General features: G+C 32.6%; 3 protein-coding genes and 2 long non-coding RNA genes across 6 annotated transcripts; 2 read left to right on the plus strand and 3 right to left on the minus strand.

Annotated features, from left to right (window-relative positions):
• The first annotated feature begins 31,386 nt into the window (after window positions 1–31,386).
• LOC143054455 (uncharacterized) lies at window positions 31,387–44,979 on the plus strand. Its single transcript, XM_076227464.1, has 8 exons — window positions 31,387–31,522; window positions 33,151–33,322; window positions 37,876–37,955; window positions 40,461–40,532; window positions 41,231–41,245; window positions 43,147–43,164; window positions 43,566–43,577; window positions 44,638–44,979. The coding sequence occupies exons 1-8, from the start codon at window positions 31,441–31,443 to the stop codon at window positions 44,802–44,804; spliced, it is 618 nt and encodes a 205-aa protein (XP_076083579.1). The 5' UTR covers window positions 31,387–31,440; the 3' UTR covers window positions 44,805–44,979.
• Window positions 44,980–47,115: 2,136 nt separating this feature from the next.
• On the minus strand, window positions 47,116–66,784 carry LOC143055038 (tetratricopeptide repeat protein 38-like). The gene is made up of 14 exons (XM_076228177.1): window positions 66,700–66,784; window positions 64,247–64,324; window positions 61,308–61,389; window positions 60,692–60,863; window positions 59,101–59,274; window positions 57,183–57,258; window positions 56,598–56,717; window positions 54,927–54,986; window positions 54,327–54,369; window positions 53,721–53,798; window positions 53,078–53,243; window positions 52,022–52,178; window positions 50,398–50,471; window positions 47,116–47,412 (listed from the first exon to the last, which is right to left on the minus strand). The coding sequence occupies exons 1-14, from the start codon at window positions 66,733–66,735 to the stop codon at window positions 47,322–47,324; spliced, it is 1,407 nt and encodes a 468-aa protein (XP_076084292.1). The 5' UTR covers window positions 66,736–66,784; the 3' UTR covers window positions 47,116–47,321.
• Window positions 66,785–74,695: 7,911 nt separating this feature from the next.
• On the minus strand, window positions 74,696–78,931 carry LOC143054081 (uncharacterized). Of its 2 annotated transcripts, none has more exons than XM_076226964.1 (4): window positions 78,687–78,931; window positions 78,224–78,351; window positions 75,925–76,085; window positions 74,696–75,320 (listed from the first exon to the last, which is right to left on the minus strand). In XM_076226964.1, exons 1-4 carry the CDS (start codon window positions 78,888–78,890, stop codon window positions 74,788–74,790), a joined length of 1,026 nt encoding a protein of 341 aa, XP_076083079.1. In that variant the 5' UTR covers window positions 78,891–78,931; the 3' UTR covers window positions 74,696–74,787. The 2 variants fall into 2 exon arrangements, with proteins under 2 accessions (XP_076083079.1, XP_076083080.1); XM_076226965.1 differs by having other exon boundaries at window positions 78,798–78,929.
• A 5,211-nt stretch (window positions 78,932–84,142) lies between these two features.
• On the plus strand, window positions 84,143–91,687 carry LOC143055327 (uncharacterized). The gene is made up of 4 exons (XR_012971993.1): window positions 84,143–84,187; window positions 86,453–86,728; window positions 88,083–88,298; window positions 91,433–91,687. It is a non-coding gene; the product is annotated as an uncharacterized LOC143055327 (long non-coding RNA).
• Window positions 91,688–100,428: 8,741 nt separating this feature from the next.
• Window positions 100,429–108,102, minus strand: LOC143054602 (uncharacterized). The gene is made up of 5 exons (XR_012971749.1): window positions 107,840–108,102; window positions 107,414–107,542; window positions 105,246–105,329; window positions 103,494–103,607; window positions 100,429–102,636 (listed from the first exon to the last, which is right to left on the minus strand). It is a non-coding gene; the product is annotated as an uncharacterized LOC143054602 (long non-coding RNA).
• Window positions 108,103–144,179: the final 36,077 nt, after the last annotated feature.

A 144,179-nucleotide genomic window follows, 5' to 3' on the forward strand; every position in this document is an offset into this window, starting at 1 on the left:
AGTTTTTGGTGGGGTTCGTGTTGTTTATTCTATGTTGTGTCATGTGTACTATTGTTTGTCTGTTTGTCTTTTTCATTTTTAGCCATGGTGCGAAATAATTTCAAAATACAAAATATTTTATCATAAGCCCCAACTGGATGAATCTGTATTTAGAAGTTCTATAAAGGCTGTCATTGTCATTCATCGTCCTCGTTATTTTTCTCACACTTTAACCTTTTGCTAGAGAACAACTGAATGAAAATACACCAAACATGGCATGAGTGTTCATTTAGAGGTGCTGACCAAATGTTTTTACTTTGAAACCTTCAATCATCCAAGAAGACCAACAGGGAGAGGGGTCTTACTTTAACATATTAACATAGGATCCTATTGGATATTCATACATCTGTCTTCTTTTAGAGAACCAGTATATGTAATGAAATAAGAAAATGGCATGAATATTCATTAAGAGGTGCTGACCAAGTATTTTTACTTTGAAGCCGTTCAATAATCGTAGATGACCGGGGGAGTGCTTAGTTTAACAAAGGATTATATTGGAAATTCATACATATGTCTTCTTTTAGAGAACAATTGAAATGTTCCTTACGAAGTGCTGACCGAGTGTTGCTACTTTGTTGCCTATTAACCTTGCAAGATGGTCATCAGGATTGTTTTCTTAAATTACGAAGTCAATACTAAATGAAATGAAATCAAACATTGCATGAAAGGTGCTGACCAAGTTTTTATACTTTGAAGCTGGTACACCATCAAGATGAACGATAGGGGGAACTTAGTTTAAAATATGACCCATAAGAAATTCATACAAATGTCTTATTTTGGAAAACAATTGAATGGAATAAAACCAAACATGGTATGATTGTTCCTTATGAGGTGCTGACCGAGTGTTGCTACTTTGTTGCCTATTTACTGTACAAGTTGGTCATCAGGATTTTTTTTTATTAAATTTCGAGGTCAATATTACACCTTAATCATTATTTGGGTATCTGTTATGCTTTTTATCTATTTTTACGTGATTTCCAAAACCAAAGTAGAGTCAGGTAAGCGACATGGGCTCATGAGAGCCACTAGTTTATATTAATCAGAGTATTGGTTTCCCTGATTAAATCACTATAATCTTATACCCTTTAACAATTTTTAATGCTTGCCTTTTGCCAAGACTCCGTGTTGAAAGACGTACTTTGACCTTTACTAATTAACTGTTTATACTTTGTAGCTCGTTACCACATCTTTTATATGTGTCGCTGTGTTGTTTCTATTTGGAATTTTCAAAATAACTGTCGTAGCCATAGAAATTGGGAGAATAGGGTTCCTTTCGCTATTGCTGACAAATGCAAATCTACTTGTTTTTGTCTTAACTCTCACTCGTCCTCTGCACCTGTGATCAAACTCAATTTTGCTTGGGTTATTTTTACATTTTAGTGTTGTGTTTCTGTTGTGTCGTAGCTCTCCTCTTATATTTGATGTGATTCCCTTAGTTTAGGTTGTAACCCGGATTTGTTTTATTTCTCAATCGATTTATACATTTCGAACACCGGTATACTACTGTTGCCTTTATCTATTTTTGAAAATGAGATATGTAACAAAAGAAGGCGCCACTTGTAGGGTTTTATATTCCAGGTCATTTGATACACAGGCCAGATGTTTTGGCATAAACATTAAATTACAATTAAATATTACTATATACATCTTGCGTAAGGCATTAGGGATTACTTGATTATCCTGAAAACATGATAACAGTCTTATAAGATTATTGTACTTTAAATAAAAGTGTTAAAAATAATTAACATTGCATATATAAAAGTTGATGATTCAACCTTAAACCATTCTTTATGACAAACAGCTTAAAATGAAATATTTGTAAACAAAGGTATGTAAAGATAGTTCTTATTCTTATTATTATGTATATAAAAATATGATCAAATTGCAGAAAATTTTATGATATATAAAATACATATATATGTATAGAATTATTATATGATTTTAATTGGGACATTTTCGAAAACGTCTAATCCGTCAACATGATGGGATGCAGTTGTCATTTTCACAAAAAATGTGAAAAATTGTTCTTACGATAGAAAAATTTAGTTGATTTGTTAAAGAATATTATATATTAAAAAACTTAAGATTTTGTTTGAAAAGAGCTACTGATAATTGTGCTTTTTTATATCGCAAATAAGATAAACAAAAAGGGAAAAAAAGGAAAAATTTTGTTTTATACATATGTTCAAATGGTAATCAGATAGTTCAAAATGAGGCTATAATGGTGTTCAACACTCATCAATTAATTGAGAGAAAAAACATCCGGGTAATAAACTAAAACCGAGGGAAAACGCACAAAGTATTCATTCAACGACAGTTATACTATTATCTTACCTCCTATACATTTCTAGGAATATGATTGGTTAAAAGCGTCCTCGTGGAAACCGTGTATATTAGGTTAGTTGGGAGGCGGGGCTTATTTCATACACGGGTAGTAGTATTGTTACGTCCCTTTATATTCCAAATAAGGTAATAAAGAGGCGGGCTTAGTTCATACACGGTTAGTAGTGGTTTCGTCCCTTTCGAAAAACAAAACAGTACTGAGAAAAAATCTTAAAGGTTTCAACAGACGAGGAAAGTGATGATAAAGTGAAATAAATTCATAAAATACATTTAAATCTAAAAAGCTGTCATTGTTGTCATCTGTGTTTGTAGGATCAAAGGAAGTAGTTCTTAATCATGTTAATGCTAACTGTAATGATGACCTGCTCATTTTGTTAGATCACTAGTCTACATTTTACACGTTAAGATAGTCAGTAAGATAACTTCGTTGCATAGTGTGCTAGTGACATAATACGGTATATATATATATATATATAGGGTCAGTAAATTCCAAATGGAATTTACTGACCCATATATTCCGTATTAGGTCACTAGCACATTATGTAACTAATATTATTCATCAACAACTTTTATATTTGACCAGGAAAGTATAACATATGTAACAAGACTGTAGCACGTTAAGAATAGATACAGAACAACTCTAGCTCAAGCAAGTGATAAAAACCAGGTGTACATGTAATGCAATCTATGAAAAAAAATATGATTTAAACAGTGAAACATGTTTGGTCGGTACAAATGTATAAAGTGAATTTTCATTTTCATACCTAATTCTTTGTTTAGTAGTCCCTTTTTTGTTAGTGGATTTTGGTTTGTAACCCGTATTCATTTTCTCTCAATCGAGTTTTGAACTGCACTATACTTCTATAGCCCTTATTTATCACATGTTTTGTATGAGACATTATGTATGTTTAAAAAAAAATCATGTATTTATTTACCTTTTTTAGAATGATGCTAAGTTATTACTTTTTGCAGGCGCCAAAATTTATATTGAAGAATTGAATACATCTTTTTGTAAATTTATTGGTGTGTAAAAGTGGAAGCCAGTAATTATAAAAAGGTTCGCACGGTCAACGCTGTTACAACTATAAAATTACTAAAAGAAGCATTTAAAACTACAGATTTACATTTTTGATATGATCACGAAACCACGATTACTACCAAGCTTGAATTGTATTTACCAGTGTATTTCATTGTGAAAACTTTTGTCATCATAAATGTTACTTTTCATTTTGAAATGAAGTTTAATTTCAGAATGACACGAGATCACTCTTAGCTAATCAAAATAACGTATTATAATGAAACCAACACGGAATGCAGCTATGTTTTTTTTTTCTATTTAAATCTCATTTAAGTCATACATGTATGTACCTTCACATTAGATTGCATTAAATACGCCCAGTAAAAAAAAATTTATTTACATTTTGTTCAGTTTTAAAAAGTAGTAACACAGCGATGTCCCTAGATGTTAATTAGGCATACGCATACTTAAACTGAAATTGTTCAGTAACTGTAATGAATTGTTGTTGCAGTTAGTCAGGGAAATAATAAATGTAGCAAATTTGAAAAGCTAATGTGATATCTGTTATTTTGACTGTTTGTATAATACAAAATACAATTAAATAATATAAACCCAAGACCTCTGTTCGACTGACTATATTGTTCAAGGTTTAATACTGTTTGTCATACCAAAACCCCATATCATACACATGTATTATATAATATACATGTATAAGTAAAGGCAACGGTAGTATACCGGTGTTGAAAAATCATTTATCGAATGAGAGAAAACAAATCCGGGTAACAAACTTAAACAGAGGGAAATACATCAACACAAAAACAGCTATCAGAATAGACATCATGGCCAATTATGTTGGTCATTCAATGCACATGATCACGCTCCTATTATGTTATCTTGGCTAATCAGTAGATCCGTTACATAAGTAGGACATTATTTACTATTTTTGATCAAACATTAACCATTCACAACAACGGTAAAAGGTTATATATGGGATAAAAAGTAAGTTATAGTTTGTGCTTAAAAAGATTACACATATATCATTATATGTATGATAAGCGTTGTTTCTTATTGTTTTAAAACATGCAGTACGTTAAATATTATTTGTAAATACAAATACAAATCTTATATGTTTACAGATATCAGTATGCCGCCAACAGATATATCCGCATGGCAGAAAGATTTCATGCACAGCGTACACGACTTGAATGCTGTCAAATCAATTCAAGAAAACAGTTATTTCTCGCCAAAACAAATATATTCGGTGAACACACAACAATTCTATATATACGTGCAACCAGTTATTATAACTCTGATTATAATCTGGCTAATACTGTCATTAAAACTTCTGTGGATTAAGGATTTCACGAAGAAATATGGCCTTATGACAGCATACACTTGTCTTGATATACTGGCATTTATAATGCAAGACATCTTCTTTATCATCTTTCTTTCAAGCGCAGAAAATTATATCCAGTATGAATGGTGCTACGTTTTTGAGGCTTTTACACAATATGTTCCGGGATGTCTACACATGGTTGCAACGTGGTTAAAATTGGGCCAGTCAATACGCATGTTTCTTATTTTCTATAAGCCATTACACGTCAAAATCATTCTCAGTAATTTCAAGATAATGCTTTTTATATTTGTATCGGTTGTAATTTCATGTGCTATAAGTGTTGGATCTTTCACAACTACCGTCACTTTTGGAAAGGCTTTATTGATGGACAGATCCACAGGAAATATCAAAGAAGTCTGTAGAGATGACAATTTCTTCAAAACAAAGTCAGAAAACAGTTCGCGCTCTAAACAAGCAATTGCTGTACAAATTTTGATTGAGGTTTATAGAGGTTTTTTGCCAAGTTTATGTATGATACTTCTCACTGGAGGTATTTTGTTTTTGCTAAAAAGACAAGAACCCATGCGAACAGATATTAACCGACAGCAAACCAATAGAGAAGAGGCAGATGAAAGGCTGGCACAAGTGACAATTTTAGCTACTGTCATATACACAATAGTAGCCCTTCCATCACTGCTAGTTTATATCCTTTTACAGTTACAGTCAGAGTCCCAGATAATGCATTCCCATTCCATATATGAAGTTCTATCCGTATTACACTCAGCTTTTGTTATATGCAATGTACCGACTACGTTCATTATATATTCTTGGTTATCAAAAGACGTTAGAAATATTTTTTATAATTTGAAGAAACGTATTTTTAAATATCTATAGACTATCATATTTCGTCGTCAAAGTCCCGTCAACGCCACAATGACGAGTTTCAAATGTCACTGTTCTTTTCAGAAGTTAAAATGCATTGACAATCTATTTTGGAATGGTATACAATAACTGATCGTGTCTTCTGTTATAATACATTTTTGACACAAACTATTTCCCTTTGTTAATACATGTACCGGTAAACATTGGCTACTTCCAATGCAAAACATGATTTATTGCAAATGATATTCAGGCGTTTAAACTAATGTCATCTGTTTTTTAGCTTTACAAAACTAACTGTAATTACAGATTTGACAAACTTTTAGTCTTAGCAACATGTTTTGTTTTAATTACTTGATATTGGCGTGAATTAGCTGTCAGTTCTCCCAGATCTGTTCTACGTGTGTTCTTGTTGTAAGAGATGGAGAATGGATAATTATTTCTCTAATTCTTAGCCAAATAATCCTTTTCCTGAACTGTTTGGGTGTTGGTTTTTTTTTTTGGTTCGTTTAATATCAGTTTTTCATTGGTTTAAATTCATTTATGACGTTAAATCTTCTTGCTTTCCTCTGAATTTCATATTGTGAACGTCATGAAAAAAGAACATATTTTTTTGCAGATCTGTACTTAATGTCTTGTTTCCCTTGTTGAAAGAGATGAAGGACAGATTCATACTTCTGAAGTACTTGTAGTGAGATATTTTTTGTAGTCATTTATGCAGTAATGTTTTAGATATATGTTATTCAATGGTAGTTCTCCCTCTGCCACATGTAATGTTTTATACTTTCCGTTCTTCTTATTTTATCATTATCTCAAGTTGTGGCATCATACATGTAAAGTGTGATGATTGATTATATATTTTGTTAACTGTGTTACCTTCTTAACATTAATAAACTTATTCTAAACATATGATTTCATATGTATATAAATACCACTTTAAATAGTATTACTATATTATTGCATTGCTATATAATATTTTCCACGGAAAGTAACCAAAAGTTAGCGTGCAATAAATTCTTAATATTGCACCAATGCAACAAATATTCAAAATTCATGACGTCATCAACGACAAAATCTAAATTTAAACCATTTTTTTCTTTCAAGTATAATATTGCTATACAATAACACGATTATTAAATGAATATTGGGGAATATTGTAGAACATATATTGAACTCGCAAGCTCGTGCAATATAAAATTTTACTTGGGACAATATTCCCTAATATTCATGCAATAACCCTATAATACTGTCATCAATATTACATTGATACACATAACGACAAGTTTTAAATCGTTTCGATGACGGTTGAGGATCATCTTAACAGAGAAAACAAAGTTCGGTTATCTAAACAAATAACACTGAGTGACGAGATAAAAAAGTGGAAGAATGGTATAACATTTAGTTGAACTATTGTTTCACTAGCCTGTCAGTACTGAAGTTGTTTTCCGAGTTTTACTATTGATTGTCTGCTGTTTTCTGCTGGTACTTCGGTTTCCTCAAACATTTAAATCTGAAAACAACAAAACAGCGGAATATTGCTGACGTTGGCATTAAACAATAACCATGATAAGCGTTGTTTCTTATTGTTTTAAAACATACAGTACGTTAAATATTATTTGTAAATACAAATACAAATCTTATATGTTTACAGATATCAGTATGCCGCCAACAGATACATCCGCATGGCTGAAAGATTTCATGCACAGCGTACACGACTTGAATGCTGTCAAATCAATACAAGAAAGCAGTTATTTCTCGCCAAAACAAATATATTCGGTGAACACACAACAATTCTATATATACGTGCAACCAGTTATTATAACTCTTATTATAATCTGGCTAATACTGTCATTAAAACTTCTGTGGATTAAGGATTTCACGAAGAAATATGGCCTTATGACAGCATACACTTGTCTTGATATACTGGCATTTATAATGCAAGACATCTTCTTGATCATCTTTCTTTCAAGCGCAGACAATTATATCCAGTATGAATGGTGCTACGTTTTTGAGGCTTTTACACAATATGTTCCGGGATGTCTACACATGGTTGCAACGTGGTTAAAATTGGGCCAGTCAATACGCATGTTTCTTATTTTCTATAAGCCATTACACGTCAAAATCATTCTCAGTAATTTCAAGATAATGCTTTATATATTTGTATCGGTTGTTATTTCATGTTCTATAAGTGTTGGATCTTTCACAACTACCGTCACTTTTGGAAAGGCTTTCTTGATGGACAGAGCCACAGGAAATATCAAAGAAGTCTGTAGAGATGACAATTTCTTCAAAACAAAGTCAGAAAACAGTTCGCGCTCTAAACAAGCAATTGCTGTACAAATTTTGATTGAGGTTTATAGAGGTTTTTTGCCAAGTTTATGTATGATACTTCTCACTGGAGGTATTTTGTTTTTGCTAAAAAGACAAGAACCCATGCGAACAGATATTAACCGACAGCAAACCAATAGAGAAGAGGCAGATGAAAGGCTGGCACAAGTGACAATTTTAGCTACTGTCATATACACAATAGTAGCCCTTCCATCACTGCTAGTTTATATCCTTTTACAGTTACAGTCAGAGTCCCAGATAATGCATTCCCATTCCATATATGAAGTTCTATCCGTATTACACTCAGCTTTTGTTATATGCAATGTACCGACTACGTTCATTATATATTCTTGGTTATCAAAAGACGTTAGAAATATTTTTTATAATTTGAAGAAACGTATTTTTAAATATCTATAGACTATCATATTTCGTCGTCAAAGTCCCGTCAACGCCACAATGACGAGTTTCAAATGTCACTGTTCTTTTCAGAAGTTAAAATGCATTGACAATCTATTTTGGAATGGTATACAATAACTGATCGTGTCTTCTGTTATAATACATTTTTGACACAAACTATTTCCCTTTGTTAATACATGTACCGGTAAACATTGGCTACTTCCAATGCAAAACATGATTTATTGCAAATGATATTCAGGCGTTTAAACTAATGTCATCTGTTTTTTAGCTTTACAAAACTAACTGTAATTACAGATTTGACAAACTTTTAGTCTTAGCAACATGTTTTGTTTTAATTACTTGATATTGGCGTGAATTAGCTGTCAGTTCTCCCAGATCTGTTCTACGTGTGTTCTTGTTGTAAGAGATGGAGAATGGATAATTATTTCTCTAATTCTTAGCCAAATAATCCTTTTCCTGAACTGTTTGGGTGTTGGTTTTTTTTTTTTGGTTCGTTTAATATCAGTTTTTCATTGGTTTAAATTCATTTATGACGTTAAATCTTCTTGCTTTCCTCTGAATTTCATATTGTGAACGTCATGAAAAAAGAACATATTTTTTTGCAGATCTGTACTTTGTGTCTTCTTGTTTCCCTTGTTGACAGAGATGAAGGACGGATTCATACTTCTGAAGTACTTGTAGTGAGATATTTTTTGTAGGCATTTATGCAGTAATGTTTTAGATATATGTTATTCAATGGTAGTTCTCCCTCTGCCACATGTAATGTTTTATACTTTCCGTTCTTCTTATTTTATCATTATCTCAAGTTGTGACATCATAAATGTAAAGTGTGATGATTGATTATATATTTTGTTAACTGTGTTACCTTCTTAACATTAATAAACTTATTCTAAACATATGATTTCATATGTATATAAATACCACTTTAAATAGTATTACTATATTATTGCATTGCAATATAATATTTTCCACGGAAAGTAACCAAAAGTTAGCGTGCAATAAATTCTTAATATTGCACCAATGCAACAAATATTCAAAATTCATGACGTCATCAACGACAAAATCTAAATTTAAACCATGTTTTTCTTTCAAGTATAATATTGCTATACAATAAAACGATTATTAAATGAATATTCGGGAATATTGTAGAACATATATTGAACTCGCAAGCTCGTGCAATATAAAATTTTACTTGGGACAATATTCCCTAATATTCATGCAATAACCCTATAATACTGTCATCAATATTACATTGATACACATAACGACAAGTTTTAAATCGTTTCGATGACGGTTGAGGATCACCTTAACAGAGAAAGCAAAGTTCGGTTATCTAAACAAATAACACTGAGTGACGAGATAAAAAAAGTGGAAGAATGGTATAACATTTAGTTGAACTATTGTTTCACTAGCCTGTCAGTACTGAAGTTGTTTTCCGAGTTTTACTATTGATTGTCTGCAGTTTTCTGCTGGTACTTCGGTTTCCTCAAACATTTAAATCGGAACACAACAAAACAGCGGAATATTGCTGACGTTGGCATTAAACAATAACCATGATAAGCGTTGTTTCTTATTGTTTTAAAACATACAGTACGTTAAATATTATTTGTAAATACAAATACAAATCTTATATGTTTACAGATATCAGTATGCCGCCAACAGATACATCCGCATGGCTGAAAGATTTCATGCACAGCGTACACGACTTGAATGCTGTCAAATCAACACAAGAAAGCAGTTATTTTTCGCCAAAACAAATATATTCGGTGAACACACAACAATTCTATGTATACGTGCAACCAGTTATTATAACTTTGATTATAATCTGGCTAATACTGTCATTAAAACTTCTGTGGATTAAGGATTTCACGAAGAAATATGGCCTTATGACAGCATACACTTGTCTTGATATACTGGCATTTATAATGCAAGACATCTTCTTGATCATCTTTCTTTCAAGCGCAGACAATTATATCCAGTATGAATGGTGCTACGTTTTTGAGGCCTTTACACAATATGTTCCGGGATGTCTACACATGATTACAACGTGGTTAAAATTGGGCCAGTCAATACGCATGTTTCTTATTTTCTATAAGCCATTACACGTCAAAATCATTCTCAGTAATTTCAAGATAATGCTTTATATATTTGTATCGGTTGTTATTTCATGTTCTATAAGTGTTGGATCTTTCACAACTACCGTCACTTTTGGAAAGGCTATATTGATGGACAGATCCACAGGAAATATCAAAGAAGTCTGTAGAGATGACAATTTCTTCAAAATAAAGTCAGAAAACAGTTCGCGCTCTAAACAAGCAATTGCTGTACAAATTTTGATTGAGGTTTATAAAGGTTTTTTGCCAAGTTTATGTATGATACTTCTCACTGGAGGTATTTTGTTTTTGCTAAAAAGACAAGAACGCATGCGTACAGATATTAACCGACAGCAAACCAATAGAGAAGAGGCAGATGAAAGGCTGGCACAAGTGACAATTTTAGCTACTGTCATATACACAATAGTAGCCCTTCCATCACTGCTAGTTTATATCCTTTTACAGTTAAAGTCAGAGTCCCAGATAATGCATTCCCATTCCATATATGAAGTTCTGTCCGTATTACACTCAACTTTTGTTATATGCAATGTACCAATTACGTTCATTATATATTCTTGGTTATCGAAAGACGTTAGAAATAATTTTTATAATTTGAAGAAACGTATTTGTAGATATCTATAGACTATCATATTTCGTCGTCAAAGTCCCGTCAACGCCACAATGACGAGTTTCAAATGTCACTGTTCTTTTGAGAAGTTAAAATACATTGACAATATATTTTGGAATGGTATAACTGATCGTGTCTTCTGTTATAATACATTTTTGACACAAATTATTTCCCTTAAGTTTGTTAATACATGTACCGGTAAACATTGGCTGTTTTCAATGCAAAACATGATTCATTGCAAATGATATTCAGGCGTTAAAACTAATGTCAATTGTTTTTTAGCTTAACAAAACTAACTGTAATCACAGATTTGACAAACTTTTAGTCTTAGATACATGTTTTGTTTTAATTACTTGATTTTGGCGTGAATTAGCTGTCAGTTCTCCCAGATCTGTTCTTAGTGTGTTCTTGTTGAAAGAGATGGAGAATGAATAATTATTTCTCTAATTCTTAGCCGAATAATCCTTTTCCTGAACTGATTGGGTTTTTATTTTTGTTCGTTTGATCTCAGTTTTTCATTGGTTTAAATTCATTTATGACGTTAAATCTTCTTGCTTTCCTCTGAATTTCATATTGTGACGTCATGAAAAAAAGAACGTTTTTTTGCAGATCTGTACTTTGTGTCTTCTTGTTTCCCTTGTTGACAGAGATGAAGGACGGATTCATACTTCTGAAGTACTTGTAGTGAGATATTTTTTGTAGTCATTTATGCAGTAATGTTTTAGATATATGTTATTCAATGGTAGTTTCTCCCTCTGCTACATGTAATGTTTGATACTTTGCGTTCTTCTTATTTTATCATTATCTCAAGTTGTCTCACCATAAATGTAAAGTGTGATGATTGATTAAATATTTTGTCAACTGTGTTACCTTCTTAACATTAACGAACTCATTCTAAACATATGATTGTTTATGTATATAAATACCACTTTAAATAGTATTACTATATTATTGCATAGCAATATAATATTTCTCAAGAAAAGTGACCAAAAGTTAGCGCGCAATAAATTCTTAATATTGCACCAATGCAATAAATCTTCAAAATTCATGACGTCATCAACGACAAAATCTTAGTTTAAACCAGTTTATTTTTCAAATATTAAATTGCTATACAATAAAATGGTTATTACATGAATATTGGGGAATATTGTCCCTCGTAGAATATATATTGCACTTGCAAGCTCGTACAAGATAAAATTCTACTCTGGACAATATTCCCTAATATTCATGCAATGACCATATAATACTATCGTTAATATTACATTTATACACACTAGGACAAGTTTAAAATCGTTCAGGTGACGGTTGGGAATGACCTTAACAGAGAAAGCAAAGTTCGGTTATCTAAACAAATACCACTGAGTGACGAATTGAAAAATGCCCTTGTTTTGTTTTTGAATTATAATATTTAAAAAAAAAAAATGCGGGAAATTGCATTTGATTTGTCTCAAAGTTATACATATTATAATTTAAATGACGTTGAGGAAAAGTTATCAGCACCTGAAATTAAAACATGCTATTTTTTTCCTAGTTGAGAGGGTTTGTTACTTATATATTAAAATCGTACTCTTTAATTATTGTTCTCCATCTGAAACTCATAGTTTGACAGCCAATTTGTTGGACAACTATAATTAAAATTATACTATACGACATGCAAGTCATTTGTTGATTGTATATATCATGTATTAAAAATCCATTTTCTTCAGTTTATCTCAAATAGTTTTTTTTTTAGCACTAGAAAAACCCGTCCAATCCACTATGTTTTACATCAGGAATATTACAGTTATTACCTATTTGTTTGATGTGTTAAACTTTTGGTTTTGCCATCTGATTAGGAACTTTCTGTTTGAATTTTCATCGGAATTCTATATTTTTGTGGTTTTACTTTATTTTCTATAGCTTTCAAAATATTAGGCAAAACCTAAACAAATTTAAAAACAGAGCAAGTAATCCAAAAGAGAATCGACTTACAATGTTGACTGTGTAACGAATTTCTATATCATGTTCTGCATATAAAGGTTTATCTATTTAAAAGGTGCATATATATCTTATAAAATTTCCAAAATTTATGGCATGCACATTTCAAATTATCAAAAAGTGTCAATAAAAATAACACTCCAGTATAGAGTCGACTGATAATTTTGATTATTATTTTTTATTCTGTAGATCTTTTCTTGCCAATCACTCTTGCTTTTAAAGGTTATTATCATTGAAACATGAATTGTTTCGATCTCGGTCTATTTCTGAAATTAATTCTTATATACTTTTGATTTTTAACCCTGTATGCTAACATTGCCCATGTGAAATTTAAAAGAGTTGTTTGTATAAACATTCAACGATAAAAATATGTGACGTATACATTTTATGACGTCAGACACGCAAGATTGTTTCTTTTAAAATTGTAACACCATATTGACTGCTGTGCCCATATTGTAACTATTTTATTTATTATGTCTGTTTAGTTCACGCATCATTGTAAATATAACGGAATTTGATGAGACTTTCGTACAAAGTTAGAGATTGAGATCTATAAAACCAGGTTTAATCCACCATTTTCTACATTTGAAAATGCCTGTATCAGGTCAGGACTGTGACAGTTGTTGTCTATTCGTTTTTGATGTGTTTTGTCTTTTGATTTTGCCATGTGATAAGGGACTTTCAGATTTGATTTTCCTCTGAGTTCAGTATTTTTGTGATTTTACTTTTTTTGGATATGAAATGTTTTTTACCATTCTTTTGGTAAATTATACTTATCATTTAAAATCAGAATTGAGAACGGGAACGGGGAATACATAAACATATCACTGTCTAAACGTGACATTGAAAAATCGCATCAAAACCTTAATTAGAGAATTAATCTTTCATTTAAAATGTGTGAAATAGGTCATTTAGATGATAAATTGAAAAGAACTTTTCTCTTTTGTTTAAAAATAACGAATGACTAAAACATTTTTTTCTAATTAGTTTCGTAAAATGCATAACTAATATGTTAGTTGTATCAAAAAATTGTGAACGGGTCTTAATTGCAACTAGGTACATTACTCGTTGTAATGTTACACGGCATAGGCATTTAAGCTAGCATCAGTAATGCTATATGTTGTCATAATAGTTACCTTGAGCTATGATATTCTCTACATGGTGATTGGGAGAGTTATTTTATAACATGTGGTCTGACAGCTAGTAGAATAATTTCCACGGCTGCAGTAACAGTCTTTCCCCTGGTTCCAAATAGAACATCCTAGTGTCAGTGTGAAGATTAATGATGTGCATATTACCAGACGTACGATCAAACAAGCCATTTCATACGATGCAACGTACAAGGACAAACGGTATGTAGTGGTGAGTATCGTAGATCTTGTGCGTTTTGAGTGTCAATACACACGGTGTGATTAATTAAGTTAAACGGTACCAATTTACCAGCACAAGCGTCTAGTAAAATATATGTAGTGCAAAACAGATTGATATAAGTCTTCTACATGCGTTGTAACATCAAATTGTAAAAAGCGTTAAACACTGTTGTTGTCTCATTGATGCATACGCTTGTTGTAGCCAACATACAACTCAAAAACGCTTTAAACACTGTTGTAAAATCAACTTATAATCACTGGTTTTGTCTTTTGGCAACAACAGGGATATTAGCAGCAAACCTTTAAACATAAATCTTTCCTTAAACATTAATGCTGTTGCAAAGAAATTCATTGCACCTAACACGACTTATTTCATTTGATCAATGTAAATAAGTGACGTGCTTGCCAATGAGACAAGTCCCTCCTAGAGACAAATTAACATAAAATGTAACAATGGGTCAGCGCACGGTCCCCGACAACGAGCAAAACCCATACCACAGAACCAGCCACATACAGCTTCGAAATGCCGAGTGCCAATCAATTGAAACGAGACAACACTACAAAGGTCTGACCTATATAAAATAGACAAATAAAATGTACGGGCAATAACTGCTGTAGTCTCCTAACGCCTGTTGAGGCCAGCATTAAATAAAATAAACACGTTCATTGACGAATACATCGATAAACATTCAAGCTCTGCTCAAGTCAGATGTATAGATAAAATGGCTACATGTATTGTTTCTATCATTAGATGGAATACAACTTCACTTCTTGTCCATTCGTTTTTGATGCGTTTTGTTATTTGATTTTGCCATGTGATTATGGACTTTCCGAATTGATTTTCCTCTAAGTTCAGTATTTTTGTGATTTTACTTTTCACTATTAGAAGTTGTTTTGTATTATTGACGTATACCGGTGTTGTACGCACACCTTTATCTATTGACATATACCGGTGTTGTACGCACACCTTTATCTATTGACGTATACCGGTGTTGTACGCACACCTTTATCTATTGACGTATACCGGTGTTGTATGCACACCTTTATCTATTGACGTATACCGGTGTTGTACGCACACCTTTATCTATTGACGTACACCGGTGTTGTACGCACACCTTTATCTATTGACGTACACCGGTGTTGTACGCACACCTTTATCTATTGACGTACACCGGTGTTGTACGTACACCTTTATCTATTGACGTATACCGGTGTTATACGCACACCTTTATCTATTGACGTATACCGGTGTTATACGCACACCTTTATCTATTGACGTATACCGGTGTTGTACGCACACCTTTATTGACGTATACCGGTGTTGTACGCACACCTTTATCTATTGACGTATACCGGTGTTGTACGCACACCTTTATCTATTGACGTATACCGGTGTTGTACGCACACCTTTATCTATTGACATATACCGGTGTTGTACGCACACCTTTATCTATTGACTTATACCGGTGTTGTACGCACACCTTTATCTATTGACGTATACCGGTGTTGTACGCACACCTTTATCTATTGACGTATACCGGTGTTGTACGCACACCTTTATCTATTGACTTATACCGGTGTTGTACGCACACCTTTATCTATATAGTAAACTATTGTATATATTACAATTGACGAATCTATCGTTATAAGGTAATAATCTTGTTTATGTCATTTAAGTAGTTTTTTGCTGATTAATGAATTTGGTATTTCATGAATACTGATTACAATTTTGTTTTCATATTTAGTAAATGTACTTTATGTATGATGCATGATTACATCTTCTTGTACTCTTCATGACGATAGTGCATGAAATAATGTACAATTTTGTATTTTCGATGTTTCTAACCCAAATGTGGTAATGTTTTAACTAACTTTTCTCACCTGAACAAATTGTACGTTTGTTATTCAAATTATCAAATTCAAGCTGTGTTATTTTGTTTGTATATAGATATAGGAAGATGCGGTGTGAGTGCTAATGAGACAACTCTCCATCCAAATAGTAATTTTTAAAAGTAAACCATTATAGGTTAATGTACGGCATTCAACACGGAGCCTTGGCTCACACCAAACAAAAAGCTATAAAGGGCCCCAAAATTATTTGTGTAAAACCGTTCAAACGGGAAAACTAACGGTCTAATCTGTATAAAAAACGAGAAACGAGAAACATGTGTAAATTACATAATCAAACGACAACTACTGTACATCAGATTCCTGACTTAGGATAGGTGCAGACATTTGCAGCGGGATTAAACGTTTTAATGTAACCAAAACTTCTCCCTTTTTCTGAAACAATGGCATAACATCACAACATAGAAAACCACACGATAAAATATCAATTTGAAGGCTAAAGTAAATCAAAAAACATAAATTAATATACTATAAACAAATATGAAGATCTATATGATATGTAAACGAGATTTGAAGTGTGAAGACGTACTTTAGGTGGCGGGATAACATTTTGTAGAAACATTGTATTTTATCAGGAACTTTTAAATGCCAGAGCATTCTATGTGACCAATTGACTCTCTTAAAACCATTTATTAACTTTTAGTGTGAAATTTTATGGTTTTAAATTGATTAACTTTGTATCTCTGCCAACAAGCATGGCGTCCGACCAATGAAACAAATGGCCACCATATTTTGTAAAACATTTTGATTGTCTTATGCTGAGTCCCAACCATACCAATTCATCTACGCTTCACTCATATTATCATTCATAGCGTGTGACTGAATAGCAAATAATGACATTTTCTGTCTGCAGTAATAACAACATTGCTTTTTCGCTTCATGCATGTATGGTACACCGCTTCATCCATCCAACACTAGCTGTGCAAGCATAAATATCTGAAATATATATATATATATATATATATATATATATATATATATATATATATATATATATATATATATATATATATATATTTAGTCTTAGTTGCATGGTTTTTTTATTAGTTGTTAATGGCTTTGAACTAGCTGTCAGATAACTACGAGTACTCTCAGATCTGTTCATTGTGTCTTTTGTGTCGGGATGTATAAGTACCGGGCAACGTCCACTTGTATTTTTTTCCATCTGATGAGTTAAGCCATTTTCAACTTATTTTTATAGTTCGTTCTTATGTTGAACTGTTATACCACTGCCAGGTTAGGGGGAGGGTTGGAATCCCGCTAACATGTTTAACCCCGCCACATTATTTATGTATGTGACTGTCCCAAGTCAGGAGCCTGTAATTCAGTGGTTGTCGTTTGTTTATGTGTTACATATTTGTTTTTCGTTCATTTTTTTTACATAAATAAGGCCGTTATTTTTCTTGTTTGAATTGTTTTACATTGTCTTATCGGGGCCTTCTGTAGCTGACTATGCGGTATAGGCTTTGCTCATTGTTGAAGGCCGTACGGTGACCTATAGTTGTTAATGTCTGTGTCATTTTGGTCTTTTGTGGATAGTTGTCTCATTGGCAATCATACCACATCTTCTTTTTCATATATATAAACATTTTAATCCTAACATCTAGTTCTAGTCATTAAATCTCATCGTCATTAGAGAGCTTTAAACTGTTAAATATATATGTCCGAGACAAAATTAGTGAAGTATCTTCAGAGACCTGTTGCACGTCAATTCAAATCACATACCTGTAATATTATCAGATATATATAGCAAAGGATTTTGTTTAAGAAATCAAGTCACAAATCCAGTAGATAGACATATTAAATGGTGATGTAAAAGTGGCTCCAAAGTCCAAGAAAATTACAGCTGTCTCAATAATAACATTCATGGTACAATTAAAAATATTGGAAAAATTCACATCTATATTTGGCTAGGCACCTGCAATTTAACTACTAAATGCAAGAAAAAGATAACACTGAACAGTGAAGGAGATCAAACAGTTGATTACATTGTGCAATACTTTAACAAATTTATTGAACTGTTAAATCAATATCCAAGCTCAAAGTACTCTATTAAAGGATATAATATATCAACAGATATCAACTTAAGCTAGGAATATAAAACCTTAGATAAAGAACTTGAACGCCAAATATTTGTGCTGAATTGACATATTAGACACTTGAACACCTAATCCAATACAAGCTCGCCTATTTCCCTATTCATCTGAAGGTTTCCCCGAAACGTCGTACTCGAACTCGTACGGAAACAGTCCATTACTTTAACTATTCATTATACAGTGACGGAATCCATCCCAAAACAAAACTTGGCATTAGTCTGGCTACGTGAAATATCAGAGAGAATCAAAACTGCGGTCATGAATAGTGGAGTCATAAGGAATAGCAACTGAATAACTGCCCATAGTGTTTCAGTAATGTAAACATTTTCAACTTTGAACTTATTTGGCTTTATAAATATTTTGATATGAGCGTCACTGATGAGTCTTATGTAGACGAAACGCGCGTCTGGCGTACTAAATTATAATCCTGGTACCTTTGATAACTATTTACACCACTGGGTCGATGCCACTGCTGGTGGACGTTTCGTCCCCGAGGGTATCACCAGCCCAGTAGTCAACATTTCGGTGTTGACATGAATATCAATAATGTGGTCATTTTTATAAATTTCCTGTTTACAAAACATTGAATTTTACGAAAAACTAAGGATTTTCTTATGCCAGGCATAGATTACCTTAGCCGTATTTGGCACAACTTTTTGGAATTTTGGATCCTCAATGCTCTTCAACTTTGAACTTATTTGGCTTTATAAATATTTTGATATGAGCGTCACTGATGAGTCTTATGTAGACGAAACGCGCGTCTGGCGTACTAAATTATAATCCTGGTACCTTTGATAACTATTTACACCACTGGGTCGATGCCACTGCTGGTGGACGTTTCGTCCCCGAGGGTATCACCAGCCCAGTAGTCAACATTTCGGTGTTGACATGAATATCAATAATGTGGTCATTTTTATAAATTTCCTGTTTACAAAACATTGAATTTTACGAAAAACTAAGGATTTTCTTATCCCAGGCATAGATTACCTTAGCCGTATTTGGCACAACTTTTTGGAATTTTGGATCCTCAATGCTCTTCAACTTTGAACTTATTTGGCTTTATAAATATTTTGATATGAGCGTCACTGATGAGTCTTATGTAGACGAAACGCGCGTCTGGCGTACTAAATTATAATCCTGGTACCTTTGATAACTATTTACACCACTGGGTCGATGCCACTGCTGGTGGACGTTTCGTCCCCGAGGGTATCACCAGCCCAGTAGTCAACATTTCGGTGTTGACATGAATATCAATAATGTGGTCATTTTTATAAATTTCCTGTTTACAAAACATTGAATTTTACGAAAAACTAAGGATTTTCTTATCCCAGGCATAGATTACCTTAGCCGTATTTGGCACAACTTTTTGGAATTTTGGATCCTCAATGCTCTTCAACTTTGAACTTATTTGGCTTTATAAATATTTTGATATGAGCGTCACTGATGAGTCTTATGTAGACGAAACGCGCGTCTGGCGTACTAAATTATAATCCTGGTACCTTTGATAACTATTTACACCACTGGGTCGATGCCACTGCTGGTGGACGTTTCGTCCCCGAGGGTATCACCAGCCCAGTAGTCAACATTTCGGTGTTGACATGAATATCAATAATGTGGTCATTTTTATAAATTTCCTGTTTACAAAACATTGAATTTTACGAAAAACTAAGGATTTTCTTATCCCAGGCATAGATTACCTTAGCCGTATTTGGCACAACTTTTTGGAATTTTGGATCCTCAATGCTCTTCAACTTTGAACTTATTTGGCTTTATAAATATTTTGATATGAGCGTCACTGATGAGTCTTATGTAGACGAAACGCGCGTCTGGCGTACTAAATTATAATCCTGGTACCTTTGATAACTATTTACACCACTGGGTCGATGCCACTGCTGGTGGACGTTTCGTCCCCGAGGGTATCACCAGCCCAGTAGTCAACATTTCGGTGTTGACATGAATATCAATAATGTGGTCATTTTTATAAATTTCCTGTTTACAAAACATTGAATTTTACGAAAAACTAAGGATTTTCTTATCCCAGGCATAGATTACCTTAGCCGTATTTGGCACAACTTTTTGGAATTTTGGATCCTCAATGCTCTTCAACTTTGAACTTATTTGGCTTTATAAATATTTTGATATGAGCGTCACTGATGAGTCTTATGTAGACGAAACGCGCGTCTGGCGTACTAAATTATAATCCTGGTACCTTTGATAACTATTTACACCACTGGGTCGATGCCACTGCTGGTGGACGTTTCGTCCCCGAGGGTATCACCAGCCCAGTAGTCAACATTTCGGTGTTGACATGAATATCAATAATGTGGTCATTTTTATAAATTTCCTGTTTACAAAACATTGAATTTTACGAAAAACTAAGGATTTTCTTATCCCAGGCATAGATTACCTTAGCCGTATTTGGCACAACTTTTTGGAATTTTGGATCCTCAATGCTCTTCAACTTTGAACTTATTTGGCTTTATAAATATTTTGATATGAGCGTCACTGATGAGTCTTATGTAGACGAAACGCGCGTCTGGCGTACTAAATTATAATCCTGGTACCTTTGATAACTATTTACACCACTGGGTCGATGCCACTGCTGGTGGACGTTTCGTCCCCGAGGGTATCACCAGCCCAGTAGTCAACATTTCGGTGTTGACATGAATATCAATAATGTGGTCATTTTTATAAATTTCCTGTTTACAAAACATTGAATTTTACGAAAAACTAAGGATTTTCTTATCCCAGGCATAGATTACCTTAGCCGTATTTGGCACAACTTTTTGGAATTTTGGATCCTCAATGCTCTTCAACTTTGAACTTATTTGGCTTTATAAATATTTTGATATGAGCGTCACTGATGAGTCTTATGTAGACGAAACGCGCGTCTGGCGTACTAAATTATAATCCTGGTACCTTTGATAACTATCAGTACAGTCTGCATGGGAATTCCAAGCTAGCTGTATTTGAACAAACACAAAATCAGTTAGTATGGCGCTAACTACAAAAACGTCCGATACCAACACTAGTAACAAAGTTATTGATCACATTCATGACTCTGACACCATCACAAAATGATATAGCTTGAATATTGAAAAAGCCTTGAAAACGAATCTTGATGCTACAAAACGCACAGAAATATCTCATGAAATAACGGGTGGTGGTCTGACGGCTGAGCTTGACGCAATTTAATTTAACCTTCTTCTAGTTGCTTGCAAGACACTTTACAATGAAATATCAAATGTTCGCACTAATATAAGTAAAGATAAAGGTGGCAAAATAGTACAATATACATTCATGGTTAAGATGGCAATAATGGAGGCTATACAATCAATCTATATACAACTAGATGATCCATGTTAGTCAATGGCAAAATTATTTATTATGGCAAGCAAAAACAACCTATGCAATGGCATACAACAGACTACAAAGTGAATAACACACCACAAATAATCATATCAGAGAAAGTACAAGAACAACAAAATAAACAAAAGAGAACTAAAGCATCAAGAACTTAAACTGAAAAAACGAGAGGAACAACTACGTTTAAAAGAAGCTGTCGTAAATGATCAATCCAAAGACAAAACAAGACTATACGACATGATATATAAACTTGAAGCAAGAAATGATGAGCTTGAAAAACAGTCAAGTCCCTTTATCACAAGATCAACAATGAAGACAACACAATGAATAGAGCAATTAAACACAGACGAGTGATAGGTCAAGCTCAAATTCAACGAGGAACAACTACGATTGTCTAGCCAATGCTATTAAGGAAAAAGATTCAGGATATATTAAGAAAGGTAGACAAAGAAATAAACAATCTTATTAGACTACAGGAAAATGTAAACAATACTCCTGCTGAAGCATACAACTATGGATATCATGCCTGTCCCTCTATTCCAACTCATAGTCAACAATATATTTACTATAGTAGTCAACAGCAGAATTACCATTACCCCTATTATCAACATCATAACTAGTCATACATCCATCACTACTATCCTGATTGTTATGACTATCAATATAGTAACAATAGTAACCTCATAACAGTGCAATTATAACAAGAAACAGGAAGTATTCATATAGGAAGGAACCATTCACAACAACCGAATGAAAGAATCAACAAGCACAAACTAAAAATAACTCAGAACTTTCCACATGACCATAATATGAAAACAACCCGTCATTCAGAAACTGCACAGTATATCATGTATAGCTTTACAGAATTAAACAAGTGCGATACTCCACTTACCGAAGGACAACCTATTTATTACAGTGATCAAAGCAAAAATCAGAAAACAAATTCAGAATATTTGTTATACCAAAAAAGAGCCGCCATTCTGACAAAAAGTAGCGAAGACGAAAGTACAGTTGTAAATAGTAGACTGTGCCTGAATGTTTTATCTTTTAACTGTAAAATAACTTGTGGACTATTATTTAATGATGTTAATAAAATTGAGGATATATGGCGACGGCAGATATAAGTAAAATTTTTACAGTCATTTTTTTCAAATGTAGCATGTTTTTGTCAATAGTTACTTAGCTGCAAGTTTGTTTTTTTATACCATTACATCATATTTGAATCGTAACGGTGCACTTGAATTGTCTAAGCGCTTTAAGAATTGCCGTTGAAAAATACGGTATGATAATCGTAACTCAGAAAAAAGATTATCGTATTTATGGTATTAAAAAAAAATGAAACATCAATTTGTTATTTTTAATACCTCTATTATAGACCTGTTTGTAAATAAAAAGTGCAATCTTAAATTCTCTTTAAAATGATATAATTTTCATAATTTATGTACTGTTTTGTAGGGGACATTTGTCCACTACAAAATTGCCTTTAAACGCACATATTATTGCATTTTATTGTCTCCTACAGAAATTCCAGTTTGTTTTACTTTATAACTAGAAAGATCTCATTTTTTTCTGAATTTGAGAACAATGTGTTTATCGATAAAGATTAGACAGTACTTCACATATGAACGTACAATTCTTGTTACGTAGTGGACATTTTGATGAGTGTCATAGTGGGCAAAACGGTTTCGTTGTTGCCATCAACCCTATTCTATGTTGTTAAAAAATTAAACTAACCCTTGTTATTTGTTTTGCACGAATATAAATGAAAAAAGACAAAATTTCCAACACTTGTTTCGAAGGTGACCGATTTGTAGAGGACATATTTACATGTTTATCCCCCCCCCCCCACAATCTCTATATTGCAATAGTAACAAGAATGATTCGAATTTATTAAAGCATGTTCTAAATTGTACACTGATATTTTTTTCATAATTTTAAAACCTGATAATGAAGAAGATTTGACCCGTTTTTGTAGAAGACATTAACAAAAATACGGTATCACTCTAGTCCATTTGATGTGCTCTTTTTTGCCAACAATTTAACTGCCGTTATAAAAGCATAACTTCTTTTGTAAGACCCTAATTCAGGAATCAATATATTATTAAAAAATAGTATGTTTCGTTGATTAAAAATGTGAAATCGAATTCCATGAACTGACTGCATTAAAAATCACTTTTAAAAATCAAACACATTTTTTTAAAGCGGCTGAGACAAGAAATCACGGTTTTATTGAAAAACGTCCATAAATCGAGATATATAAGTAAATTTGTCCTAGATGTTAAGCTGTAAGTTTCTTAATTTATTTTTATTTTTCGTTAATGTCACGAAATAAATGGACATTTGCATTTTAACACACAAAATACCATGGAAATGCTGAAAGACACATTTATTATTTTTCAGTTTTTATTATCCGATAATGAAACTATGATTATCAAACAAGAAAAATTCCATAGAGTTACGATTATCATTCCGAATTTTTCAACGGCAATTTTCAAAGCGCTTTTACAATTCCAGTGCACCGTTACGGTTCAAATATGATGTAATGGTATAGAAAAACCTTGTAACTATTACCAAAAACATGCTACATTTGAGAAAAATGACTGTAAAGATTTAACTTGTATCTGCCGTCGCCATATTGGGATAGTCATTATTCCAGTGACGGTGGGTATATATCTCCCAATTGATACGATATTCCCGTGCTTGCATTTCCTATCATGATTTTCTTGATAGAGGGTTGCTGTTCACAAGGAAGCTATTAAACCAAGAGTTCCAAATGGTAAAGTTGAAATCATCCCTTCGTACATTTTACGGACGCCATCACGAGTTGGTTGACCCTTATGGAATAACCGTTTCACAAATGATATCGGATACGTTTCTTACGTCGTAACTACAATCCCCTTCCCTTTCATGAATGTGACCTACCGAATAAGACTATTTACCGGATTTGTTATCACATAAGCAACACGACGGGTGCCACATGTGGAGCAGGATCTGCTTACCCTTCCGGAGCACCTGAGATCACCATAGTTTTTTGGTGGGGTTCGTGTTGTTTATTCTTTAGTATTCTATCTTGTGTGATGTGTGCGGTTTTTTGTTTGTCTTTTTCATTTTTAGATTTATGAGTTTGACTGTCCCTTTGGCATCTTTCATCCCTCTTTTATCACTTTAATACCAGTGATAGATACCAGGAATAAAATATAATATTTACGCCAGACGCGCGTTTCGTCTACAAAACAAAAGACTCATCAGTGACGCTCGAATCAAAAATGTTATAAAAGGCAAAATAAGGTACGAAGTTGAAGAGCATTCAGGAAACCTGTATACACAGCTTCAGAATATTTAATCAAAATTGCAATAATACAACAGTAGATGTATGTCTTCAAACAGTTGTGTTCACATGAAAATGTCTTCAGATTGTTAATATCTAGTGTTGTATGATTTTAGAATTATCTTTTCGTATTCAGACTTCGTAGTAAGAAATGCGGGTACTCTCAGATCTGTACCTAGTATATTTTGGTTTTTGGGATGTACAAGTACCCGGCCACGTCATCTTGTATTTCTATTCATCCGATGAATGAAGCCTTTTTCAACTGAATTTTATATTTCATTCGTTTACTGTACTGTTATACCACTGTCCCAACTTATGGGGAGGGTTGGGATCCATTCTGTATGTATGTGCCTGACTTAAGACAGGAGCCTGTAATTCAGTGGTGGTCGTTTGTTTTTGTATTACATATTTGTTTTTCGTTCATTTTTGTACATACATTAGGTCTTTAGTTTTCTCGTTTTAATTGTTGTACATTGTCATTTCGGGGCCTTTTATAGCTGATAATGCGGTATCGGCTGTGATTATTGTTGAAGGCCGTACGGTGACCTATAGTTGTTAATTTCTGTTTCATTTTGGTCTTTTGTGAGGGTCGTCTTATTGGCAATCATTTTAATCTTTTTATATATATATATTAGAAGTAAGAACTGAGAAAAATAAAACATAATAAATATTGTTTCTTTATCGGATACCAATAATGTTGAAACGTTGTTTTTTTAACCTAGTCTCAAACTCAAATTTCAACATATCTTAAAAGTCAAATACTGATAGTTTTTCTCATGGTGTCCTCTTAATTAAGCAACCAACAATTTGCGTGAGGTCCACATTTGGTCATTTGTCTCTGTACATAATAATTAACATGCTTAACATTGATTGATGTTTTGTTTGTACATGTTGTATAGTTGTAATTAACGCAGTGTTATTTTATTTGTTTTTGCTTTTTATTACGCGCGTGGGTTCACATTTAAAAAAAACTTATACGTTAAGTTATAAAGATGGATATCAAATTAATTTAGACCAATACGATACACTTTCGATATTGTTATAGAAATATGATCCCATAAAATCTACTCACCTTTATCGATCCAAAAACAAAACTGTCACTTCAATTAAATGCACTTAACTTCCTAGCAGTTGGACATGTTTACATGCTGTTGTTTAAGGTAGATTATCATTAGAATTTTTTAATAATTTGCCAAAATGTAGTGTATATCAAGCTTTTTTTTTAAATAAGAAAAAGAATGGGTCACGGGGTTTATTTTCATGCTAAAGGTTTTTCAAAATTGACAAATTTTGTATAGATTATGCATGAAAAACCCAATTGTGTGCCATCAAGCGAAAACTACACCACATAGTTTTGAGATAGAATATGAGAACATAGCTTTGATAAGTTACTTTCAGATATGAAAAAGAAAAAAACAAAAGAAAAAAACAATAGATCACCGGACCCGTTTTCTTGCTACATAATAAAATGAAGAAATTCCTAACACATTATATTGTAAAATTACCTATAACTGAAATATCTGTCCTTACATTTGAGTTGCCTCCCCTTATGTTGCAAAGTTAAAAAAAAATGAATAAAGCGAAAGTTTCTGTTTTCTTTTAGTAAAAACCATAAATATGATAAATCATCTCATTTTCTATATTGAAATGAAAATTCTTACACATGAATTTCCTACTACTCTCAAAATTTGCACATTCTATCAAAGATCTAGATTGATGTTTTCTGGTATTTCAAAATCCAAGATTGAGGAAGACACCCTATCTACATTAATGGCAATTGTATCTACTGTTAGCCGGTATGATACTTAAAATCTGTCTCCTAATACCCATGATAGAATTGCCAGAATCGGTTCTCTAGAGTTCTTAAATAAAATGTAAGAATACTAAAAAAGAACTCCATGGTAATTTAAAAAAGTTCGTTAAATCTGTCAATGACAAAAACAAAACGTAAGACTATATTGAACAAAGGACCGACTTTGATACAACTGTTTTTTAACTTCACTTTGTACACTTGTTTGCGAAGAAAATTCTTGGTTTAGAATATTGTTTAACAACAAACAAAACACAAAAGCTCCCCATTGTATTTCACTTTATAGAAATCTTAGTAGCTCTCTGATAATTTATAACAGTTCGTATACTAGTTTACATTGATAATTGGAATATATTGATTGACTGTTGGTGTTTAAACGTTTTAAAAACAAATATTTTATTTGGTTTTTAATTTATTATTTCCTTAAGTAAATATTTAAACACACATATTTTCATGTTAACGCAATAAATTTTAAGAGGAAAGAAAAACATACTCAGAAATACATTTAAACAGAAACATTTCTCGTTTCTATTCTGATTTTCATTCCTTATATTTAGAAGAAATGAAATAAATACAATAAATAAATAAAATAAATAAAATAAATAAAATAAATAAAATAAAAATTAAATACATAAAAAAAATCATCAATAAATAAGATAGAAAATGAATAAATAAATACATTAAATATTACGTATTTTGGCTTTAATATCGATTCACTTATAGGGTCTTTGCATCGGAACTTAAACACATTTATTTTTTAACAGTTGTTGTGAGGACACGGGTTATTTTCTTCTTCCTATATAGTTTATGATAGTATGATACTAACAATCTAACGGGAGGGCTTGTGCCTGATATTCATATGATGAAGACATAATATTTCAATCAGTTAAATTGAGGTCTGGAGCTGGCATGTAAGTTAACATGGGCATGCTAGTAGCTTGTTGTTATTTATGCATTATTGTCATATTATTTTTTTTTCTTTTATTACATCTTCTCAGATCGGACTCGGACTTCTCTTGAACTGAATTTTAATGTGCGTATTGTTATGCCTTTACTTTTCTACATTGGCTAGTGGTATAGGGGTAGGTTGATATCTCATAATCATGTTTAACCCCGCCGCAATTTTGCGCCTGTCCCAATTCAAGAGCCTCTGGCCTTTGTAAGTCTTGTATGATGTTTAATGTTAGTTTCTTTTGTATAATTCGGAGTTTAATATGACGTCCATTATCACTGTACTAGTATACATTTTTTAAGGGGTCAGCTGAAGGACGTCTCCGGGTGCGGGAATTCTCGCTACATGGAAGACCCATTGGTGGCCTTCGGCTGTTGTCTGCTCTATGGTCGGGTTGTTGTCGCTTTGACAAATACCCCATTTCCTTTCTCAATTATATAACATAAATAGATAAAATAAAATAGAAGAAATGAAATGAAATGAAATGAATGAAATGTAATAAAATAAAATAAAATAAAATAACAACAACAAAATAACAATAAAAATAAAAAATAACAACAACAAAATAAAAAAAACAATAAAAACATGAAATTAAAATAACCAAAAACAAAACCCAAATAAAATAGATAAATAAGATAAATAAAAAGATAGATAAAATATAAGAAATAGATAACACAAATAGGATAAGTTACACACAAAAAAAACAATTAAAACAAACAAAACACAAATTAATCAATAAATTAAATTATTACATTGTTTGCAATGAATTACATTGATTTTCTAGGGAAATAAAAACCGATAATTTTACATGGGAAATAAACGTGGTTATTTCACTCCTCTGGAGTCATACAACAATAGGCGTTGTCAAGACGTCGATAACGTCGGATTAAATCAAATTGTGAATGCGTAGAAAAAGATATAGTTTCTTACATTTTCTACTTTAATTTCATACAAAGCCATTTGCCAAATGAATGTAATAATAGGAATAACTTATCAAAGAATTCAAATATCGAAAAATATTCAACTCGTGACCGAATAACACTGATTATTAACTCATGCGCTGCGCACATTCGTGAATTAATGTGTTGTTCAGTGACTTGTTGAATATTTTTCTCTATTTGAATTCTTCGATTAGTTATTCTATAACTAATACATAACAATAATAATAAAATTAATAAACAAAAATAAATTAAATTAAATGAATAAAATAAATAGAAAATTTAAATGAATAAAATTAATAGAATTAATAAAATTAATAAAATTAATAAAATTAATAAAATTTGTAGTATATCAGTTTAAAACGATTTATACTTTGCAAGTTGAGTTATTAACATACTAGTACATATACAGTAAAATGAATTAACTCGCTGATATTTAGTACTTAAATAATGCATTGTTAGAAATGCAATCAATCTAATTCAGAAGTTTGACCAACAGATTCTTTTAAATGCAATGTTGACACGCCTCGTGTTCTATGGTATTTCTCTTCTGCTAATTTTAAACTTAATGGAATAAATCATTAAATGTTGTTGTTTCGTTCTTGAAATTAAAAAAAAATGTGTCAAAAGAGCGTTCAACGTTGAATTTTTCACCACATCAAAAACAAGGAAGGGTTACTATACTTTTTTGAAACGAAATTGAGCAAAACATTGGATATTTATATCTTTTAAGAAGTGTGCAGAATATTTCCATTATCTACTGGATTCGATTGTATTTACTTCGAATTTCCTCAAACAAATTTATTTGACATTTTTATGTAGAAGCCTGATTGTGTAGTACCCACATTGTTGTCAGTATAGAGGAATTATATGCGACTGTCATAAAAGAGGTTTAACTAGCCATAAAAACGAGGTGTCATCTACCATGTCCTACATAAGTAAATGTCTGTTTTGAGGCAAACTTTTAATTGATGTGTTTCAGCCTTTGATTTTGCCGTTCGATATGGTACATGCCAATTTGAATTTCCATTAGAGTTCGGTATTTTTATTATTTAGCGTTTCACCTATATAAATGCATACGGCAGCTCGTGCAGCTGCAGCTTATTTGGACTACACTGGGGTGGGTATGTATGTTACACAAAAATAGACAGAACAAAAACAAACCAATTAATTCGATACTTAGAAGGCAACTTTCTACAGTTAGATAATAAAATTATATTAACCCATAAAAGGTTTCATCCTCTTCTTTTCTAATAGTTGTCTCGGTGGCCTAGTGGTCAAATAGGTCTAATACTGTAATCACTAGCCAGTCAACACTGAGTTTGTGAGTTCAAACAATACTTCTATTTTATTACAAAACGCTCATCACTCAAAAGCATTATCTTTCCGTTTATAAAATTGAAAAAGGAAATGGGAAATGTGTCAAAGCGACAACAGCCGAGAAACTCCCGCACCCGTAGGCGTCCTTCAGTTGGCCCATTAAAAATATGTATACTAGTACAGTGATACTGAACGTCATACTAAACACCGAGTTATACACAAGAAACTAAAATTAAGAAACATACAAGACTAACAAAGGCCAGAGGATCCTGACTTGGGACAGGCGCAAAATTAAACATGTTTATGAGATCTCAGCTCTCCCCCTATACCTCTAGCCAATGTAGAAAAGTAAACGCATAACAATACTCACATTAAAATTAATTTCAAAAGAAGTCCGAGTCAGTCAAATACTGCTCATAGATCAGTACTACTGATTATTTACTCCTCCTAACTTATAACAGGACAAAAAAAATTGAGGTGTATAAGCCCCCCTTTTTTACCTGGGCCACTTCATGTCAGTTGATGTTGATGATTGATAGAGAAGATTTTATCATCGCGATGATTATTTTGTTTGCTGTTTTACAATTACTTGATTTATTATATGATATTCGATACATCATTTGTGATTTAACATAATTTTTAACAAAGGTATTGTATAGCGTGTTTTAATTAGTCGAACATATATATGGAAATAATTTTTTTCAATATAGACTTTAAAAGTCACATATAATTCAAAATTTTGAAGGTGTGTTTCATAATAATACAAATATCGTTCGTCCCTCTGTTAGATACTGCTGACCGTGGAATAAAACACCAATCAATTCAATAATCAATCAATGTTAAAATGCAAATAGTATTAACATAATCATTTCATGATAGTTCAAACAGCTTTTTCCTGAGTTCGTACAACAATGTAGACACAATGTTCTAATTTCAAACATGTGTTCTTCATCTTTTTAACGCATTTTGAAATAACCACAAACATTAAAAGTTGTGCTTGTTTAAGATAGTGACAAACACCATCTTTAAGATCATACAAAGAAAAAATAAGCGTATCATACATTGACATATTCAGCTATCAATGTCCAAATTGTTTTATGTTATGTAGTGTGGTTTAGTGACCTTCTCATCATTAGACTGAACTTTATTATTTATTTTTGCATAATTTGTCAATGTATTTCGCAGGTAACATCCCATTACGTATGATGTATAATCACATATACGTGACAGTGTTGCATAAGTGATTTAGACATCCCCTATTGTTCTGTGTGTGTTTTTACATTAATTTCAATTCATGTTTGTTAACATGATCATAAAGACGATGAGTCGTTCTTCAATATTTTTTGTGTTGTTATTTCCTTTACTGTTTGTTTTAGGTAAGTGGATTATTTATATTTATATAAAAAAAAACCTATAAAAATAAACATAACAATGTTTGTGTATAAATCAACAAAGTGGACACCAAGAGATAAAAAACTTAAATAATGAATAATTGTTTTGTTGTAGATCACCTATTTACATCTATAAACTAGCATCATTTATATGATATATTTTTGTGTTTAATTTTAAATCTTGCAAACTGATAGTTTGACGGAAAATAGTTGACTTTTACAAAAATTAGAGTATTTGATTTTTCAAAACCTTAACCGATTCATACTTTCCATTAGCAGTTGGTAAATATGTAATCATTTTATTGCTCTTATTTTGGAACAAATAAAAAATGTCGCACAATGAAATGTAATAGTTTCCCCTTCATTTTCAACTGTGAGAAAAAAGTAAAATCACAAAAATTTTAGAGACTGAGGATAAGGCGGTCATGCCAAAAAATATTCGACATTTTGAATTCGACAACGTTTTTATTTTTCTTTTAACAGTTGTAGACAGTAATTTGTTAAATATTCATAACGATTCAGAAGACTCGCGTTTTAAAATTGTCTGAAAGAAGTTTCCTACCGACACTAGTTATGTGATATATAGTTTACCTATGCAATGTCACACAAAACCTTTCAAACCAAATTGCAAACGCATTATATAGTATATGTATTGACCAACTAGGCACCAATTAAAGCAGACAATTTAATACATTTTGATTGAAACAGCAATGCTACATCAATCATAATTTACATTAGAAAAAGCCTGTACAAAGTCAGGAATATGTTAGTTATTGTCCATTCGTTTGATGTGTTTGAGCTATGGATTTCGTCATTTGGTTATGGACTTTCGGTTTTGAATTTTTCTCGGAGTTAAATATTTTTTTGATTTGACTGTTGACGCAGCAAATATAAACAATGAAGTAATATATATAATTATACACCAACACCATATATGTTAAGCCATGCTCTATTGGGGAAGTAACAGCAATTAATTGGTATATCCTTGTTTAAACTTCATGTGGTGAACAAATCTCTACAGTGACGTACATTCTGTAAGTGTTTGGGATTCTTAGTATCATTTTTTATCTTTCTCTATTTAACATAAACTCGTCTAGATATCAGACGTACACTTATGTACACTAGACACGCGTTTCGTGTACAAAAGACTTATATCCAACGCTTAATTCCAAAAGTAAAAAAAAAAATTCAACATTGAGGACCCTTTATTCTAAAATATGTTAGCCAAATACAGTTAAAGAAATGTAATCCTTTGGTAGAAAAGCCTTAGGTTTTTGAAAAATCTGAGTTAAAAAACAGTACATTTACAATTACGTCCTTACGAGTGATAATTTATAAGTATAACTAGTACTACCGATATTTTTTATCGATGTAATTGATGTATAAAAACCGACTTACAAACTTCGCTAACCTGTCGTTCGCACTTTAATAAATTGTACCTGGATCGGACATACCAATATACTCCACATGTTGGTCCGTTTTATTTGGTGCTGACAGGAACATTATCAGGCAGATCAGTGGTTATTACATTACAGAACAAAATGATTTCGTATTAAAAATTGACACGCAATTGATGTAAAATATGTATTCATCTGTTTTCATTTGTTTTTCAGTTGATTCACTTTGCAATTTCCCATGCGCTGTCCGAGAGAAACAGACATTCACAAGTCAATTCGGAACGTTTAAGTTTTGTCGCTATAATTCATCCTATCTGATCAGAAGTCGTGGAAGCAAACAGGAAAGGCAAGAATGTTACATGAGAAGCGGACCATTCACTGTCTTGAGGTATTTATCGATTTTAAAATAATCTCCCTCCAAAAACATCCTTAGTACATAAAGGTGAAATGAAAGAACAGAGAGCAAGCAAACAAATTGGTGAGCTATGGTAAATCGAAAACGTGATAATGTGTGACTGATACAAAGATATACGAAAACAGTGATCTAAACAAGTAAACATCATTTTAAAATTATAACATTTAAAATATGGACGCGAGTAACGTCGAATTTATTTGATATAACCCATGTAACCAGTAAGGAGCTTAGTAAGGTTCCTCGTAGATAAATAGTAAGGCTAATCATCCCTCATAATAAATAGTTATGGTTGTTTATCATTCTTTACTCTTAAACGAAAATTACCTTAATTATTTCACATCACGTAATTATGCAGAATAATCCAACACCTTTTTACAGGTGGTTTTCATTAATTGAAACAAATAGCTTAATTAGCGACCTTACAGCACTATACAATACATAAGCCTGTTTAATCTTTAATTGGAAAACTTATAACACGTAATTTCTTTTTTGCATGGTCGACATTAATCAGTGCGGCGTAATTACTGTTAAATAAAGTCAAGGATGAATATTTTTTGATATAACGTGAATCACACAATTACTGTTGATGTTCATGCAGATTTGTCTTCTCTATAAAAAACATACACTGTAAATACGAAAAAATGTTATACATGTTATTTATGTATTATTGTCATTTGGTTTATTTTCTTTGATTACATCTTCTGATATCAGACTCGGACTTCTGTTGAACTGAATTTGAATGTCCGCATTGTTATGCGTTTACTTTTCTACATTGGCTAGAGGCATAGAGGGGTTTAGACCTTATAAACATGTTTAACCCCGCCGCATTTATTTGTGCATGTCCCAAGTGAGGAGCCTCTGGCTTTTGTTTTTCTTGTATTGTATTATTTTTAATTTTAGTGTCTTGTATACAATTTTGAGTTAAGTATGGCGTTCATTATAACTGAACTAGTATATATATTTGTTAAGGGGCCAGCTGAAGGACACCTCTGGGTGTGGGAATTTCTCGCTGCATTGCAGACCTGTAGGTGACCCTCTGCTGCTGTCTGTTCTGTGCTCGCATTGTTGTCTCTTTGACACACTCCCCATTTCCATTCTCAATTTTATACAATGATTTCAAATCGATTGCAACTTAAAAAGTCAATTGCACAATAAGTCCGGACATTGTAATTTGAAACCAAATCCTCCAAAATGGAAAAAAAATGTTAATGATTCACTTCCGGCATTCAGTTTTTCTAATGTCAAATAGTCACAAATACATCATAAAAAGACACCAATTGAACATTATTCTTTGTTGGTACTCATTTAGTAGGGTTTTTGGTATGAATAATTAGATATTATCTCCTGCAAACATTTACTATTACATAACATTATGCTAACTGAGTGATATCAACCCACCATTTTTTTCTTAAAAAATGTCCTGTACTAAGTCAGGGAAATGGCCATTGTTATATCATAGTTCGTTTCTGTGCGTGTAACATTTTTACGTTGTGTTTCCTGTGTGTCGTTTGTTTTCTCCAATATTTGGGTGTGAATTCACATTACTATAAGACGTGTCACGGTACTTTTCTATCCCAAATTCATGTATTTGGTTTTGATGTTATATTGTTTATTCTCATCGGATTTTATCTAATGCTAAGTCCGTTGCTGTGTGTGTTACATTTTAATGTTGTGTCGTTGTTCTCCTCTAATATTTAATAAGTTTCCCTCAGTTTTAGTTTGTTACTCCGATTTTGTTTTTTGTCCATAGATTTATGAGTTTTGAACAGCGGTATACTACTGTTGCCTTTATTTATATGTGACTATTGGTAACTATATTTCATCTCCTTGGACGATAAGATATAACAATAACTATCATATGTTTCGTCATCTTTGCAGTTTAATTGACTTTCAAATGAATAAGTATGGCAAATCAAATATTGTTAACTTAATGGTTGTTCTGGATTGATATTTTTAAACTTATACATGGTAAAGTTGTGCTACCGTCTCCAGTGCTTTTACAAAATAATGGTTGTTTGAAATCGTTACATCCTGTTCTTGATCATTCGGTGGTGTGCGTGTCTTTTGTGACTGGCACGAGTAAAGATATATACTGAATTTGCATTTCAGTTTTGAATTGCCATCTGGTATGAAATATGACTAAGACTTGGGTGTGGATGCTTGACATTTTTTTAATTAACGTTCACACAATATGCATTCAAAATTAATAAATCGTAAATTATGATCTACTTTTGATTATTTAATGTGCAATTATTTTGCATACAATGTGAATGATGTCTTTTTAATATTCGCAGATAAACAACAACATAAATGTGTGCATATTAGTATGAAAAAGTAGACCAACAATGAGCATCACATAATTTGATATTGCTATTTATGATTTCAACACACATGTAAATAAAATCTATTATTTTTTTATTTTTTTTTTTAATCTGATCGACCGTTAAATGTCTTTATAATTCGATATTCGGTCCATGCTACGGCTCATCTCTTGATATGGTTTATTAAAATAAATACTATATTATAAAAGTTTAAATAAACCTTCTGAGTGGTGTTCGGAAATGCGTTTTACTGTTATTCTATAACACAGGCTGTTTCTTGTTTGCTTGTTTTATATTTTTGTCATAAAGTCATATGTCTTTCTGTGTCATATGGATTGAGATTGTCCAATTGGTAATTTTTTTTTATCTTTTAATAGAAAAAATGAAAACATAGATCGTCACGACAAGTGTACACGAAGAATGTATCACACTACAAATATGCTTGTGCAACCTGCAAAACAATGTGTGTAGCGATATACGCATGATTTATTACGTACAACTTTAACATTAATTTGAAACATTTGAAAACTATTATATTATAAAAAAGAAAAAAATGCTTCAAAACAAGTTCTTCAATCAACATTCATGTCCTTAAGTTTGTCCTTTTCTTATTATTTATTACCGTTATAATCATTATATACATTTTTTAGATGATTATTATTCTATCTAGAATAATTAGTGTATAAATATAAAACCAAATAAGATGTATGGTTTAATCAAGCAGAAGAAATAACACAACTTACAAGTAAGGTTTAACAGTCACACGGTGTTACGCTCCTTACTCGATTTACGACGTTTGAAGTACAGAAAGCTACTAAGGTTTTGATTACTTTAGGGTTTGAAATTATCTCAAGTGAAATGTATGTGGTGCATACGAAGAATTTATTACGCTGCAAATACGCTTGTTCGAAAAGAAAATTGTTGTGATATACGCCTGATTTATAACATACAACTTTAACATTAAATTCAAAACATATGATTACTATTATATTATAAAATAAATGTTGCTACAAAACAAGTCCTGCAATCAACATTCATGTTTTAACATGTTTAAAGTTTTTCAATTTTTTTATTATTATTTATTACTGTTATAAGCGTTATATATATATATATAGCTACTTATTATTCTATCTATAATAATTACAGTATAAATATCAAACCAAATAAGATGTATGATTTTAATCAAAAAGAAGAAAACACCTTAACAATAACTTTTGACAGTGAATGTTCGTTCTTTATTCGATTTACGACTTCGAATCAACGGTAAACTACTAGTGGCGTGGTTTAATGATTTTTAGGTTAATTTAAGAAAAAAATCCTTGGTTAAACGTTTACTCTATCAAACGCAATCGTGCAACGAACTCGAACGCGGTATATTAATACATCATATCGTGTATTGTACAGACTTTTTATTATTTGCAAGAATTGTGTAAATTTCGATGTAATAATTTACAGATGTGTTCTATTTTAAGCATTCTAATAATAAAACTATAATACTTATAATGAAAATGATTTATCTAATGATAGTGAAGGTAATAACATGTAACGTATAGTGACAATGAATAAATAACAGTCGTTTGTCATTCATTTTATTTAAACTTATTTTATCTTAGTTTGACCAAATTTTTGTCGACGGGCAAACTATAGTCGGATGATATACTCTTCAATGATTATGTTAGATATACGTTTGAACAATGAAATCATTATTAATATGTGTACACTTTTTTCAAAGTGTAATTTTAACACATTGTTTTGTCTTAATATAAGCTGGCCTTCGATGCGAGTCAAAACAACTAAAGCTAGTCCTCCTAAAAAAAAGTAACATACAAAAAATCAAAATGACAGCAATTATTTAAATAAGCACTGTTTGAAGAAATATTCAATTAATACATTGCATTTAATTAATACAATAGAATTAATACAAATAATAGAATTAATACAAATAATGGAATTAATACAAATAATGGAATTAGTACAAATAATAGAATTTATACAAATAATAGAATTAATAAAAATAATAGAATTAATATTAGTTGGATACAAGTTCATTTATATATAGAGAAATATAAACCAAAGAATCGTTGTGTTTACCGTATATAACTAAGTATATTTTAAAACGGATTGTCTTCAAATTTCTACTAATTTCTTCAGCCACAAGTAAAATATGTACTAGTCACATCATATATGTACAGTATTTTCTTTTAGTCGAAATGGCAACCAATATCAATGTGTGAAGGAAGTAGAACTCTCAGGAAAGATCACGTGGGTGTACGAGAGCAAATTTAGTATGTATTGATTTTTTTCTGTCTACATTCACATCTTTATTTTGACGCATGTTTGAGATACTTATTACATATGCTATTGTTGGATGTATTTTGTCTGGATAGAAGCTATACTACAATGTTAATGTCATTCTGGAGTAACTGATATGTATTGTATATCATCATTAACGTAGATTACAGGTTAACAAATTGTCACAATGAAGACGAATAAATTTAAACGGAATTTAATAACAGTTCGATAAATCAAGTCAGTTTGCTTTAATTTGAACCGGTCAAATATAAAAAAGAAGAGTGGTATGATTGCCAATGAAACAACTGTCCACAAGAGACTAAAATGCCACAGACATTAACAACAAGCCCATACCTCATAGTCAGCTGTAAAAGGCCCCGATAAGACAATGTAAAACAATTTTGGAAACTCCCAATAATCGTGTAAAAACGTATTTCGCAAAGGAATTGTGTACATTTAACTGCTTATTATGTTAAACATGTTTAATTGTTTCGTTTATAGATTTTTATTATTCTTACATTTTAATCAACATAATTAGCATTTATTTTTGTGAAATTGATTGTTAAAAAATATTTTTTTGATATTAAAAAAAGTAAAAAAAGAAAAGATAGATCATTCTCAATCATATTGATCCTACTTTTTTTCAACTTTACGCTTTTATGTGTAATCTAACTAAATATTGCTTAGGTGGTCATCTATACTATTAAACGAGAAGACCTAATTTTGGGTGTCGCTTCTCTTCTTTCCACAATAAATTAATCAACACGCCTCTGTGTCCTATAGGTACAGTGCATAGTCGCATTTGTCATCCATTCATTTGATTATTCAGATTGAGTTATTTTGGGAGAAAAACGAGAAAAAGGGCATCCGGATATTGTCCCGTCATTGGACCAAATTTTAAGTCAGATTATACTTCCGGTTTGCGTTTTTCTGTATACTTTGAACATACGAATAAAGTGTATTTTCAGAATTCTATCTGCTATCATTTTCAAGTTTACTATCCATGGTGGTCACAGAGTTTATTAAATAGAGAGGGTCTGTATACTATATCAATGACCACCATGGATCGATTAGAAACTTAGAATTGAAAGTAAATACACTTTATGTATATAGTGAATGTTCATAATATACAGATAAGCGCTAAAATTATTCATGTGCACTTTTGATACCTTTTCTGAAATTCTCCAGTCATTAAATCTTTTACAAAATTTATTGATTACAAAACAAAGAAGATGTGGTATGATTGCCATGTTGACAACTCTCCACAAGAGACCAAAATATCACAGAAATTAACAACTATAGGTCATCGTACGGCCTTCAACAACGAGCAAAGACCATACCGCATACTCAGCTTTAAATGGCACCGAAATGACAATGTAAAACAATTCAAACGAGAAAACTAGCGGCCTTAAATATGTACAAAACATGAACGAAAAACAAATATGTAACACATAAACAAACAGCAACCACTGAAGTACAGGCTCCTTACTTAAATGTTCATAACATACTAAATGTATATTCATATTGAAATTGATAGAAAACCACAAATTGGGAATTTTGGAAATAAAGGAGGAGGGATTAAAAAAAATATTTTCCTGTCCCCAATAACCTATGATTTATGATACTTTTGCTGAAATTCTCCAGTCATTCAATATTTCACAAAATTCTCCCAACAACACTTTACATACTTTAAACTACGCTCTGAATGCCCGCGATTTCGCGGGTGTGTTCTAGTACTTTTTAAAACTGTATTGTTTTAAATGACGTCTAAACTATGATTACTCTTGTCAATTTGTGATTTAAGTCTATTTTTCAAGTTAGGAAAGTTTATACGGATTTAAATAAGTATTTTTCTTATTGTGTGCTGTTACACCAGTGTTGTAGGTTATGGTTTAGTGCTGACAACATTTAATGCTTTTACTTTGTAGGACTGTTCAAAATGTGGAGTGTTGTAGGTCGTGTTTGTTTTTCGTTTACTATTTTTTGTAAACTAGACTATTCTCATTTCAATTGAATTCCATTCATCAGGTTGACATTTTTATAGCTGTTATTCCTTTTCTCCATTGTTGAGGGCCGCACAGAATGGGAGTAACCTTTAATTGAATTTATGTTGTTCAGCTGGACTTTAGTAGATAGTTGTCTCATTAGAACATGTAGAAGTGATACCACATCTTCGTAAGGTTATTTCTAACGATGTTTTAATTGGAAAATCGATCTGCTTCGCCCTCAATTGTTAGTATTGCACCCTTTTCCTGGTCGTTTAATCACATTTTAAGCATGTATTTTTTTTGAGAGAAAAACATATTCTATGATTAGACATAAACATACAACTGACCAAATAGAACAATAAGACACCTTTAACTTTCAATTCATTTATATGTTTTATAATTTATATAACATTGTTAATTGTCATTCTAATTTCATTAAAAGATAACCATACTTACAGAATGAGATGGATAATATGTATATATATATTTAATTATATATTTGTTTGATAGAAACATACAAGTATCCTCCAACTATCTGCGCCATTTGTTCGCCAAAGTATATGAGACCAATAGTTTATGTAGGTTAGTATCTATATAATCTTCTTGTTCTGAATTAAAATACTGTGGATTCATTATTATTCGTTGGATACCAATTTTTGTGGATTTCGTGGGCACAGTCAAACCACGAAATTAAATATTCAACGAATGATATTTTTTCTATAGGTTTGTATTCAGACTTCAGCAAAACCACGAAATTAAATATCCATGAATATACAAGCTTCTCTTAATCCACGAAAATTGGTACCCACGAAAATAAATGAATCCACAGTATTCCTAAATTAATGTCAGGACATTAAGAGTCATGATGAAATCTACGGCAACATATACCGGTAGATAATTATAAGATATTTCTGTATATTTATATTAGAACGTGGATATAGAACAAATAACATGAGCTGATCAGACAATGCTAACAACACAAAAAAAACAGGCAAATACAAACTGAGTATGATATTTAATAGATTCCTAATTATGTTGATAAGGCATATACAAAGGACATAGAACATTTAAATAGATTGATGGTTAATTGATTTTTATTATCCAGAGACACGACAAATGTTATTCAGGACGAGACAATATCATTTTGATAGACATTTGAACTTTTTTTTACTTTATTTTGAATATGAAATATGCAAAAGATTCAGCGATTCAATTGGTTTCTTTTGACTTTTTTTGTTTTGTTTGTTCATCCTCATAATTGTTTTTTACTTTTTCTTCAGCCAAAGGAGTATCACGTAAGTACTGGTTGTGTAATATGAAGTCTTTTTTATGTATAATAACAATTTTTCCTATGATATATTTGCATGCCGATTAATAACAGTGTATTTATGATGGCTATTCGATATATTTGTAGATTTTATTCACAAGGTTATGACAAGTCACTGACCAACAGTGTTCTCATACGGATCATTCTAAATGAAATTATATCAATGATTTACATTTAAAAGCAAAATAGCAAAAATATCAAACTCTGAGGAAAATTTAAAACGAAAAGTCCCTGATCAAATGGCAATATTAAAAACTGAAACACATCAAACCAATGAAGAACAATGAAGATGGGACGAAAGATACCAAAGGAACAGTCAAACTCATTAATCGAAAACAATCTGATAACGCCATTGCTAAAAATGAAAAAGACAAACAGACAAACAGACAAACAATAGTACACATGACACAACTGTCATATTCCTGACTTTATACAGGAATTTTGTTCTATAGAAAATGGTGGATTAAACTTGGTTACAGACATAATAGGTATAAATGTCAAAAATAGGGATACAACAGTGAACATTGGCACCTTTCTGTGTTTGCCAATTCGTAACAAAAAGCGTTTTCAATCGGCAGTTTTTAGTAACTCGGTCTTTGAATGATTTGATTTAAACTTTAAGTTTAAAATTACAACCGGGATAAACGGAAACATATAAAGAACAAATAAGACATGTTAGATAAATGTTTTCCGTTGACAATTCGCCGTTTCAGAATCTAATGCATCCTGGGTAATATTTTCAAAAGTGTACACCACAACGTCCTGATTGGTTAAAAATGTCATAAAAAATGGAAATTTAACCAATGACGTGGCGTTATTTTCATTTTGGGGTACGAACAATGAAATTACCCATGATTCTTTAGATTCTGAAACGGCGAATTGATAAACGAGAGTCGAAACTTGAGACATTTGAATACAGCATCATCTGAAAACTATGCATGAAATTTCAATTACATCGGTGAACTTAATGCTTATCTAACACTGCTACAAATACATACAAAACAGTCGGTAACTAATGTTTCTCAAAATTGTTAAGGTTGGGTTTTTTTTTTTTTTGTTGTTGTTAATTGGTTGGTTTCATGTTTTATTAAATCTCATAACGTGCCAAACTCGTCATTTCATTTGTTTTAATTAGGTTGAAAGTTAAAATTAAGCTTCTAATCTAGTCAAGTTTGACGTATTGCACACTTATTAACAGATTAAATCGTTGATTTGATTGGTTTGGTTGGCCTAGTTATTTCATTGATCGTTTGCATCGTACATAGACGTATATTTCATATTGGTTAAATTATTGCCTAATTTGTCATGTTATACCTAGTGGCAAATATTTAATGAACATATTGTTTTCTAAGATCCAGTTAATACCAACATCCTTCAGAAATGAGCCATCGGGTTTCAAGTTCTACGATTCAATACAATGAGTTGGGTATATAGGAACAAGATTAAAAAATGGATTTACAAAACAATACTATGTTAAAAAGTAGAACATATATAAATATGTGGACGTTAAGAAACTGGTCCGATCTGTCTTTAAATGCAAACGTAAAAGTCAATAAAATACAAAGTTGAACAAGATATTTGCATATCATCGTAGACGTACTGAGATTTCAGAGTATTTTAATATTTTGACTTCCACCAACCTCCTTGATGGGTATTTACGATAGATGGAATTTCACATAGAATGTTAGAGCTAGTTATTGGAATTGAATATCGATACGCGTTTACAAATATGTAGGAAGGTTTTATTAGCTGGTAATGTGTTCCTCCTCGTTCTTTTATACTTATAACGTTCAACTTGTATATTAACAGATTACTTTATCAATCAAACTTTATCATCATAATTCAGTCAATGCATATTTTGTTTTTCAGTGAAATTTGCGAAATGTTGTAAGTATTTTTCGATAGTTCTACTAATTATTCATGTTATATGTGTATACAGTGCGCACAGCTGCTTTCTATTTCGAACTATCTATTAACTTTCATATCTCAAAGACTAGGTTTCATACGTTCAGGATCATAGCATATCGATATACTTATTTTGCGTGCAATATTTGGCCTAATGAAAGTTGTTTTCTTGTAATAATTTTAAGAAACTATAATAACTCTATGTATACATTATAGATTTAATAGATTAAAGCAAACACATGTTTTACAAATTTTTCAAGTAAATGATAATTTTTTAAATATGTGTTGCACAAAATATTGTTTTCAAAATCAAGCTGTTTTACATCGACTTTAATACGTTTATTGTATTGTGTATTTAATTGTTGTTTCTTTTCAATTTGTAGTAAAGCCGCCACGTAAGTACCACAATTGAACACATTAGTTTAATATTGAAGAGATGGTCGACGGATACCAGAGGGACATTTATATATCGAAACAAAACTGACAACGCCATAGCTAAAAAATAAAAAAACAATCAAAAGTACACAAAACACATCATAAAAACTAAAGACTAAATGTATCCTTTAATATTTGTTCAAAACAGAGATATCAATTATATTTCTCGCATTCAACTTGACAAGTTTTTTTTTTCAAAACTAAAGCAAGATCAATCAATTTGATCGGTTCTGAGTTCTCCTGATCATGATCGCCATATATAAAGCTGTTAGACTTAGCTTGGATTTAAGTTTTTACTTTAATCAAACTAAGGTAGTTCTGCAAACTGACGTTAACATAATTTTTTTCTTCCTTCAATTGGAGTCGAACTCTTTCTTCTGTGACATCATGACAAGACCACCTGCATTTTATCTAGTGCCACCTAGGCTATATGAAATACAGTTTTCGTTAGTCGAGGAATGCCTTTTCTTATCGGCTTTATACTGGGCTACAACACAGTACATATGATAGTGACATGTAGGGAGGATAAACCTTTCTGATCAGTTATGTTCTGTTTGTCGTAAAGAAAGATAATATTTCTTACCAGTCGTAATATAAATTCTTTATTTTTTACTAGTATATACATCTAGACTTGTGACATCTTTTTTGACAAACATTCTCCATTTCTAATATATATATATATATATATATATTCATAAGCAACAGGTTGAATTCAACCAATGAATTTTCTTGTTACTAATGTTATATCAGTTTCCTTAATACTTCAATAGTAATGGTTTTATTTTTGATTAATACATTGTCTTTTGCAATTTGTTCAGGATTTACGTCCTCAATGCTATTCAACTTCGTTCTGTATTTGGCCTTCAACCTTTATTTATTCGAGCCTCACTGATTAGTATTTTTGTAAACGAATTACGCAACTGGCACAAGTATAAAAATCGAAATCCTGGAATCTATGATGAGTTTATTTAATCTAGCTTGTTACTGATGTGTTTATTTCTTTACTTTTCTTAACATTAGCAATGGGTTGTAATCGACCAATGAATTGCCCCATTACTGACCGCAGAGATGTTCCATGTCAAGGTTGCGAGAAGTATGACGATGGTCAGTGCTGTGGAGTACCACTACCACCACCACCACCAGTCCAAGCATGGGCTTACGCACACGCCGGTGCTGGATTCAAATAAGACGTAGAGCTCGTAATGTTTGAACAGGTTGAAGAATGGAAGAAATATATCACACAATATATATCACCAATATAGTTCCTTTAAGTGAGATGTGTTACACTGATGGCTTATAATTGTTTCGGTTAGAATTTTAAAATATAATCTTTTAATAAAAATGGTGTCAGAGTAGAAGAAATTCATGTAGTTTTTTTTAATCTTTTAAATATCAAAGATAATGAATGACCTATTATTACTGGTTGGTAAGGAAGGGGGATCAACAACCTGATTTTGAGTACTTAAACGAAACAAGGGTTTAACATTTTTGTTGTTTAACAGAAACAAACCAATGAGGGAAGATAAAGAGTATAAGTTAATTAGAAAGCAACTTAATGTCAGTAATAACACAAAACAATTTAAAAACTAGATGTGTCAAAGAGACACGAATGGCCCCGTCTCATAAGATGACAAATCTGCAATTTCAATAACACATGTGTAACACATAGCGAAGCAGAACGAAACTTAAACTTGATCTGTAACTCATCATGGTTAACTCACATACCAAAATCAGCACAATATCTGAAGGCGTTTAGAAAAAAACTCGGTATAATGGTCTGTTGCGGAATGACGGAATTACGAACAAGGGTAAAACTATATGGCACCGACAACTTCGTTGCAGGGCCATCAAAACAGAAAACCTCTTTTCAACAGTACTGGTTTGCTGCGGTTCTCAGAGTAAGCAGGTCCTACTCTATGCGTGAATCACATCTATAGTTAGTACGTAACATTTAGATATCGATATTGATTGATTGTTGATTGCTTCAATACAGTGGAAAATATCTCATGCATAATAAATACGATAGATATTATAGTGCCTAACAAGATTTTGTGAGGTAGACGAAATTGACTTTAAAACGATCGTATTGACTTTTGATGTCCAAAAATAGGCAGACCGGACATATTTTGACTTCATATACCTACTACTTAAGTTTGGGAGTTATTGTAATTAACATATTCCAATGAGACTGAACAATGCTTTTTTTTTGTTATGATAAATAATAACTTTACCTGCCGTAGCTGTGTGTAAAATGTATTTCGGCATTTCTCTTAAGAAAATGACTTGTTTAATGGAACAAAACGTCTTATTTGTAAACTTTCTCTTTTATCTCCACAATAGGCTTTTAAAAAATAATATATCAACTGTGTAGTCGGAAAATTTTGTGAAAATAGAAGAAGTGGCAATTCTTACCTTTCATACCTTAACTTTCATTGATAAAACATAATATTGACTCGTCCAGTGTCCAATTTGAAGGTCATTTTATAGTTACCGTACACATGCATGCACGTTCTTATTATCAATAGTCATGTATGAAAAGCATAAACAAGTTTGAAGGTAAACTAATTACAAGTTAATCCAATCAAATTGCGTACGAATTAATAACAATGACCAGTCCACATCATAAAAAATAATAGGGGTAGACTGGGTAGGGAGAAAATGTCAGATATTTTAAGTTCATTATTTTGCAATAACGAATAAAAATTTGTAAACCAAAAGATTTGCTATAATTCCATAAACATGTCGTTCTGTGTTGGTATAGTTTTTGGATCTTTTATTTGCGTATTTAAGGCTGTAGAAAGTTTGGGCTTCAAAAGTCAACATAATTATTGACTTTATACAGAAAATTCGCCTTTTTAAAACATTGAATGTTTCAAAAATAATACGCGACAACAAAGTAAAATCATTTTTTAAAACACTGCAAAAATAATCATACAGATTGATGCAGTGGTATTGTCATAAATTGCGTTGGAGTGAACAGTGGTACAGCAAACGTCGAATTCCCTCACACAATGTTATCACACACTATAGACCATTGTTTGTTAGTAGGATACTATGCATTGCTCGATATGTATTCATTTTCTAACTTGGACGAATGCGCTGGAAATATAGAACACATAATGCGGTAGGAAAACAAAACCAAAACATGTAAATGATGTAAAATATCAAATTTAAATAAATGTAGCATGTGAAGGGTCGATACATATGTAAAATACCACATACCGGCAATTACGTCACTTTTGATAAAAAAAAATATGTTGTTAATTTACAAATTGTATGCCACTCCTAAATCATAAACCTGTAACATTGTCCTGGAATGAACAGGTACAGTGAATTATACATGTCATACTGATTAAGATATTGAACTTCACAGATAAACAAGAAATGGTATTTTCTATACAGACTTGTTTCGCTTCTAACACACATTCATTGATCTGTTTCACTGATAAACTGTTTAACGCACTATCTTTTATGTTTTGAATGAAAGTCAACACACAATTTTGACAACAATTCTTTTTCTTGTAAATTATCATTATATTGTGAAAAATGGTACATATATATAATATATAATAAACAAATGCCATGACAAAAATATATGGATAAAAAAACATTACTGAAATACTTGTCTAAATGTGTATTTTCATTGGTGGGTAGATGTTTGAAGCATCCGTTACTACTGCAATCCACAATTCTACAGAAGCCTGTTAACCTGTATGCTGTACCATGGCTTTTGCCATTAATCTATCCGTCAAGGGCGAATTCTCCTTTAAACATTTTCTTTCTACTAATAATTGTCTGAAAATAATCATAACGTTGAAGTAAACACTAAACAGATACAAGAATAAAATCTGAACTTTAAAAGTAAAAAGAGACATATAATAATACCGTTATACCACTGTCCCAGGTTAGGGGGAGGGTTGGGATCCCCGAACATGTTTAACCCCGCCACATTATTTATGTATGTGCCTGTCCCAAGTCAGGAGCCTGTAATTCAGTGGTCGTCGTTTGTTTATGTGTTACATATTTGTTTTTCGTTTATTTTTTTACATAAATAAGGCCGTTAGTTTTCTTGTTTGAATTGTTTTATATTGTCTTATCGGGGCCTTTTATAGCTCACTATGCGGTATGAGCTTTCCTCATTGTTGAAGTCGTACGTTGACCTATAGTTGTTAATGTCTGTGTTATTTTGGTCTTTTGTGGATAGTTGTCTCATTGGCAATCATACCACATCTTCTTTTTTATATTTAATCTTAAGCAAACGTGGCATATAGTTAAAACACATTTGAACTGCTTATTAAAATTGAATAACACATTATATATGCATAAGGAAGACATCTTGTTTTTTAGTGTACAGCACATCTAAATTATATAAACATACATAAAAATGAAGATGTGGTATGATTGCCAATGAGACATCTCTCCACAAAAGACCAAAATGACGCAGTAATTAACAACTATAGTTCACCGTACGGCCTTCAACAATGAGCAAAGCCCATACCGCATAGTCAGCTATACAAGGCTCCGATAAAACAATGTAAAGTAATTCAAACGAGAACTAACGGCCATACTTATATAAAACAAAATGAAAGAACAACAAATGCATGCGTTATTGTAAGTGTATGTCACACTCATTATTCACACTTCCAACGCCTGCTTTCTTAAAGGTCTTTAACCATCCGTATATACATAAGAATGGACTATTGAATGCAAGACTACCTTGGTGGACACCATACTAATCACGGGTTCTGGAGATGACTGAATCAATTCATGGCTGTGTCAACCAAAGACTTGGCCGTTGGTATTTTATTCTTCATTATCACGTGGTATTAAGGTTTAAAAACGAACAAAAACTTACTAGTTCGAAGTCCAAGTAATGCGTCAGTGTAGGGTGACATTCCTCCATGTAAACTATTACCATACTGGCCTTTGTTAGATTGTATGTTTTTTTAATATTTTAGTTAGTTTATATGTTTTGCAGTTTAGTTTGACGTTCATATTTACAAAGCTAGTACACATTTTTTAAGGGGCAAGCTCCAACCTACGGGTGCGGAATTTTCTCGTTGCATTGAAGACCGATTGGTAGACTTCTTCTGTTATCTGCTCTTTGTCCGGTTGTTGTCTTTTTAGCATTGTCTCAATGTCTATTCTCAATTTTGTCTGCGTTACTAGCAGTATTTGAGACCGATGTTATCAGTCAAGTACGACACACGGCTCATATTTATCATGTTCATATAGCTTTTATATGTTTCAACTTGTTATGCATGTAATAATTCAACTTTGTACTTGTTTGGCTTTATAAATATTTTGAAATGATGCGTCTTATGTAGACGAAACGCGTGTCCGGCGTACTAAATTATAATCCTGGTACCTTTGATAACTATTTGTGATACCAGATGCTTAACACCAATTCCTACAAATTTGTGATGGTACATTTATCACATACATGGCGTATCCACAACTTTCAATTGTAGAGCTTTATCGTTACCGATGAAGATTAATCCATAATCATACACACCATATTTATAAAGATCTACCTTCACTAATCCGAATAGAACTTAGACCACTTCGAATCTTCTATTGACTGTTGTGTGGCTGTCTGACTTTTTAGATTCATTTCTTAGCTGTTCATTTATGACCTTAAGCGTTTGAACAAAGATTTTTTTATGAAAGTTGTGTCGAGTGTATTAAATTTGGTTTAGATATTTAGATATATATTTGTAATTTGTAATACCCTGTGACTCAAAACAACCTGATAATGAATATCATAACCACAGAGGAATTTCTGGTTAAAACATACACATATAGTTAAAAGAAACAAATCATTTGTCCCATATAAAAATAAGAGGATGTGATATGATTGGCGTGTTACAACTCTGAAACAGAGACCAAAGCATCAGGAATTAGGTGGCTGATACGATCATCGATGTGTCTGTATTTTAAATTACGGATGAATTGGTCAAGAGTTTTAAGACCCTTAATCACAACAATAAAATTATAACACTTGCGTGCTATAGGTTTCACTAGATTAGAAAAATTTTCGACTGTTTTTTGTTGATACTATATTTGAAGGTATGTAATTGGTTTTAATATACGTAAACTTCTGAAGGCAGCCTTTGTCTATTCAGTCCCTTCAGTGAGACTAAATCACGGCCAAATGTCTGAAATGATTCGTGAATCAGTTGTGATGAACAGAAATTGAGATCTATTAGTGAAGCATCTGTAGTGTAAACAGTTCTTGTTTATTCGTTTTGATGTGTTTTGTCATTTGATTTTGCCATGTTATTATGGACTTTCCGATTGGTTTCTCCTCTGAGTTCAGTATTTTTGTGATTTTACTTTTTAAAAATTACCAAGTAAAAAGACATCAGATGCATATGTTGTTGGTATATAACTAAAGAAATAAATTTCTTGGGCGTCAGGCTAAATTTTATAAATGTCAACAGAACGTTTTCAAAAACACATAAGTCAAAAATAAGCCGACAAGACAAGGTTTTCGGGGAAAATGATTCAAAGATATACAACGGTACAAAATCTACAACAGCGAAAAATGAAACATGAACCCAAACAACAACCTGCTCCTGTAGGGACAGTAAATCCTGTAACCCATTTGGCAACTGTCGGGTTGCTCCTGTAAGTATAAATCCAGTGATAAGTCTTAATTCAGTGGGTCCCATTCAGGTTAATGATAACTTTATTGTGACTACTACAATTAGAACATAGCCGTTGTTATTTGTGAAACAGATATTGTATAAAGGTCGACAAACTATAAGTGACATTTACCTTGCAAGTTTCTTGTGCTCCTCTGTGTCAGATTTCATTGCACAATGAACTAAAAACTGATTAAATATATCTCTCTGAAAACAAACAGAACAAACACCTTCGTGAAGTTCAAGTACTGATAAGAATATTCAAAATAGATGGATTCAACTTAATTGATACCTTTAATTACATCATAATAGTAATCTCTTTGTTTACTTTCTTAATAATTAAAATCATGCACGGAATTTAAGTAGCAAATAGATAATAAAAATCATTGCTGTAGGGTATTAATTAAGTTTATGCAAATAAAGTTCATTCATTTCGTTATTCACAAACAAAAAAGAAACAAATAGATGTGTCGTTTGTTTCACAATTGTAATTACACTTTAAAGTTCACGACAAATGGGTCGATTTTTCGTTCCAATTTATCATTATTTCACCAACAATGTTCTATTGACATTACATTGTAAGTATGATGTTCCTATATCCAAAAGTGGTCGCCTTGTGCATATCTGTAGTGACTTCTTCAGTTTTAAAACACGTAAAATATGTTAGACTTGTACAAATTATGAAAAATTGTACTTTAAATTTATGCTCAATGCTCTTCAACTTCGTACTTTATTTCGCCTTTTTAACTATTTTGGATTCGAGCGTAACTGATGAGTCTTTTGTAGACGAAACGCGCGTCTGGTGTATATACAAAATTTAGTCCTGGTATCAATGATGAGTTTATTTATAGATAAAGATTTGGTAATGAAGTTTTGTGATCGGGAGTCCTCAATTCCATTTAATGTTGTACTCGTTTAACTTTATAACTATTTTGATGTGAGCGTCACTGAGGAGTCTAATGAAACCTGTGTCTGACGTATTTAATTGTAATCCTGATACTTTTGACTATTAACTGTATCTGTATAAATTGCATATGTTTCATCTGCAGAAAGTCAAATTCTTAACACTATGTCAAACAAGTCAATTTTATTAACTACTAGAAATTGAAAGAATCAGTCTGACAAAACAACAAATACAAACATAAAGATAACCTAAAACTGCAACTTGATAGATTTTCGCATATTTGGTTTTAATTTAATCTCAAATTGTATAAGAAGGATGTCGTTTATCTTAACAAAATTTCTTTTAGAAGTAATATTGTTAAGAGTAATGCATTGTCATTTCGATTCCCTTATACGCTCTTCGGTTTAAAATTTCAAAAGAAAACATATTCTTCAAAGTATTTTAAAATTCAATTCAATTTTTAAAACCGTTTGAAAAAAAATATTCCACATATAAATATTACCCAACTACAAGTCTTCTATCACAACTGAAGCATGCCATGTAGAAATGTTTATATGAAGGAATTAAGTCAGTATATCAACCATATAGTTATACACACGGGATATAGTTTACAAACTCATAAGCAAATCGTTATTCAGAAAAAAAAACAAGAAAAACGTGGACACAAGTTTTCATCTACCATGTCTAACCAGAAAAGCTACAATAATTATCAAAGGTACCAGGATTATAATTTAGTACGCCAGACACGCGTTTCGTCTACATAAGACTCATCAGTGACGCTCATATCAAAATATTTATAAAGCCAAACAAGTACAAAGTTGAAGAGCATTGAGGGTCCGAATACAAAACACACCTGAGCATGACTCCCGCCAATCTTTATAACTTGGTATCTGACAGGGCTGACAAGGTCTACTGCTTTAGCATAGTCACCATTATCATAGGCTACTAACGATTCACAGAGAGCAAGTCCAACTTCTGTTGTTACGTCACAATTATAACCCTTTCCATTTCTGTAAAATGCAATATCCTTGTTTTTACTTCATGGTTCATTTTTCTCCTTATATGTCAATTTAATTTCTTTCTCTTTTAACAACCAATGGAAATCATATTTATAGATATTGAGTTTTTCTGGATCTGGTTTTATATTAGACGTTACCTTAAGTTTTAACATGGTCATTTTATAATAATATGTTGCTCTTCTTTAACTTTATATTTGAAGTCGTGTTCTAAGTCCAATGAAATACTGTGTAAGTCAATATGACGTTACACTTTTTAAACCAGCAATGTCAGTTATGTTTCCATTATTGTGATATAGAAAAGATTTGAAATTTCCGAAAATGATGCCCGCAATATCGGATAAGTCAATCCGATTCCATATTTTGAAGAACAACGACTAGAACCAACGATTATAAACATTGATGTGACCTTTACTTTTCCTTTCATGAACTTTTCACTTGACGTACAAGTCCTAATATTTGTTTTGATACTATTTAAGGAAGTACAGCGCCCAATAGAGGATATTTGTCTAATTTGCAACCAAACCTCAACTCCTTATTCGTATATACTTTTAATTTTAAAAAAAGTCATGATAAGGTTATTTAATCAAGTATCAAGCACATGAAGTTGCATTTTTGCGAATGTCCCAAGTCATGAGCCTCTTGCCTTTGTTGGTCTTGTATGATTGTTTTTTTTTTAAATTTTAGTTCATGTATATGCTTTGTAGTTGAGGTGACGTCCATGTTCACTTATTTTTTATTAGTTCTTATTTTTCAGGGCCAGCTCAAGTCCGTCTCAAAGTGTAGGATTTTCTAGCTGTGTTGAAGACCCATTGGTGGTCATTGATCGGGTTGTTGTGTCTTTGACACATTCCTCATTTCCGTTTTCAACAACTTTTTTAGCAAATATTTACTTGACAAAATTTCTCATTGATTCCAGCAATTTTTCTGTAGAAACTTTATCGCCAGCTCCTATGCAGGACATCATAAAATGAGCATCGTTAAATGCCAGCACGTGATCATCTAGATGTTGTCTACATACGTCCTGGATGTCTTTATATCTATCTCCAACATTTACACCTTAATAAAATTATAAAATAATAATCGTTATGACTTGTACGATATATCTTTAGTTCATTTATATGTTTTCGGAGTTCAGTGCATTTGTGTTTAGGGGCCAGGTGAAGCCCGGCTCCGGATGCGAGGTTTTCTCGCTAAGATGAAGACCCATTGATGGCCTTTTTCTGTTTTCTCATCTTTGTTCGGATTGTTGTCTCCTTGGCACATTTCCTATTTCCATTCTCAATTTTATAACAGAAGACGACTATATCCCTGTCGACACACCCGCACTTTTTGGGAGATTATCTCAGGTTGTCTTCTTAGTCAATTGGTAAAATGTGTATGCGGTACCTTACTGTTGCCTTTATAGTTCAAGATGTAGAATATTGACTGTTGGGTTTGAGTGGTTTTATAATCTGTATATTTATGGTAAAACTGTCTTCTGATTTGTATCCAAAATCAATTAACCTGTGTTTATTCGTCTATGTTTGTTCTCACCTTCTAGCTGTAATCTGTACAACAATGAACATGCGTCAACCATATCTAACATTGCCCCAGATTTTGCCGCTAGAGGTCCTACCTTAATAAATAAGAAAATGATTATGTACCTTTCACAAAACGGGTGCAGTGCATGTTTTTTTTGTATATTTTGTATTATATGTTGACGTGCAATAACATTAAAATTTAAGATAAATAAATATATAGAAAATTTTTCTACAAACCAAAGTGCTGACTATTTGAAAAAGTGCTTTGCCGCATCTTTTCTGAAAAATGTCCCATTGGTTATCATACCACATCTCTTTACTTTTTTTAGTTAATTTCATGTGCATTCTGTGGCTGTGGTCCTCTGTGAAAAGTATAGACTGGTGCAAAGACAATATATAGTAATATTGGTTTTTCCGTCAACATAGCTTGACTGCAAAAAAAAAATAACAAATTATTTATTTATTAACTTTCCAATCTTGTCACGAGCAGGATTGTCTCTTTATCATTCTTAGTATTTTCACCCTTTTCGATCAATAAAATGATCATCCCACCACAACCTAAATCAGCATACATGTTTACCCAATCCCCAACCCAACCCTGTATTTATAAACGAATGACCTACCTGAGTATCATACAATCCTACTGCATCAGAGTAGTTCCCCTGAAAAGTTACAATGTTTTTACAATACTAGTAAAACATGTATCACAGAGTTTGTTGATAATTTCAGCTTTTTATTACAAGTTATGTATTGTATACATATTGAAAACAATATTGTAAATAATTAAGGACGCTGACGGGACATTTGGAATGTTCTATGATTTAACTTTGTGTTTTAAATTCATCTGTAAGTACATGCATGTGAAATATTAATATTCAAAATGTATAAATTGCTTGTTCGGTGTCAATACACACACTGGTCTGATACATTCTGATTATGTAAACAAAGAAAGACAACAACGAGTCATATAAGAAGAAGAAAACAGAGACAAAATTGTCACAAATATTACTTAATGTAACAAATCGTGTACAATTCACCAGTATCAAACTGAATGCACCAGATGGACATTTCAAGCATTAAAGAATTGTGTCTTTAATGATGATGATCTGGGCCAAACTATTGGACATTTGTTTTTGTAATCTAGTACAATTTAGCACAAATTTCTTTATCAATATCTTTATCAATAGACATATACATATACATTTTCTAGTATATCTACCTTTTCCAAGTTATAAAGAGCGTAATGCCAGTAGTCATGACATGCTATCATTCCACAAACCTGAAACAAAATACATATGATGATATATCAAAGAATGTATATAAGACAACTTGCTCAAAAGTTACATAACAAAAAATCGGGCTCCTATGAAATCAAAAACGGAAAGTCCGTAATCAAATGGCAAATTCAAAAGCTCAAACACAGCAAACGAATTGATAACAACTGTTATAATCCTGACTTGCTACTATTAATTACATAGTGTGTTAGTGATCTAATATGATATATACGGGATCAGTAAATTCCATATCGGGTTCGGGCGAAACCCTATATAGAATTTACTGACCCCGTATATATCATATTAGGTCACTAGCACACTATGTAACCGAATTTATCTTACCGACTGTCTTTATTTGTTGAATTTAGACTAGAATTGTCTCATTTGCTATCATAACACATCTTTTCTAACCGTGTATTGAATTAAGCCCCGCCTCCCTACTAACCTAATATTGAATATACACGGTCTTCACGCGGACGCTTTCAACCAATCATATTTCTAGAAATGTATAGGAGGTAAGATAAATACATTTCCATGAATTAAGGGCCTTTGTATATTTGTTTGTCTAAACTACACTCAGATTTATCGTTGTGCGTCATTATTTACATTCCATTGCGATAATGTAACAACCCACACATCTTATAACATAAGTTACCCACAATATATTACGATAAATGTAACAGTAACCCACACACGTATCTTAGAGCCGGTATTCTTTACATTATAATAATATAGAAACATACAAGTCACTCTCTCACGCATCTTGGTGCAGATATAGTTAAGTCGGCCTCATATCTTGACTTACAACTAGAAATTGACAATGAGGGTCGGTTGAAAACAAAACTTTACGACAAAAGAGATGATTTCAGCTTTCCAATTGAGAACTTTCCATTTTTAACTAGCAACATTCCAGCAGCACCTGCATACGGGGTATATATCTCCCAATTGATACGATATTCCCGTGCTTGCATTTCCTATCATGATTTTCTTTATAGAGGGTATCTGCCTTCAATCCATTTCTGAGAGCCGACAAACCTGGGGAACGAATTCTTGCTGAAAAATATAATTTTGTCATCTTTGACTTGGACAAGACGATTTTTCAACTTTGTAAGGTAACTAACAGTCCAGCTGATGACAGTACAAAGTTTAGGGATGACTTAGATAAACTAAAACTGTAGGCCTGAAATTATTTCTGTAGAGAAATGACAGTGTGCAAACATTCGAATCTTATTTTGATTTAATTTGATTAATATTTAATTTTCCGGCAGATGCTCTCAATAAATAAATAAAATTGAGAATGGAAATGGGGAATGTGCCAAAGAGACAACAACCCGACCATAGAGCAGACAACTGCAGAAGGTCACCAACAGGTCTTCAATGCAACGAGAAATTCTCGCCCGGAGGCGTGCTTCAGCTTGACCCTAAACAAATATATACTGGTTCAGTGATAATAAACACCATACTAAACTCCAATGTTTTGTTTAAACTTAAGAAAGAAACAACATTCTAACAGGAAACCGATAAGTCGAGTACCATTTTGGTAATCGATACTCGGTTCTACCGAGCGATACTTCAGTACCCGAGTACTCGTTGACATCCCTATATTATTTACTTACATTCCAATCATTCTCTGTCGCTGACATGAATTGCAGTCCTTCATCTTGGCGCCCTCCCATCTCAAATACATGTGCCATAGCATGGGTAGCCCAGGCATCGTGTCTGTTTATATCAAGGCTCTATACACAGAGAAAATAAATGAAATGTTTGCATTGCTTTTTAATTTGGTGTTGGAATTTATCTTGTTTTCATTTGATAATAAGAATTGAATTATCTTTCTGTAATCTTATTGTGGCGTAAAAGCGTTTTTTTAAAGCATTTTGTGTATAACATGTATAAAGCGTTTAAGCAATCCGTACTCAAAACAAACTCATAATCAAAGCATTAAACACCATTTAAAATTTTTCAAAAAGAAGCGAAGAAAAGTTGAAGAAAGTTTTAGCCAAAAGTCCTACGGACGGTTACAACACCTGATTTCACCGTTGTCAACGCAGATGATAAGTAAGTGAGTATTATTTGTCACTAAGATAGAACAACTTCAGTGTCCATAGACAAAGATTTAAAGGTGTATCTACACAATAACTTATCTCTTCATTTTGACTATTTATCATAACCATATACATTTACATATCTAAATTTAGTACCATTCTTGCTGTTTTTTCTGCACGATCATATAAGTTTGTTTCTTCTAACCCAAAAGCATACATCCCATATAGATACCTACAAAGAAATAGTATAATTAGTCTCTCTATCGACAGTAGATACATCAAATGTTCAGACTAGTTATAAATCATAACAAACCGACAAAAAAATGCAAAAAATATGTAAATCTTCAATTAATAAAAGATACATGCACTGACATGCACTCTAATCAGTCATGTGTAATTAAATTTGTAAATACAGAAGATTCAACATATATTTTTGTGTAATGTCATTACTATGTCGCAATACATCAATCATTTAAAGATAAAACTTGGTAAGATTTTTATAAGTTAATTTAATAAATGACTGATCATATATATGTTTCTGTTTCTGAAGATTAACATAATAATAAAATGTGCGCACTGAATAACCCGAGTAGCTAATCAGGGGACGTGTTACACCCAAAATTAAATCATTCTAGGAAAACTACCATTTAAAGATAAAACTTTGTAGGTTTTTTTCTTAAGTTGTTGTATGTTTAAGGAATGCATATAATATGTTTTCTGTCTATGAAGAAATAACATACACATTGTGGTGTGTAGCGGATTATTTTATTGTGTCAGCCAATTAGAGGACGAGTAATTATATCTAAAAATATTTTTCTGTCAAATATACAGCCTCGGTCACACCTTACCGGATAGCTCGAACGGACGTCTAACGGATATTTTTCTTCAATCCGTTCATGTCCGTAATACGTCCGTTCTTATCCGTTAGACGTCCGTCCATATCCGTTGCATGTCTGTTAAGCGGACGTTTTATCCGTCGACGTCCGTTCTGTCCGGTGGAAAATTTTGAGCATGTTCAAAACTTTGAACGTACGCCCAACGGATAAAATGTCCGTTTGAACGTCCGTTAGGCGTCCGCTTTGTACGGTACTCGTCCGTTTCGTTTCCGTTTTACATCCGTTGGAGGTCTAGAAGATAAATTCACCAACGGACTTCTACCGGACGTTTAACGGATAAAACGGATGTTGAACGGATGAGAAACAGACTTCTACCGGACGTAAAACGGATGTTGAACGGATGAGAAACGGACTTCTACCGGACGTAAAACGGATGTTGAACGGATGAGAAACGGACTTCTACCGGACGTATAATAGATAAAACGCATGATGAACAGATCTGAAACAGATAAAAGCCAATCGAAAATTTCGCGACAGAAATGACAATTATTGGTATGTCAGATTTCTTAAGGTTCATGAATTCTTATTATTCATAATAGATCTTAGAGTATAGGCACGTCTTCACAATCAAGCAGTTCTTATTCAGGCCAGACACTGCCCTTTGGTAGAATTTTGAAGAACAAACCAAAACCAGTTACACAGAAACATTTTGAATATTTATGCGATTTACATGTATCATTATTGTCGCCTTTGGTTTTTCCGTATATCTTGTTCATCCGTTTTATCCGGTACGCTTCCGTTAAGTGTCCGTTTTATGCGGTACTCGTCCGTTAGATGTACGTTCGACATCCGTTCTGTCCGGTACGTGTCCGTTTCTCGTACGTTGCATATCCGGTGTGTGTCCGTTATGCAACCGTTACACGTCCGTTTTATTCGGTCAGTACTTCAACGGACTTTCAACGGATAACAATTTTGTCAACGGACAACTTTTATTTTAATCCGTTAGGCATCCTTTCGTGCTATCCGGTAAGGTGTGACCGAGGCTTAATAGGCACAGGCATGACTTTTCAAATGAAACGAATTGTATGTTTACCACTTTGTAAAATTGTATTATATAGGCTTTTGTCCACAAAAAATTAGAAAAATACATATAAGTATATGAGATGTGGTGTGATTGCCAATGATACAACTATTCAGAAGAGACCAAAAATATTCCAATCCTTTAATTCGGTGCATACCCGTATAACGGCATTGACTTTTTCCAGTATGGTATAACTCTAGCTATTCCATCTCTCATCTGTGGATGATACGCTAGATAGAAATACGAGTCATGGGCAAACTTTAGAGCAAGCATATCTAGTGGATTGTCAACCAAGATGTCCTCCCAAACATCACAAGCTTTTGACGTCTCCCTGGAATATATTAACATAAAACAAGATGTCGTAACAAGCATTGCAAGCTTTTGACGTCTCCCTTAAATATATTAACATAAAACAAGATGTCGTAACAAGCAATGCAAGCTTTTGACGTCTCCCTTATTAAAGGATGTACTTAGGTGAGGTTTTGGAATTTGTGTCAAATGTTCGGACTCCTTGGTGTTTTCCCATACGATACAATGTAAAATATTTTGCCCCATAACACCCATTTATTTTTTCATGTAAGATTTAATAGCTCATGAAAGGTCATTTAACAAAATTTTAAAAGATTCTTGATTTTCTTTCTTTTGTTTTGAGACCCTTATAATACCCAATGCAAATATAAGGTAAAAGTCCGGGTCAGTCTTTTCCCGCCATATTTAAAATCTCAAATATCTCGAAAAGGAGGTCCATGACCTATCAATATTTTTAGCTTATCTTTATCCTTAATTGATGCTCTACCAGTTAATATTATCAATTTTAATTTCTTAATTTCATAATTTTTACCTAACCTCACCTAAGTACATCCTTAAATATATTAACATAAAACAAGATGTCGTAACAAGCATTGCAAGCTTTTGACGTCTCCCTGGAATACATTAACATAAAACAAGATGTCGTAACAAGCATTGCAAGCTTTTGACGTCTCCCTGGAATACATTAACATAAAACAAGATGTCGTAACAAGCATTGCAAGCTATTGACGTCTCCCTGGAATACATTAACATAAAACAAGATGTCGTAACAAGCATTGCAAGCTATTGACGTCTCCCTGGAATACATTAACATAAAACAAGATGTCGTAACAAGCATTGCAAGCTTTTGACGTCTCCCTGAAATACATTAACATAAAACAAGATGTCGTAACAAGCATTGCAAGCTTTTGACGTCTCCCTTAAATACTTAAACATAAAACAAGATGTCCGCCGAAACCTATAAAAATAATACATCATTACTATGTTAAGCTTTTGTAGCTGTTACTGTCATTTGCCTGAACTTATAATAATCCGATTGTTGCGCAATAGACTTTTTATGAGAACTGTCTTTACGATACACCTTATATCGCTATTTGTCCGCCATTGCTGGATATCACGCAGGTTCCCGTAAAATGATGACGTCATAAAACAAAACATCTGACGCCACAATCGAAAAGTGATTGTTGTATGCGTCAAAAGTTCAAGCGGTCGGGTCAGCCAGGATTAGCGATAAGATGTATTGAAATAATGCTGCATACAAATTCAAACGAGAGTTTGTATAACTGAACGAGAGTTTGTATAACTGAAAAGCACATCTGGTTACACATAAACAAAAGATTCCTAAAGATTTATGAATTATTGAGATATGTACTTGTGTATGATTTAATTATAACATTTGTTAAACATGTTAAATATGTTCATTGAATATTTATACAAACCCTTCAGCCCATAACTTCACAGCTGATACATGTTTTCTTTCTCTCGGAGAAACTTTCTGTTGTTCAGCTATTTTTTCCAAACTGTATATTTCATTTTTGAATTCCGGGTCTAAATCGATTGTCCGACCAGTTCCGAGTAAATCTAATCCGTTCTTTATCACATGACCCATAACTGAAAAAGCAGTCTTCATCAAACATTCAGAAATATAGCACTAGCGATGGTCAAAACAACTTAATCGATAGTATCTCTATATCATGTACTATAAAACTTTCATTATTTTAAATTATGTTTATTGGATGTTCTCAGTTCTTCCTTGCTTAAGTATAATTACCATACATTATAGCTTGCTATTCGGTGTGAGCCAAGGCTCCGTGTTGAAGGCCGTACCTTGACCTATAATGGTTTACTGTTATAAATTATGACTTGGATGAAGAGTTGTCTCATTGGCACTCATACTATATCTTACTATATTTCTTATGTTTGTGTACAAGTTTATGTATAGGCCTATATGTATGTCACTTATTTATTTCATTGTTACATTTAAATTAATACAAATATCATTATTAGTCAATGTGTGATAACTTAAAAAAGAAAAATTAAAAAATTAAAAATTACCAAAATTAGAATCAGCTGCCATCATCTTATCTAAACTGGCCTCAATACCACCCACAGAACTCTCGTCGTACCAGCCCACATACTGAAACATAACATAATAAAATCTTATCTAAACTGGCCTCAATACCACCCACAGAACTCTCGTCGTACCACCCTACATACTGAAACATAATAAAATAACATCGTATCTAAACTGGCCTCAATGCGGCCTACAGAACTCTTGTCGTACATTGTACAAGCCCACATACTGAAACATAATATAAGAAAATCTTATCTAAACTGGCCTCAATACCACCCACAGAACTCTCGTCGTACCACCCCACATACTGAAATATAATATAATAAAATCTTATCTAAACCTCAATGCCGCCAACAGAGCTCTCGTCGTACTAGCCCACATACTGTAATAAAATCTGATTTAAACTGGCCTTAATACGGCCCACAGAACTCTCGTCGTACCAGCCCACATACTGAAACATAAAATAGAAATTATGAAAGGACAAAAGGCTCATACATGGATTAAATATAGGGACTTGAGTATTTTGTTCTGATCCCAACCTTTGGATTGTCAAACGATTTACTGCAAAGGTTTGGATCAAAATAAAGTACTGATGTCGCCCTCTATATACACTATAAACAACTTGGTTGTGTATAAAGTATGTGTGATATGTAACAGCAACAGCTGGCGTTAACATAATTTACTAAAACAACATCGTTCTTATGTTGTACTGTTATACCACTGTCCCAGGTTAGGGGGAGGGTTGGGATCCCGCTAACATGTTTAACCCCGCCACATTATTTATGTATGTGCCTGTCCTAAGTCAGGAGCCTGTAATTCAGTGGTTTATGTGTAACAAGTCATTTTTATAAATTTCCTGTTTACAAAACCATGAATTTATTGAAAAACTAAGGATCTCTTATCCCAGGAATAGATTACCTTAGCCGTATTTGGCACAACTTTTTGGAATTTTGGACCCTCAATGCTCTTCAACTTCGTACTTATTTGGCTATATAAATATTTTGATATGAGCGTCACTGATGAGTCTTATGTAGACGAAACGCGCGTCTTGCGTACTAAATTATAATCCTGGTACCTTTGATAACTATTTACACCACTGGGTCGATGCCACTTCTGGTGGATGTTTCGTCCCCGAGGGTATCACCATCCCAGTAGTAATCACTTCGGTGTTAACATGAATATCAATTATGTGGACATTTTTTTTATAAATTTCCTGTTTACAAAACCATGAATTTATTGAAAAACTAAGGATGTTCTTATCCCAGGAATAGATTACCTTAGCCGTATTTGGCACAACTTTTTGGAATTATGGACCCTCAATGCTCTTCAACTTCGTACTTATTTGGCTTCATAAATATTTTGATATGAGCGTCACTAACGAAACGCACGTCTGGCGTACTAAATTATAATCCTGGTACCTTTGATAACTATTTACCGGATTTGTTATCACATAAGCAACACGACGGGTGCCACATGTGAAGCAGGATCTGCTTATCCTTCCGGAGCACCTGAGATCACCCGTAGTATTTTGGTGGGGTTCGTGTTGTTTATTCTTTAGTTTTCTATGTTGTGTCGTGTGTGCTGTTGTTTGTTTGTCTTTTTCATTTTTAGCCATGGCATTGTCAGTTTGTTTTAGATTTATGAGTTTGACTGTCCCTTTGGTATCTTTCGTCCCTCTTTGATTTTTTTTTTTACATAAATAAGGCCGTTAGTTTTCTCGTTTGAATTGTTTTACATTGTCTTATCGGGGTCTTTTATAGCTGACTATGCGGTATGGGCTTTGCTCATTGTTGAAGGCCGTGCGGTGACCTATAGTTGTTAATGTCTGTGTCATTTTTGGTCTTTTTTTTTAACTAATTTACACTTTTCACTCTTTCAATATGTGAACATATTGAGGCGCCTTGGGAGCAAAAACACATATGCTAATGCACATAACTTGTTTGACTCTCCCTTTTTGAGTAGGTTGTAGTATTTATGAATCAAACTATTGATTAACTTAAAGTAAATTGAACTAGATTAATATAAAAATATATAAACTGTTAGATCAGAGGATCGTGATAAAGGGCAGGAAATTTCAAACATCTAGCACAGTCAAAGCACATTAGCAAGATTTACTGCATGGTTATATATTCCATTCAATCCTGTTGATTTAAATCTATTTATAGATTATCGTTGGTTATCACAACGAGATTGATTTTCTCGCCTGAACCGGAGCGTCAAAAGTGAGAAAAGCAATCGAGTTGAGGTGACCAATGATACGCTATCTTACCTATGACGACGCTGCTAATTTCATTGACAACCAGCACGTGCGCCCTCAGTTTTTAGCAATAGTTTTGCATATAACTCGACTCCACTGAGAAAGGAAATTATCGCTATTTTGTGCATTTTTCCTGTGATTTTTTTTTTGTGATCATTTTTCATATCATGCTACTTGCTTGAGATGGAAAATTATCGTTAGAAATTATGGAGGCACGTGGCGTTGCTAATGAAATTGACATAAAATTGACAACGTCGTCATTGGTAAAATAGCGATAAACAGATTATTATTGGTCATCTCAACTCGATTGCTTTTCTCACGTTCGCCGTCTCGGATCAATCCGAATCCTGAACATTAAGAAAGGTCTTGGAAATCTTGCAAATAAAAAGGAACAATATCAGTGCTTACTTTGAACGTAGGAAATCTTGTACATACATGTATGATGAGTTTTCGAACGAGATATAACATGGATCTTCAATACTGTTGACATTTTGTTTTATACAAAGTTCTGTAGAACTTTTTGTTCCATTGTCACATGTTAAATTAAATTCCGATCGCTCCGTTGGCCAACGATGGATTATTTCAAATCATTAAGATTGGACTTTTTTTATTAAGTTGTTACTGTATTCCGTTTATCAATGTATCACTAAAATTAATACCAACCTGTGTTAATACAGCGTCGTATAACTTACAGGCTTCATCACTCGTCGTAGTCAGAGGTGTTCCGAAGTCAATCCAGCCCTTAAAATAAAGGAATGTTGAAATCATTTACAGTTATTGTTGAGTGACATTAGCACATATGTCCTACTCGGAGTTACACTGGAAAAGGCATTTGAATTTATTGTCCGTGTTGTAAAAGTATTCGACTCTCTCCATAACGAAGAGTCTTTTTGTAACTTTGTATTTTCTTAGTCAAGTTCAGAATGGTCATTCAGTGAAAAAAGCGGGGTCACTTCAAATATCTAAAGTAGTCAGTAAGAGCCATATTAGACCAGTAATTTCTACTTCTCTTCACCTTTACTCTATTTTTTTTCAAGTTACACTTTGTAGAAAACTTCTTATTGATTCGCTGTATAAAATGTTTTCAGACATACAATGTACATACATGGTTGTGTGATGAGAACAAGAAGACAACTACCTTTAGCTAGAACAAAAATAGCATTTTCCATGATTATTCAAATGCAGTACTTAATGATCATACATAAGGGTCTAAATAGGGATTCTTCATACTTGTATCTCCTTTTACTTTTTGCCATTTGTACAAATGTATATCATTTAAACAAGCAGTGACAGTTATGTAAAACCGCATCCAGACCCTCATAAATGTACAGATTATTCAACATTTGAAAACAATTTTATTTAAAAGGGGAATTATTGGTTATTGGTTTAATGGATAAACTTTTCGAAGTACTGGTACGGTACATTCCACCCCCGTGGTCATGTGATAAGAGTTTTCATGTCGAGTATTTACTTACAGATTTATTTACAGACCTCAAACCTCCCCATAGTGGTTGATATTTATGTAGCTTGCAAACAATGACGATAGAAGTTTAACTAACTTGACTGGCGTAACAGCCCTTGCACGGTCAGCTTATTTATAACAATGACGAACGTGGCTAAGTATTTATTCATCCCGCAGTATCAAACAAACGATCTATTTAGCAAGGTTTTTACAGTCATATTGGCAAGTCCAGGGATGGCCATATTTCTATACCTAAGTCTATCTTAGGGATGTCGGTCAGGCTAATGTGTCAGAGATATATTACAAGTCTGTCTGTCTGTCGGTCTCTAGTACCTCCCACCGAACGAAAAACGGCAATCTATCCATTCAACATCTTGTTTTGTCATTAAAGAATAAGATTACTTTAGGAGGACAATGGACAATCTATAATTTTACGTTATATCGATTCGATTCATTGATCAAAATGTACACTCTCTCCAGCTGCAAATAGCAAACACAGGGAATGTTCAACACCCCCCTAGTCCCTCAACCCAATTGGACCGATTATTCCGAGAGGGGGGGGGGGGGGTTATAGAAAACACATAAATCTGACCCTGTATACCTCTACTTGTAATTATTAGTTATTAGCGTCTCTACGTATTTCGCTAATTCAAATGTATTTTTTTTTTTTTGGTAGAATTTAAATATAGGCAATATTTAACATGCATAAAATCTGTACAGTTTTATATCACTTTACTATTTATTAGTTATACAGGTTTAATATGTTTCTGAACGCTTAGTCAACAGAGCGGAATATTTCTGCATACAAATGACTATTTAAAGTACCCTGTGTATTTATATATGGGGTCAAAAAAATATATGCGACAACGTTCGAAGTTATCAAGGTAACAGGGTATTTCAAGGTTAGATTAGCTCAATGTGCATATAATGAAAAATAAAAATATTAAATAGATTTCTTGTGACAGAAGTCGTTAAGCAATTGTAAAAGAATCAAAAAAGCACATACAATCGGAGAAACACGTTCTTTCATTTATCGTCCGACAATCATCATATATACCTACAATTACTATTTATTTCTTTTTTAATAACTAGTCATGCTAGTTCTGCGTGACACTGTTCCAAAATTGTATGCAATATTTCACTAAAGTCTATGAAATAACCAAATGCCATCAGTTACCTTTAAATAGCCCTAAAGGACACAATTGCATACATAAATATGTATATAATTAAGACAGTTTTCTTCTAGCCTGGTTTTACGCAATTCATCACTCAAATCTAGTATATATATATATATATATATATATATATATCCTATATAATTGGAATACATTATATTATATATACAAGAAAGTCGCGTATTTGTACGACATGCAATTGAATGTTTATAAAAATGTAGTGGTATAGTAAATAATCGTAAGCATTCAGAGATGATTCAAATCAAATTAAACAAATTTTACACCTGTCAAAGTCCAATTGTTAACATAACCGGTCTATTTTCTCGTATTTTTAACATGATCCAATGTTCCGTAAAAAAACTATTCACATGCTTGGTTTTTGAAAAATTTAACTAACTTCGTTTGTACATATGCATTGATATGACTGTGTACGATAACATGAAATCAAGTAGTTTGGTTTTAAACAAACTATATATTACCTTACAACCTCGCCAATTAGATCGTTGATTTTTCATTGCTTGTCTTTTGTCCTATATAATATTGAGGTGTGTACATGTATAAATAAGTAGCTATCTATAAATAGAGCTACATGTGTATACTCAACAGCCAAAGAAACAGTCAATATAAAATTTATAAGATCGTGTGATTGTCGAAGTTAAAATTGGACCATACTCTTAGGCACAACGTATTTTTGTGGTTTATGAGATTGCCTAATGATTGATGAATCATATCCTACAAGGGACTACAAGAACATGACCAAAAATATCGACTTATAAATCATTTAAGGGAAATAATAAAATATGTTAGTATATCGTAGACACTTAAATTAAAATCCTTCAATTCCACTGATATTCTTTACATTTTTTATGGTGATTTTCATTAAATGTTTTTAACATTAATATCGCCCAATATTCTCTAAACTTTATATTTTCGCGCATCTTTAATAGATAATCTTTACTTTATTTAGTTATCAGTGAAGTAAACCGTATCTAAACTCTCTTATTTATATGAACAAATGAAAGGTCATGGCAGATCATACAAGTTGTTAAGGCCAATGAAAAATGAAAACATAAATATAAATGAATATTTCCATAGCAGTAAGAATAATAAACATGACCATGCGTATACAGGCTTATCATGCGATTTTCAAAAGGAAGATAAAGGGGAGGGGATTAAAAACATATGTTCCCATTTAAAAGCATTGATCGGAAAAAAAGGAAAGTTTAAAACCGAGAATCCCAGATTTGTTTTCCCGCAATGCTTTAAAACTTTGACTTGAGATCAAATATGTCGTTTTTTGTTGTCACAAATTGAGAATGGAAATGGGTAATGTGTCAAAGAGACAACAACCGACCAAAGAGCAGCTGACAATAGCCGAAGTCCACCAATTGGTCTTGAATACAGTGAGAAAATCCTTCACCCGGAAGTTCAGAAGGCCCCTAAACAAAACTGTATACTAGTTCAGTGATAATTGACCTCATACTAAACTCCAAAATATACACAAGAAACTAAAATTAAAAAAAAAAAATCATACAAAACTAACAAAGCACAATTTAGCTCTTGACTTGGTACAAGCGCAAAAATACGGCGAGGATAAACATGTGTTTTTTTATCTCAACCATCCCCCTATACCTCTAGTCAATGTAGAAAAACAAACACACAACAATACGAACAGTAAAACTCAGTTCAAAAGAAGTCAGAGTCTGATGTCAGAATAGGTAACAAAAGAAACTAAACAAAATGACAATGCTACATAAATTACAATAGGACTTTTAGCAGTTGCTGACATGCCTGCTCCAGACCTCAATTAAACTGATTGAAAGATTATGTTTTCATCATATGAATTCAAACATTTGTTCACTTGCATTTCAAAACCTCGTCTGTGGTGAATGCAGTGTTTATCACATGTACTATGGCCATGGAGCCCTTTTCTTTCCTTTTTTCTTATGACGGTAGATTACAGTACCTGTGTGTGGTGCCTACCCATAGCGTGTAAGGATAAAAGTCAGAATAAAAAAAATGAAGGATAGAAATTTAACATATCTAAAACAACTGAATAAAGACTCTTAAACACACAGGCCAAGACAAAAAGATAGGTCCATGTTCACATCATCGAATTATAACCCTTGGCTCGCAAAAAATACGTCGAATGGTGTATATATAACTCCTCTGCACCAGGCACAAGGATGATATACCAGTTAAGTGCAACTTCTTACAATATCTTACCATATCATTAGTTTCCCGATACACATTTTAATATGCACCCACCATGCCATATAGCACCGTCCCTTGGTGCCTCCTGCAGTTCAGCTAGATATATTCAGCCTACTCACAGTATTCTTTTTTGTTACTTTCTAGAGGTGTGCCTGAGACGAAGGTTTTATGTATACTCCTATATATATATAATAATAATAATACATGAAGACTTTGTAACTATGTATACTGTATTGTGTATTATATTTGTAAAATAATAATATAATGATATTATGTTATGCTCCTTGTGAGCCTATTTTAATGGAAATAAATCTTCTTCTTCTTCTTCTTCGTATAGGGATCCCATATTTCGGAACTTATATTTTTTAAGCTGTTTTTTTTTTCAATTCTTATGACCCTGCCGTAGCGGAGGGGCATTACGTTTTAGCATCGTCCGTCTGTATGTGTGTACGTCCAATGTATGTCCCAAAGTTGATTTCCGTTCTCTGGACTAACCTTAGTTTGCTTTAACCAAATGGTATGAAACCAATACAATGTTTATTACCACAAAACACAGATCAAGTTTGAATTTTTGTGGCGTCACTTTAATCGTTTTAGAGTTGTGCTAATTTAAAAATGGAAACACGGCTGAATTTTTCATATCCGTACTTTATGAATTAAGTCGCCGTCCTTGTCATCTTTTTGTTCAACGAGTATTGAGAAAAAAAAAAGGTATGAAAAACTTTACTTTGTCTCAAACATTTGTTGGGGTTCCTGTTACGCATACTCCCGTGTAATGTGTTATGGGAAATTGCTTTCATCGTTTCTCTTTCGATCATATAAAGGGCTGCTTGTTTTTATTCGGCTTTTTTGTGTTTTTTTTTCTTCCTTGGTCACAAAACATCTGTCATACATCTGACAGTTTATTGTGGCTTTTGTTGAAAAAAATATCTAAAAAAAAAAAATAGCCAATATAAGTTCATCTAAAGCCAACTTTGCCTGAGGGAGTTGTAACCTTAGTTTCTTAATAATTTCAAAATTTATAAACTGACAATTTTAGTAAAGTTTGTTAAATCATGTCGGTACGAAAGTACTGACTATTGAAATTATACCTGCAACATGTACATTGATTCAGTGTGCTAACATTTTATTAAATTTACAACGAGAGCAGGAAAAATACGACAATACTGATGTTTTAACAACGTTCGTATTTGATACTTACAAAAAATATTTATTTTCGTTCCAAAATTGCGAGTCTCTGGCGACTTAAATGGGTTTTTGTATATATATAGACGGAAAACGTGTCATATCAGTTAATATTTAGTCTTTCAACTTGACCTATACTTTGAGGTTACTGTATATGTATTTCTTATTTCCTTTAACAGTTAATGTTTATGATGCATTGTAAATTGGAAAGATTATATAATATACTGACTGTTTTAATTTGATATTTTGTTATTGTGTTGTTAGCAAGGATCCAAACTATTCTGATGATGACACTGTGGAATCGTTTAGGGAAGAATTCATTAGAATGAAAGGAGAGGCCTTCCAGGTTGTTAACACAGAAAGGGAAAGCATACAGACAGACGCCAAATACCAAGCCCTACTGGAAACAATACTTTCGATCGAAAAGCAACTTCAGACCTGTCAACATAATAACGCCGCCATGGAAGAAAGGATTCGTAAAATAGAGGACAATACATTCGGTAGATATTTAGTTTCTTTAAACATAGGTCAAAAATGTTAAAAAAAGTGGAATTGTTAAAATACCTAAACCGATAAGAAAACATAGAGAGAGAAAAACAGCAGATACACAAACACAAAATATGTTGGTTGCATGCACCCACTTTGTTAAAGTCTTTAATTGCAAGGTTTCTCAATGCAAATCGTGAATTATCGCGTGAGTGTTGAAAGTTCTTATTTTATTTAAGAGATAATTTATGACGGGTGCCACATGTGGAGCAGGATCTGCTAACCCTTCCGGAGCACCTGACATCACCCCAAGTTTTAAGTGGGGTTCGTGTTGCTTTTTTTTGTTTTCTGCGTTGTGTCATGTGTATACTATTGTTTGTCTGTTTGTCTTTTTCATTTATAGCCATGGCGTTGTCAGATTGTTTTCGATTTATGAGTTTGACTGTCCCTTTGGTATCTTTCGTCCCTCTTTTATGGAAGCCATAGATTTGTTTTAAATTTACAGATGGTCTGGGCGTGATATTATAATTTTCTCCCGAGCGTTAGCGTTATTCTGTGTATCTCTGAGTCTACGCTAAGCATAGATATATCGATAATTCTATCACAGTGTTGTTTACATTTGCGAAAGAGGCACGTCATATTAGAATAAGTTTTATATTTTCTTTCATTAGCCAAAATTAGTTGAATTCACAATCGGTTACTTGAGTACCACAAACACGTCCATACCAATGCGATAACTGGCGTACATCAATTTTGTAAAACAAAACATATAAACAAAATACCGTATTATAAGTCGGTGCGCGTTCCCTTGCAAATTCTTCGTTTTGCATTGTAAATTCATTGCACATATATATATACATTTTTGTATATAGTCAAACTACTTATTATAGTATCGCTGAATCATATTCAAAAGCAAAAAAAGAGATGCAAAATATACATGTAAGCAATTTGCCACAGTAGACCAAAATTTAGATTTAAAAACGTTCAACACTCGTATTTTCTTCTTGTAAATTTCTTTTCATTTCCACCTGACATGTCCTATTCAACACATATACTGCATGACTTACTTACATATACATATTGAAAGATTCTGAGAGAGGTCTCTATTATCCTGGACCCGGCGCCATAAAACTTTTCTTGTAGTATCTTTTAAAATTTGGTAAGATTAATATGGTACAACCAACTAACAAAGATGGGGTTATCAACTTACATTTTTAATTTTCATATACTTTTACAGAATTATGAGACATATTTCAGTCGTTTCACCTTACTCTTATTTTGTATGTAAAAAATGCACATTTAAGCACCTCATTAATCAGCTTTTTTAGACAACATTGATTTTGAGTATTCATCCTAAAAAATGTATGAAAAAAAATATGTTAAGGAATAAAGATGTGTATGTTTCTTTGGATTGAATTTGATTTGAGGTGATAAGTGAAGTTCTTCGTTGCAAATTTGAACAAAAACACTATCAACAAATGTAATTCTATATCAAATTACCTTAAAAAAAAACATTTAAGATTTTTTAATATACTTAAGTATGGTTTTGGCTATACTCAAATATTTAAGAATATTCTTAACTTTGAGTAAGAAAATATCTGAGAATTTTTTATGGCGGTGCATTTTACTGAGAATAAAAAAATTGAGAAAATTCTCAGGCTGAGTAAAAAAACTTTACTCAAATAGTTTTATGGCGCCGGGGCCTGTTCGTGCAACAACAACTCAAGTAGCTTTCGATGCCAGACTAAAGAACGACCTAACCTCCATTGGTACGAACCAACCAATCGTCTTTGATGACGTCACACTAAACAATGGAAACGCCTATAATTCAGGAGATGGAATTTTCATAACTCCGGTAGCTGGATTTTATGTTTTTTGCATTGAGACGGCGTGATTGGTAGCATATACATGTACGTAGATGATGGACAATTTACCTTCAACTCGGCGTCAAATGTCTTCCTTGCCAGGTTAAATAAAGGTGTCCATGGACAAAAAAAAAGGCACAAACAGACACTTTCTTCAGAGGCTATTCGACAATTTCAGGATTTTTGTTGTATGAAAAAATCGTGTTTTGTGGTTTTTTTTTTATAAAACTGAACAGAATTAAATATGCTGATGATCTACAGCCATTTTTTGTTGTTGTAAATACAAAAAAAAAAAAAAAAAAAAAAAAAAAAAACAGAACATAAATCGAAACGAAACACAACATTACACAACACACAACATAGAAAACCGACAACAGACTGAGCAACAAGAAGGATTCAAACAAATATATTAGTATACAGATAGGGATATGTAGTTTGATTGCAAATGACACACATATCGCCGGGGACCAGAACTCTATATACATTAGAGGCTTTAAAGAGCCTGTGTCGCTCACCTTGGTTTATGTGCAAATTAAACAAAGGACACAGATAGATTCATGACATAATAATGTTTTGGAGATGGTGATGTGTATGTAGATCTTTCTTTACTGAAGTCTTGCTGCCTACAATTTTTTTTTTTTTTTTTTCCATCTTTAATGAACTTGGCCAAGTAGTTACAGAGAAAAATATTTTGTAAATATTTACAAAAATTTCACAAAATTTATGAAAATTGTTAAAAATTGACTATTAAGGGCTATACATGTAACTACTCAAGGGGTCAATTGACCATTTTGATCATTTTGACTTATATGTAGGTCTTACTTTGCTGAACATTACTGCTGTTCACAGTTTATCTTTATCTATAATAATATTCAAGATAATAACCAAAAGCTGCAAAAATTTCTTAAAATTACCAATTCAGGGGCAGCAACCAATTAACAGGTTGCTTGATTGGTCTGAAAATTTTCAGGGCAAATAGATTTTGAACTAAGGCACAATTTTATCCTGTCAGATTTGCTCTAAATGCTTAATTTCAGAGATATGAGTCAAAAACGGTATTTTAACCTATGTTCTATTTTGAGCCATGTCGGCCATTTTGGTTCACGGACAGGGTCATCGGACACATTTTTTTAAACTAGATACCCTTATGATGATTATGGACAAGTTTGGTTAAATTTGTCGTAGTAGTTTTAGAGGAGAAGATTTTTGTAAAAGATTACAAAAATTTTAAGACAAATTGTTAAAAATTGATTATTAAGGGCAATTATTCCTTAATGGGTCAACAGATAATTTTGTTAATTGTACAGTTTATCTGTATCTATAATTATATTCAAGATAATAACAAAAAAAAAACCCGGCAAAATCTCCTTTTAATTTCCAATTCAGGGGCAGCAACCTAAAAACAGGTTGTCAGACTCATCTGAGAATTTCAGGGCGGATAGATCTTAACCTGATGGTCCGAGACCACACTTGTCGTCCCTTGATTTTCGTTGTTCGTTGTTCCTTGATTTACGTTGTTCACGAATATAGTCCCTAGTGTTGAGAGTGGGTTACTTGCCAATATTTTCATACCCCTTCCAAATTTATTTCTCCATGTTTTATGCCTCAAATTGGAAGTAGGGGGTGAAATTACACTGTAAAAAAATTTGGGTCCAGAATTTTAAAGGAAAGTAGTGATTTGGTCCGGCTGAAAATGGTTAAAAATTAGCACTTTGGAAGCTGTCAAAAGATTTCAAGACACCCTCAACAGAAAATTGACCATATTTTGAGTTAGAGCCGATGAAGTTTTATATAATTTTGATATAATTTGTCCCAAAAGTAGTACAACACACTGTAAAAATTTCATTGAGAAAGTGCAGTCGGGATTTTTTTAATTTTCATTTAATATGTTCTAAAAGACATGCACTACGAATTAATTGAGGTCTCGGACCTGATAACTAATTGTACCTCGTGTTAGATTTGCTCTAAATGCTTTGGTTTCAGAGATATAAGCCAAAACCTACAGTTTACCCCTATGTTCTATTTCAAGCCATGGCAGTCATCTTGGTAAGTTGGCTGGGTCATCAAACACATGTTTAAACTAGGCATCCCAATGATGATTGTGACCAAGTTTGGTTAAATTTGGACAAGTAGTTTTAGAAGAGAAGATTTTACGGACGACAGACGACGGATGCCAAGTGATGAGAAAAGCTCACTTGGCCCTACGGGACTTTGTGAGCTAAAAAAATAATGAAGTTGAATCATAATATCTTAAATATGACACAGACATCTTAAAATAATTTAATACGTCGAGAGACCCAAATCACCAAACAGACTGCTGTGGTCACTTTAGTGAACTAGTTTTTGTCCTCTTTGTTTTGGTCCTGCATAAATGTTTTTTTTTTACTGCACGGTATGTTGTTTTACAATCGAAAGAGCTAAGATAGGCTTTTTGTAAGGAAAATGAGAAGAAGTTAGTGATGTTTAACGTTTAACGTTAACACTAAATCCACAGCCTGTAAATCTCATATAGATTCCATAAAGTGGTGGTCAACATGGAGACTTAACTTTGAATAAATAAACCTATGTTTATTTAGTTTTGTGTAGGCCTTGTTTTGATCTGAACAGTTAAGCCCTTTCCAACTGACCACAACATCAAACTGAAAGTCCCTCAACTTGAACCTGTCCAATTAAATTACTAGTACCAGAGCCAACAAAACTTGGCATGTACAAATACACAAATACATTGTACAATAAGAATGACATTTCTTTTTAATATAATTAAAAGTTCATACTTGTAAAGAAAAGACTTCTGCAAACCAAAAAAGTCAAAATAAATTAGTTTATTTTACTCAGTTCACTAGCAGTTTCCCGTAACCATATAGCTATTTCAGCAGATTGGTCGTATTTGTCAACTGGTTCAAAATCTTTATCAAACAGCCCATTGTCTGTTTGTATTGACAGTAAAAATTCACAAATTCTGATAGCCATTTGTTTATATTTGTCGTCTTTTGTTTCGGTTGCAACCAGTGCTGCAGCATATGCTACTTTATGACTGAAACTAAAAGAGAAGATGCTTTCGTGACAAGTCAAAGCAAAGTCTAAGATTTGAACAGCACTGGCAAGAAATCGTGTATCCTGTGTTGCTTGGTACAACTTGGTCATAAAAATACTATGGTAACCAAGAAAGAAATACAGTTGATTGGGACTATCCTTTTTGATCTTATAAAAAGGCTCCATGTTGTCAGGATTAGCTGTGAGCAAGGAACCAGTTTTGGCAGACATGCGTAGCAATAATTCTTTTTCGATGTTAGGCTGTGCTTTAATAAAATAAAGTAATGTTTCTCCGCACTCTTTGGCTGTATTTATATCTGAAATATAAATTTTAAGTTAGTTAATTGATTCAGAAAGATATGTTACTGTGATGTAAAAACATTAGGAATTATGACATAGGAAATGTATGGATTTGATATTTGAACTTTAACAAGTATCTGTAGTGGGTGACATGAACACATGTTTTCATCACCAGTTTTCTGAAGCTTGGTTTGAAATCCGGGCTTATCTTCAAACTTTCCTTTGTAGGTATGTGGGTGGCTGTTGTTGGTATTTGTATTAATCAAAGGTGTTTGCCCATCTTTCTTAATCTTTTAGATTTAAATCTCTGTCTCTTTTCATTTTGTTTTATTTCTAACCAAGAGGTGGAATCTAAATTTTCAATTAGTAGCTCCTCCTGTATCTTTGGTAGCCTAATGCTATATATGATCAAGCGGATATGTTTGGGAAAAAAATAAGTAGCCAAGCTCAGATTTAAGATGTCACATGTTATCATGATTACTGGATCCCTGCATGGTCTTATCCTGTTAACTATAACTCACAGTGATTAAATACAATACTTGTATTAACTTTTAAAAGATGAATATAGATAAAGGTTTAAACTGAGTCTTAGAATTATTATTATTTATAACCTGATCTTACCTCCCATATAAAGTGAAAGTAGACCAAAATGTGATGTAGACAGACAGTCCATAGTAGATTCCTCTGTAATCTCTGTAAACTTTTCTGTGACACAGACTGCTTTCAATTCTGTGTTATAGAAAGACTTGGAAAAATTGTATGCAGGTACTGAAATGTCAAATCTGAAAGGAGAAAAAAAAGCAGTTCATTGTATTATACAATTTGATTTAATAGTGCCAGCAAAAAATACTTAAGGTATTGGTGCTTTAGCTACATGTAAGTTCAATCTTTATCATGTCGAAGACGAATTATTTTTCAGGTTTTTTTTAATGGTACATACAATGTATGTAGGAGGGGGTAAGCCAGTATTATGTTGAAGAAGACTAATGGGGCGACCATTTGATATTCTGGGGGGGGGGGGAGGAGGATTTGTTTTTGATCGGTTATTTATTTTTGTAAACTAAGAGGACAGATTATTCATGTTCTGCACTATTGAAGCAAGATTTTTCATTTTCATTAAACCAAGGGACTGATTATTCATTTTCACAACTATATTTATGATAATTGAAAAACATACAATTTTTAAATGATTTGTGTATTATAAATAATACATGTATAGTCAAGTCATTATGTACCATTTAACATGTTTAATTAGAATTAATCATCATCCTGGGCAGAAATGAATCTTTTATATTCCCAACTGCATATCTAAATGTACACATGTATTGCATACATTCATAGTATTAAAGTTTGGTTGTACATGTAGCTAGACTGTTTTAAAAGTATCGGCAAACATATATCGCCGAGCTGAACGAGGCAAATTTTTTTAAAGGGTTTTTGAGCCACTAAAGGCCCAAGAAGCTATAGAGCAAATGATGCAAAATCATGCTTTCTGCGTGTTCCGAAGACACTTTCTTAATCTGAAAATGCAAGTTTTGTTTTAATAATTTTTTGACAATATTTTGGTCTCAAAGCAAAATGTATAAATTCAAGTTTCTAGGGACAACACCAAAAGACCAATGTGCATGATAAAACAAAAATGGAATTCACATAGTGTGGTTGTTAAACTCATGATCAAATTCATAACAAAATTACTCGATTACAAAATGAATGCAACACTCACAGAATACAGAATGGGAATCAATAAACAAAAGACGCATAAATAAGAAACATTGATCCCAAAAATTCAGGGCTACGTCTGAGGGAAAACAGAACTTGCTTCTTAAAGGCACTCGCCGTGAACACAATTTGATATGGAGATAAGTGTTTGGTTTTGAAATTTCCTACATGAGGCATTTTGCCTCAATGTAGTTACGGCCCTGTTAAAATAAAAGTGAGGTAAGGTTTCCTGAAACAATATACCTCAAGTTAAATGAAACCAATTTTCAGACATTTCATGTATATCTAAATAATATTTATACTTTTATTATTAAAAAAATTGGGAAGTGTTTCCCGATTTTTTGGGGAAAAAGATGAATTTATGAAGAATCTGGTGCCATCTCATACTTTCGATTATACCTGCTGAGTTATTTATTTTCAATACATTGCAAGTCATGTAATTTATTTTCAAACTACTACAGAACAAACCATTTATTTTTGTGATTATCAAGGCTGAGTTATTTATTTTCAAAATCCTCCTGTCCCCCCCCCCCCCCCCGCCAGAATATCAAATGGTCGTCCCCTAATAAGCTCCACTAAAACAGATACAAAGAAACGATTGCAAGAAATTCAGCAAATCAATTATTTTGTTCAGTTATGATGTGACTTTGACCTTTGACCAAGTAATCATAAATTTACTTCTTTACATAAAATACGTTGTCATGCATCAAAGCAGTGGACAGATCTGAGTTTTAATACCAAGTTGTAAAATCTGAACAGAACAAAAACCTGAAACCCAAACCTTACAAAATTGAAAATTGCTGATGTGACCTTTAACTAAGACTAAGTGACATTAAATTTAATAGCACTTCCTCACTCCTATAGTGCTTTAATCAATGAGGCTTGGTACAGATAATTTTAAATCTGAAGTGTGGATTCTTGAAATGTTGATGAACATGATGATTTCCTGATGTCAGGACAGACGCACATCACTTATTATATGTATATGTCCATAAATATAAAACCAAATTCAATACGGTGACCTATAGTTGTTAATTTCTGTGTCATTTTGTCTCTTGTGGAGAATTGTCTCATTGGCAATCATACCACATCTTCGAATTCTTTGTTATATCAACCCAAGCGTAAGGTTTAAAGTAAGTTGGTTGCTGAAAAACAATTTATTGGCATATTGTCTGATAGACACCTATGCATCAATGCTTACCTGCCAGATCTATGTGCTCCCATTGCTATCCAGTTATTCATGTAAATCCAGAAGTGTGACATTGGAAACGATGAACTCTTTCTTTCTCTCCCCGACTTTTCAGGAAATGATACAAAATCACCATCTGTCTGTGAACAAAAATATCAATGTCATAGATTAGGTCATGACTTTTATTATATAGATATAGAAACATTTCAAAACAATGTTTTTGGGCATTGTAGACAGTCAACAGGTATTTTACTTCTGTATTACATTGCATATCACTACAAAATGACTGTTTATTTTCATTGGTTTTCAATATATTTTGATATGTATGAAATATAATTTAAATGCAATTCCTTGCTGAAATGAGTTGGTCCTTAATATATATAGTTCATTGTCTCCTGATTGTTTCCTGGGTTTCATCATTCAGAATCTCACACTGTTCCAGGAGGTAATCATTGGCCATTTGTATCATAAGTACCTGAAGAAAATCTCTCTTTATCCTCTCCATTAACCTTTGACCTTCTACGCTATGTCCACTGATGAGCAAAAGTGTGACAAGTTTGTATTGAGAACACAGGTCACCACTTACATTTTGGTCCAATAAAACACCATCTGGACCAACCTGGCTGGCAAGATAGCTGGCGGCTTGGTCACTGGCGTGCAGAAACTTTTCCGAACTCATGATCAATTTTCTTTTTTTATCTATATAAAATATCTACATATCAATCTTAGGTGTGTACAGAATCAGTTAACTCCAGTGACAAGATGCTTTGCTATAAATTCCCTATTTTATTTGTCATTTGACAATAGACCACTTTCGAGTTCATCCGTCACCGAAAAAAAAACTCGTCAATTAGGCGCGCTTTTGTGACGTCATTTACCAGATAGAAGGGGTCGCCTGTATCCCTGCACTATCAACGTTCATTAAACGTCTAAGTGATCGTCATTGTGCAGGATAAACTAGAAATAATTTTTGTTTCGTAGGTACTTAAGCCCAATTCCCTAATCACAGCAGTGCTGATTGTCAATTATGAGAATTTAGTTTTCAGAATAAATCGTGCAATATAGTATTATAATTTTCCAACCACTCGCTCAACATTGGAATGGAAGTGGCGATGCCCCTAAACGGACGAATGTTCACAAAAACCAGAGTTTTTGACGGAAATGCATCGAACTCGAAAGTTGTCTATTGTGTTACAAACATGTCTTTATTTAGACCTAATTCCAAACTAAGCATGAAGGATGATTCTAAAACATAAATTTAACTTATAAAATTCCCTTTAGATTAATGAGGTTAAAATTATTACTGGTGTACATATGCAGCTCAAGATATATATCTTTTATCATTGCATTGTAGCAGCAATATATGCTCTCAGTGTTTGCTGACATACTATACATTGTTGGCTGCTCTTATGTCGGGTTGTTGTCTCTTTGACCTATTCCCCATTTTCATTCTCAAGTTTATGTATAAAAACTGGGAGCAGTATATCTAACGTTACTATACTTTCCTGACAAAACTGGAAAAGACTAACTTGATAACCTCTGTAATGTGTGAATATGTTTGAAACGTTATATACCTTTGTAAATTTCTTAAAAGAAACCAGTAATTGTTGTAGGATGTTAAAAACTGTCTACTGACTAGGTATAAAAAAAAAAAAAAAAAAATTAACTGCAAATTTAAAAAAAAATAGTGCTTCATATATATGTTTTGGTATTTTGCAAGATACATGGATATGTTATTCTCTTAGAGTTAATTTTTGGTGCTGCTTTTTATAATTTATTTTGCATGCTGCATGCCTTGTTTTATTTGTTATTGCATATGTTTATATATTAGGTGAAAAGCTCATCAGAGCTTATGTTTGTATTGTTTGTCAATATGCCCGCAGCCGAATCCAAATAAAGTTTTACTTACTTACTTACTGCACTTTAGAAGAAGTTCTGTTTTCTTTACGTTGTTCAGTATATTTCCATGCTCCATTTCACATGTTTCAGGTGTATTTAATATATTGCATGCATGTTATTATTGTGTATCTGTAAATTGTATGCATACTTATACCTTGAATATCGATGAAAAGTTCGATTGATCTAATAATATGACATTGTTTTATAAACCATGCCTACTCAAATATAACTGTTATATAAATTTATTTACTTACTTTGTCTCAGTTAGACGAATCCGTGTATACAATAAAAATCAACACCGGTGAAATGGACAATCTCGGAATTACCTTATTTAAAATCTAAACTGATATTTCTTTGTATAAATCTGATATTTAGTTGAAATCTCATATTTTATATTCATGTACCCCACTTATGAAAATTTCTGGATCCGCCACTGAGAAAGGTTTACAGAGGCTGATTTAGGAGGGGAGCAGGGGTTGATTAGTATAGGGAATCACTGAAACATGGCTGAATTAAGAGCGCCCCTCTCATGAATATTTCTGGATTCGCCACTGAGTTTTATAGGTTATAAATTGATATGTATACCCAAACTGGTTTCTGTACTGACTGACCTAAGAGGGGTCCACTCCAGTCACGCATCAGTGATTTCCTATATAGGCAACCAATTTTTTTCCCAAAAAGGGGGGCCCGGGTCCCCTGGGCCCCCCTCTAAATCCGCCTCTGTTTCTATATATTGAATTAATTGATGGTTGAACAGCTTTGAATCCTATCCATTATCATTTATGAAAAGTAGTTCCGCAATTAACCCACCTTATGTAGGGATAAGTATATTCAATTATTTTTTTGTTGCTGAAATATGAAATGAAACTGAGTTTTTAAGTGATTTTGATTTAAACAATAATGTTCGACACTTATCAAAATTAATAGCTGTCATTGAAAAAATGAAGTGTTCTTGAAAAAAAAAACCAAGGATGTCCGTATTTCAATGGAACAATTAAATAAGTATATGATAATGAACTTGAAAGGTCGATAAAGTTTTTGATGAATAAAACTTTCATCACTTATATCAACGATGTGTACCACGTACGTATTCTAAAGGATGAACTTACATGTAGGTCAAGTTTTATTAATTTTTATCAGATGTTCGGACTCATTGTTTTTTTCATACAATTAAAGGTAACGTATTTTGCCCCATAACATCCATTCTTTTTTTTCATATAAGACTCCAATAGCTCATAAAAGGTCATTCACAAAAAAAAAAAAAAAAAAAAAAAAAAAAAAAAAAAAAAAAAAATGAGCAGATTCTAGATTTCTTTTCTGTTGATATGAAACATAAATAATACGAAATGCAAATATAAGGTACAAGTCTGAGTCAGACTTTTCCCGGCATTTTTTAAAAATGTTACATATCTTGAAAAGGAGCTTCATTGCATGTCTTTTATCTTATTTTGCTGCTCTAATAACTTATGCTCCTGGGACTTAAAGTATCAGTTTTAAATTCTAGATTTTGAAAAAAATTTCACCTATTAAGTACATCTATCTTTGACTTCCAATATAGAAGGGACCAACACGATCTAAACAAATCAAACATAATATGAAGCAATCTGCCTGCAGCTTACCTTTTTTTTTCATCAAAAAGGCAAACGTCAATTTAATCATCTCACGTGCTGTAGAAGCGTAGGCTATTTCTGCTCTTTTAGGGTGACTTGTCGTGTAAACGTTGCACAGGCAACAAAAAATAGAGTGATAAGTCGTATTCGACGAAAATTGAACACAGTGTGTCTTTCTATGTTGTGATGTTACACTATTGTTTAGATAAGGGTGAAGGTTGATACTGTACCTATTAAAACGTTTAAAACGGCTGCATTTGTCCTAAGTCAGAAATATGATGTTCAGTAGTTTTGATTCGTTGGTGAGGTTCATAAGTGTGTCTTGTTTCTCGTTTTCTATATAGCTTAGAACGTCGGTGTTCCCGTCTGAATGGTTTCCCACTAGTCATTTTAGGGGGCCTTTTTGGCTTGCTGTTCGGTGTGATGTGCTCCGTGTTGAAGACCGTGCTTTGACCTATAATGGATTTACTTTTACAAATTGTGACTTGGATGGAGAGTTGTCTCATTGACACTCATAAAACATCTTCTGTTTTCTATTCACTAGGAGAAAAGGACAGGATTGGGTGTAAACGGAGAAACATATTATGTCTCTGTTGTCAAAATAAGTGAAGAACACCAAATATCATATTTTATTTCCGTATTGAATACAACAGCTTTGTTAGCACGCGTTATACTTGATAAATTGAACAGCAATTTAATTAACCAATGAAATCATGTCAGTATCAAGAGCTTCATGATATTAAACGTTTTGATAATTCCTTTATTGTAAAATATAATGAAACAATAATTCTACGGTGATGTGTACAGGAGTTCTCGTACAGGTTCCATAAATGGACAGACGCATGCAGTGAATGGATACACACAAGGTACATATAGGTAAGTTTTGTTAGCAATGCGACATAAAAGGTCAAAGCTGATGATATCACAATTAAAGATTTAAAATGGTGATATATGAATTTAACAAATATTGTATGCGGGGTTGTAATACCTAACAACTATCAACTAACTATAAAACATAAAATCGTAAACTTGCAGAAGAACAATAAAACTGTTTTATGTCAGTTGTTAAGAATTGAATGCTTCTTTTTGTAAATTTGTTTTGAGTGTCAAAGTGTTGACCGAAGTACATTGTTTATAAAGCGTTGGAACGCCTCATTCTAAAAAATTGGCGCACGATCAAACGATGTTACAACCCTTATGCTATATAGTGTCTATTTTTTTTAATAGGCTTCTTCATTTCTCCATTCTTTGTATTTATTGTGAACTTGTTCTCGTCCTGAATATGCATGAAAAATTTACCACTGGACGTTAAGCAACCAACAATCAATCAATTCTCCATTCTTTGATTTATTTGTCCATTTTTCTCTAATCGTCATAAATTTCGCTACAAAGTTTATTCCGCTTTATTCCTAAGAGGAGCTTCATGTTAGCTACTCGTTATTCTCTTTTCTGTTTTAATTGTTGCCCATTTTCACATTTCTGTAAACTCCAGCCACAAAATTGAAAAATGATTGCAAATGAATTAACTTTCAACCTAAGTTCAGATCAAGTGGATGTAAGCAATTATAGGTAACCGTACGGCCTTCAACAATGAGAAAAATCTGAATCGTATAGTCGGTTATACAAAGTCTATCTTCTTACATCATCTGAGTGGGTCAGATTGTATAATATATGGCTTTAACTATACCCTTTGGATAGTGCTCCACAATTAATGGAGGAATATACAAGAAACTGAACTGAACTGGCTTGCATTGTTATTCACACCTTTATATAACACTTTTCTTTAAAATGAATATTTAATTTGTTTTTGATAATTACTATTTTCAGCACAAAATGAAAGCCGAAAATGAAAAAAACTTTATTTCTTATTGATTTCTGAATGAAAATGGTGAGTTTTGACTTTATTATTATGATCCGTCTATTATTCTATATTATTTTATTTTATTTTATTCTATTTCATGTAATTTCATGTTGTTGAACAACTTGCTTATTAGTTTTTAAATAAGAAGAATGTAATCCCAAATATTCAATTTCTTTCTTACATTTTCAAACAAACCCTATGTATGATCTTCCACTTATTTAAATATCCAAACTCCGTAGTTGTTTTTTCTGGATACTTTACTTACAAAAATAAGTCGAAAAAACTTATTTTGAAATCGGTTTCACGCATATACATGTATATTAGTACGGCCATAATTATATGTTTTGTTATTTCTTTAATTTATATCTGATTAATTCTAAAATGCATCAAACACTTATGTTATAATTAAAAAAACAGACAATAATGAGGGTCAATAATGAGGGTCAATAATGAGTAACCAAAGCAACCAATATTTATCTAAGACACGTTTTAAAAATAATGATTTATGTTTCTGTAGAATTGATTATCGTTACAATTCTTCGTTAAACTTTGTTTTTTTTCAGGGTACACAAGAGATATTTCTTATTTTATTCATATTTTTGAATGGTAAGTTAAAATTGAATTACAATATCATATTATGAGCACTGACTGTGTTCCATAATTCTTTTGATTTCTCCTAAAGTGTGAACCTACTAAATCCATTCAATATATTATAAAAGTCAAAATATGTGGTATGATTGCGAAAGAGACAATTTGTCACAGAAATTCACAACTAAAGGTCATCGTATGTCTTTCACTAATAAGTTTAACACATTTCAGGTAAAAAAAGGCCCCGAAATAACAAATGTAAGTCAAGCAACCGGATTTATGTACAACATGATGCACGATTTTTTTTTATAATATATATACAATGTAGCAACAGACGACAACAACTAAAATACATATTCCTGATACACTCAGAATGTGGTGGGATTAAACTAGTTTGAAGGTGTCAACCCTCACAAACCTAGGACCGTGGTGTTATTTTACAACATTACAAATACAAGCAGTTGAAAAAGGCTTTACTCATTCAAATGATACAAAACAGAAATACATCAAACACATACATACATGTATACAGAGTGGACGTGACAGAGAACTTATGTATCCCCACGACAAACAGACGTACTTATGTCAACTAATTCAAAGCCAACAACAACTAAGAGTTTCATGCATCCAAGACTTAAATAACAATCAGGAATCGTTTTGATAATTAAGTATGACATGCCTGCAGTTGTACTAAAATGATAAAAAGATAAGAAAAGTGCACGTATCAGAACAGCCACACATGTATAAACGAATTGGTTACTACGTTAGTAAAAGAACAATTATAAAGAAGTTTATGAATCAAATCGTCAAAAACATCTGTATTAAAACTCTGTACCTCAGACGAGAGTTTTGTTAAAAAAGAGTCACCAATGACGCTCAAATAAAAGTTAAAAGTAAAAAAACAAAGACAATGTCCAAACATGATTTTAATTCCAACAAATCGAGTTCTGCCGTACTGACCACCAGGTTTGTGTTTCGATGACAACAAATCGAGTTCTGCCGTACTGACCACCAGGTTTGTGTTTCGATGACAACCAATCGAGTTCTGCCGTACTGACTACCAGGTTTGTGTTTCGATGACAACAAATCGAGTTCTGCCGTACTGACTACCAGGTTTGTGTTTCGATGACAACCAATCGAGTTCTGCCGTACTGACCACCAGGTTTGTGTTTCGATGACAACAAATCGAGTTCTGCCGTACTGACTACCAGGTTTGTGTTTCGATGACAACAAATCGAGTTCTGCCGTACTGACCACCAGGTTTGTGTTTCGATGACAACAAATCGAGTTCTGCCGTACTGACTACCAGGTTTGTGTTTCGATGACAACAAATCGAGTTCTGCCGTACTGACAACCAGGTTTGTGTTTCGATGACAACAAATCGAGTTCTGCCGTACTGACCACCAGGTTTGTGTTTCGATGACAACCAATCGAGTTCTGCCGTACTGACCGCCAGGTTTGTGTTTCGATGACAACAAATCGAGTTCTGCCGTACTGACCACCAGGTTTGTGTTTCGATGAGGGATGGACAATTGTCAACAGCAGTGATGATTATAATACTATTTTGTTTGCCTATTCATATTTAAGATTTATTTGATGCTCTACTCTGTTTTTATGCCACACCTACGATAGTGTTTTCTGCTCTGAGCGTCTGTTCGTTCGTTCGATCGTTTGTTAGTTCGTTCGTTCGTCCGTCCATTTGTCTGTCCTGCTTCGGGCTTAAGCTTTTGGTGAAGGTAGTTTTTGATGAAATTGAAGTCCAAACAACTTGAAACTTAGTACACATATAAAAAAGAAGATGTGGTATGATTGCCAATGAGACAACTATCCGCAAAAGACTAAAATGACACAGACATTAACAACTATAGCTCACCGTACGGCATTCAAAAATGAGCAAAGCCCATACCACATAGTGAGCTATAAAAGGCCCCGATAAGACAATGTAAAACGATTCAAACGAGAAAACTAACGGCCTTATTTATGTAAAAAATGAACGAAAAACAAATATGTCATAAGTTCCCTATGATATGATCTTTCTAATGTTAATGCCAAATTAGAGTTTTTACCAAATTTAACGGTCCACAGAACATAGAAAATGATAGTGCGAATGGGGAATCCGTGTACAGGGACACATTCGTGTTCAAAAGTTCATTTACATACAAGTCGGTTAATCAGCTGTTACATGTAATAAGCATAGTAATTGGAAAATAAATAATCCAGAAGTAGCATGCCAGGTTTATCTTGTGTATGAAATGTAATTAGTTATTTCTGCAATTATTACAGGTGGACTGTGCCTTCCAGGAAGAAAAGGTTGGAGAAGACTAGTGTATACCACACCAGGATCATACTTCCAAATTAATATCAGTGACTCAAAGCAATCTATCGAATGTAAATTCAATGCCTCAGATACAAATGCAGAAAGTGAAGTAGTAGATACACTTGGGAAATATCAATTCATTACAAGTGATATAACAACAATGACTATTCAGGCACCACATCAACTAGGAAGTTTTTACCTAACGTTAACAGATTATCAAACGAGAAAACTTATTCACAATGGTAAGACGCCGTTATAGTTGAAAAGGTATTATGGTAAACATATAAAAAAATACTTTGACCTATAATGGTTTACTTTTATAAATTGTGACTGTGATTGAGAATTGTCTCATTGGCACTCATACCACATCACCACATCTTTTGATATCTATTGATAAAAAGTATTGCTTCTTACTATACCAAAAACAAAATTAACCGTAAAAAAAGTTTGTTTTTTTTATATAGAAATCTGATATCAAGTATGACAAAACGAATAAAGCCTAGTATATATATATATATATATATACCATCGGTCATTTTATACAAAAGAAAGGAACTGCCCAATTACAAGACACCTTTTAAGAGCAGGACATGATTTTGAAAACATCACATTTCAAATCATTGAGAAAAATCAAAATTGGGATACACAAGGAAGACAAAAAAGAGAGAGATTTTGGATGCACCAGTTACGAACTCTTGAACCTGATGGACTCAATGAGAGAGACGAAAAAAGATTTCAAATCAAATCAAAACCATAGCTATCTTGAAATCATACAGATTAATTTATAAAAATTCATACAATTAATCGAACATCTATAAATGTGTTAAACTTTTATTCCAACTTCATGTAGTTGTAGCTACAAACATATTTTATGACCGAATTAATATGTTACACCCATCCCTCAAATCTTGTATAGATTAAGCTACAAAAATATTTTTTTGTCATGCATCCGATTTCACCTTGAGAGATGCACACGCCTGATGAAGCTAATTTGTTTAGCGAAATATTGCGTATTTCTATTTAACATCTAATAGAACTTTTTAATGTATCAATTAGTGTGTTTTAGTTATATTCTTAGACATTTATATATATATATATATATATATATATAGACATTCTTTAGACAGTTGCAAACTGTTCATGTTCTTCAAAGACATTTCGCTTGTTGTCAAATAAGTAAATAGACCACTTAACAATGATAAAATGCAAGTAAGTGAATTCTCCTCTACAAACTCTAAAAGAGGGACGAAAGATACCAGAGGGACAGTCAAACTCATAAATTGAAATTAAACTGACAACACCATGGCTAATAAACAGACACACGGACAAATAATATAGCAGACAAAACATAGAAAACTAAAAACAAAAGACTAAGCAACACGAACCACACACAAATATGTTATTACAAATCCGGTAAAAAGTTTAATTCGGTAGATCACAATCGTGAAAAGGGAAGGGTACTGCAGTTACGACACAAGGAACATATCCTAGGACGCTTAACAAACTCGGGATGGCGTCCATAAAATTTACGAAGGGATGATTTAAACTTCAAAATTTGGAACTCTGTTTATATTAATCATTGATATTCATTTTCAGACACACTACTCACGACAGATGACGATATTTATAGAATGGACGGGTCAACAATAGATCTGACGTTTACATTTAATGTATCTCTCTGGTCAAAGGAATATGAACATCCTTCCGTTGTCAATTATTATCAATTTCAACTGAGGATAATAAATGCTTCATCAAAAGATCTCGGCAATTATACATGCTCTGTAAATGTCCCCATCGAGTTCAGGGTTGCCCGTAAGTAATGTTGCTAATAACGACAACTGCAGTATTATAGTTATTTAACAAAATAAGGAAACTTATACAAAATGTTTTTCAATCTGTGCCGTTTTTGAAAGAGAAGAAAACATACCAAAAAGATCTTATAAATCCTAGTAAGTAAAAAAATAGCTCACGATAGAATAAAAAAAAAAAACAACAAACAAAACACCCCTCAAAAAACTCAAAACAATAGTTACAAATCACATCATAGACAATTACTAAAGACTGAGCGTCTCAAACCCTACAAAAAACCGGGGGTTAATATTTAGTACTTCATATCTGTTATCAGATCTAATTGTTCTACAGTTGGCGACTCCTATGTTCTCATGTAAGCACTAACCTGGTGATAGATAGGTTACATTCGATGGCATCTCAAGATATACGAAACTTTCCTTTAAAGATCTTTTCTTATCTTCTGTATCTCCATAATGTCCCGTACCTGGGCGTAAAACATTGTCTAAATGACATATTTGACCCTTTTTACAACAGTTGAGCACTACTTACACATCGCTAAATGAAGACGTATAATTCGCCTTTTCATAATCTAAGGGATTATGGGTAATCTCATTGTTCATTCCCCAAAATGAAAATAATGTTACGTCATTGCTTGATTTTTTATTGTTTATCAAGTTTTAAACCAATCACAATATTTTTGGTGTACTCTTTTCGAAATAATACCCAGAATGCATTAGATTCTAAAACGGAGAATTTCCACGTGATTTACTGATCTGAATATCAAATTATCAATGTCTAAAACCTTGAATTTCAAATGTTTACAGAAATTTCAAAAACAGAGAACTGTTTTTGTAAAATATTATATATTTCAGAGTAAATAGTTATCAAAAGTACCAGGATTATAATTTTATACGCCAGACGCGCGTTTCGTCTACATAAGACTCATCAGTGACGCTCAGATCAAAATAGTTAAAAAGCCAAACAAATACAAAGTTGAAGAGCATTGAGGACCCAAAATTCCAAAAAGTTGTGCCAAATACGGCTAAGGTAATCTACTCCTGGGGTAAGAAAATCCTTAGTTTTTCGAATAATTCAAAGTTTTGTAAACAGAAAATTTATAAAAATGACCATATAATTGATATTCATGTCAACACCGAAGTGTTGACTACTGGGCTGGTGATACCCTCGGGGACGAAACGTCCACCAGCAGTGGCATCCACCCAGTGGTGTAAATAGTTATCAAAAGTACCAGGATTATAATTTTATACGCCAGACGCGCGTTTCGTCTACATAAGACTCATCAGTGACGCTCAGATCAAAATAGTTAAAAAGCCAAACAAATACAAAGTTGAAGAGCATTGAGGACCCAAAATTCCAAAAAGTTGTGCCAAATACGGCTAAGGTAATCTACTCCTGGGGTAAGAAAATCCTTAGTTTTTCGAATAATTCAAAGTTTTGTAAACAGAAAATTTATAAAAATGACCATATAATTGATATTCATGTCAACACCGAAGTGTTGACTACTGGGCTGGTGATACCCTCGGGGACGAAACGTCCACCAGCAGTGGCATCCACCCAGTGGTGTAAATAGTTATCAAAAGTACCAGGATTATAATTTTATACGCCAGACGCGCGTTTCGTCTACATAAGACTCATCAGTGACGCTCAGATCAAAATAGTTAAAAAGCCAAACAAATACAAAGTTGAAGAGCATTGAGGACCCAAAATTCCAAAAAGTTGTGCCAAATACGGCTAAGGTAATCTACTCCTGGGGTAAGAAAATCCTTATTTTTTCGAATAATTCAAAGTTTTGTAAACAGAAAATTTATAAAAATGACCATATAATTGATATTCATGTCAACACCGAAGTGTTGACTACTGGGCTGGTGATACCCTCGGGGACGAAACGTCCACCAGCAGTGGCATCCACCCAGTGGTGTAAATAGTTATCAAAAGTACCAGGATTATAATTTTATACGCCAGACGCGCGTTTCGTCTACATAAGACTCATCAGTGACGCTCAGATCAAAATAGTTAAAAAGCCAAACAAATACAAAGTTGAAGAGCATTGAGGACCCAAAATTCCAAAAAGTTGTGCCAAATACGGCTAAGGTAATCTACTCCTGGGGTAAGAAAATCCTTAGTTTTTCGAATAATTCAAAGTTTTGTAAACAGAAAATTTATAAAAATGACCATATAATTGATATTCATGTCAACACCGAAGTGTTGACTACTGGGCTGGTGATACCCTCGGGGACGAAACGTCCACCAGCAGTGGCATCCACCCAGTGGTGTAAATAGTTATCAAAAGTACCAGGATTATAATTTTATACGCCAGACGCGCGTTTCGTCTACATAAGACTCATCAGTGACGCTCAGATCAAAATAGTTAAAAAGCCAAACAAATACAAAGTTGAAGAGCATTGAGGACCCAAAATTCCAAAAAGTTGTGCCAAATACGGCTAAGGTAATCTACTCCTGGGGTAAGAAAATCCTTAGTTTTTCGAATAATTCAAAGTTTTGTAAACAGAAAATTTATAAAAATGACCATATAATTGATATTCATGTCAACACCGAAGTGTTGACTACTGGGCTGGTGATAGTAAACATTAATAAGGCATTCTGCTTTTGATAATTTCATTATTCTTAATTGAATCATACGCAAACCGATACATATATAAGTGTATATAAAAGGTAAAATTACAACAATACTGAACTGGAAAAAAATCTAAAACAGAAAGTCCTAATCAAATGGCAAAATAAAAAGCTCAAACACGAATGGACAACAACATCTATGAGTCTGTCCATAAAAATGAGAATCAGTTATTTCTCCTTCCGCATATTACAATGGTTGAGGATTGATATGGTATTTCATATGAATTTACCATTTTTCATCTAAGTGATAAAACAACAAACTAAACGTACTCGAAGCTATTATTATTTCATGTTCGCTCTCTGTCCTTTAAATGTAAAGTGGTTTTTTTTATCAGAATCTTCGTGGTTTATCATTTTAAATAACTATTGCAAAAGAAACCAGTTATTGGGTCAAAACACACTTTTTGGATTCGTTCTTCTGGAAAGGGCAAGGATAAAACAGAAGGCGTTTACATTTTGATAACATTAACAGTATCATTGTTAATTCTTGAAATTTTTAGCAATACAATTTCTCGAGCAGAACGATGACAATATCATATATGTACAAGAAGGAAACACATTTGGTATATCCTGCGCTTGTATAACAGGCTACGACGTGGAGAAGATGTCAATAGAAGAAAACTTAGTCACATTGGCAGAAAATAACACGCGTAACATGGTGACTTTCTTTTTCGAACCGGATAGACAAGACTACTCCAGGGAGTTTGTATGTAAGAGTAAACCAAACTGGTTATATGTCAGGGTTAACGTACTCGTAAACTGTAAGTAGAATAATCTTAGGCAAAATACATTTATCAATTGTATTTTATGCTGATTGTATTTTTAAACGACGTAACACCAAATTGATTTGAAGATAAGACTAAACTTAAAAAGCTTAACGCTTGTCTTAAATTGTTCTTTTTCATTTTTTAGGGATGTCATAATTCTAAGTTACACACAATGGTAGCATTTAAATTTCAATATTACTGTGCATATTAATTCTGACCCTTGTATGAGGAAGGACCGATATATAGTCTCCACGAGTTATATTCAAATGTGTGATTACCGGGATGATTTATCAATGATTTATTTTGAGTGTTCAGGTACACAAATTATTTATAACAGCGAATCTTAATGAAACTTGGGGGGGGGGGCGGAGTATTGTTGTTCCCGAACATTTGGTTATCTTCTCAAATGACGCTACATTTTAGAACTTCTTGATTGATAAATAAAGGCAACAGTAGTATACCGCTGTTAAAAACTCATAAATCTATGGACAAAAAAGAAAATCGGGGTAACAAACTAAAACTGAGGGAAACGCATTATATATAAGAGGAGAACAACGACACAACATTTAAATGTAACACACACAGCAAAGAACTAAGCATTGGACAAAATCCGATGAGAATAACCAATATAACATTAAAACCAAATACAGGAATTTGGGATAGAAAAGTACCGTGACATGTCTTATAGTAATGTGAATTCACACTCAAATATAGGAGAATACAAACGACACAACGGAAACACAACGTTAAAACGTGCATCTTATTAATAGAGGTAAGCATAATCAGATGAATATTGTCTTTACTTTTAAAGTATTAATCTGTTCTCATGAATGTAATTGCATTGTAGATGCACCTGGTGTAAGAATGTCACTCGGAGTAAATAGAATTGACTGTCTTCCTGCCGGTTTCCCGGACACTTACACATTTTTTAGATGGGAACATCAGTCAGAAATAGGGGAACATATTCGTTTCTAAAACGGCTTAGGAAATGGGACACTGATTCTTCAGACACTTCCACAACGATATCAGATTAGCGGTATCTATGTTTGCACAGTTAGCAACGGTATAACTGATACGAATGGTAGCAAGTTCCAAAGAGGTTTTACAAGTATCAATTATCAAGGTGAGACAACTAACATCATTTGGTGAACATGAACTAATGGGTACGGTGATATGGATTTTCCTTTAATTCCTAATTGTGACAAATAATAAAATAAAAATTCTGAGTAATGTGAACAGTAAGATATAAAATGTCTTTCTGAAAACGTTTCACTTTTTATAAGGATTTGTACTCTTCTCATTAAACAATGAATGCTTCACCAATACTGTTATCATTGTATCCTTCCATGCAGAAATTATAAAACATAACTTGAAACCTGTATCATTTGCAGGTGCGCCAATATTTGTACCTGGACACAGAAATGTACAGCATAGTGAGCCTGGCGAACCTTTAATACTGACATTTCTCCTATACAGTGACCCTTTGTTAGATGACATATGGATTAAAAACGTCGGAACTGATCGGAAACAAAGCGTCGGAACTGATCGGAAACAAAGCGTCGGAACTGATCGGAAACAAAGCGTCGGAACTGATCGGAAACAAAGCGTCGGAACTGATCGGAAACAAAGCGTCGGAACTAATCGGAAACAAAGCGTCGGAACTGATCGGAAACAAAGTGAAGTAGAACATGAGTTCAGAATTTCAAACACAACTTTGTCGTATACAGCTTTTGGAAACAAAGGCAATATCAGTGGATATGGAATTACAATTGAAACAAACATTTTAAACAGTAATGTCTTCAGCGTGTATAAGATATGGGCAAACAATAAGTTGGGAGTAGCTTCTTACATATTCGAAATCATAGCAGTTGGTAATATAATCTTAACAAGTAACATGCTTATATTTTATTTAATGGCAGATCTTTTAATTACATTCTATAGAAAATACATTCAAGAGGTGTGATCTGATTTAAACACAACGATTCAACAGATTATAATTGATTTAACGGATTAAAGAATCTAGGGATCAATGTAAAGCCTTTAACAATGAACAAAGTCAATGATGGAAAATGTATGTTATGGTTTCTATATATACCGCGTTAAAAACGTATATAACGTGTAGTTTTCGCATTTTATTGCAAAATGCGTTTCTCAGAATAACGATACAAATATCCAATAGCAATGTAAAAAACACCTCCTCATCTAGATAAGTATTTAGAAAAATTTGATATCAATATCTTTAAATAGATGATCATAAATAAAAGTGAGAATGGAAATGGGAAATATGTCAAAGAGACATCAAACCATCAAAGAGCAGACAACTTCCAAAGGCCACCAATGGGTGTTCAATAGAAAATACCGCACACGGAGGTGATAGTCAGCTGGTCCTTAAATAAAGTTGTGTACTAGTTTAGTGCAAATGGACGTCACAGTAAAACTCCAAAACATACAACATGTATGAATGAACTAGAATTATAAACATACAAGACTAACAAAGACCGAGCGCTCCTGACTAGTGACAGGCATACAAATGCAGCACGGTTAATCATGTTTTGTGAGATTTCAATCCTCCCCTATACCTAGCACTAGGCTATGTGATTATCATTGTCAATGTTAAAAACTTACACTTTGTTAATCAATTACCTTTCAGAAAACTCAACAAAGTCACGCAAATCTGTATTTAAAATACTAATACTAATAATTTTTATAAGTTATAATTGATAAGTTATAAAACCTATTTAGCAAAATAAGTCGTTAAATAATTACTGTTTATAAACATTATAATTAAAATTAAAAATTATATATTGTAATACTTGTTTTTAGAATCTCAGAAAAGGAACGAATTAAACACCAACCACAACGTTAAGCAATTACCTCGATTTATAACAATTGTCACCATAGCTACCTGTTTGTTGGTCTATATAGTCGTGAGTCATATCTTTGTTTGTGTCCGACATAGGCGAACCAGGCGGAGTATTGTATCAGAATCCTTGCTTGAAGACATGTACGATGAAATAGGAACCATTTCTTATCAAACTGTTAACGCAAGTCCGTTACCTACTGCACAGTTAGAACGGGTCCATCAATTCAGAAGGATTCGTGGTTTCCAACCTGAATCAAGCACATCAAATATGAACAATCAACTTACTACGGACCGTAATTTTAATACATCTTCACGATTATCCGTTCAAGAATTTCAGCGTAATGCATTGCACGTAAACAATATATTTGGAGTAACATGTAATTTGTCGCCTGTGATAGCTACAAATGATAATGCTCACATTCAAATACGTCAGCATTCGTCAAACAGTAACAGACAATCAACAATTTCATCAATCAGTGAAGATTCAAGCAGTGAATCAAGTGGTGCAACACAAATTGCTTTTAATATCGATGAAGGGTACGAAAGTCCATACCAAATAGTAATTAAAGAAGAACAGGACAGTCATACGTATAGTCATCTAACCAAGCAATCCGAGTTATAACTTGATGATTATAACTCATTATTGGCAGTGCGGAAATATCAAGAAATAGTCGATAATAGGTCATATTCGGAAAAAAAAAGAAATGCAAATTCCCAATTAGCGAAAAATGCATATATAACAAACAGACTTTTTAAAAAGACTTTTGTAAAAAGAAGGATTATTGTAGAATGTTTTTGTTTTTTGTTTGTTTGTAATGTTTCTATGTTTCATGTTCTTTGTTTAAGATTAAATAATCGATTTAAAAATTTTAGCTTGATATTCATTATACGTATTCTTGACGTTTGATACGTCTAATGCTATATAAGAATAATAGGATATTTGATAAATTTTAGACATTTCTTTTTCGCTGAATGTATGTGCTATCGAAGCAAATGTGCATTCATCATGTTCATTTTAGAGAAGCATTTGCTTAATATATTTCAGAAAAAAGAGAGATCAATGCATTATCTTTTTGATTTTTAGTTATAGGCCACAGTTGTTTGCCAAATTGTACTTTTTTTTAAATTAACCAATTGCAAAAAAAAGTTACGGACGTATACAAATGTTTTTGAAAATACGTGTGAGTAAACTGTCGCAAATAAACGATATAATCGTCTCCTAATACATCCCTACAGAAAGGGTCAAATATAAAGGATAAACAGTGGGTTGTATTCTAACTGGTGGGGTTATCCGTGAGATAAAAGAAAGAGTATGTTATACACATTTGATTCACTGCACACACTGTAAAACAACAATGATATCAAAATAAGGAAATGTTTATCGATGTTCTTTCGTTCATCGTCGTTACAAGGGGAAATATTTAGAACTTTTGATGAAAATGTATTTTTGGGATAAAATACACTGAATATAAAATGATCGGATCAATGTCAAAGTACCATTTTAACAAATATTTTTATATGTAATAAAAGACGGACGAAAGATGGCGCAGGGATAGTCAAACTCAGATTGAAAATAAACTGACAACGCCATGGCTGAAAATAATAAGACAAACAGACAAAAATTAGTACAGAAGATTCAACATAGAAAACTAAAGACCAAGTAACACGAACATTAACAAAAACTGGGGGCAATCTCAGGTGCTCCAAAAGGGTAAGCAGATTCTGCTCCACATGTGGCAACCGTCGTGTTTCTTATGTTGTTACAAATCCGGTAAATAGTCAAATTCTGTAGGTCACATTGGTTAAAAGGGAAGGATATTGTAGTTACGACACACTTGTAAGGAAAGATGGACGAAAGATACCAAAGGGACAGTCAAACTCATCAATCGAAAATAAACTGACAACGCCATGGCTAAAAATAAAAACGACAAACAGACAAACAATAGTACATATGACACAACATAGAAAACTAAAGAATAAACAACTCGAACCCCACCAAAAACTAGGGGTCATCTCAGGTGCTCCGGAAGGGTAAGCAGATTCTGCTCCACATGTGTCACGCGTCGTGTTGCTTATGTGATAACAAATCCGGTACATAGTCTAATTCGGTAGGTCACATTCATGAAAGGGAGGGGGATTGTAGTTACCACGTAAGGGTCATATCCGATATCATTTGTGAAACAGTTATTCTATAACGGTCAACCAACTCGTGATGGCGTCCGTAAAATGTATGAAGGGATGATTTCAACTTCACCGTTTGGAACTCTTGGTTTAATAGCTTCCTTGTGAACAGCAACCCTCTATCAAGAAAATTATGATAGGAAATGCAAGCATGGGAATATCGTATCAATTGGGAGATATATACCCCGTATGCAGGTGCTGCTGGAATGTTGCTACTTAGAAATGGAAAGTTCACAATTGGAAAGTTGAAATCATCTCTTTTGTCGTAAAATGTTGTTTTCAACCGACCCTCATTGTCAATTTCTAGATTTAAGTCAAGATATGAGGCCGACTTAACTGTATATGCAGTATACTTTTTTATATACTTAATAGTAAATACAGATAAATTGTATGTGTAATACAATCAATGGCAAGCGTGCTGTATCAGCCACCCGTGAAGATGTCGATATCAGCACGGTTGCAAAAGCTTTATCACACCTTTAATCTTTATGACGTCACGTCATCGATTGCAGTCACTGTTGCAAAGGCCTTATCAAAACTCTAATCTGTATGACGTCATTTCAAACCTTCTTATCTGTATGACGTCATGTCACATAAAAAATATCTACTTCAGGTATATTTATATAATAAAGTGTATATGATATGGCTTTTTCAATATCACACACCGTATCAACCCTCAAGCAGAGCTCTTGGGATTATATTGGTGTCTCGGGTCGATACGGATGCGATATTGAAAACGCCATATGATATTCTCTGTTTATCTCTAGCTCGGTGGGATAGATGCGTTCCAAATAATCACCAAATTTTGAATTATTTAGTGAAAGAACATCATCTATATAGCGGAAAGTAGAGTTTCAGGATATTGCTAACTTCTTATCTTTCTTCCTAAGAAGTTCCTGTATGAAGTCAGCCTCATAATAATAAAGAAACAAGTCGACAAGAAGAGGGGTACAGTTTGTGCCCATTGGAATGCCGACAGTCTGTTGAAAAACACGTTCTCCGAACGTAACAAATATGTTGTCAATCCGGAAATCAAGCATCTTGATAATATCAGTTTCAGAGAATGTTTCGTTTGAATTAGAGTGATCCTTTATAAAGTAGGATTTATCCCTCCCTAAGACAAGATACTTGTATCTACGTTGGCCATTCCTTTTTATGAAACAAAGCAATTCCAACTCTTTTAATTTGTCATTTAGTTTGGAATGTGGAATACTTGTGTAAAGAGTAGAAAAGTCAAATGTTTCAAGACTGTTACAAGATGAAAGATAGTTAGATTGTATATACTCTAAAAGATCTTTGGAATTCTTAAGTATTCACATCTGATTCACGCCACCTCTAGAATAGGCAGTTTCACGATAACTTTGAAGCCGTCTTTGATTGCTGATAAAATAGATGTTAATCATTTAGAAAGAGGTTTCGTCGAGCACTTGGAAGGCCCAGCAATATACCGTTGTTTGTAAGGACACTTATGTAGTTTAGGTATCCAATACAGTGATTGAAGATTCAGTTTTTCATCTTTGGTTGAAATTCCGAAGGAACACAGAACAGACCTACGATTTACCAGTTATATCTCTATACATACACTTATGTCTAATACAGATGGATGAATAACTTTCATATTGAGTGTTTTTATCGCTTTTAACAATATTGAACAAAACATCCTATTGGATTTAAGAGCAACTTAGACAATATGTCGATTTCTTTAAAGGTTGCGAATACGTTGTGCACTGAAGATAAACAATGTCAGGAGGGATAACTGTTATAAGCAATAACGTTTAGTTAAGCAGAGTCAAATGCAAAAGCGCATAACATATTTATATTATTTACCAATTACCTAAAGATCATCCCGCGAGAAAACAATCACACGAAAGATACATGTTTGGCGGAAGAAAACAATTTTAAAAAAACAGAAATAAATCAAAAGGTTTTTCCAGGTAAATATGGAAAGACCAAATGAATGTTTTTAGTTTTTTTCTGTCTGATCATGTCTGAATGATAAATTAGTGTTTTTTTTACAAATATAATTATATAATAGCAAACAAATATGATTCGATGTTAGCAATGTTAGTCTTTTGGTATGTGGATGACGTTTGATTCAAATACATTCTTAAAAAAATCCATATTTGAAATGTACACTGTAAATACCAAAAACGAAATACGATTTGATCACCACAAAACTATAACAATTATACCCATATTACATTCATGAACAAACATTTTTCAGAAAAAAAAGTACAGCCTTAACATTGATATTATCCATCGAAATATATTTCCAAGTTTTAATCATAGAATAATGTATATTGTTTTCATAAAAAAAAAATCTCAAACTATTATAAACAATTGTGCGAATATGATTATTGCATTATATCAATAGATCTGTTTCCTGTAAAACACGGATATCACCAAGTACCACTTACAATACGATACATATACAATAATATACTTCATACCATACTCAGGAAGTCCTTGACGAGATAGAGACCGTTAAATATAATCTATAACAAATTTGCCGTTTACATTTGATAAGATGTAACTGATGGGAAGGACAAGGAGGGGCATCAAGGCCTATTTCTGGACCATATAAATTAAATTATTTAATAAGTCAAGATGAAATAGTGTAGTTGTTATCATAAATGATAAATGGGGAATATTACAATCATGGTTTCGAAAAACCCCAAAAAACTCTGTGTTCATTAAAATAAAAGTACAAAAGCAATATATCTGTCATACAGACGTCCACACAATTGAAAAGTTTAGCCTGCTATAAAAACAGGTTTAATTTTGCCATTTTACTCATAAAGAAATGCGTGTATCCAGTCAGCAATATTCGTTGATGCGATCGAGTTTTACATTTATATAATAGAGGATTGAACCTTTTGAAATGTTCCTCAAATTGATGATCATGTTTTGTTGTTATGTACTTTTCACATGTATGTTGAATAGCAATAACCGCATAATTATTGTAAAGTTACATAGGATTTATGAGTTTGAACATTGATATACTACTGTTGCCTTTATATAGGTTAAATGACAAAAGAAATGCGTCCATTGGCACACAAGATGGGCTCGTTAGAAAAAAAAACAATAAAAACTTACAAATTAATGTATATCTAACGATTACAGTGGTCGTGAAATACATTAACATCTGATCTGGCACACATGTTTCTTTTCTTAACAATTGTCAATAATAATTATGTAAAACATTTAAGGGATGAACTATTTAAAGTTTTTAAAAAATCATAACTTATTTGAGATGCTGTGTTTAGCATTGGAAATGTACCTTGCAGCCTCGGTTGAATGCCTAGCGTAATCTTGGAGAATACTAAGGGTCGTGTGTTTTATATTTTTTTTCCATTTTGTTCAGTCGAAGATTATAGTTAGACAAAAAAAAATTACAAAAAAAAAAAAAACTCAGAGGAAAATCTAATCGGAAAGTCCATAATCACATGGCAAAATCAAATGGCAAAATACATCAAAAACGATTGGACAAGAACTGTCATATTCCTGACTTGGTACAGGCATTTTCAAATGCAGAAAGTGGTGGATTAAACCTGGTATTATAGCGCTAAACACCTCTCACTTCGATGACAGTTTCATCAAATTCCGTTATATTTACAATGATACAACATACTCAACAAGTTGCTAATCAAAACTTTTACTAAAAAAAGTTTCAAAAAGTTCAAAATAGTAATGTTGAAATTTATTTCATATTCAAAATTATATCCAGTATAAAAATAACATTCGGTTGGCATTTTCAACTTTTTGGGATTCGGGCGTCACTGATGAGTCTTTTGTAGACGAAACGCGCGTCGGGCGTACATACTAAATTTAGTCCTGGTATCTATGATGAGTTAATTTGGTTGATGGCAAATAACGAAAACCATAATGCAAAACGTAGAATGAACTGTCAGGACCATACACATTCATGTATGTATGACTATCGATGAAAATACTAATGCAAATTTATTTTTAATGTTTAATTTTTTTTTATTAGTTGTTAAAGGAAACATATTTAAAAACAGTATGTATATTCAGGAACGCTTAACACAAGAAAATAATTTACAAAAAAATGAAAAATATAGAAATCATTGGAAGTATTTGTATATTACAAAAGCAATTATATAAACAGATATAAAAGCTAATAGTTAAAAAAAACATAAAAAAACACAAAATAAAACATGAATATCCACAGAACACTATGCCCCATTCAAACTTTTACAATTTATGTATAGGTGTCAGACCACCAATTTAAAATCCCCATTTATTCAAATTAGCTTTCTAAGTATTTTACCTTAAGTTTAACTTCATAGAAACCAGGTAGATCCTGAATTTTAAATGTTCATCTTTCAAAATGCCAATTTCCAACCAATGTTTGAAGTGTTACGGAAGACAAGTGCTACTTAACAAATCTTAAAGGAGTATATTATAGGAGGGGGTATTGATTGAGTAGGGATTTGTTTACCGTTCTAAACTCGAGGGAGTGAAGTGGTGGTCTTATAACGAAATAGAAGTTATTTCATGATGTAAGTTCCTAATGGAAAAAAAGTATATATACATTTTAGTATGTAAATAAATTTTACAGTATATTTTCTTAACGGAATAAATGGCATAGACTAATTGTACCAAGAGGAACAGATAATATTGGTTATAATCAAATGGTCACCTTTTTTATATTGAGCGAATAGTAAAATGCAAGATTGTTTTTGGGTCTATTTGCGGTGATTTAAGATTTTTAAAACTATTTGAATGTTGAAATTTAACTTTTTTTAAAGTGTTAAAAGAGAGGGGCGAAAGATACCAGAAGGACATTCAAACTCATAGATAAAAAGAAATCTAGAAAAATTCATGGCTTTAAAAGAAGACAAACAAAGAAATGGTAGTACACTAGTCACAACGTAGAAAACTAAAGACAAAGTAACATTCAATTTAATGATTGATTCAATTTTCGTGAAGTGTTGGTGTATATTAATAGAAACTTTTAATGTTAGTAATGATACGTTTCCCATCAGTTAAAAAAAGGAGCAGCTATAGACAGAAACAGAGACAATCACTGTGATGATGAAAATTATTTTTTATGAACAGTGACATTTTTGATCACGTTATAATTAACGTTTATAATTCCCGAATCTTGATGAATCTGTGGTTTCATTTTCATATATGAATCATCCGAGGAATCGGAAAACTGTCGGCTATTTAAAGATTCAAGAGAATCGCTATCGTACGTAACACTTGCATCACTCGCTCGTTTATCATTGGAATCCGAATGAGGGCATGTCAAGAGGGAGAGCATGCTGATTGATTGTACATTTTGGAGAGTTGCTGGCATGTCAAGAGGGAAATCATGCTGATTGATTGTACATTTAGGACCGTATGATGGCATGTCAAGAGGGAAAGCATGCTGATTGATTGTACATTTAGGACCAGATAATGGCATGTCAAGAGGGAGAGCATGCTGATTGATTGTACATTTAGGAGTGTTGCTGGAATCACATTTGCCTGACTGACATCTATTAGGCCTTCTATTACAAGTTTTCGGTTTAGGGATGGGATTATTATTTGGAGACGACATGTTCCACATCGAGCTTGAAGCGTCTTCATAGTCTGCGTCAGTTTCCGTATTACTATCACCATTGTCATTCATGTTATCTTTTGTTTGGATACCGTTACGTGGAATTTTCTTCTGGGCAAGTGTTCTGTTCATTTCAGTGATGAGTTGGTCACGTTCGTTATTTTTTTTCTCATTTTGTTTATCATCTGCGGATAAACCAGTGGTTAATTTGTCGCATGACACATTCGAGTTGTCATATATCTTGTTTGACATCCCGTTAGCTGTGTCGTTTGTTTCGTTATCATCAGTAAATTGTTTGTTGACATAACAACGGTTATTGGAATTCTAGAAAATAAATAAAACGATAAATATGCTGAACGTAAAATATATATAAACTTGTTATCATGGCAAGATAAAAATTTCAGAACAATCTTAACATAAGTTCCTTAAACGTAAAGTTTAACATTTCCTCTTTAACTAACTTTGTTATATTAGTTTGTTTATCATGCGACCTGACACATTACTTGAAATTTGTCATACTATCACACTTTTATATCATTAATTGAGCGTATTGGTGATCTATTCAATTACTATTGCATTTGTAATGGGATATCAATTATTATGCTAGTAAATAACTTAGAAAACTTTTATGAATGCAAATAGAAAAAAAAATAGAAAGACCCTATACAACTCTACAATATATTTTCCTTTATCCTGGCAGAACAAAATAAGTACTAAGGTGATCAAATCAAATGTATTGAGATGCCGCCTTACCAAATATCTATTATTGTAATTAACAAAGAAATTGTGAATTAATTGTACCTTTATTATATTATGTATTGTTCTCTGCTATCGGTTGTTTTGTCACATTGTATATACTTGCAAATTGTTTATGGATTGCCATAGCATATTATTTATGCTTTCGCAAATAAAGTATTCATTCAGTCATTCATTCATAATGTTGCTTAATTAAAAAAGTCTACAAAGTTAACTGAACGCAAACAAGGTGAAAGTTTAAATGGTCTGAATTTTACAGTACTTGACAAAAACCTTTTTCTTGAAAGTGCTTACACAGATAAAGATTAAAAACTAAGTATTCCAACACCCTGCTCAGTTCAAAATTTTTACTGCCCCCCCCCCCCCCCCCCCCACCGGTCGGATTACAAAGGCTACACAATATCAACTTATTCTTATATACTCACTCTTACTATTTGTCTTTGTAAGTTTCCCTTCATGTCGTTAACGTCAACGTATTCATGTTCTAAATCGTTAACGTCAACGTAATCATATTCTAAAGTTTTCTTCGAAGCTGTTTGCTGTAAACAAAAAAAATCATTATTCAAGTACTTAATTAATACACTACACACTTATACTAGTATATACATGATTGGTTTTCACTGAATTTTATAGTTTTGAGGTTATTACATACAAAAGTATCAACCTTGAACCAAATTTCATTGTGTATTAATCAACAGCACGATAACATGTACATATTACCTGATTGGTATTTTTGGAACCTTTCAGTATTCTAGGTCATACAATGAGACACTTTTAAGTTATCATCAATGCTATTTAAACTGCACGTCAAAGATGCATGCGTGAAATTTATTGACAATTTGAAAGCGAAAGCGATACGATTTCTGCCGTTCCGGTTTTTTATAATGTTCGAACAGAAAAGATGGTGATTATGCATGACTTTAAAACCTTTTTTGTAAGCTAAGTGTGCATTATAGCAACACAATCTGGAAATGCCGAAAAGACTTAAGTCAGGTTTCAACCTGAATAGATGTACAAAAAAATATCAAATTAATAAAAATTGTTTCGTTTCAAGTACAACTTGATATTCAAATTGGTGTCTATCACGTGAAATTAATACAGCGAAATGGGTTTCTGACTCTGTTTTAAAAAACATACTTAAACACCGTTACTGATCGTATATGTATAAGAACATTTGATGAGAACATATGTGTATCGCCATAAAACTTATAAGTTCGAGTACTCTCAGATCTGTTTATCGTGTCTTTTTGTGTCGAGATGTATGAGTACCCGGCCACGTCCACTTGTATTTTTGTCCATCTGATAAGTTAAGCCTTTTTAACTGATTTTTATAGTTCGCTCTGATGTTGTACTGTTATACAACTGTCCCAGGTTAGGGGAGGATTGGGATCCCGCTAACATGTTTAAACCCGCCACATTATTCATGTATGTGCCTGTCCTAAGTCAGGAGCCTGTAATTAAAAAGTAAAATCACAAAAATACTGAACTCAGAGAAAAATCAATTCGGAAAGTCCATAATCACATGGCAAAATCAAATAACAAAACGCATCAAAAACGAATGGTTGTCGTTTATGTTATTACATTTATTTTTCGTTCATATTTTTTATAAATAAGGCCGTTAGTTTTCTCGTTTGTACTGTTTTACATTGCCTTTCATAGCTGACAATGCGGTATGGGATATGGTCATTGTTGACGGCCGTACGGTGACCTATAGTTGTTAATGTCTGTGTCATTTTGGTCTTTTGTGGACAGTTGTCTCATTGAAAATCATATCAAATCTTCTTTTTTATATTAAAACCCAGGAAATGTCACTTTCTTTTCACTGGTATTTTGTTAACTTTCTTTTTTATATATATATATATATATATATATACCGGTATCTTAAATATTATCAACTACAGGCAGTAATTATTGAAGCTACCTTTACCGTGCATATGGTAGATTGTGTCGATGTATCAGTTGAAAACATGCATCAATTGGCTTTACCAATCGATCTAAATCGAGGATGAATAATTTCATCGATTTATATGAATATACACATTGTAAAGACTTTAACTATTCCATGAATTATATAGCAAATAGTAGTTTATATTAAGTATATACATTTTCGGTGAATGTTTTAGATATCAATAAGTAATAACACAAATGAGCTACACTTTTGTTCCATTATTATCTACCTGTTTTTTCTGACCACCGCTATGGCTACTTATATTGCATGATTCAACATAAGCGTATGGGGATGTTTGTGGTCTTTTTTCTTTCTGAAATAAAAGGATAAGTCAATGAAATAGGCAACAGTAGTATACCGGTGTTCAAAAGTCATACATTGATTGAGAGAAAACAAATCCGGGTTTCAAACTATCATTGTTTTTTTTTTCGGAAAACTATGAATAATATATTTGCCAATGGTAAAAAAATACTGGGAACGAATATTGACTAACTAAAAGTTGATTGCATTGCAATGACCTGAAAAACCATGTACCACAACAGTGAACAACACACACGCTACATTGCAGAATTGTCACAATAATATGGGACTCTCATACTGCAATAACACATCATATTTGAGGAAACTTTTATTGCAATAACAATGGACACTATTGCTTTAAGAACAGAGGACACCTTGATCGCATTAACATTGGATAGCTACACTGAAAAAAAGGGACAGCTCCAAAGCAATACTTAAGGACACCCATACCTCAATGACAATGGACAGCAACAGAAAAATAGCAGACCAAACCCTTACATCAATATTGGACAATAACACCACAAAAATAGTAGATATCAAAATTCGCATTAGACGTCCGTACCAGCAAACCATACTGTAATGACTGCGGACACTGACTATGTAATGACTGTGGACAACAATACTTCATTTACTGTGACAAACCTACTTTTGTATATCCATTTATTTTTACATAGTTCATAACTATTTGAACTATTTTTAAACTTTTATCTTTGAAAAACTTTTTAACACGTAGCACTGCAAATATGGACAAAACGATTCTCAGAATTGAAAGTTTTGAAGGTCATGGTTATAAATATAAGTATAAACTTTTGTTTATCGAAATGGAAATTTGTAATGTATTTTCCAATATCTAATTATACATGTTATAGAAGTTTTGACTCATGTATGTAATTAAGATCAAGAAAAATAAAAGTTATACTAAAAAGTCATTTAAGGAAGAATTTTAGAAACAATAGAATTGTTTCCCCTACGAATCCGGCACTATTAATAACTGTATACATTCATGATAAGGTGATTGATTGAATAGTATAGTTTATATATTCACTTTTATTTGATTGTAAATAAAAGTAACGATGTTCTTTGATTAATGAAAATTCTGAAACATTATCTAACCTTAACCAAGTCTCCTTCGCCTCTCGCTTGCGCATGATATATATGTTACATAACATAAATGTGAACTATGTATAAAGCAATTATAGAAAACAGGCCTGAACTGTTGTCTTCTAAGCGCACGTTCGTCAATTCATTCGGAATGGTAGAATAAAGAAAGCCAACACAAATAAAGAAATAAGTTGAAGAGTACTGAAGACCAACACAATTCGATTGGTTTTCTCCCATACATTTTAAGGTGTATATATATGGGGGCAATAACATTAGTGTTTCGAAAAAAAAGTCAGTCATTAAAAAAATAATAATACAAGTGAATAGTATAAAGTACTGAAAAGAAAAAAGAGGATTATGTTTATTTGTCCAATAAAAAGAGCAATATGTCCGAGATCGAATGTACCATGACATGATGAAGCATAATACAGACGACACTATTTACCATGCTTGACGTCATAGTAAATTATCGGTAAATTATATTCACATACAAAATGCTGATTATCGAATATCTAATTTACATCAGTAGGACTGGAAAGTAAACATTAAAATATAACTAAGGTTCAGAACAGTTTATACCCAAATAAATGAAGGTTTAACAGTAATTCCCGCAGGTGAAATTTCGCATTAAACCAAACAAGAAATGACTTTTCGGCCATTCACATTTTGAATAGTATTTGATTCAAACTATTGCATTTGGTATTAAATAAGATACAATGTATTAAAGGTCAACTTTGTTTTTGTATAAAATCACCTAAACCAGTTTAAAAAAAATCATAAAAAAGCAAACTAGTTTAAAAAAAAAAATAAAACAGAATTAATCATAGGGAAAATAGTTTTAATCAAATATGCAATTTCCATAAAATATGAAAGAAAATCACATAGAACAATTGTTGGGGAAAAAAAACCAATATCAACGAATTTTTGTCTGTAGTTACTCTACACATAATTTTGATATAAACTTTCCATGCTTTGTATTTTTTTAATTCTGCTTACATGAGTTGGGTCCTTATCATAACGCCCTATTTCTTCATACTGTGGCTCCTTATCAGCATAAGTGACATCATATCCGTAATCGAAGGAAGGATTTTCCTTTCCATTTTCAATACTGTTGACGTACTTCTCCTAAAAACAATTGAGCTCAGCAAATGTTATCATTATTTGTATTATTTTCAAATATAAAAAAAAAAAATGTAAAAAAATACATAACATTATTAACTGCGTTTTGTATATTTACTTTTACTTTATTTTCATGTCAATTCATTTAGTTGAAATATTAGCAGATCGTTAAAATGTAACTTGTTCTTTTGAGGAAAAATAGCTATATTAAAAACAAAAGTATCTACATGTCACAACGCCAGAAATGGCATTTGCTAAATTTCATAATATCAATCACATATTATTCACCATATCAAAAGTTACCTCTGAGACAGATGAATTACGTCTAGATCTTTTATAATGTGCAACACAACACACAGCAAACGATAGGATGAAACAAACAATACCAATGACACCAATAACAAAAGCCTCTAGCCCACATATTGCAGAGTTGCAGAAGCCTAAGTCATCTAAGGCAGTCGAGTTATAAGTCAACATAATTGAGTGCGTGTCATTAAATATTTTTTCTGCTGTACTTATTTATTATTTCTATTCCACATCAAACCAGTATCACGCAGACAAATTTAAAAAAAGGAATAGATTTAAAAACACTGTCCATTACACATTGATCGTTAGAGCCTTATCTAAATTTAAAAACACATGAAACTGATGTTATATTTTATACCAGCTTACAAACAATTGATCTAAATATAATCAATGGGTTTTTTGGTGAAAAAAACCAATTGCATCTAATTATACATCACTATAATCTGTGTATGTAAACAGCAACACTTTTTGAAATAGTTCATTGTCAAGGATACCATCAACGTTTGTTTTTAACAGATATATATATATCTGTGTTTGTGAAATAAATTTATATTGGGAGTTTTTCTAAAATCTACACTGATGTGTATATTGTTATGATCCTTATTCTGAAGAATATAGTTGAACTAACTATGCTGACGCAAAGAGAAATAACATGATTTTTGCTTCCTGTTTTTTTATTCAAAGCACTTTACATTTATTCCCACTGCCTGATAGAAATATGAAGATGTATTTACCGAAGAAAACAAATCACATCTTTCGAGCGTCTCTATCGCCTAAGGAAATACGACATTCTGAACGTGAATACATCCTCATATTCCCCTCAGCCAGCTAAATGTGTATTCAATTTACTTTACTTTTATTTCTCCTTGAAAACAAAATACTAATGTACGCTGATTCAGCTTTAATAATTCATCACGCAACATTCACTTTTAAAAATAACTTAATTATTTATTATATGACACTATGAAAAAAGATGTGGCATGAATGTCAATTACAACAATTGATCAGCTGGCTACAAAGTCATTCCAAACTCATTATTGTAAAACAATTGAGAAAAATCATTGGTCTAATCTACACGAGAAACATCTAGTATCCACTCCAACAAACGACAAACACTGAACAACATACTCCTGCTTTAGGACCGGTGCATACTAATGCTATAGGTTAAAACAATTAAACGGGAACTTACTTCTGGTATAATCTGAGACGTCTGCAATTATATATCAAGATCACGATAACATGGATAATGCATATGACAATGCTATTGCAGTTCAATCGTATATGCAAACGTTTTCAATATCACCAGCGGGACGCGTCGAACAATGTAGTCCTGATATTCAGAGGAGAATATGATACTAAGAAATATTTAATCCAATGTCAGGATGGATGATCATAACCTATCCACTATTGATTTCGCCATCAATTTTTATTGACAGTGGAAGCATATCGTACATTATTTTATAAACCTTCAATTACTACATGTGTCCGACATACGATTTCTTGTGGTGTCCATGTTTTTCAATCTTTTCAATTCCTCGATGTTTTTGCTAGTCCTTTTATCGTTTATTTATAATTATTTTTTCGACTTATAAGTTTGGATATCTTTTTTTACATTTCGACTCTCTGTTACACACTCACGAAAGGTAAAAGACAATGGTTATATGCCAATTCAGTTCGCTAGTATATATATTTAAGTATGAACTGTCATTTCGATCCTCATTTCATTTTATTTCAAAATTCTGCATTATACCGACACTGAACTAGTACACAATTTTATTTAGGGGCCGCCAAGGACCACCTCCGGGTGCGGGATTTATCTTGCTGTGTTGAAGATCCATTAGTTGGGTTCGTCTGTTATCTGCTCCTTGTCCATTTTCACACTCATTCATTTGCAGTAAATTCAAAACTGATCAGAAATCACTTGCTGTCAATTTATAACTGTGTTTTAGCTGTAAGCAATTCAATACTTGGACTCTGAAGAGCGCCAACTTTATGCTAAATAATGACTGATAAGATCATAAGTGTTTGCAAGATAATTTTGAAATTTGAAATTGACCGATAGACTGACATCAATTGTCTTTTTCTCAGTTTTGTAATAGATGATCATATTAAAATAATCGTTTCAGACCAAGTGTGGTTATAACTGGTTACTAACACCTTTAAACTAGATATTTATTTCTACGATTTTCAATCTTGAAACTTTTTTTTATTATTAAAATACACATTAGTAAGCAAATCAGTTTGACCTAATATTTGATGGTTAAGATTCTACATTCTACCTGCCGTCAACCGAAAAATGTCTCCATTTTGAATTCAATATATTTTGGGGAATGGAATTTCTCAAAAGATTAAAAAGTCAAATATGTGCCTCTCCTGATTATAATTAGCCAATGTATTGCAATATGTTATGCAATGCTTGATACATTCAATTGTAACAGTAAAAACATAATTGTACGTCGGTCAAGCTAGGAGTACAGTACAATAATCTCCTTAATCTAATCCGTCATGAACAAAGAGCATTAAATTGAAATGATTTAGAGGCTAATTAATCGATTACTCTTTTACAAAAACAAATAAACTTTACACTTGATTCAGTAATGAAGAGATCCCATATAGCTTAACAGTAGACAAATGCGATCTAATGCATAGTTAAACTATCAGTGAATAAGCTAAATGATATAACAAAAGGTTTGTTTGTGGTTAAGAACCTAAGATATAATGTATGGTTCTGATATTTACCGATTGCAATCAAGGTATATAAATAAAGGCAACAGTAGTATACCGCTGTTCAAAACTCAAAAATCTATGGACAAAAAACAAAATCGGGGTAACAAACTAAAACTGAGGGAAACGCATTAAATATTAGAGGAGAACAACGACACAACATTAAAATGTAACACACACAGCAACGGACTAAGCATTAGACAAAATCCGATAAGAATAACCAATATAAATACATGAATTTGGGATAGAAAAATACCACGACACGTCTTATAGTAATGTGAATTCACACTCAAAAATAGGAGAAAACAAACGACACAACGGAAACACAACGTAAAAATGTTACACAAAAACGAACTATGATATAACAATGGCCATTTTCCTGACTTGATACTGGACATTTTTAAAGAAAAAATGGTGGGTTGAACCTGGTTTTGTGGCATGTCAAACCTCGCACTTTGATGGCGTTCTTAAATATAACATTAAAATGACAACATAATAATACAGAACTACAATACAAATAAATAGTAGAACGTATTTGGCAAAGAAACACATGAATAATAGATAACAAAAGACATCATGTTTAAAATTATGTGATACATTATTTCTTGTATTCCTGTTGACTGTTCATTTACAATGTTTATTCGCAACGATTGATCATACAACCAATAAACCAAAAGTTTGTCCTTTGCTTGTATTGTTACACCACTTTTCATAGACCGAGTGTTATATTATAATACCCTACCTTATGTACCTGTCTTAAACCAAACAAATGTTGTTTAACGATTTTTGGTGGTTAATTGTTGCTTTGTCTTAATTTTTATGTCATAAATTAAACAGTTGGTTTTCTATTTTGAATTGTTTTACATGTTGTTTAATCGGGGCCTTTTCTTAAAAGACGGGAGACAGATTTCTATATAGTAACTTAATGTCTATAATAAAATTAACGGTACCAATTTTCTTGCACCAGATGCGCATTTCGACAATACATGTCTCTTCAGTGATGCTCGTGGCCAAAATATATGAATAAAAGATGAAGAGCTATAATCCAAAAGGTCCGAAAAGTATAGCCAAATCCGTGAAAGGAATTAGAGCTTTGCATGAGGGAGATACATTCCTTAATTTATAATAATTTCTAATATTTTGTAACAGCAAATTTTAATAACAGAAGGAACGGATTTGCTCGTTCTTTATTTAGCTTTTTCAATATTTGATGCGAGCATCCCTGACGAGTCTTTGTACACGAAAAGAGCGTCTGGTGTACAACATTATAAGCTGGTTTCTTATATGAGTTTGTTTTAAAAAGGTCTCTCGTTTTATATGAGACACTTACATTTTTTTATATGAGACACACGCCATTTATAACTCAACATAGTCTATAGTATCCTTAACTTTGTGTAGTACCCGCATATATCGTCAAATATGTGTGTAGCAATTGTACAATGTTGGCGGTAAGCAAAATGTACATAATTTAAAATGAGGAGTTTGACGGGGTCTTCATTTACGTGTTTTCATGACTGGTTAATTCTTATCGATATGTATACGTATTACACATTAAACGACAAGTTTTTATCATAGAAATGTACAACAACACAAATGGTACGTAGAAATTAAGACCACAAAAATGTTACCATATATTTTGAATAACATACTTCGAAAATCGTCAAAAAGGTAAACTGCTAATGTTCATCAAACATAAGGACTAATGGCTATACTAAACAATTTTTCATTGATATAATTTTTAAAAAATGTAAAGATGTTATTCCGCTTTGGTTTGTCACCTCTCAGATATCACAAAATGTTACTTTTTTCTTCGTTCTTAGCATTTTGTATCTCCCTATCAACTTCGTTTTGTTTCATGACAAGTGAAGTGTCTTGCTGTTTTTAAAGAGGGAATTGCCAAGCTAAAAATATGAATTCTATAGGAAATCCGTTTAAAGATGAGTCTTATGTAGACGAAACGCGCGTCTGGCGTATTAAATTAGAATCGTGGTACCTTTGATAACTATTTACACCACTAGGTCGATGCCACTGCTGGTGGACGTTTCGTCTCCGAGGGCATCACCAGCCCAGTAGTCAGCACTTCGGTGTTGACATGAATATCAATTATATGGTAATTTTTATAAATTTCCTGTTACAAAATTTTAATTTTTCGAAAAACTTAGGATTTTCTTATCCCAGGAATAGATTTATACCTCAGCTGTATTTGACACAACTTTTTGGAATTTTGGTTCTCAACGCTCTTTAACTTTTTCCCTTTTTGGCTCTAAACTTTTTTTGATCTGAGCGTCACTGATGAGTCTTATGTATACGAAACGCGCGTCTGGCGTATTAAATTAGAATCCAAGGCCCGGTTGTTCAAAAGTGTCGTTAAGCTAACGCAGTCGTTAAATTGTAGTTAGAGTGTCGTTAAATTTAACAAATTCGTTAACTGTTGTTCAAAAAATTTAACAACAAAAATAATGATAACGAGTCGTTAACTTTAACAACTTTTATAGGTCGATTAAATATTTAAGTTATTGTTAAATATGGCCGCTTTCATGTTATTACCTGTTCCACTTCACAGAAAAGAAAGACATTTTCGCCTGAAAGATGACCTTTCTTTAAATTTGTCAAATGAGAAGTTACGAGAACGGTATCGATTTGGTAAAGAGGGAATTATTTTCATTTCCAACCTAGTCAGTGATGGTATTACAAGAAAAACAAAGAGAAACCATGCTCTCACTGTACCGCAGATGGTCATGGTAACCCTAAGATTTCTAGCTACAGGCAGTTTTTTGCAAGTAGTTGGAGACACAATAGGTAAGATTTCATTTATATATTTATCATATATCATTTTCAATTAAGTAAACATTAGTAAAATGGTGTAAATCAACTGCTATAATGATCTTTGACTGATGTTTGAACGATCATTTCAATTTGTCAATTTTCGTATAATATGTAAACAAACGCCGTAAATACACATTTTATTTTTGTTCTTAAACGATCTCCAAAATTGTATGGTTTTGGTCTGTTTACAGGTTCACAAGGGAACTGTCTCCCGTATTGTCTCTGATGTGTTGACATCACTATGTAACAAACGGGATGAGTTCATCAAGTGGCCAAGGAATATGGACGAAACAAGACGAGACTTTTACCGTCTAAGTGGTTTCCCGAATGTGCTAGGGGCAATAGATGGGACACACGTCCGTATCCAGGCTCCATCAGAAGATGAAGCATCATTTGTTAACAGGAAAGGAGTACACTCTGTAAATGTGCAGGCTGTTTGTGATGCCAGAGGTAAAACATTTCTCATCTAATTATGACATTGACCTTCGTAAAATAATAAACTGGTATCAACTTTTCAGTATGACTGGGACCCCTATAGTCTGTTTCTCACAAAAGAACATTTTACTTTCACTTTCACTTTCACTCCGTTCATCTAGGACATGATTAGGGTTTAATGTGGTTTACCTACTACAGATAACTTACAATATTGGTAAGTCAAATATTAAAAGAAGATATTAGTTTTCTTTAATGAGAACAAAAATTCTGTTCAGGAGCCAGCCATTTCCAAAAAGGGAGTTCCCACCATAAGATAAAGCCTGAAAGGGGAGCTCCAACCAAATGTCCCCATTCAAATACACTGAAAATCTTAAAAGGGGAGGTTTCCCTACCCTGTATCAACCCTGCTGTTTCAGATACATTTCTAAAATTCCCCCCTTTCAGTCTAAAAGAAAGAAACATTAACCAAGGGTACCCTAGCTAATGTACAATTTATAATTTGATGTTGCTCTGATGTGGATCAGCACATTTATGCGTTATGCAATATGCATTACGACTTTTGATATCATGTTCCCTAGTTTGAAACAATATAGTTGAGTCATAATTTGTGAGTCTATACATATAAAAAAGAAGATGTTTTCTCCACAAGAGACCAAATGACACAGAAATTAACAATTATAGGTCACCATACTGCCTTCAACAATAAACAAAGCCCCTCCATCCTATCAACTATAAAAGGCCCTGAAATGACAAGGTTAAACAATTAAAACTAGAAAACTAATCGCCTAGCTAATTTATGCATTAATATTGTGCAATAAATCTGTTTATGCTATTAAAACATTTCTTTCTTCTAAAGATTATATACATGTATAATCTTTTCACAAACATAATTGCAAACTGGTCAGGTAGCAGTCATGATTCCCACATATTCAGGACTTCACAGGTATGTTTTTATTACAATGTTTATGATGTTGATCATCTTTTATTAGTCATATTCCCTTTCAAGCACTCAAATCAATAATTCTATAAATCTAAAGAAGCAATACATTACTTTTAAGGGGTGGCTATGTTTAAAAATATTGATGTACAAAAACTGAAAAAAGGAATATTGAAAAATAGTCTTGCCCAATATGATTTTAGGTTTTCTAGTGTAACTTCTCTGGAAAGCTGAATATATCAATTTAATTATATAAATGGTAGTTTTAACAAAATATTTGTTGTAAAAAGAAATATAAACCTTTATTTATAGGTGTGTACCTACATGCAGTGATATTGTTTGCCTTAAATTACCGGAGAATAAAGGTTTTTTCCCCTGGAGAAAAATCCCAATTTGAAAAAAAAATGGCTTAAAATTATTCCCAAAATACACCTTATTTCCCAAACAGTAGTAATTGAACAGGAATACAAACTGAAAAACGCTCATTTAAAAAATTTCATGTTTAAAATGACTATATGTGCAGATTTTAGGGTCTATTTATGTATCATCACTGACAATAAGGGGTCTTTATATTTCAAATGAGGGTTTACCTCTTGAAAGGGGGTCTGCAAATTGAACTTCCAGTCAAATTCATGGTTTATTATACAATTGTAAATTTCCCAATTTGATAAAAATGACGCATATTTTCCCAATAAAAAAGGGTAGAGGTAGTTATGAAAAAAGCTAACAATATCACTGACATATAAGAAAATGGTGGATGGGCAAATGGTGTATTGCTTGGGGATAGTGGTTATCCATGTCGACCATATCTGATGACCCCACATCTGAATCCTGTACTAGATCATCAAAAAAAGTACAACAAATGCCACTGTTCAACCAGAAGTGTGATAGGGAGAACATTTGGGAGGCTGAAGAGACGGTTCCATATATTACACTCAAAGGTAAAGTATAATAGAATTACTTTTTGTATAATGATCAGTGATAAAAAAATCTTTTCAGAAGGGCGAGGCTAATGGGATATATTTGGGACAATTAATGTTGGTGTATTCAGTAGAAGCTAACTAATTTTTTTTATAATGTTACTAATCTGCTCATTGTTGAAAGCTGTACTGTGACCTATAGTTGTTAATTTCTGTGTCATTTTGATCTCTTGTGGAGAGTTGTCTCATTGACAATTATACCATACCTTCTTTCTTTATATTTGCGTTCATATGTTTTACCAAAACGTTTAATACCCCAAAAGTCAGGTACATATAGGGTTTGTTTTTGGATGTTTTGGTTCAAATTATTTATGACTTAGGGGCCAAATAGAGGCCGAAGAAAGCATTTTTCTAGTTTTCCAGACAATTACTTGTTTATTATTGTATGGTTCTCTCTGAAATTGTACCACAAGGTTCCATATCACAAATGGAAGTTTGACAAAAGGGAAAAAAATGTATTTAGTATACTGTCGGAAAACTAAATAACAGTGGCGGATCCAGAAATTTTCATAAGTGGGGGCCCACTGACTGACCTAAGAGGGGGCCCGCTCCAGTCACGCTTCAGTGATGCCCTATATAAGCAACCAATTTTTTTCCCAAAAAAAAGGGGAAGCCTGGGCGCTCCCCCTAAATCCGCCTCTGAATAATCCAGCAATCGATGTATAAAAACCGTACCACAATCAAGAGATGAACGGTGAGTGCTACTAACACAACACTTGGGCAACATACATTTGAATCAATTAATATACAAGTACAACATCTTTCGAAAGGCTTACCAAAATGTGATGCATGGTAAACAACCATAGAGACATGTTATGTAGTATTATTTATAGCTTACTATAGGCTCCAATGTTGAATATCATACTGTAAACTTTTATATTTCATTACTTTAACAACAGAAATGGTCTCATTGGCACTCATACCTGTGATCTCACCGCGAGCTTTCTATTTTTCCATTGTATATACATACATACATACATGCAATGCCAACTTTTGAAATATTATAAAATATATACTACTTGAGAAAAATGCTGATAAGTGTAACAAATTAAGTTATGATTTTTTTTTTAATTTTAGATAAAAATGAAACCAGGCAAGGCATGCAAAATAATAATTGCTTGTGCTATACTCCACAATATATGCATTTTGTTGAATGAACCAGACATTGAAGATGATGGAGTAATTGTAGGCAATGATGGGGAACATTTCAATGGTCATCAAAATGGAAGAGCTGTTAGAGATCTTATTTCCACAACATTTTTTAATAATTGAAAATCAGAAATAAATCATGACAACATCTTTAAATACTTTTTTTTATCAATAACAATGGAATAAGAGAACAAGAATCGTCAACACAGACAAATAAATAAATCAAAATTAATTTTGACTAGCTTCTGTATTTAAAAGAGCATCTAAAATCATGTTTTCACTGTCAATAGTTTTCTTCTGGATCATCATGTTGTAAAATTGCATTTGTCTTTGGAAAAGTTCCATCTGCATTTCATTTCTTTTCAGGTCACTTTTTAAAACAAGACATTGCAGCTCATATACATCATCTGCAGTCCTCTTTGCTTTCTTCTTCTGCAAACTTTCACTGAAATATAGAAATTTTACTATTTGGTATTTTTATTTTATAATCTAACTTAATATTTAGTAGATGTGTTAATATTATATCATTGCCAATGAGACAATTATTCAAAGAGCCAAAATGACACAGATTTTATTATAATAATATCACTATTCCCAGCCTTTAACAATGAGAAAACCCAATACTGTTTAGCTCTTATAAAATAACTGACTTGACAAGACAAATGTGGAACAATTAAAAAAAAAAAAAAAAAATGAATAATAACACATTAGCTAAAAACAAAAATTAAACAGACAGCAACCCAAGTCATATACTGTTTTACTTTTTTCAGTCTCCTTAATTGGGACAGGGACTAACAAAATCTGAAAATAGTAAATGTGCTTGTAAGAACTCATTTGTTCCATTCTAATAATCATGGTCACTTAGTGGCGGATCCAGAACGTCGTGGGGGGGGGGGGGTGCTAACTGTCTGACCTAAGGGGTGCCCAATCCAGTCATGCTTCAGTGATTCCCTACAAAACAATTTATCTTAGACAGTGCTGTATTTAAAATATGAAACACATACCTGGGTTTTGGTGGTTGATGAGTGCAAGTCTGTTTTTGTGCAGGTGCAGGTACAGGTACAGGTAGGCTGACATGAACAGTAGCATTAGAAAGTGCTGACTCCTCCTTTCTCTGGTGAACCTGCTCCAGTTTCCTTATCCAGATACTCTCCACAGAAGATGGTAAATCTACCAGTTGACAATTGTTTTACATAAAGATTTTGCTCAACTCAGTGTAAACTATCATATGTAGATATAAGAAGATGTGGTGTGAGTGCCAATGAGACAACTCTCCATCCAAATAACAATTTTAGTGTTTAGTATATATCTAGTTGAAAGTTAATTCATATTTGCAATTTAATGTGCTGTTTGTAATACACATGCCCATTTCTAACACTTCCTTTGCATAGCCATTTTTTTCAAAATTCTGAATAGGCCCCTTAAAAAATACTATTGTTACAGTACAAGATTCAAAATAAATGAACAAATAAATATATTGAATAACATAGATTGGGGAAGGGTATTGTAAAAATGAATTTCTGAATATATATAAGTTATAATTCTATCAATAAGTGTGACAAATGGAACAATAATTATAAATATATGAAAATCAGATGCATTAACTTGAAACATGCTGTTAAATGAAAATAAAATAGAATGAAAGTTTTTTTTTATTAAGATTTTTTTACACAACATAATATATTATTGTCAACTTATTTCTATCAAAATTTATGCTTTATCATTGCAACTTTATATAAAATGCAGAATACAAAATAGTATTAAACCATTAATTTAATTATCTAAGTAATAAATACCATCAACAGTCTGGCATGTTGGAAAACCATTCAGAGCTGGTGAGATGGGTACAGCTGTAAACATTTGTTCAGATGTTATGCTGTCTGAAATATAAAAAGACTTGTTTTATTTAAAGAATTGATAGTTTGTACTCTTTATAATAGAACCAATTATACAATTATTACAATTGTTTCTTTCTTCACAAATTTTCATATCAATATATAAAACATTTATTTGACATTACAGTTTACAAATCTGGAATACTTGTAAAATAACATAGTGACTGAAATATTCTAAACAATCCTAAGATTTGCTTTCTATAAACCTTCATTATGAACTGATCAGACATAATTGGCATGTTTGCGGTACAATTATAAAAACCATGCATATGGAACTGTTTATAAGTTACTATTTCAAGGCTTCATATATTAAATCAGTTGACAAATTGATCGCACTTCTGTTATGATATTGTAATTATTATGTTTATTTATGTTGGCCTAATTTGTGTTGTATGGCCTGATAGTTGTTTACCAAATAATCTTATAACTGTGCAGTTTAGGAATCACTGGAACAATCACAGAATGATTGGAACTTTCTAGAATGATCCTTATAAAAGATGCGTAATTTAAACTTCTACGTTATTCCAGAAACTTCCGTTGTAACTTTCCAGGATTTTCCACAATGTTCCATTATAGAGTGTTCTAGAATTTTCCATGACAACACTATATATACAGACACTAAAGTTAAATTCCAATAATTAAACTTGGACTTAGACATTGATAGACATTAGTATTCACGGCATTTGGATTGACACTTTTATTCTACAAACAACATCATACTGGATTGTGACCTTAGTAGTGAACATAATATTCAGATTGGATTCCGAAAGATTTCCGGATACAGATAAAGATAAAAGAGTGGACTCATATTTTGACAGTTAAGTTATCAGTAATATTTGTAAAATACTTCTTGTAAACTTTTGTATAATAAATATTGTTAAATTTTAGTATTGATTTGTGTCTTTTGTTGGCTACAATTTAAAGGCGATTTCTGGCCGTAACAGAAATTGGGGGCTCGTCCGGGATCTTAAAAATATCTTATTCAAAATTTGTTTAGTATTTGTATTATAACTAGCCAACAAAATTCTACAAAATGGCATTTGATGCTGATAAATTTTTGAAAACGCCAGACCTGGAGAGTTTTGATAATTTAAAGAAAGAGGAATTAGTGTTGCTTGCTAAAGAACTGAAATTAGTTTTTAAAGTATCTATGAGAAAACAAATTATAAAAAATTTGGTTATAGACAAATTAGTTGACGCAGAAATTTTAGGTGAAGAGGCTCTTGAACTTAAGGTCGAAAATATTGACGCCTTTAAATTAAAACAGCTTGAATTAGAACATGAACTCAAACTAAAAGAACTGGAAATGAATTTGAAGGAGATGGAGAAAAGAAAAGAAGATGAATTTAAATTAAAACAGGCAGAACTGGAAATGAAGGAAAGGTTAGAAATGGAGAAAAGAGAAAAAGAAGATGAATTTAAATTAAAAGAACTTGAAATGAGAGAAAGGCTAGAGATGGAAAAACTGAAAATTGAAATGTCAAAGAAGAAAGCAACACTAAAGTCCAGTCGAAATCAGATTATTTTGATGCAGCAAAAAATATACGTTTGGTTCCGAAATTTTGTGAAAAAACAGTTGATAAATATTTTCCACAGTTTGAGAAAATTGCTAATAATTTGAAATGGCCAATGCCGTATTGGACTACGATGCTGCAAAGTGTTTTTGAGGGTAAGGCAGCTGAAATATACTCCGCACTTCCATCAGAAAAAAGTTCTGATTATGACACTGTGAAACAGGAAATTTTGAAAGCCTATGAGCTAGTACCAGAAGCATATAGACAGAAATTTAAATCTTATAAAAAGTTTGATTCGCAAACCTATGTGGAATTTGCTCGGGAAAAAGAAGATCTACATATTTGATAAATGGCTTACTTCAAAGAAAACAAAAAACAATTTTGATCAACTAAGACAATTGATGTTATTAGAAGAGTTTAAACAATGTGTTCATTCAGAATTAAAAACACATTTAGACGACAAAACTGTTGAGTCAATACATGATGCGGCTGTAATTTCAGATAATTATACTCTTTCACATAAAAGAAGTTTCAAGAGTCAAAATGTTAATACTTCCAGTGGAAATTACAAAAATCAAAGCACTGAGCGTACTGATAGTAAGCCTGTTCCACAGAATAAGAGTCAGTCCAGTTATAATATGTCTAGTCCAAAATTTGATACTTTTGAGAAGAAGTCACTGACTTGTGCTTATTGTAAGAAGATTGGTCACCTGATGGCTGATTGTTTTAGACTCCAGAAGAAGAATGAACGAGATAATAAGCCGAAGACCAGTGCTTGTACGACACCTTATATTACCAGTACATTGGAATGTCCTGCGAGTCAGGCTTTTAAGTCCAGTTTTTGTGATTATATGGAGGAATATAAACCCTTTATGTCTGATGGGTTTGTTGCTATTGTTGATGATACCACTCTTCAGCCTATTAAAATTTTACGGGACACTGGAGCTTCTCAGTCTTTATTGTTAGAAGGTGTGTTGCCTTTGTCCGAGGAGACTTACGTTGGTGCCTCCGTTTTGTTACAAGGTGTAGAGTTGGGTTGTATAGATGTTCCTCTCCATCGTATTTATCTGAAGTCAGATTTAATAACTGGACCAGTTGTTGTAGGTGTTCGTCCTAATCTCCCTGTTGAGGGTGTTACCTTATTGCTAGGAAATGATCTAGCTAGGAACAAAGTGGTTGCTGAACCAATTGTTACCAGTGAACCGGTGGTGGATGTTAAATCACCTGAAGATGATGCTGAATTATATCAAGCTTGTGTTGTTACTAGGGCGATGGCTAGAAAACAACAAGATGAGAATTTGCAAACAGACAAGTTTGATTACATGGACCTTTCTGACACTTTCATAGCTGACATTGAAGGTCCTGGTAACTCAGAAAAGGCAATTATAAAACCACCTAGTGTTAACAAAAATGTTATTATGCCATGGCCAGATGTAAATAGCCATTCATTAGACCGAAAGAATTTATCTGAAGAACAACATAAAGACCCTGAGGTTCTTCAGCTCAGCCAGAGAGCTCAACCACAGGAGGAAGCAGACAAAGTGGCCGAATGCTATTACCATCAGGACGGCATTTTAATGAGGAAGTGGAGGCCTCCTGATGCTACCCCAGAGGAGGAATGGAGAGTGGTGTACCAAGTGGTGGTGCCTAAAGTTTATAGACAAGAAATTATTGGTCTTGCCCATGACACCCCCTTGGCTGGACACTTAGGTATAAGGAAGACTTGCCTTAAGATCTTGCAGCATTTTTACTGGCCTAAACTTAGAAATGAAGTTGCAGAATACTGCAAATCATGTCATACATGCCAGGTTGTTGGTAAACCTAACCAGAAAATACCACCAGCACCACTTCTGCCTATTCCAGCCTTTGACGAACCTTTCAGCAGAGTTCTAATTGACTGTGTTGGACCTTTACCAAAGACCAAGACTGGAAATGCATATTTATTGACAATCATGTGTACATCTACCCGCTTTCCTGAAGCTATTCCGCTCAGAAATATCAAGACACCTACTATCGTCAAAGCTTTGATCAAATTTTTCACATTAGTAGGACTTCCTAAGTCTATACAGTCCGACCAGGGATCAAATTTCATGTCAGGTTTATTCCAGCAAGTCGTGTACCAGTTAGGGATTGCTCAGTAAAGATCAAGTGCGTACCATCCAGAATCTCAAGGTGCCTTAGAACGTCTTCATCAAACATTGAAGAACATGATTAGAACTTTTTGTCTTCAATTTGACAGAGACTGGGATGATGGAGTTCACTTTCTACTTTTTGCAGTCCGAGAGGCTGTTCAAGAATCCCTTGGATTTAGTCCCTTTGAGTTGGTATTTGGCCATACTGTAAGGGGACCGTTAAAATTGATTAAGGAAAAGTGGCTTACTGAACATACTGACTTGAATCTTTTAGACTATGTATCTAGATTTAAAGAAAAATTGTATACTGCTTGTAAAATTGCTCAGAAAAACTTAAAAAATGTACAGAACAAGATGAAAATATGGTATGATAAAGATGCCAGGGACAGAGTTTTTGAGCCTGGTGATAAGGTACTTGTATTTCTGCCTGTCCCTGGACATCCTTTACAGGCTAAATATTGTGGTCCTTATACAATAGAGAGTAAAATTAATGATTTGAATTATATTGTAAAAACTCCAGGTCGGCGCAAACAAAATAGAGTGTGTCATATTAATATGTTAAAACCATATTTTGAGCGTACTAATGTACTATGTGATAGTAAACCAGTTGCCACTTTAGGCATGGTTAAATTTGAGAACAATCATGACAAACCAGATGTAATTGAACCAACTTTTAGTTGTAAAACTATGGAAGAGACAGTTAGATTGAAAAATTCAGAAATTTTGTCAAATTTAGATTCAAAACTTGCACATCTGTCTTTTGATCGTAGAGAAGAAATAAAAACTTTGGTATTTTCTTTTAAAAATCTTTTTCCAGATGTGCCAAACAAAACCACTGCTGTTTGTCATGATGTTGATGTAGGAGATGCTTCTCCAATTAAGCAACATCCTTACAGGCTCAATCCACTCAAACTTGAAGTTATGAGAAACGAAATTAAATATATGCTTGACAATGATATTATTGAGCCGAGTAACAGTGAATGGAGCTCTCCTTGTCTCCTTGTACCAAAACCAGATAAAACTTTTCGTTTCGTGACTGATTTCAGAAAAGTAAATTCAGTCTCAAAATCTGATTCCTATCCGATTCCAAGGATAGACGATTGTATTGACAATATTGGTCAAGCAAAATTTGTGAGCAAATTTGATTTATTGAAAGGTTATTGACAAGTTCCATTGACACAGAGAGCTCGTGAAATATCAGCTTTTGTTACACCAGATGGCTTATTTCAATATACTGTAATGCCATTTGGCATGAAAAGTGCTCCAGCTACATTTCAAAGAATGATCAATAATGTTATAAAAGATTTAGACTGTTGTTATGCTTATATTGATGATCTTATTGTATGTAGTGATAGCTGGGAACAGCATTTAACACATTTATATGATACTTTTGATATATTGTCAAAATCAAATTTGACTGTTAATCTTGGTAAAAGTGAATTTTGTCAGGCAACTGTTGATTATTTAGGGCATACAGTTGGCCAAGGTCAAGTAAAATCTATTATGGCTAAAGTGGAAGCTATTTCCAAATTCCCACCTCCTACAAATAGAAAACAACTTATGAGATATTTAGGCATGATTGGATTTTACAGAAAATTTTGTTCAAATTTTGCTACTGTTGTTCAACCATTGACTCATCTTTTACGGAAAGATTCTAAATTTATCTGGAGCGAAAATTGTCAAAAGGCTTTTGAAAATAGCAAATCACTTTTAATTAATAGTCCAGTTCTGATTACTCCAGACTTTGAAAAACAATTTAAACTTGCCGTTGATGCAAGCGATGTAGGAATAGGAGCTGTTTTATATCAAGAGACAGATGATAATGTTGAAAAACCTATATCATATTTTTCTAAGAAATTAGATAAACATCAGAAAAATTATTCAACTATTGAAAAAGAGTGTTTTGCAATGTTGTCAGCACTTCAACATTTTGATGTATATTTGAATCCCACTGTATATCCTATTCTTGTTTATACTGATCATAATCCTCTCACCTTCATGCATAAAATGAGAAACAAGAATCAGAGGTTGACTAGGTGGAGTTTATTGTTACAGGAATATGATGTAATTGTAAAACATATTAAGGGTAAAGATAATGTAATAGCTGATGCTTTATCTAGAGCTTATTAAATCACTTTGTATATATTATGTATTTTTGTTCATATTATTCATGATAAGTTTTTGTTACACTAAAACTTCTTTTAAGGGGGAGGTGTTATGATATTGTAATTATTATGTTTATTTATGTTGGCCTAATTTGTGTTGTATGGCCTGATAGTTGTTTACCAAATAATCTTATAACTGTGCAGTTTAGGAATCACTGGAACAATCACAGAATGATTGGAACTTTCTAGAATGATCCTTATAAAAGATGCGTAATTTAAACTTCTACGTTATTCCAGAAACTTCCGTTGTAACTTTCCAGGATTTTCCACAATGTTCCATTATAGAGTGTTCTAGAATTTTCCATGACAACACTATATATACAGACACTAAAGTTAAATTCCAATAATTAAACTTGGACTTAGACATTGATAGACATTAGTATTCACGGCATTTGGATTGACACTTTTATTCTACAAACAACATCATACTGGATTGTGACCTTAGTAGTGAACATAATATTCAGATTGGATTCCGAAAGATTTCCGGATACAGATAAAGATAAAAGAGTGGACTCATATTTTGACAGTTAAGTTATCAGTAATATTTGTAAAATACTTCTTGTAAACTTTTGTATAATAAATATTGTTAAATTTTAGTATTGATTTGTGTCTTTTGTTGGCTACAATTTAAAGGCGATTTCTGGCCGTAACACTTCGTAAATTTGAAGAAACTTGAATTTCATGCATAATAATAAGGTCACATAGGCATTCAAACTATACACACCTTGTGAGTGTCTGCTGTTACAGGTGTCTTTGTGAGAAATCCCTGAAAAAAAACATTACTTTTAAGATTATAAGGCACAAAGAAAGATAACTCAATTATGTAAATCGTATTACTACGAGTGTCTTATAAAAGAATTAGGAATAAATGAACACTCAGGTAATCCCACATACAAAAACATATCATTTGACAAGGACGAGATTTTGGCGAATCATAAGTCCTTCATGGCTTATATGAACATTGCATTGAACAACAAATCGGAGGACTTACCTTGTTTGTATTGGATACCTAAACTTCACAAAATTCCGTACAAACAACGGTACATTGCCGGCTCATCTGCTTGTTCTACTAAAGAATTGTCCATTAGATTGACTAAAATTCTGTCCGCAGTTAAAGAGGGTCTTCAGATATACTGTGAAACTGTTTACTCACGTAGTGGTATTAACCATATGTGGATTCTGAAAAACTCTAAAGAACTTCTGGATAATTTTAAATCTCGGTCTTTTTCTGAAATTAGTTCTGTTAAAACTTTTGATTTTTCAACCTTGTATACAACCATTGCCCATGTGAAATTGAAAACCCGTCTAAAAGAAATAATTCACAATGCTTTTCATCATAAAAATGGTAGCATACGCTATAAATTTATCACTTTGGGATACCATAAGGCATATTTTGTTAATAAGGAACAAAAGGGTAAAACATACTACACAGAGGAACAAGTGATCAGTATGCTGGAGTTTCTTATTGACAACATATTTGTTGAATTTGGAGGTAGACTTTTTCCACAAATTGTGGCTTTCCTATGGGAACGAACTGTGCGCCTCTCCTTGTCGACCTCTTCTTATTTTCATATAAATCGGAGTTCCTTCAGACACTTGTCAAAAACAAGAAGATCAAAGAAGCCAGGTTATTTAATTTCACTTTCAGATATATTGATGATGTTTTTTCCATTAACAATCCGAACTTTTCTGATTGGATTCCATTAATATACCCACCAGAACTAGAAATTAAAGAGACCACAGACACGGCTTCCTCTGCCTCATTTTTAGACTAATACCTCGAATTTGACATACACAGTCATCTCAGTACCAGAATCTATGACAAACGAGACGATTTTAATTTTGAAATTATCAATTTCCCCCACCTTAGTAGTAATATACCAACTTCACCTGCATATGGAATATACATTTCCCAACTTATTAGGTATTCAAGAGCTTGCAACTCCTATTCAGACTTTGTAAAACGTCACCAGTGTCTGAGCAGAAAATTGATGAACCAGGGGTATGTCAAAGAACGTCTCGTCCTTTTTCTAAAAAAGTTCATTGGAAGATACCCAGAACTTGTTGATAAATATTCCGTATCAACTTCACAAATAATACAAGATGGTCTTCAAGTATAGATTTTGCGTACTGACGTTTGTTATCATCTTAATTACGTATTATAGTATTCTTTTATATGTCTTTTTTAGATATTCATTTGAAGTGACTCTGTGGTTACGTAAAACCACATACTTTGAACGGCAAAATTATTTCATGTATTGATATTACTTTTACTTAAGGATCTTGACATACTATGAATGACTAAACTATTTTATTCAATAAGACTACTTTTTCTGTTTAGTCTGTTTTTTATGATATACATTTGACGTGAAACTGTACTTATGTATCCCGTCATACTTTGAACCACACCATTATTAAGGTCTTTCCTTTTACTAAAGGGAAAGACCTTACTGTATTTCTTCTGTTTATTAAGGTCTTTCCTTTTACTAAAGGGAAAGACCTTACTGTATTTCTTCTGATTATTATTATTATTATTATTATTATTATTATTATTATTCTTTTTGTTCCGCCAAGTTAGCCTCCGTAACCGTAAGACGTGTCGCTTTCATGTTCACACTTTGTATCGATGTCATGAATACCTACTTGGAACTCACCCTGTGAGTCGAAATATTTTGTCGGTTCGGAGTAATCCCTCCGAAACCCAAAAACCTTGTTATCGTTCCAACACCGTAACTGTAATAGGTAGAAAAAAAACGAAGGGTGAAATTTGTTCAGGACCAGACCCCAGTTCTTCGTTACATTTGGATCGAAAAGATTCAACGACTCATTGGTAGTGTTATGCCCCTATGAAAATTAACCGGTGTCGGTGGACCACCAAAACTCAGAAACCGTAAGTCGTAGACACCTAGGATCTTCACCATTCATCATCAATTCATGTGACTTTGAAAAATACCTCAAGGTCAAATTTGTATGTTGACCTTGACCTTTGACCTAACACCTTGTTATGGGATAATCTCAGAAACCATTATACTTACAGAAGTTTTAAATAGTGGAAAATGTTTGGGTTATTACGGCGCAACTTTGTTACATTTTGACCAAAGAGATTTGACCTTTTAATAAGGGGCATAACCCCTGTTTTAGGTTTCTGAAAAGACAAAATCAGCTTTTACTATGTAACCAAAGGTCCTAGACCCATGGGGTCTTCAGCAATGACATTGGGGACTAATGACCTTGACAAAGGTCAAAAGGTCAAAGGTCAAGGTCATGTCCCAGATAGCGAATTAAGTGTTTTTAACCTCATATAATGGATTTTTAGTGGGTTTTCAAGCTTTGTACGGTTGACCTTGACCTTTTCAATACATTCTACGTCTATTAGAACATGTATTTTACATTACAAAAGGAAAGACCTCTCAATTGTTCAAGAACAATTGACAGTTTAATTATTATTATTATTATTCTTCCGTTAAACTTTGACAAATTTAGCCGCGTTAACCGTAAGACGTGTCGCTTTCATATTCACACTTTGTATAGGTGTCATGAATACCTTTCTGGAACTCACCCTGTGAGTCGAAATATTTTGTCGGTTCGGAGTAATCCCTCCGAAACCCAAAAACCTTGTTATCGTTCCAACACCGTAACCGTAATAGGTAGACAAAAAACAAAGGGTGAAATTTGTTCAGGACCAGACCCCGGTTCTTCATTACATTTGGATCGAAAAGATTCAACGACTCATTGGTAGGGTTATGCCCTATGAAAATTAACCGGTGTCGGTTGGCCACCAAAACTCAGAAACCGTAAGTCGTAGACACCTAGGATCTTCACCAATCATCATCAATTCATGTATCTTTGAAAAATACCTCAAGGTCAAATTTGTATGTTGACCTTGACCTTTGACCTAACACCTTGTTATGGGATAATCTCAGAAACCATTATACTTACAGAAGTTTTAAATAGTGGAAAATGTTTTGGTCATTACGGCGCAACTTTGTTACATTTTGACCAAAGAGATTTGACCTTTTAATAAGGGGCATAACCCCTGTTTTAGGTTTCTGAAAAGACAAAATCAGCTTTTACTATATAACCAAAGGTCCTAGACCCATGGGGTCTTTTGCAATGACATTGGGGACTAATGACCTTGACAAAGGTCAAAAGGTCAAAGGTCAAGGTCATGTCCCAGATAGCGAATTTAGTGTTTTTAACCTCATATAATGGATTTTAAGTGTGTTTTCAAGCTTTGTACGGTTGACCTTGACCTTTTCAATAGATTCTACATCTATAAGAACATGTATTTTACATTACAAAAGGAAAGACCTCTCAATTGTTCAAGAACAATTGACAGTTTAATTTTATTTATTATTATTACTTTTACTGTTAAATCTGGTTTTTGTTATATCTACTTTACGTGAGTCTGCATTTATGTATGCCGTCATACGACAAAATTATTTTTATGTCTACCTGTGCGAATTTCAAACGCGCAATTTTACACCAGTATTTTGAATAGGACTATAGACATGTCACAATATCCGTAGAAAATTAATCATTGCAAGTGCCTTGAAGATGGTATTAACAAATTAATATTAATTTTATAAATACTATATCTGGAAGTAAATTAGTTTTGTATGGAATTTTCACCATACTTTATATTTTTTTTATTTTTTTTCAATGGGGCAAATGTTGACATAAGGGGCATTGCAAAATTGACCGCCATAACAAAGCCATGGCTAGCAAACTTCAGTATTTATTAAATACCATCTTATCCATCTTTTACCACCATTTGATTTATAGATGGTGGTTCTGTCAACAATATCATATAAAGGAATTATATAAATAAAAGGTAACATGAATGTCATACTAAGTAATCTCAAAACACATGAATCTATTTTTAGAACATTGGCGACGTCTGCAGGGAATTTCTTTAAAAGGGATATCCTTTTGTCATAGCAGACGACTGCTTTGGTTTTGGGGTTTTCTTTGTAACTTTAATAAAGAAAACAATAAAAACAGACAAATTTAGGCGAAACAAACGAATGAAAATTACGAAATATTGCTATTTCTCAATTACCAACCTACAGAGGTCTCCATGCCACCGTCGATTCCCTTGAAGGAGGATGTATCTTTCATGGCATTGATGATGTTTTCCTCTGCCATACTTATTGGTTTGGGTGCTGGTCCTCCCCCTGTTTTATTTCTCTCCTTTCTCTCGTATGTAAACCTTTCCTTGGCATCTCGGGTTAGATTCCTGAATTTGGTTTTAACAGTAGAAAGTTTCCTGTAACTAACCCCCAGAGCATTCACCTCATCTGTAATCTTGGCCCACATTTTGTTTTTTGCATCTGCAGTTATGTCAGGGCCAAATTTTCCTCTCAATAACCCTAGCACCTCCACCCCTCTTCTACTGATCAAATTGACTTCCATACCTGTGAAGTTAGTCCCTCTAATTCTTGGTAGTTTCTTGTTGGGGGTTTGTTGTTCAGCCATTGGTAAACAGGAAGTGGATGAATTTTGGGGAATTATGGGAAAATGTTAAATTAATCAGTTGTTAAATTTTTAACAAGTTGTTAGTTAACGCAGTCGTTAAATATTTTTGAACAACATCATTTAACACAGAAATTGACTAACAACAATGTTAAAAGTTAACGAGTTGTTAGGCTTAACTAGTCGTTAGCTTAACAACACTTTTGAACAACTGGGCCCTGGTACCTTTGATAACTATTTTATGATAATTCAGATTGACTGTTATATTCCTTTCTAGCATCAGTGGTGAAGACGCTTTATTTGTAAATATACTGCTTGGAACCAGTCATGTTATATTCAATCGTTTCTGGCATCAGGGGTGAAGACGCTTTTTTGTAAATATTCTGCTTGAAACCAGTCATGTTAATTGTTTGAAAACCATTGTCCATTAGACATGTAATATAGGTAGTTTTGAATGAATTTATCGTGTTAAAACGACACAAATAATTGCCTCACATGCATTTAATGTGTTACCTTAATATAATACAGTTACACGGGAGGTACTGACGTTGCTAACGTAAATTTTTATCGACGTCAAACTATGACTTAAGCAGTGTTCGACCGATTTATATCATTCAAACTTATTTAACTTAAACGGAAATTCCGCGATTTTTTACTTATCATCCTAATATGTTCGTCTTAACATAAAAAACACAATCACAAAATTTTATATTGATGTTCCTTCTAATAACGGAGAAAATCAAGTATTTGTAACTTTTTTGCTTGACCTACGAGAGTGGGTTGTGACGTTTTAGCCCGATTTGTTGAATCATGGGAAAAAATAAAATATGTTAAACTCTTAATTTCTTCTCACAATACTACGTAATTAAAAGCGCACAGATGATCGTTGGTCGTAGTTAATAACCACAATATCAAAATAAACATGCGTGTACCGTTTTGTATTATTGAATTAAAATTCCTATATAATTATATAAATATAAATATTTTCGAACTAATTTCAAAAATTATTGTTCGGATTTTTTTCATAAAATATCTGTTGAACATTTTTACTGATCTTGAACTGAAAATATTTTACATTTTATTTACCGTTATAACTTTGATAACCATTTCAATGAAAATAATGTGTGGAAAGAGTGTGTATATTATTTTGTAGAGTCATTGCATATTTCTCGATTTGCGTAGAAATTGGTACGAACTTTACCTTGCAGCAATTTAGCCTCAGGTATACACAGGTTTGAATTCAAGTGTACACAGCTGTGAATGTTGTCATTTCGAATGAATTAACAGAAAGGGTATAGCGAGTTTAATACACCGATGACAATAGAGAAACAATAATTTAATTGTATAAATTTATTGAAAATATTTTTTTAATTTCGGAAGTGTATGCAACACAAAAATGGAACAATTTCCGATAATGTTCTATGCAATTAGCATACAATTTCAATATTAAGTTGAAAGAACCTTAAAAATTAAATGTTGCGTTTACCAAATAAAAATTATTGCACATCTGATTTACTTTACCGGAATTTTTTAACTTGTGTTTAAATCTGGCGATTTTTAAAGGCTAAGTATCGCAAATCTTTCGCAATTTTAAAGTGATTAATTGAAAAAAATACAACAGTGCAACTAGCATGATCTTTTTCATTAATTTGATTGTTGGGACAGACGAGGCCGATGACTTGTATACAGATAACCAGAATTACCATATAAGCTTATGTTGTCAATACCATCAGAGAAGAGTTCCCATCGTCGAATGTGGTACATAAAGGCTTCCAAGAATGTACAAGTGGCATGTCTGACTCTAAACAGTTTGTAAACGGACTAAACAGTGACCTATAGACACCGACCGCTAATTGTTCTTGATTTTTGAAACTGCATGCATATATACGTTTTTGAGAGTGATTATTTATCTTGTGTCTGACGAAAACTCAATGCCTGCATGGTTATATCGTTCATTTTGGTTTGGTGAGTGTTCTCTGAAAAAAGTATATATTTCACAAATATATCTATACCATGAAGAAGCTGTGAAGGTATATACTACTCCCATTTTGTTTTGGTGTAAAAACATCGATGTTTACAGCAATACTTAATGAATAAAATGATCAAGGTAGAAAGAAATATGAGCGTCATGTAGCAAATATTACATGATCTCGGACCATGCCTAGTTGTCAATCTGTATTCCAATACAACCATATTGAGTAGCTAGTATTACAGGGTTCTTATGTCGTTTTACTTTTAGATGTATGAAAGGTTCTCTCTCTGTATATATATATATATAAATCGTATGTAACAATAATCAAATGTCTATAGGCAATAACTAAACGGGTATGAAGATTTTTTTATACAGTTTACACAATCATTAATAAAGAAACACAGCAACACTACGATATAACAAATGGAAAACTTATTTATTTTTAAGTAAGGCTCCATAATCATGACAAAACATTATCTATTTCTCAAAAATTTCAAATATCATGTTTATGATTTTTTTTAAAATTATTATCGGACACAAATATGTGGTTCAATAAATGTTACCTGTGCACACCGGGTACGTCAATAAAGAGACCATGCATGAACCTGTATTGTTTAATTGTGTCATACGAATTTTAGTCGACAGGATGTCACTGTAATACACAGGGACATGTATCGAATATACGTCCTTGGAACACCTAGCTGAATTTGTCACTTTGACGTTACATCTAACAATAATTCTGACATACCTTTTGTCAATTCGGGAGGAAGCCAAAATATATTTAATAAGATAACGAAATAAAATTTAAAAAGGAAACAAAACCTATACATTTTTCACCGAATAAACCAGATAGGGTCACACATTTTACTGTAAAGTGTCTTTACAAATGACCGTTCTGAATTGATTCCGTATATCATTCAAAGATTAGTTCAAAAAACAACTCTTTTAATAAAGAAATTGAAATGTCCGATATTTCGATATTTACATTTCTATAACCTGGCATTGGAAATATTATATTTCATTTGTATATCAACATACGTGTATTATGTCCAAGCTAAAGCTCTTACTAACATCGCTCCTTGTCAATAGCCGTTGAATAACATAATTAAAAAAAATGTTATTTGTAATAGTATAACTTTATTAATTTGAAAAATTACCTTGTCTGTATACGGAAATATTCTTGATATAAATCAATGTACTTTAAATAAAAGAGGCATACTAATGAATCTTTTGTATATCATTGATTGTTACAAGAACACTGCATTAATTTTGTTTTTCTTATAATTGAAACTTTTCTTCCTCATCAAATCTATATATGTTTTTATCAACGAGATCTTATCATATAAGGATTTGATAACTATAGCTATCAGCACTGCTAGGTTATTTTGTTATTAAAAGAATATAATTACCAATCTCTCTCGAAAGAAGGTTGTTTAAATGGTCGTCATACACCAACTTAGCTTGCTATAGATGAAACTTCTTGCTTTTACTTTAAGGCTGCACAAACATGCAATGCATGTCTTTCTTGTGTTGTGGGATTGGGAAAACTATGTACACTTTTGTCACAACCTTGTTTGACAGAACAACCCTACACTTAGCAAGACAATATAACAATGTATGACGTCTACGGCAATACCCGATTGATTGATGATAACGCACGGTCGGTAATCCCCGAATCTGTTTGTTCTTTGTGGTTTATAGATATCACCAGAATTCACGTGATATTTTATATCGGACACGCTGACAAGATGGCGATTTCCAAAAACTGATAATTAATTTCAAAAATCAATTTTGATCTCTTTACATACAGAATTAAACTTTTTTATTGATGAACATGTGGTTTATTATGCTTCAAGAACAAAATATCAATTTTTCATTTTTTTGCGGAGTTTTCCTTTAAAAACGAATTCATGGAACCCTCTTTTTTTACAAATGCCATTTGGTTTTATTACACAAAAATATTATGTTTGCCAATTTTCATGAAAACGTCAACGTGCAATTTTTTTGAATTTGAATTTGAAAAATATACAGCAAAAAATTATATTTTTTTCTACATTCGTGAACATTTGATAAATATGAGTTATTTAAAAAATAAATGAACAAATTTAAAGAAGATTTATATCAAACAGAATTTAAAAATAATTAAACCAAAAAAACCAGCTTGTGTTTATCTTTTAAAACAAAAAAGTTATGTATTTCTGTCGAAAGAAAAAAATCGTCCACAAATCCGAATTTTGAGCAAATATATAAAATTTCGACATATGGATATCGTACATTATTTTATAAACCTTCAATTTTTATATGAGTCTGACCTACGTTTCTGGTGCTGTCCGTGTTTTTCAATCTTTAGAGTTCGATTTTTTTTTTTGTCGTTTTATCGTTCTCTTTAGAGTAGTATTGATTATTTTCGACTTATTAGTTTCGATATCTTTTTTTTTATTCCGACTCTCTGTTACACATTCGGGAATGGTCCTCAACCAAAGAAAGTCTCCATTTTGAATTCAATTTATTTTAGGGAATGGAATTCTAAAAAAAATGAAAAGTCAAATCTGTCCCTCTCCTGATTCTTATTAGCCAAGGTATTGAAATATGTTATGCAATGCATGGTAAACTCAATTTGTGACAGTAAAACATAGTTTTACGTCGGTCACGCTTAGAGTACAGTACAATGATCCCCTTACTCTAATCCGTCATCAGCAAAGAGTATTAAATGGAAATGATTTCGAGGCTAATTAATCAATTACACTTTTGACTAAAACATGTAAAATATAAGCTTTACAAGTTTCTAAAGAAAGATTAGTTCAGTAATGAAGAGATCCCATATAGGTAAATAGTAGACAAATGCGATGTAATGCAGTGTTTAACTATCAAAACATCGAACAGTGAATATCAAAATGTGAAGATGTGTTTATGGTTAAGAACCTACGATATAATGTATGGTTCTGATATTTACCGATTGAAATCATGGTATGTGATACATTATTCCTTTTTTTGTTGTTGACTGTTCATTAATAATGTTTATTCGCAACAATTGATCTCAAACCCAACCAGCCAATTCAAACTGATGTTTGAAGTTTGTCCTTTTTTTGTATTGTTACACCACTTTTCTTAGACCGATTGCTCTGATAAAATACCCTACCTTATCATATGCTTATGTGCCTGTCTAAAACTAGAAACGTGTTGTCTAACGATTTTTGGTGGTTAATTGTTGCTTTGTCTTAATCTTGATGACGTAAATCAAACAGTTGGTTTCCCATTCTAAATTGGTTTACATGTTGTTAAATCAGGGCCTTTCCTAAAAAAGGGGCGACAGATTTCTATATAGTAACTTAATGTCTAACCAGTAAAGATTTGCTCGTTCTTTATTTAGCTTTTTCACTATTTGATGCGATCATCCATGGCGAGTCTTTTGTACACGAAAACATATTTGATTTAATCAGGATAAAACTAACCTACATGTATATGCAAATTGTCAGCAAAATTTCAATGTGAGATCAAAGCCTATCAAAACCTAAACAAATCAGCTATAAATCTTCAATAATACATTGGATAGTTACAGTTTCCATAAAAACCAAGAGCTCTCAATCTCCAAATTAAGTGGTAATTGCAAGGAATTGCAAACTGGATTCACTCGATTTTCAAAATACAATTATTGTATACGTATGTAAGAATAAACCAGATGAGCATATGCGGCTATAAATATATGAATGCAAACACTTTGTTTGCATAACATTGCTACACTTATAAGTTGATATGGGAAAAAAGTAAAATCACAAAAATATTGAACTCAGAGGAAAATCAATTCGGAAAGTCCATAATCACATGGCAAAATCAAATAACAAAACGCATCAAAAATGAATGGACAAGAACTGTCGTATTCCTGACTTGGTACAGGCATTTTCAAATGTAGAAAATGGTGGATTGAACCTGGTTTTATAGCTAGCTAAACCTCTCATTTGTATGACAGTCGCATCAAATTCCATTATATTGTCACCGATGCGTGAACAAAACAAACAGACACAATAGGTAAAAATGTCAAAAATAGGGGTACAGCAGTCAACATTGTGTTATCATCTTAATCACTATAAAAACAACAAATGTAACGAAGAAGCACAAAAAGGCATACATCAAATTAACATCCTCATTTTGATTATATTATACGATTTTATTTGTCTATGTAAAATGCACCCATCAAGGAAGGAGGGTTTTGAGTACTGGAAAAATTGCGCGTTTGAAATTCGCATAGGTAGACATGAAATAATTTTGTCGTTCTAAGTATGACGGGATGCATAAACACAGTCACGCAAAATAGATATAACAAAAACTGGGAGAGTGTGTTTAGACCATTATAGATGTATATTTTTAAAACAAGACATCACATCGATTGCAGTTTGAATTATCAATAAAAAAAATTGTGTATGTTATATTCGAATAAATTGTAAAAGAGTGGTTTGGAAAATACAAGATGGACATCAAAACTTATACATAGAACACAAACGGACAACACTATGGCTAAAAGATAAAAAGACAGACAGACTTAATAGTATTCGAGACATCAAAAAGAAAACAAAAAAACTAATACTTACGAACCCCACTAAAAACAGGGAGCGATATCAGGTGCTTGGAAGGCTAAGCAAATCCTACTCCACATGTAGCAACCATCGCGTTACTCATGTTATAACGAACCCGGTAACATATGGAACATATTCGATATCATATGTGAAACAGATATTACATAAAGTAAAAAACAAATCGTGATGGTGTTTATTAAATTTGAAACTTACAATTCCAAAATACCCGAAACATAAGTTCAAATCGCAGTTTTACTGAAGCTTTTAAGAGAAGCTTTAAAATCATTAAAGCTAACAAACGTGTACATTTTTGAGGAATTGTGTGTCGTCAAACTAGACATATCGAGTACTAGCTGAAAGTGACAAAACATTAACAACTTCTACCATGCAAATTTCAAAACAGTAAAAATCACCAAAAAAAATTAACTCCGAGGACAATTCAAAACGGAAAGTTCCTAATCAAATGGCTAAATCAAAAGCTCAAATACATTAAACTAATGGATATCAACTTTCATATTCCTGACGTGGTACAGACATGTGTTAGCTATCAAATTGTGGATTAAACATGATTTTATAGATGCATTTCCCAGGATTATAAATTTTTACGCAAGCCTCGAATTTCGTCTGAAAAAGGCCACCATAACAGGACGAAGTTGAAAAGCAATAAAGACCAAACAGTCCAAACGATTATTCTAAAAACACCTACGGTAATCTACTCCGGTAGTAGAAGATTAGTAGTATATGAAAGTATTCAAAGTTTGGTTAAAAGTTAATTTATAATTATGACAAAAGTCATGATAAATCATGTCTCACCGAAACGCTTTCTACTAGGCTTCAAATGTGAGCAAAAACATCCTTCCTTTATCCATTTGCTCTGGTAGACCAAATACTCAAACTGTAAACACTTAAATACAAAATTAAACATGAAAGTTTGAATACAAACAGTTTGACCACTCAACTTACAAGGGAAAACTAACGGCACATACAATCGATCCATGGTTAAAGTGCATTAGAATCACATGAATTTTACTAAATTAAATCCAATTTATGGTTTACAGCAATTTTTTGATATCGCATTTAATTCGATCTAACAACTGTTTTTATTCGAAAGAGTCAAAAACCTAGTCAAACTGTATAAAAAAGTACAATGAATGATGGTCAACGCAGATACTATTTTTTTAGCATTTTGAAACTCTCTATCAATATTTTAAATCCTTTAAAACTGATATCATCTAGACGCATAATTGTTATTTTATTGACAACATATTTGTTAAGATTGCAGGAAATATTTGTCAACAATCATTTTGGATTCCTATGGGAAATTTATTTTCTCCTCTTCTGTCCTATGTGTTACTTTAACAGATCTTGTTAGTATGTTATTGTTCTATAATATGTCAGTACTAGTATGTTATGTTTCTATTATAAATTAGAAAATACGTTGAATAACAAACGTCAAATTATTTAATCACGTAGTGGAATGAACCATTTATGGATTCTTATAAATTCTATAGAACTTTTGGAGTATTTTAAATTTCGGTCTATTTCTGAAATTAATTCTTTTATATTTTTGATTTTCTAACCCTGTATGCTATAACATTGCCCATGTGAAATTTTCAAATTGTTTGCATATAAGTTGAACAAAAAAATATGTGACGTATAAATTTTCTTACGTCAGACACCCGAAACAATTGTTTCTTTTAAAATTGTAACACGATGATGACTGCTTTACCCATTTTAGACTATTTTATTTATTGTGTCGTTTAGTTTATGCATCCCTTTAAATATAACGGAATTTGATGAGACTGTCATGCAACGTCAGAGGTTAAGAGCTATAAAACCAGGTTCAATCCATCATTTTCTACATTTGGAAAAACCTGTACCAAGTCAGGAATATGACAGCTGGTGTCCATTCGTTTTGATTTGTTTTTTTCATTTGAATTTTGCCAGGATTAAGGACTTTCCGATTTGATTTTCATATTAGTTCAGTTTTTTTTGTGATTTTCCCTTTTCTTATATTATTTTATTAACCAACTAAGTACATTATTGCCAAAAATGACTGGTTATTAAAAATAACATATTTTCTGTAATGGCCCTGTTTTTCTGTAATGGCCCTGTTTTTTTCTGTAATGGCCCTGTTTTTCTGTAATGGCCCTGTTATTTCTGTAATGGCCCTGTTTTTCTGTAATGGCCCTGTATTTATGCCCGGTTTGTCTGTATAAAGTACAATTAGGGTTTTTAATAAAGTTTATAAAATTAAGATGTAAAGAGTATAATACTTTTTTGTATTTTATTTAATTTAGTAACCAGCAACCAACATTAAAGAACCATATATAGGGATCACTGTTCATCCTGTTTTTTCAACACATAACTTCTGTCAACTTTTAACTTGGATATTTGGTATATCAACACATACACTTTTATTCAGTTGGTTAATAAATGTATTAAGAAATGGGTGTTTTTATAATGGCTCTGTTATATGTCCTCGGTCAGTAGTAATGGCCTCGGATGTCAGTAATGGCCCTCGGCGTTGCCTCGGGCCATTACAGACTTCCTCGACCATTATAACAGACCTTGGACATATAACAGGGCCATTATAAAAACACCCATTCATTAATACTATAATAATACAGGCTTCATAAATGGATTTCGAAAGCGGAATGAAATCTATAGGCAGTCCAGTACAGTCCTTTAATCTACTGTCCATTATCTTCACGATGTCCAAATATTGATATGATGGACGCATCTATCCAATCAAATTAAAGAATACCTCAGATACAACATTATATGCTTAACAACAAATAGAAATTGAGAATGAAGATTGGTTGAGAACAATTTTGACGACAAAAGTAGAGAATTTAGCTTCCTAATTCGTTAATTTTAAAAGTTTCTTTTCTGTGAATACTAGCATCGCTTGCATATGGTGAACATAAAATTGAGAATGGAAATGGGGAATGTGCCTAAGAGACAACAACCCGACCATAGAAAAAAACAACAGCAGAAGGTCACCAACAGGTCTTCAATGTAGCGAGAAATTCCCGCACCCGGAGGCATCCTTCAGCTGGCCCCTAAACAAATATATACTAGTTCAGTGATAATGAACGCCATACTAATTTCCAAATTCTACACAAGAAACTAAAATTAAAATAATACATGTTGGTCTTTGTGTCCTCATTTCGTATTTCTATGTTGTTGTCTGTATACCTTAAACTTTTAGGTTTCATTTTCACTTAGTATATTCAACCTTATGTTATGTACAAATGTAATCGAAATCATGAGACTCAAGTATACTAAATTTAAAACCAGGTTTAATCCATCATGTTCTACATTAGAAAATGCCTGTACCAAGTCAGGAATATGACAGTTGTTATCCATTCGTTTGATGTGTTTGAACTTTTGATTTTGCAATTTGATTGGGGACTTTCCTTTTTGAATTTCCCTTGGAGTTCAGTATTTGTGTGATTTTACTTTTTATAAACGTGTTATAGTATCAAAGTTGTTTTAAGAAAACATAGCTTTTGGATGAATGCAACCAAAACATACAAAGTTTTCGCGTATTGAATTTTAAACCTGATGCATTTTGTTATCTATTATTCATGTGTTTCTTTGCCTTATACGTTCTCCTATTTATTTGTATTGTAGTCCTGTAATATAATGTTGTCATTTTAATGTTATATTTAACATTGCCATTAAAGTGCGAGGTTTGGCATGCCACAAAACCAGGTTCAACCCACCATATTTTTCTTTAAAAATGTCCTGTACCTAGTCAGGAAAATGGCTATTGTTATATCATAATTCGTTTATGTGTGTGTAACATTTTTACGTAACGTTATGTTTCCGTTGTGTCGTTTGTTTTCTCTTATATTTTAATGTGAATTCACATTACTATAAGACGTGTCACGGTACTTTTCTATCCCAAATTCATTTATTTGGTTTTGATGTTATATTTGTTATTCTCATCGGATTTTGTCTAATGCTTAGTCTGTTTCTGTGTGTGTTACATTTTAATGTTGTGTCGTTGTTCTCCTCTTATATTTAATGCGTTTCCAACAGTTTTGGTTTGTTACCCAGATTTGTTTTTTGTCCATAGATTTACGAGTTTTGAACAGCGGTATACTACTGTTGCCTTTATTCATATCAGAAACATATACAACAGATTTACAGAAGATATGATAAAAAAAATAGTGTTTTCATTTTTTTCTCAATTTCCTAAAACATGTTAAAGCAAAGATACTTACAGGTTATTTAAATAATTTGAAAATAAGAACATTTGTTGTGTGCGTCAAGCACGCTTTTCTTGATTTATCTAAAGACACTTAGACTAAAGAATAAAAAAAATAAAATTCGAATTTGAAGGTGTTCAAATACTTGCAAAAACATTTGACCAAATGTTAAATAGTCTATAGTTGTCTCATTGGCAATAAAACCACATCTTCATTTTTATATTGTATAGAACGTATGGATGGTACCTAGTACTACACAACTTTCATCAAAAGGACGTTGCACAACAGATGGATTCTGAATCCCTGACTCTCAGACCAAAGAATCAAAATCGGCAATTCATTTGAAGGTGTTCGCATTCTTGCAGAAATATACAACCAAATGTCAAATAGGCTTGTACGTTATCTGGTATTACACAACTTTCATCAAGAGAACTATGTACAACAGATCACTAAAGATCATTGCTGACGTGTTACTTTAATAATATTAGTATTGCAGATGTTTGTCAATATATTGCAAATGTTTGGTCAATATATCGCAGATGTTTGGTCAGTATCGCAGGTGTTTAGAGAATGAAAATAACATTTAAGAACTTTTAAACTAAACAATTACCGCATGCAAAGCCGTGGTACTAGAAGAACTGCAAGTGTGTAAAACAACAACAACATTACATAAGCAATACATAACTGTGATACTTAATAAAACAAAATAAAACTATCAAAGCTGTATATAAAGTATATATTCATTCAATTATCAACCAAATTATAAAAGATTAACACATATTCCTTAAACATGTTCTGGAAGAAAAATTAAAAGCCAAAACTGCAGTTATGGAAGAATAAATTATAGTTGCCGTAAGATAAAGATTATTAAAAGTAGAAGTATCCTATCTCTTATCCCGAAATTGTTGAAATTTGTTCATTCAATTTCCCTTTAGGAATACATGATATGAATACATAGAGATATGAACGTACCTGCCTTTGTATAATAATATTGAAAGTATGATTGAAATTTGTTTTATCAATTATACCATGTATTTTTCAGTACACGCTATGAATATTTAACCATTATCATTATAACTAATTGCCTTATAAAGTGATAATTGTGCATTTCATTATTATACTTGTGTTAATTCGTATTCTTAGTATATTTGTTGTATTATGGAATTATTATTCAAGACAGACAGTTTGTTCAAATAATAGCTTTGGTAATATCCGAGTTAAACCTAAAGACTTTATTTAATTAGTTGAAATTCTTAACGTACACTCTATGATAAAATGTACTAAATGTATTAATAACTTTTAATGAACAATTGTTTATGTACTCGCATTTACATATTAGACATGAACATTAATATCTGGACAAATTTTTCAGGATTTAAGAATAATGCCTAACATCATTTAGGCAAAAGTCGTACTGTCTAGGCGTTAATGTCCAATTTCACTCATTGCGGCTTATGTGTTTAGTTTTTATCTATGTTTCGATTTCCATATTTGGTTAGACAATTATATAATCATATAATTTTATGTGCTAAGTTTTTATCTATATTTGTATTTCTATTACTGGTGAAAAATTATGCAAATAATATTATATATTAAGTGTTTACGTATCATTCTATTTCGATCATTGATTTGACAATTATACGTTTAATATTATGTGTTTAGTGGTGATCAATGTTCCACTTGTTTGATAATTATACATATGATATCTTGTGTTTAGTTTTTATTTATTTTTTTCCTATTTCAGTCACTCGTTTGACAATTATACAATTAATACTATGTGTTAAGTGTTTAACTATGTGTCTATTGCCATCACTTGTTTGATAATTATACATATGGTATCTTGTGTTTAGTTTTTTATCAATGTTAACATTTTCCTCACTAGTTTAATAATTATGCATATAAGATCATATAATACTATGTGTTTAGTTTATACATGTCACTTTCTACAATATTGGATTGTCTACAATAATGAGTTGTTTAAATGTATGATTATTAATGCGCATGCAATGTGTCTACAAGCGATGTGATGTGTAACTACCAAAGAGCCATCGACTCAAGAGGGGTCTATAAAAATAACCAATTCATCTATAGTCAACTTTTCATGTGGAAGTTGAACCATTTTTTTAAAGCATTAATCAGCCGAAACTTAACTGTCCTGATATTATTTTGGGGGATTATCAATCAAACAGCAGCTTATCAACCCAGTACTAAAAAACTGGCATACCTTTATACATTTGTTGCGTCCGACGCAGTTGTGCAGCAAAGTGTATATTATGTTTTAAGTAATGATCATTTGTTCTATTGAATGAGTTTGTTCTAATCTAGTTATAGAAGAGGAAACAAAAATAGTTTTCTTAATATACCCGCTAGTGTACAGCTCTAATTTCTCTTACTAAACTTAAACAATTGTAAGCAAACATTACCAATTTCTTTGTTTTACTCACTGTTTTATTAAACAAATTACTACAATATGTTTATAAAAGCAAAATTTCGACAACTGATCATTATGAACGGAGAAATTGCTACAGACAGTCATTACAAAATCTGTCATGCATTACGAAATCTCACCCGTGCATTTCGAAATCAAAATGTCGTTTATTTCTTTGAATAAGAACTTGTATACATAATCTCATCAACACATGTTTAATAATGTTCAGTGTTTTGTAACGACTTGACACGGAAATATTCTACAGCCTTTCCAAGTACGACTTTCGATTATTATCACTGTTTCATTTCCGTTGATCAATCATCAGAACGCAGACTACTTAAAGATTAAGCATAGTTAAACTGTCTGCTTCACAGTTACTTTAAATTGGCTAGATAAAATGTGCTTTAATAGCATAAAATTAAGTACTTGGATAAGAAATCAGGAATAACAACTGACAATGTTGAAAAAACATTCATCGTGAATGTGAAAAGACAAGTCCAGCTATTAAATTCCTGTATCTTTTTCACGGTAAGATTCTTACTCTTTGTTAATTCGAAGAACTAAATTTTTAATAAAAATGTTATAAAATGGTTTTTTCTGTATTTGTCCTGTTATATATTTGTGGTTAGCTATATTGGGATCGGAGACTCGAAGACTGTTCTTAAATGAAGTTGCCTTATAGTTGGTTAATAAAATTATCAATATATGGACTTTTTCATATTGTCCCTGTAACATGCCCTTGATATTAATAATGGCCTCAGACAGTTGTAACGGCCCTTAGCCTTGTCATGCTTGCCTCGGGGCCATTATAACAGTTCTTCTTGGCCATTATTAATACATCGGGCATGTTACAGTGTTAATATGAAAAAGTCCATGCATTAATACTATATTATTATACCTTAAATCTGCAATAA

Source organism: Mytilus galloprovincialis, chromosome 12 (assembly GCF_965363235.1).
Source record: "Mytilus galloprovincialis chromosome 12, xbMytGall1.hap1.1, whole genome shotgun sequence".
NCBI lineage: Eukaryota > Metazoa > Mollusca > Bivalvia > Mytilida > Mytilidae > Mytilus > Mytilus galloprovincialis.

Excerpts from the sequence above, each read along its gene's own strand:
- LOC143054081 (XM_076226964.1), bottom strand. The coding sequence starts at position 78,890 with ATGAGTTCGGAAAAGTTTCTGCACGCCAGTGACCAAGCCGCCAGCTAT. Across the intron at positions 78,352-78,686 it reads TAAAGAGAGATTTTCTTCAG|ACAGATGGTGATTTTGTATC; the intron begins GTACTTATGATA and ends TTTTGTTCACAG. Across the intron at positions 76,086-78,223 it reads GGAGCACATAGATCTGGCAG|ATTTGACATTTCAGTACCTG; the intron begins GTAAGCATTGAT and ends TTCTCCTTTCAG.
- LOC143054455 (XM_076227464.1), top strand. The coding sequence starts at position 31,441 with ATGTTTGTTAACATGATCATAAAGACGATGAGTCGTTCTTCAATATTT. Across the intron at positions 33,323-37,875 it reads GGACCATTCACTGTCTTGAG|TCGAAATGGCAACCAATATC; the intron begins GTATTTATCGAT and ends ATTTTCTTTTAG. Across the intron at positions 37,956-40,460 it reads GGTGTACGAGAGCAAATTTA|AAACATACAAGTATCCTCCA; the intron begins GTATGTATTGAT and ends TTTGTTTGATAG.
- LOC143055038 (XM_076228177.1), bottom strand. The coding sequence starts at position 66,735 with ATGAAAAATCAACGATCTAATTGGCGAGGTTGTAAG. Across the intron at positions 61,390-64,246 it reads ACGACGCTGTATTAACACAG|TATGTGGGCTGGTACGACGA; the intron begins GTTGGTATTAAT and ends GTTATGTTTCAG. Across the intron at positions 59,275-60,691 it reads GTGAAGTTATGGGCTGAAGG|GGAGACGTCAAAAGCTTGTG; the intron begins GTTTGTATAAAT and ends AATATATTCCAG.